The 128,575-nt window shown below is 44.9% G+C and overlaps 4 protein-coding genes and 1 non-coding gene across 11 annotated transcripts; 3 read left to right on the forward strand and 2 right to left on the reverse strand.

Moving 5' to 3' along the window:
* The first annotated feature begins 7,256 nt into the window (after nt 1–7,256).
* Nucleotides 7,257–12,306, forward strand: FABP1 (fatty acid binding protein 1). The gene is made up of 4 exons (XM_036076154.2): nt 7,257–7,412; nt 9,027–9,199; nt 10,647–10,739; nt 12,194–12,306. The coding sequence occupies exons 1-4, from the start codon at nt 7,346–7,348 to the stop codon at nt 12,242–12,244; spliced, it is 384 nt and encodes a 127-aa protein (XP_035932047.1). The 5' UTR covers nt 7,257–7,345; the 3' UTR covers nt 12,245–12,306.
* An 8,003-nt stretch (nt 12,307–20,309) lies between these two features.
* SMYD1 (SET and MYND domain containing 1) lies at nt 20,310–68,015 on the reverse strand. The gene is made up of 9 exons (XM_078057426.1): nt 67,822–68,015; nt 44,215–44,391; nt 40,011–40,224; nt 38,936–39,066; nt 34,780–34,969; nt 28,082–28,174; nt 26,363–26,526; nt 25,167–25,335; nt 20,310–24,438 (listed from the first exon to the last, which is right to left on the reverse strand). The coding sequence occupies exons 1-9, from the start codon at nt 68,013–68,015 to the stop codon at nt 24,280–24,282; spliced, it is 1,491 nt and encodes a 496-aa protein (XP_077913552.1). The 3' UTR covers nt 20,310–24,279.
* Nucleotides 38,610–38,798, reverse strand: LOC118525445 (U2 spliceosomal RNA). The gene has a single exon (XR_004912163.1). It is a non-coding gene; the product is annotated as a U2 spliceosomal RNA (small nuclear RNA).
* A 52-nt stretch (nt 68,016–68,067) lies between the features above and the next one.
* Nucleotides 68,068–85,887, forward strand: KRCC1 (lysine rich coiled-coil 1). Of its 5 annotated transcripts, XM_078056326.1 has the most exons (5): nt 68,068–68,242; nt 80,590–80,702; nt 81,735–81,938; nt 83,059–83,214; nt 84,503–85,887. In XM_078056326.1, the coding sequence occupies exon 5, from the start codon at nt 84,525–84,527 to the stop codon at nt 85,290–85,292; it is 768 nt and encodes a 255-aa protein (XP_077912452.1). In that variant the 5' UTR covers nt 68,068–68,242; nt 80,590–80,702; nt 81,735–81,938; nt 83,059–83,214; nt 84,503–84,524; the 3' UTR covers nt 85,293–85,887. The 5 variants fall into 5 exon arrangements, with proteins under 5 accessions (XP_077912452.1, XP_077912453.1, XP_077912451.1 ...); XM_078056327.1 differs by lacking the exon at nt 81,735–81,938; XM_078056325.1 differs by lacking the exon at nt 83,059–83,214 and having other exon boundaries at nt 68,069–68,242.
* Nucleotides 85,888–105,661: 19,774 nt separating this feature from the next.
* Nucleotides 105,662–121,640, forward strand: CD8B (CD8 subunit beta). 3 transcript variants are annotated; one of them, XM_036076161.2, is made up of 7 exons: nt 105,662–105,768; nt 108,766–109,125; nt 112,739–112,828; nt 116,586–116,675; nt 118,597–118,633; nt 119,394–119,520; nt 120,708–121,640. In XM_036076161.2, exons 1-7 carry the CDS (start codon nt 105,726–105,728, stop codon nt 120,714–120,716), a joined length of 756 nt encoding a protein of 251 aa, XP_035932054.1. In that variant the 5' UTR covers nt 105,662–105,725; the 3' UTR covers nt 120,717–121,640. The 3 variants fall into 3 exon arrangements, with proteins under 3 accessions (XP_035932054.1, XP_035932055.1, XP_077912454.1); XM_036076162.2 differs by lacking the exon at nt 119,394–119,520; XM_078056328.1 differs by lacking the exon at nt 120,708–121,640 and having other exon boundaries at nt 119,394–119,833.
* Nucleotides 121,641–128,575: the final 6,935 nt, after the last annotated feature.

Here is a 128,575-nt window from a genome sequence, read left to right on the forward strand (position 1 = left end):
GAGAAGTAGATGAATCATCTGATGCTTGTGGCTTTGTTGGGATAGAAGCTGGGGAAAGGCTACCCTGGAGGAGGGGACAGAATGATGTGCATGATCATCACAGACAACAAGGTGTGTGTTTCCAGAGTGACCCATATGGGATATCCCAGTAAATCGAATATAGGAAGAACTGCAGATGCTAGCTTTAAAGAATTAGAATTTAGTGAAATATGCTTTGCACTCATCTCTACCGAACACTAAGCCAGCAACCACCTCAGGATTTTTTATTTCTCTGAGTTCTCTCTTCATGCACAAGCACTGTCAGGTTATTTGGTCTAGAGTAAGAGGACATTTCTGAGCTAACAGTAAGCCAACCATGAATGATTCAAGAGGTCAACAATATCTGGACTATTGTCCTATCAACATTTTCTAGACACGTACTCCGTGGAAAGTGCAACACTAAGCTCTGGTTTAGAAGAATTTTCAGGAAAGTAACCAAGATATACACCTTTGAGAATTATAATATGGGAATAATAAAGGTTGGAAACATAAGTTTTGGAGTCCAACAGACTGGGTTCGTGCTCCTATTTGGCAAATTCCTATTTGCATAACTGGAAGCTGTTACTAACCTTTTCATACCTTAGTTTTCTCATCTGAAAAATGGCAATAATAACACCTTATGATATTGTTTTGAGAATGTGATGAGATAGTAGAAAAAGCACCTACTTAGTGTTTGCTTAATAGAAGCTATTGTTTTATCACTATGAATATAATAGACCTAATGGAACAGAATAGAAATTGGCATTGTGGACATTGATCTAGGACAGCAGAGAAAGCAGAGACCTCAGGAGGGTTGTACAGGGAGGGAGTGTAGGCTGAGCTTTGGGGATGTCAGTGGAGTGGCCATCCTGGCTCCAAAGGGCTGATGATTCACAGCTCTAAAGCAGAGAGAATGCAGGGTTGGAAGATGAGGGTGACAGGTTGGCCAAGGATCACTTGGAAGAGATTTTTCTTTGAAGTGTCAGGCTGAATTTGAGGCCCACTGGGCTAGCTTTCAACCCTCAGAGGGCAAAGGACACAAGGACAGGGATACAGGACAAGCAAGCACTATTAGGTTTACAGCCAAAATAGGAGCCTTATAAACAGCCTTAGAGATAAGTTTTGAGTTCTATTTTGATTACACCAGCCTGCAAATCACCCCCACAGCCTGCCACGTCATCCATAGGATTTTCCACTCTACTGTGTCACAGTAAAGGAGAACTCACAGTGGTCCTAAAAATAACTCATAGGAAGGTCTCGTTTCTATAACAAGGATATTCCTAAAAATTATTTGTAAAAGGACATTTGGTTGAGTACACTATTCAGGGCAATCTGTGTGGTATGATTTTTTTTACAGTGCAAACCACCACCCACAATGTTTGTTTATCATATTTGCATTCCCCCCCCCCCCCGACCTTGGGTTCTTCAGGCAGGCAGACCTCCAAAAATGCCAAGGATATTGAATGGTTTTAAGGCAGATTCCATTCCAGGTACTGGACAGTTGTTTACAGGGGTTCTTTAAGGAAATTCAATGATCGAAGACATAGAATATGCATATGAAAAGCAAAACTTAAGAATGTCTTTTAAAATTATTTGTTGAAGGATGTACATCCTGAAATTCCACCAAAAGGATTTAAAACAGCACATAATAAAAACACAAGACTTCCAGGACCCACCACATGGTCAACGGAGCTGATGCAAGCTCTTCCCTCAGCAAGGTTAAAATGTGCAGGTTGAACCATAACAGTTTTTCAGAACTATAGCTGAGGTCACAAGAAGGAAAGAAAGAAAAATCCCCAAGTGTCAGAAGCACAGAGAGAACTGAAAGAGCAGTAAACACTGCGATGAGGCTGGGGCGCCTGGGGTGATCGCCAGACCTGGAAATAGGCCCGGGAGGCCAGGAGTGTGGATTTCCATACCCTCAGGAGCAGGACATGAGGCCTCGGGGCCTGTAAGAGACACAAAGTGGGGACGGAGATGCCCGCCGGTAGACCAGTGCACCTTAGCATACCGGGCAGGGATGGAAGTCACTACCCACCAGCCCAGGGAGATGGGAAGAAGCTTGTCCCCAAGCCAAGGGATAAACATAAAAACCAGTCCTGAGCTAGGGATAGCTCTGAGACACCTGGAAAAGGCCAATGCAAAGCGCTCTGATCCCCTCTGGTAAGAGCTTCACATTGCTGAAGGACTTGACAGTTTACCCAAGGCATTCACAGGGCGGAGAATGTCATGACCATTTCACAGATAAGGAAGCAGAGGCTGGTAAGGCTGAGTGATTTGTCCAGGATCACAGGTCAGGTAGAGAAATCTGGGCCCAAACCAAAGTCCTTCCTCTCCAGAGCCCTTTGTCTAGCAGAAGTATGGGCAGCTCAGGGCACCTGCAGCAGCTCACAGGCCACGAGCAAGGTGACGCGGCAGACACCCTGGGGTCAGACACACTGAAGAGGGGCCTGGCCTGTCATGTTCTGGTCGGCGGGAGGCACGTCCCCTCTTCTTGCCCGAGTAGGGAGCATGAGGAGAGGGGATGTCTAGTGGGCACCGGGGAAGCATTACACTTTGGGAATTGAAAACCGCTCCCATGAAGTGAGAGTCTTTTTTTTTTTTTTTTTTTCTTGAAAGCCACTTGAACTTTGTCATTGCGATTAAGCTTATCTCTTCTTGTGTTTGCTTAGCTTGTGGACCGGAGATGTCATTACCCTGTCCTAATTTTATGGAAAACCACTTGTAAGTGTTAAATTTTTTTTTTTTTTAAATATTTTATTTATTTATTTGACAGAGAGACAGCGAGAGGGAACACAAGCAGGGGGAGTGGGAGAGGGAGAAGCAGGCTTCCCGCTGAGCAGGGAGCCCGATGCGGGGCTCGATCCCAGGACCCTGGGATCATGACCTGAGCCGAAGGCAGATGCTTAACGACTGAGCCACCCAGGCGCCCCTGTAAGTGTTAAATTTTGAAATGGCCACTAACCTCCTCAGCTTCAAGACTCACACACACACAAATTTGGCCTGAAGGAGGCCGTCGCGGATTGCCTGAGAAGGCCCCGTCTGGGATCCTGGGGAGAGAGGAGGTCCTTGCGTCATGTCTGTCAGGCTGTCCATTTGCAGGTCTTCACCACTGTGCCAGCCTCTTGGCCAGCCTCTGAGTGAATCCTGCCCAGGTGCTCCGTGGACTGGGTAGGCAGGGAGTGAAGGGCCAAGGAGAAGGGTCTGCAGGGAGTCAGACACCAGAAAAGGAGGACCCGCCACAGCCTCCCTGCGAGGGCTCTGGGATGAGTGCTGACTTGCCCTAGGAGAAAAATTCATGACCGTCCTTCCCACTCCCCACCTTAGAGCCCAGAGAGAAGCACTGTGGGGTGTGTCATGTGACATCCATGGTCAAGGGCAGAGTGTCTGGATGTGGACCCAGGTATTCCTTTATCTGAGGAGACATGCTGGGCAGGCAATGGCTGCGTGGGAGAGCATGGTGTATCCAGGACACTTCCAGTAGATCCTCCCAAATTAAGCACTTACTGGCCGCAGGGGGAGGGGGTTAATGGCCTCATCATCGCCATTTCCTTAGTGATTATTTCATTGCTTTTAAAAACTCCCAGATTCCCCACTGAAGCAAGTTCCTACTGATTTGCTCCCTGATAAATGTTTGAGAAGTTCTTCGGGTAGGTGGTGGGTGAGGGGGGGTGGGTGGGGTCTCAGGTCCGACTTGAGTTTAGTCTAGCACTCGGCCACTGCGGTCATTAGACAGACATAGACCAGCTATCAGCCTGTGGATATTAGTCTACGTCACCAGATACCATCTGGGATCACATGGCACTCTGGGATTTCGGTAAAATTAGCTTGAATTCCTCCAAAGCCCTCACTAAGATTTCTGGGGATCCGTGGGGGGACTGTGCTCCCATACACACCCTGCTTCCTGACACAAATAGTCCCTGACTTATGTTCACCTTAGGATTTTTTGAGTTTACCCTGGTGTGAAAGTGATACTCATTCAGTAGAACCCATACTTTGTGAATTTCGATCTTTTTCCCAGGCTAGTGATATGCAGTATGATCATCTCCTGTGAAGTTGGGCAGCCGCTGTGAGCCTTGGCTCCATCAGCCACGTGATCACAAGAGTAAACAATCAATACACTTAAAGCCATTCTGTACCCATGTAAACTTTGTTTTTCACTTTAAGTACAGTAGTCAATAAATTACATGAGCTATTCAATACTATGTTATATAATAGACTTTGCGCTAGATGAGTTTGCCCAAATGTAGGCTAATGTAAGTGTCCTGCGTACGTGTAAGGTAGGCTGGGCTAAGCTATGAAGTTCAGTAGGTTAAGTGTAGTAGATGCATTTTCCACTCATGGTATTTTCAACTCACAATGGGTTTATTGGGACATAACGCCATCGTTAAGTCGAGAAAGATCTCTACGGTTTCAGGTGTACTGTCTCATCTCCATGGCATGAATCCAGAAATGAAACTCAGCCCTTCATCATTTTCCATTTGCACCTGTATTGATTTATGAATTACCTTTTACTAAAGCACCTGAGGTCATTGGGGAGGGAATTAAAGAAAGATGGATGGGGATTCACTTGGTGGCAAATGAGCAGCTTCAAATGCAACAGGAACTTTCAGAAGCGCTTCGTGCCTTACTGTCTCCGGGGTGTCTTCATGCCCCGTCACCCCACACCCACTCACTGGTTCCCCTCCTTTCTGCCCACTGCACTGCTCTTCCCTTTCCCGACGTCCAGGGGCAAAAGGGGGCCTCTCCCAGCGTCCTGCACAGCCCTGCGGCCTTCCCCGTCACCGCCTGAGCCCTTGCTGATCACAGATCTTGGGTTTCACTCACTCTCTCTTCCAAGCAGCTACTCCAGCCATTTACACACACACACACACACACACACACACACACACACAGAGTTTCCTCTCCAAGAGGAATTCTGATGCCAATTCTTAAGATAATGGATTTTTCACTGCCTTACATATACATATATAAAATAAAAAAACCATTGTCCCTGGGGCCACTGTGTGGCTCAGTCGGTTGAGCATCCGATTCTTGATTTTGGCTCAGGTCATGATCTCGGGGTTGTGGGATCGAGCCCCACATCTGGCTCATAGCTCCGCTTGGAGTCTGCTTGGGATTCTTACCCTCTGCCCCCTTTCTCTCTCTCAAGTAAATAAATAAATCTTAAAAAAAAAATCATTGTCCCACTTGGAGGAGATTAGGCTCTAATATGGGTACCCTCAATACAATGAGACATATTAAAAGGTACATAATCAAGGTTCAGAACAAGATGTGGGTGTCATGCTTTGAGCCACTGTCCCAATGGTGCTAGGGCTTTTGTGGTGCCTAAAAATGGCTGTGAGTTCTGGGCTTCCAAGCCTGTGTAACGTTCTCCAGGGACCGTCCTGACCCGTGGCCTGGAAAGCACTCTGTGTCCTGGGCACTGTCAGAGGAGGACCGAGCAGAGAGGGCAGAGTGGAGCACCCCTCTGCCCCAGAGGGAAAGGCTTACTGGGGCTGGGATCTGCGGGGCAGCTGTCAACCGGCGCCCTCTGCCCGCGCTGCTCAGAAAGGACTGACCTCTCCGTGGCAGGGCATATGCTGACGCCACCTGTCAGGGACGCCAGAGAGGGCTTAGACATTGAGCACATGTGGGGATGAGAGGACTTCTCGGGTGCTTTGCTGGATCCACAGGTCCACATTCTGGAAGTTTGGGAGAGTACGTGTGAGGGAGTCAGAGACACCAGAGCACGACTCTCCGGTGGACTGACACGCTGTGTTAGTGCTGGGCTCCTCCAGCTTGTCTTTCTGCAGTGTCAGTGTCCCTGGCATGAGCCCCCATACCCTCACATGTCCCCTGACTCCCATACAGCCAGAACCTGAGGGCTGCTGGGCTTCCAGAGCAGATGCCCCGTCAGCCCAGACAGTTGGCAGCCGAGTGAGTGAGCGTGCAGTCATCCTGGTGATCATGCTGCAGGTGAGGACAGACAGGGTCCCCTGGCAACGGAGAGCATTGTCCAGGAAACAGAAAGCTCCGGCTGCAATCTCCCACCATCTATCCTGGTGCGGGCTGGAATGGCAGAGCAGGACCACAGAGGAAAAAGAATGGACATGGATGGGAAGAGAGTAGCTGGCTCTTGGTCTCAGGGTTACCCCGTTGCCAGCCCTGTTCACTGGAGTCTCATCTATGCATACTTGCCTGGTCAGACACACACAGACACACACAGACACACACAGACACACACACACACACCCTGATCCTGGCTGCCCAGCCCCAATGATTCAGTGATGTGAGGGGCTGTGCCAACCTAATTCTCCATATTTCTTATTTTCCTTTAACAAGAAGATACATGGCCTCATTATCTTTTGATGGTTTTTATTTACTGACCTATTACAGACACCTACTAGGTGCCAGGTATTGGGAATGCCAAGGAAGAAATGAAAAAGAATACACAGAGAAATAATCCCAGTAGGATTTGGAACATAGGTATTTGCAAAGTGCTCTATGAGCCTAGAGGATTTCTAGAGGGGGTGAGCAGGTGGAGAAGGTGAGGGAAGGGCAGAGGGTGCAGTGGGAAAGCATGGCCCCCCTGACGTGTTCAGTTGGCCCAGCAGATACTACCTGCTTTCTCTCTCCTACCCTGTCTCTGCCTAATAAAATGCATCTCAATTTCCGCACACCCAGTTTCCATGCTTCCCACCTGCCCTTCACTATGCAGTGCTTTGTCTGACACCTTTAAACGGAGACTGATGTGGTTGGTGCAGAGCTTGGAATTATCAAGAGGAATCCCAGAATACAAAATGGTGCTAGGGGCGTATGACATCTTTGTAAAAGTTAAGTTTGTGTAATAAGGATGGAAGAGATCATAAGGTTATGTAAAGAAGGGGAAGTTTTGGGTTTAAAAGGATTCTTTGGTATTTTTCTGTGTGTCTAGATCTAAGTACACACACGTATATGTGCGCACACATACGTATATATGCACACATCTCTAAGCGCACAGGCACATACATACGTGTGTACAAATATGTATGCATACACATACGCACACACACACATTTATGGAGGATTGGTGCATTAAAGGCTGTCGGAACTTAGAGCTTTGCACTTGACTGACATCCATTAATGTTTGCTGAATTAGAGCAAACCTCTGCTGTGCCCATCCTGTTTTTTTATCATTGACCATTGCTCTTAGCAGTTAATGTTTGAACCTGGCCATAAAGGAGTAGACAGCTGCTGACCTCTGTCCAACCTCCAAAGCGGAAGGAGCCCCCTATAAATCAGCCCACACTGGGCAGCCCAGGCAGCAGGGCTGCAGATCCGCTGTGGAGTGAGACTTGTCGCCACCATGAACTTCTCCGGCAAGTACCAGCTGCAGAGCCAGGAAAACTTTGAGGCCTTCATGAAGGCAGTTGGTGAGTGCTGGGCTGGACACCAAGGCTGGGGGGCACAGGAATAAGGGTCTGGCCCTGCTGGCAGTGGCTAATCAGAGTCTCGATGCTGCGATGGGAGGAAAGTTTCGGGCTTTGCACAGACCAAAGGCCATGGTATGCATGGGACTTTTTTAGTCATTTGCAGGTTGTGCTATTGCTCACTGGACAAGGCCATTCCATAGGCGATCTCTGCTGGCACCTCACTGTGTGACCTCCCTCCCGCCCTCATTCATTCATTCTGCTAACAAACGTTGATTCAGGGCCAACCACATGCTGAGCACTGTGCAAGACAGATACCAAGGAGACAGATAACTTGGAAATGAGCCCCATTTCCAAGTCACAGTTTAGAGAGAGAAAAAGAGAAGAGATAAATACAATAAAGTATCCCCTAATGTGTACTGAGCACTGACTCATTACCAGGCACTGTGCTAAGCCCTTGTATGCAATATCCCAATGAATCCTCACCAAAAAAACTCTGAGTTGGGTACTAATATTTTTCCCATTTCACAGTCAAGACAACTGAGGCCTAGAAGGGTTAAGTAATCCCGACCAAGGTCACACAGGTAGGAAGCATTTGCATTGGGATTTGAAGTGGATGCTGGTTCCAGAGACCCCACTTTACTCCTCTGTGCCTCCCAGAGTCATGTGCACAAGGATGAGGGGCTCACGGGAGGGCACGGATGGAGGGCTTGCTGGTGATGAAGGTGAGCCTTGGCTGGGCCTTGGCAGATGAGCAAGTGGTCCCTAGGGGACGGGGGAAGGGAGCATGCTCCAGGTAGAGGGAACCCTATGAGGAAAGGGGCAGTGAGACAAAGAAGGGTGCCGGGGTGGGGGGGAAGTGTGGGGAAGACAGCAAAGGCAGAGAGAGGAGGACCTTCAGGGCTAGCCAAGAGCTAGGCTCTCCTCCTGCAAGGTGTCACACCACCTCTGTTCCCTCTGTTCCGAATCCCTTACCTGGGCCACAGGACCTTCTACCCCCACTGCCAACGCAAATGGACCTCACTTCATATGACAGTGTAGATGTGCCCTGAAATGTGTAAAGGTCTGTCCCAGGGCAAGGGACTCCCACTGCACCTTCTTTAAGAGCCTTGACAGCAGAGGTCTAGGTGGGGACGGGTGGCCAGAGGCTCGCTGGACACTGTCCTGGCTGGCCCCTATTGTCCTGGCATATTATTCATTGTTCCCCCTCCCACTCTCAGGAGGGACCTGGCTGGAACACAAACTGTGTGGTCACTCTGGGTGTGGAATGAAACACTGACACTCAGAGCAAAGTCTGGTGTGAGATAAGAGAGCGAGCGGGAACCAGGGTGCTCACTAGAGGAAAGGTTCTTCAGGACACAGGAGTGTCTCCTTTATAAACCCACTCCCCCCCCACCCCGGTGAAATAGTGGACTGCCAGGTCAGGCGGAGTCAGGCCACTGACCTTTCCTTTCAGAGGTCAAAGCCCATGTTGCTCACAGGACTCAATCTGGGCCTCTGGCCTCTGGGGAGACACGGCACCTCCCTGTCTGACTCCACGCCACAGAGTTTCTCTGTGACCGTCGCCCTGCAGCTCCCACCTCTGCTCATCTCTGAACCTTAAATGGTTTCCACCAGGTCTGCCTGACGAACTCATCCAGAAGGGGAAGGACATCAAGGGGGTGTCGGAAATTGTGCAGAACGGGAAGCACTTCAAGCTCATCATCACCACGGGGTCCAAAGTGATCCAAAATGAGTTCACCTTGGGGGAAGAGTGTGAGCTGGAGACCATGACTGGGGAGAAGGTCAAGGTAGGAGGTGCTCCCTCATACCACCCTCTGGTTCTGGAACTTTCCCTGGAACCTGGCCCAAGGGCCTGATCCCGCCAGGCTCCCACCTCACAGTTCCCACCTCAGATACCTTATCTGTGACTCCACTTCTGGGGTGGGAGCCAGAGAGACCAAGACAGCCCTAGGGAAGCTCTAGGGAGGCCCTTCCCGTTTTCCTGTGACTGTCTGGGTGCTCTGGCCGGAGAACCCGAGCTCTCTCGTGTGGAGGACGTGGTGGGGACCAGGCACAGGTTCACCCAGGCCCAGCAGTGGACAAGCAGGAATCCGTGAAACACCCTAAACAGAGCTGTGACGTCATCTTTGAGCCTAAAGTAAACTGGCCTTGCTGAGCCTACAGCTGCTGGTCATGGGGAGAGATTTCCTGGAGGAGGTGCTAGCAACACCAAGAACACCAGAATACCAAGGCCCCAGGGCAGGCTCTCAGACCAAGCCTTCAGGGGTCACTGAGCACCTGGCCTCAGCTACCTTATCTGTAAAATGGGCATAGCCACCCTTCCCTGACTGAAGGGAGTGGGCAGGGCAGCATCACTCTGCTGGGCTGCGGCTCAGGGTGTGCAATGAGAGCTGGGTGTGCACTGTGGAAAAGACCAGAAGATGATGGCAGAGAGATCCGAGGCAGTGCGGTGCCCCTCACTAGAGACTTCGCTTCCTCCCTGGGAAACTCCGCACGCCTAACACAGCCAACACCACAGAGCAGCTGTCTTCACGCCTCCCCTTCCAAACAACTTTGTGCCTTGGCCTCAGCATGTTGGTCTTTTTACCTCTTGTGACGGCCTCTTATTTCTACCTCTCCAGATATGACATTACAGGTCAGAAAATCTGTGATAAACTTTAGGAGGGAAATCGTCTTGATGTGCCCGTAGGAAGGGCAGGCCATCTTGGGTTTTACCACAGGCCTTTTCCAATTGTCCATCTTGGAGGCACATTTTTAACCTTGGCCAGGGTCTTCTGTTTCCTGCTGGGTTTCTGCTATCTCTTCCTGGATGCATAAAGTTTGGAAAAGAGACCACAGTAGAAAATATAAATGTGCTGGAAGGAACATATACCAAAGCTTAATAGGTGTTCTCCCAACCGGCCAGTATTTTGAATTTTGCTACTCCTTCTGTCCATCAGTATGGAGAATTGGGATTTTACCAATATTATCTTAGTGCTTGCATTTGAGACCACTTAGGTGTCCTTGCTCATTTCTCATAGTTCACATACCATAAATTAGAAGTTTGACCAAAGAAGCACTGGCATTTCCTTTGGCTTTTAAAGGCACCTCCTGTCTTTAGAGCCGGAGGACTGGGGGACGTGAGTGGCTTGGCTGTTGTCTGCCGGGACCCAGGCAGGGAAACCAGTGTCACTGGTGAGGGTCCTGCTCCCTCCCCCGACTTTCCTCACAGCTCATCTCTTCTCTCCCCTGCAGGCAGTGGTCCAGACGGAAGGTGACAATAAACTGGTGACAACTTTCAAAGGCATCAAGTCTGTGACCGAACTCAATGGCGATGTGATCACCAATGTAAGTTGGCACTCTGAGCTGCTGGCTCCCAGTGCTTGAGGGGAAGGGAGGGGTCAAGGGTGAGGTGCAGCTCCCCCGCCAGCTTTCCTGTGCTCAGCCTCGGCTACCACTTACTGCGGACCCATGATGTACCAGGCAGTTTACACACATTATCTCCATCTTCCCACAGCCCTGACTTTTCTAAGTGGGGAAACTAAGGCAACAAATAGCCAGGGAATGGCAGGATGAGGGTTGCTCTGAGCGGGGCCTGTCACACAGGGCTGTCATCCACAGTTGTATATGCACAATCCTACACGGAGCCAGCCAGTCCCATTATAGATGGTGTGGACTCGTATACTCAGTACCATCTTAAAGCAGATGCTAGTTAACCTCCCCCTCTTCCTTCTCTCCTCATTGCTATCCCACTTTCTTCATGCATACCCAAATAGGATGGGGTAAGAGAGGTGCTTGGTAGAATGAGATAGAGGGTCCTGCAGAGCCACCAGCATGACCCACGTTTCTCAGTCTCCACAGGGGTGTAGCCATAAGACTTGCTCACAAGGAGAATCATATTCATAGCAATTTTATGGCAGCTTTTAAGAGTGGCACACTCCCGTTGTGCAATCATCCTTGGTGCCTGATAGTCGGCCATGTTCTGTCCCTGATTTGGGGGTGAATAGCACAGTGTTTCTCCTGCAGTTACGTTCCTCTGGATCTTCTTTGCCCCCATGATGTGCTTTGGGGAGTAATAGAAGGCAGAACACTACCCAAGGGGTCTGTCACACCCCTCCTCATTGAAGTGGGAGAATCCCTCAGCTAGGTAGAGTGTGAGGGTCAACAAGGAAACATGCTGTCCCCACCCCTGCCGGCACATTCACAGAACAGCAGGAAGGTACCAGCAGGGTGGAGGGAGATAAGCCTTTCCTGGACTCAGTCCTGGCCAAAGTCCTCTGATAGGCTTTTTTTCCTGCTTTGATATGCTTTTGGTATCTCCCCTAACCTTCCTCTCAGCTGTGAGGGAGGCAGGATGAGGGATTTGATAGATAGGTTGACCTGTCCAAGGTCATCCAGCTAATGAGCTATAGAACCAGGGTTCAAACCTAGATCTTTTCATTCCATTCCATTGCTGCTGAAGCTAAGGGGCTCCTTTGGTACATAGCAGGCACTCAATGAAACTTTGAGAAATTGGATCAGACTGGACTCGTTTGGATGGTCTTGCTCTCACAACCATCGATATAGAAAGGAATTCACTAAAAGGCAGGACAACTCTTCACATGAGGAAGTGAAGTGACAAAGACCTGGCATGGGATTTTAGAAAAGATTGCCCACCCTTTCTCTGACCTTACAAAAAACAGAGAAATCTTTGGGTTGTTTCATATGCTAGCATATTTGGGATGATTTTGTGGCCTTAATTACCTTTTACGATTCAACATCAGATGAACATTTTGTGTTTTTCTGTTTGTTTTTACTTTCAGACCATGACCCTGGGTGACATTGTCTTCAAGAGAATCAGCAAGAGAATTTAAACAAGTCTGCACTGCATATTCTTTTACTGTGTAAAATTAATGTAATAAAGTGAACTTTGTTTTAAAAAAAAATCTTTTCTTCTCAATGGCTTGTCATTGATGGGCTATTGGTATCAATGGGCCCTGATCACCTATATTTTTGTAAATCTTGATGATCTGCATGTTCTATCCTGCTGGGTCAGGTCTGAAGGGTGATTCTCACCCTGAAAGCAGGCCCCAGGCTCACTCAGGTGATCCTACAAGAAACATGAGATGTGGCTGGATCTGTGAAGCCACCCTGGAATGACCTTTCCAGATCAGCCATACAGGCAAGGAGCTGGATGCCCCTTTCTCTCTTTTCTACCAATCTCCACTAACAGCTATCTTCTTTAAAAACAGCACTGATCATAATGCTTCCCATGTCATTGCCTAGCACATAAGAGTAAAACTCCTAAACCTTCACGTCTCTCTATCAGGAGTTGGGAGACTTCTTCTGTAAAAAAGCCAGAGAGTAAATATTTTCAGCGTTGTGGGCCATCCACTCTCTGTCACAACTCCCCAGTTCTGCTCTTAGAGCACGAAGCAGCCCCAGGCAATACACCAACAAATGGGCATGCCTGTGTTCCAACAAAACTTTATTTATGGACACTGACATTTGAATTTCATATTCATTTTCATATGTCATAAAATAGTATTCTTCTTCTTCTTTTTTTCAACCATTTAAACATAGAATACCATTCTTAGTTCGCACACCATATAGAAACAGGTGGCAGCCGGATCTGACCCACGCACTGTAGCCTGTCCCGCCCTATCTAGCTGCAACCCTTTCCTATAATATGCATTCCAATCAAGCTAAACAACCTCTCATTCCCCCAGCAATTTAACTGCCACCTCCTTCAAGAAGGCTTCCTAAATTGCACCACTGAAAGTGCTCTTTCCCTCTCTCTGGCATTTTATCAGCACCAGTCTATTGGATGAGATTCTTCCTGCTTTGCACTATACATAGTATTTACCATATGTTTTCCCTCCTTCTCCTGTGTGGAGCACAGTCTCGGGAAAAAAGGGAGACCATAATTTGGGGAACTAAGGCACTCTTAAGGAAAGAGTTTCTGAGCTTCAGTAAGAACTCAGAGTTGGGAGATACAGGGGAAAAATCCTATAGCACACTACAATATACCATTTACAAAAATAAATTCCAGATGAACTAAAGAGCTAAATGAATAAATGTGAAATATGAAAAATAGATACTGTAGATAAACAAGTATATATTGACGTATAGAAGACCTTCTTTAAAAAGGTGCAAAAACCTATGAAGGAAAAGATTAATCCATATTACTACCTCAAAAATATAAAGTTTTGCATAAAAAGAGACACTATAAACACAGTTTCAAAAATAAAAGCAACAAAGTGGGAGAAAATATTTGTGACTTACATAATAGGAGTTAATAGAATATAAAAACCAGTAAGAAGCCCAGCAAGTCAATGGGAACGTGGGGTGAGCACGTAATGAGCAACTCACAGCGTGAAATAGGCTTAGTCTCAAACTAATCAGGGAGGAGGGAGGTAAGATGAGATACCATTTTACAAATCAAACTAGTAAAAAGTAAAAGGATTGATAACATGGAGTGTTGGCAAGGATGTGAGGAATGGCTCTCCCATCAGTGGTACAGAAGAAAATTGTTAGAGCCTGTGTGGAGCGCCGTTTAACAACACTCACTAATATTTTCAATGTGAATTCTCTAACACCTAGCAATGCCATTGTTGTATGTCTCCCTAGAGAAGTGTTTAAACTCATACCAAAAAAAAAAGCATATAAAGGATACAATAGCCAAAAACTGGAAACAAATACCCATGAGTAAGAAAAGGTTAAACTGTGGTACAGCCATACTTGGAAATAACCTGTGGTAGAGTAAACGTCCGAGGCAGATCTATTAAGTGCCATCGTAGGACTCTCTCTGACAAAACTTTAAAAAAAAAAAGAAAGTTTCTGAACAGGATCACCTGTACAATATCATGTGAATTTTGTTAAAATATGAAACAAAATTATCTATTTATATAGATATACATGCATTTATGTGACCATGGATTGTTGGAACACCAGATAAAAGTCATCACCTTTGGTGTGAGAAGTCAAGAGAACTTTTTGCATTATTTATATTGAATTTTCTGCAAGGAACTAATTGTGTGGAACTATTTTTTTAAGTGAGCCATGACTTTTTAAAGAAGTAATTGACTCAGTCTGTTAAGTGTCTGCCTTTGGCTCAGGTCATGATCCCAGGGTCCTGGGATCGAGCCCCACATCAAACTCCCTGCTCAGCGGGGAGTCTGCTTCTCCCTCTCCCTTTGCCTCTCCCCCTGCCTCTTGTGTGTTCTCTCTCTCCCTCTGTGTCAAATAAATAAAATCTTTAAAAAAAAAAGTAGATGATTTATAGTAAAAATATTGGGCTTGAGGGGTGCCTGGGTGGCTCAGTTGGTTGAGTGTTGGACTCTTGGTTTTGGCTCACGTTGTGATCTCAGGGTCGTGAGATGGAGCCCCCCCCCACCTTGGGTTCCACGCTCAGCGCAGTCTGCTTGAGATTCTCTCTCTCCCTCTCCCTTTGCCTCTCCCCGCCTACCGCTCCCGCACATGTGCTCTCTCTATATATATATTAAAAAAAAAATAGGCTTGAAGACATGGTTCCAGTTAACTAATCCCTGATTTTGGACCATAGTTTTCTCATCTGTAAACTGGGCAACACAATACCTCCTCTTGTGGCTTTGGTAAAGAGCAGATGAAATGATACACGTGAGGGCGCCTGGGTGGCTCAGTCGGTTAAGTGTCTGCCTTCAGCTCAGGTCATAATCCAGGGTCCTGGGATCAAGCCCAGGATCAGGCTCCCTGCTCAGCGGGGAGTCTGCTTCTCCCTCTCCCTCTGCCTGCCACTCCCCCTGCTTGTGTGTGCATGCACATGTTCTTTCTCTGTCAAATAAATAAAATCTTAAAAAAATGATGCATGTGCCATCCAAACAAGGCATGTCATTACTGTCCCTTGGATTCCTGAGGAAACTGCAGTTGGGTCTGACCTCCAGACCATTAGCAGCAGCTCTGTCATGCCCAGAGAAGCATCTGTGCACAGATGAAAAGGCACGGAGAGGAAAGAGGTTTTCTAGGGCCACACAGCTGATGAGCTACACAGGAGGAGGAATGTAGTAGAAACAAGGTCTCTTCAACCAAGCCTCTTGGGATCTGACACAATTCCCAAAGCCTCCTCCTAACTGAGATCTTCTCCTGGGAACAAGTCTTGTTTTCAGAGGAGATTGTTTGTGTGTTTATGCCTGAAAAAGAAGTTTAATTTTCTGCTGAATTTGGATTTTGTACAGGTGCCCAGAGAACTTTGGGCCTGAAGTTGGCTATGAATAAATCGAATAAACAGTTGTTGATGGTATCAGCTATTTTTGCCTTGACCCATCTCCCCTCCTGTGACTGCCCCCACCACTCCCCCTGTCCTGTGGGCACCCCAACAACAGAGCACCCTCTGTGCCCATGAGTGCTGATTGATTTGTAAAGAGCCAGTTTTGGCATCTATATTCATGCAAATGTAGACTTTTCCACTTACCTTCTTTTTTAAAAATGGATTCCCACTAGGTTAAAGAAAGTGATTTGGGGGGATGGGGTGTCTTAGTTAATCTATATTCGATCTTCAGAGTATATACTTTTTCTCTATACACTAGAGGCACATTAACCATCCCATGATTTTCTAGGATTTCATGGAGTAAACATGGGGTAAACATGGAGATATAAAATTAAATGTATCTTCTCCACACAACCTGGCCTCATTCAGTCAAATCAGGACGGGGCAGTGCTAAGCTCTGACAATGATCCCCAGGAGACTTGCTGTCTAGGGGGGTGGAGATCAACCCACATAATCCATCATGGCGACAGTATGATCCATGCTGTGATCCTGGTGGGTACAAGCTCCAGACATTTCAGCTGACTCTCAAAGCATTCAAGGATATTTGCCTGGCCGGGAGGCATGGTATAGGCATGGTATAAATGGAGACTTGGCAAAAGATGAAGCAGAGGATACAGAGTCTCTGTTGTGAATATTCTTTTACTCTGGTAAGCAGTCTGGACTCGATCCTGGAGATAGTGGGGGATCAATGAAGAGTTTTTAGCTGCAAGAATAGCATGATACTGAATGCAATGTAGAGGATTATTCTGGCCATGGTGTCAAGGTCCAATGAGAAGAGTCAAGGCTGAATTCAGAGACACCATTAAGAGACTGTGGCAGTGGCCCAGGTGAGAGATGTGGGGGCCTGAACCAAGGCATTGCCTGTGAGATGAGAAGCACATTGGAAAGATATATGTCAGGGATGTATCAGCAGGAAACAAGGCTCACTCAAAAGGGTTCTCCCAATGAGAATTTAATGGAAGCACTATTTACACAGGTGTGGTTTGAGTAAAGGGAGCCCACAAGGAAGGCGAGGCACCCAGGGACGAGCAACCACCGAAAGCCATTACCGTCCATAGGCCTGAAGGGACAGTGTGGGGAACTGCATTACTTAAATTCACTGAGCACTGGAGCCATTGGAAAGCCACCCAACAGGAGCTGAACCCTGGATAGGCAGAGAGGGGGCAGGAAAGGGGGCTTGCTGTGGGGAATAACATGCCACCTCTCGATCCTTCTGCCTTCCCTTCTTCTATTGGGTCCTCCCATTGGCTGAACAGGAAAGCAGAGATCAGCCTTCTGGGCACAGAGCAAGGGGTGGAGCAAGGATGTAAGATAAATGGAGACAAACTAGCACAATGGGAATTCCTTCAGTCACAAGTGGAAAAAAATACTTCCTCTCACTTAGACTAAAATTAAAGGTGGGTGGGGGGAAGAGGCAGTTCACTGACTCAGAACTGGAAAGAGCAGGTGGGTCCAAAGTCTTACAACAATGTTACCAATAGTTCTCTCTTCTATCCAGTCCTTTTTCTCCCTCAATGCTAGCTGTGTTCTCCCAGAACTTTCCAAACAGCAGTGAGTATGACTACCGTCACCTCCAGGGTCACAAACTGAAAGTTGCATTCCTAGAGCAGAGCAGGCAGGGACTCTTCCTCCTCCAATTCAGAAGGGTCTTGGCAAGAATCCAATTGTCTAGCTTGGGTCACATACAGTGGTGTGCTGGAATCAGCTAGGACCAGCTCCCAACTCAACATACAGCTTGGTAGCTTAGACATTGGCCATGGTGAGGGTATGTATATATACCATAAAAATCAGCAAATGTCACAAATCTGGGCTCTTCTCAACAATGTTGTTAAATATTTACCAGCACTGTGTGTCAGGGAATGCTGCATCACGATAGGTCCAGGCTGGGTCCTGAGCAGCCTCCTATGAACTTCATAGTGCAGAGGAGAATCTCTAGAGTGTGAGTTAGTACTGTTTTCAGAAGTGGAGAAATGCCGGGCTGAAGAGACTGGCTCAGAAGCCCATTATAGCGGGTGAAGGAGAGGGAGGCACCTAATAGCCCAGATATTGGGGAACTAGGTGGATGCTGGGTGGTTTGGAGGGAAATGATGAGTTCAGCTATAAACAGTATGAAGGGCCTGAACACCTACCATTGTGAGCAAGACAAAATTTCCCTCAAGAAACACACTCTGACAAGCTGGATGGTGAATAAGGAGAAAGAACCATCCTTCGAGGCCAAATGTAAATACCACTGAAGGACACAAACCACACATCTGGAACACTATCTTCTGCTTCAAATTGTAGGTCCCTGCACTGCCCCCGGCTCTTTGCCATACCCAGTAAGGTGCCTGGTCTACAAAGGGATTCCACCATACCACACCTGCCCAGGACAGGCGGGCAGAGGAAGGCAGTGAGAGAGGGCTGTGTTTCACTTAGTAAGCACTTAGAACCCCTGTCTTGGTGAATGAGGAAGAGAAAGAACGCAAATTGCACATGGCTGCCAATGTGATGCAAGGGAAGGAAGATTCATTCTCCTGGATCCTGGAGCTCCAGATTCAAGTCCCGGTCTTCTGCTCAACGGCTTGCAGGTGTGCATAAATGACTTCTCTGAGGGCTTAATAGCAAGCCTGCTGTAGGAGGCAGAATCATGACCCCAGAGATGTCCACACACTGGCCTGCAGACCTGTGAATATGTCACCTTACATGGCAAAGGGCGTTTGTACATGTGATTAACGTAAAGACCTTGAGATGGGGAGATTACCCTGGATTACCCCAGTGGGCCCAAGGTATCCTTATAAGTGAAAGAGGAAGGCAGGAGGGTCAGAGAAGGAGTGATAAGGTTGCTGACTGGGACCACAGACCAAGGAGTGTGGGTATTCTAGAAGGAGTTTCTGGAAGCTGGAACAGGCCAGAAACAGATTCTTCCGTCAGAGTCTCCAGAAGGAACTTAGTCCTACTGACACCTCAATTTTAGCCCTGTGAGACCCCATTTTGGATTTCTGACCTCCAGAACTGTAAGATGATAACTCTGTGTTATTTTAAGCCCCTGGGGTTGTAGTAATTTGTTACAGCAACTATAGGCCATAAATATAGCTCCTAAAGACATTGGGGAAACCTTAGTCCTGTGCCTGGACCAGACTGTTCTCAGACCAAGCTGAGCTGGGCTGCTGATAATGAGGATGAGTTCATGCCAGAGTTATGGAACACATGTGGTGGCCCTGGTCGTGCTGTGTGTTGTTCTTCCCTGAGACTGATGAGGTACTCTTGGGTGCGTTACATACAGATTGGGTGATCTGTATGTAATGCTGGGCCAGGGGCAGGCAAGGGAGCTTCCGGAAGTGCTGTTTATCCTCACGCACTGGATGTTATCATCTGTTATCATGGGCACACCTCGGACCAGGGGCTTGCACCTCTGACTGCCCTCCGATATGTTGCCACTCTTTCTGCTGTGTGCCCCAGCTCTACTGATTCTCTCCTGCAGCCTTTAGAGAAGAAAACCCTGAGCAATTGGCCCAAGCCGTGGCTGTATCTGGCCCTAAATACATGTGTCTGTTGATACATTGGTGGTGCGGTGAGCAAGTGGCTTAGTTGGAAGGGGAGTAATCAGAGGTCTTAGATTTGTTTAGGCATGGCCCTCAGGGGTACAGGCTTCATAATGCAGATTTCACCCCAGCATAAGTAAAGATTTCTTTAATGGTGTTTTTAACTCTTCATTCTGTTACTTCCATGTAGCAAACCCCATTTTTAGAGATCGCCAACACCACAGATTAATGTGTTCTTCTGAAGTTAAGCCAATTGCTCCAGTATATTCTCACCATGGCCAATGTCAAGCTATCAATGTGATGTTGCCGAATGCGGGGTATGGAAGAGATGGGCACAGTCAGCTCTCGAGAGCTGGCCACCCACTGCTGCTCCTGCTGACCCTTCACCTTCACTTTCTCTGTAGGGGCAGGGATCCTCAACAGAAGCATGGCTGGAGTGCCCCTGGGGCGCTTAGAACGGGCCAGACACTGTTCAAAGGGCTTTCACATTTTAAAAGCTTAATTCTCACAGCACATCCGTGTGGCAGGTAGGTACGTAGAAACGGGCCTGGGTGAACTCACCAGTCCCAGGTCATACAGCTGACAACGGGAGAGCTGAGATAGGAACGTCACTGGTCTCAGTGTCCATAATCTTTTTTTTTTTTTTTTAAAGATTTTATTTATTTATTTGACAGAGAGAGACACAGCGAGAGAGGGAACACAAGCAGGGGGAGTGGGAGAGGGAGAAGCAGGCTTCCCGCCGAGCAGGGAGCCCGATGCGGGGCTTGATCCCAGGACCCTGGGATCATGACCTGAGCTGAAGGCAGACGCTTAACGACTGAGCCACCCAGGTGCCCTCAGTGTCCATAATCTTAAAAAGTACACTGTTCTCTAAAACTGCATTGTCTAATACAGGAGCCAGTAGCCACGTTGGCTATTTAAACTGAAATTAAATAAAATTTAAAATTCAGTTCTTCACTCACACTAGACACCTTTCCCGAGCTGGAACAGTCACACGTTGCTAGTGGCTACTGTATTGGACAACACAGACACAATATATTTTCATCATCACAGAAAGTTCGATTAGACAGCACTGCTCTAAACAGACTGCCAGAAGGAAAGAAGTCACACATATTTGCTTGGAAATACAGACGATTTAATGGCCTTTGTTGACTGCTGTAACATAAAAACTCAAAATATGCAGTTTCAAGTCTCTTCTGCTCTGAGATAAGCAAATTCACTCACTTATTCATTCATTCAACACACACTAACTGAGCACCTACTATGTTCCAGGACCCAGGCTAGGTTCTGGGGATAGAAAGATAAATAAAGGGACACGGCTCCTACTCACAATCTGGTGGAGGAGGCAGACAAGTAAAAGGCAATTATAATGCCATGAGGAGAGTGCTCTGGTGGGGGGGTTCAAGGGTGATGTGAGAGACTCAGACAGGGAGCCAGCAGAATCTAAGGCATTTGGGAAAGGCTTCACAGAAGGGGTGATTTCCTCACTGGATGTTTAAAGATGAATAAGGAGTTGACAGGTTTCAGATATTTTAGATAGAATGTTTCAAAATTCGAGAGGCACAGGAGAACATGAGTCACTCAGGGACCCATGAGTGAGCAGGTTTGACTGATGTCTAGGATGCAGTGGAAGTGAGTGACTAGAGCAGAAGTCAAGTGTTCTTGGGTGGTGTGCTGAGGGACAGATGTTGGGGAGGGGACAAGGGAAAGAGAAAGTTTCATTTTGGATGTGCTGAGTGTGATGTGCCTGGAGAACATTCGAGAGAGCATGTGGGGCTGGAGCTCAAGAACAAGGTCTGGGAATATAGAGTTAAGAATATCAGACTCAAGGTGGTGATTAAACAAAGGGCCTGGCTGGGCTCATGCAGGGAGTGTGTGCAGAGTGAGATGAGAATGAACCAAGAGTGACCAGAAGGAACAAAGACAACCCCAGGAAATGCCAATGTATCGGGGGCAGGTAGAGAAACGGGGTTAGGGAAGAAGACGGCGAAACCACATACATCAGAGGATGATCACAAGGACGTGATATCCAGAAATCAAGGGCCTGGAGTGTCAACTGATGCAGAGAAGCCAAATAACATACGGACTAAAAGCAGGCCACCAGAGTTGACCTTGTATGAGCCATTTTAGTGGAGTTCAGAAAGGCAGCCTGCGGTGGGTTCAGGAAGAAATTGAAGAAAGTGAAGAAAGGCAGATAATAACTATGAGGTTCAAGTCCTTTAAAAAAAATACTCAGCTGTGAAGATTATGACCCAAGAATCCTCAGCATGGTTGTTGATAAAGAAGGCAGCAGATGGAGGAATGTCAAGGATCCAGGGTGGGGAGGGAATTAGAGGTGAAGCAAGGCCCCAAGGACATCAGAGGGAAAGGGGCCCAGAGCACAGGTGGAGAGTTAGCTTTGTGGGAGGAGAGGGGTTCCCATTCCACTGGTGTCAGAAGGAGGAAAAGAAGGTCAAGCACAGATAAGACGTGCATGAATGTGGGAAGAGGATTGAGGGCGTCCCATCTTCTGACCTCTGTTCCTCTACAAAGCAGGAGATGAGCTTCTGCAGAAAGCCGAAGACTGGAGGACAGGAGTGAAGGCCTGAAATTGCTACTGGGCAAAAGGGAGAGAGAGCCAATGAGGGGCACATGAAACACTTCTGGGCTGTGCCCAAAGGCCAGCTGAGGTTGGCAAGGAGTCTGTAGAAGTGCCTGTGTTCAGAAAGGTACTGTTCTCCCGGGCTGTGCTTAGCATCTCCTGGAGCAGCACAGGGAAAACAAGACAGCTACATGAACCCAGGGTTGGGACTCTGCCAGGCAGGAAGGGAGAATGGGCAGATAGGAAGGAGGGCTGATGAACTGGCTTATCTGGAAGGAAGTAAAGACAGGAGGAGGGTGAAATACTAGAGTATACATGATGTCATCTAGTAATCTGGGGTGGAGAAAAAAGAGGTGAAAAGGTAGGAAGCAATGACCAGAAAGTTAGACATGAGAAATTATGACCAGGAGAGGGTATTAATGAAGAAACTGGAAAGTCATCTGTCATTGAGTAAATTGAGAATCTGTGAAGCAAGAGGATTAGACGATTTTTGTAAGTGGACATTGAAGAGACCAAATTTGAGGCAGAGGGGATGGAAAATGAGACCATGAATATGGGAGAATGACCAGCGGAATGGCAAAGGACAGTGACAGAGAAGGGAAGAGGCTTGGGGGGAGATTTTATAGGAGGGCAGGAGAGTGATCATTTGAATGTGCACTGGGTTCCTGGGAGATTGCTGGTGCCATCTCTAGGCCTGTTAGTATGAAAGCTTAGAAGACTGTCAGTCTTCCTGTGAAAGCTTCTAGAGAAGGGGGTATCCTTGAAGAAGAGCTGAATGCCAGGTATGAGTATTTTGCAAAGAGGTAGCACATTCACAGAGCTTTGGGCCAATTTTTGGCACATTTGCAGAGCCATTGGAGAGGTTAAGCGAGAGGCAGCAGATGGTTCTGAGGATGAAGGGGGTAGTTGGAGGAGCTAACACTTTAGGCACAGATGATAAATATGGGGCTTGGTGGAATCACTTCAAGATGGTAGCTAGAGCTCTGGGGTCAAGGGTGGCCCAAGATGGTATGGAAGACTTGGTGACACCCCTAAATGGATAGCTTTGCTCCAGGATTCCCCTAAAACACTGGTGAGAATTTTAGAACTCCAGAAGATAACAGGACAGCTAGATTGGCTGATTCCAAGACCCTCACTCTTGGATGGAAACCACAGCAACCTCCCAGGATGTGATGGCAAGTTGGTCATATTCCCAAGGAGATCCTAACCTAGGCGTGTGGAGTCTGGATTAGACATTCCTCCTGGTGAGAAGAGCAGAGGTCCCGGGGCATGGGCAGTGAAAGAAATTAAGCAAAGGAAATCATAATTATTCCTTACTAAGAACAGAAATTTACTGGGGGCCACTGATGATGTGTAAGCTGGTAAAGACCATCCAGGCACATGTAACCAAATAAAACTCCCAAAAACCAATTCTGCTGAACCATGGGCAGTGAAAGAAATTAAGCAAAGGAAATCATAATTATTCCTTACTAAGAACAGAAATTTACTGGGGGCCACTGATGATGTGTAAGCTGGTAAAGACCATCCAGGCACATGTAACCAAATAAAACTCCCCAAAACCAATTCTGCTGAACCTAAGACCATCAGGTATGTGTGTTTCCAAATTTCTCCCTCAGCTTCATCCTGCTAAGACTTCAGTCCTGGTTGGCCAATGGCCAGGAAAATCTCAGATATCGTCCAAGTGGCACCCACATCACAGGGAATCAAGGCTTGGCAGTGAGGGTGGGGGAAGGAGACACTCCTTCTGGGTGTTTTAGAAATAGTTTCCAAATAATACTTGGAATCCAGACCTTAAACTGAGGCCTCAAGTGGCTAGGGCAAAGCCCCACCTCTTTCTGCATATTCACCTCATTCTCATATTTACTAAGAGGTTTTGGTTCTCTGAGTAGAAACTAAATGGCCCAAACATGGCCCCTTCTTCATAATTCCACGCTAACCTGAAGAAATTGAACATCACCCATCCTCATCAGATAAGACCGCAGTATTCCAGACCATGAGTAAGACTAGCAGTCCCAGAGATATATGCACAGATAGGTGAGCAGCCATCTGAGACTCCAGGCACTTGCCACCCTCAGCTCAAATGTCATCTCCTCCATGACACACTTCCCAATGCTTACACACACACCCCCCACATACCAGACATGTGCCTGCCACTGCACCCCCCTATATAGTTTACCATTGCATTTATTATACTGTGCTTTAATTGTTTACATTTTGCCTCCCCAGCTACATTTGAAGCTTCTTTATCCCTAGGGCGTTCCACCCAATAAATATTTGTAGGATAAGATGGGCTAGCCTGGGCTGGGATAGAGTTCAATTGGGAATTGAACTAAGTTTAAATGAACCAAAATGAACTGAGGAATACAGAACAGTACATTCCCAGAGCAACAAGAGTGAACATTATTCTGCCTTCCTCATCAAGGGTCTTCCCAGAAACCCACTACCTCCAGAATGTCTCCCCAGTTCCCCAGCCACGGTGCCCCTCCCCCACCAGACAGGTCCTCATTGCTTCTTATGGAACAGAGCCGGGGCTGGCTCATTGCTGGGCTCGGCCATGACCTGCATGGGCTGGTTGTTGAGGGCGGCCTCGCGCATCTTGTGGTACATGAACTCGTTCTGGCGGAACATGCGCAGCTCCATCTCCGTCTGCACCCGCATGGCCTGTGGGACACAGATACACCATGAACAGTGATGACAGGCTTCATATACTAGGCATAAAGTTAGTCTTCTCAGACATTTTATGGCACCAAAGTCTGTCCTCTTTCCCTGTACCATACTGCCCTGAGGACAGTCCTTTGGATCCTGTCACCCTCAAAAAAACCAGCTCTTCAAACCACAAAGGAAACCAGCAATTATTAAGAGCATGCCATTTGCTAGGCACTGTTCTGAGGGCTTTTCGCACATTAACTCACAGAACCCTTATTACAACCCTATCCCTTTTCTCCATTTTACTGATGAGGAGACTGAGGCCCATACATTCCATGTTTGCGCTCACACAGCTGGAAAGTGGTGACACTGGAGTTTAATCCCAGCAGTCTGATTCCAGAGCCTGTGCTCCCCAGTTCCACTCTATGCAGCACGTCTTCCAATGTACGTGGCTGCACGCACACTGCTGGGTAGGCTTTCTCCATCCATGCTTGGAGCATCTCGGGCTTCAAACCTCAACTTTGCCATCCACTCTCTATGTGACTATGGCCAGGCTAAGCCCTTCCAGGGGCCTCAGTTTGCTCAGATGTAAAACAAGGGAAGTGGACTAAAGCATTTCTGAATTCCCTTCTGGTCCAGTGGGCAATCTATGGACTTTCCAAAAGCAGAGTCCAGAACCCAGCTCCCATCTGTAGAGCGAGCTCAGACCAGAAAAGAAGGCCCAGCCCTGACATGCTACTTGCCTCTAAGTCCTTGGTGATTGGGTGGGAGGGTCCGTGTGTCACCAAGAGAATGGCATAGGCTTTGCAGATCATCCCGTGCCCCACCTCAATGTTACCAGCATGCCAGTTGGTCAGCCCTGCCCGCATCACGGCCATGCCCAGTTGGGCATTGTTGGGGTGGTAGAGCTTCCTGTGGGGACACAGCAAATAATTGTCACAGATAATCCCAACCTTCCTTATATCTGCACAGCATTTGACAACTTACCAAGTACCCTCATTGACTTGGTCCATCTGCTCTCCCACCAGTGCCATGAGGTATCTGCAGCCCGTGGAGCAGGGACTGAGCCACAGAGAAGGGGAAGAGTTACCAAACACCCCACATGGTGAGGCTGTGGGAGCTGAGACTGCCCTGGGCCACAAAGCCAAGTCCTCATGGGCAAAAGAGTCAGGACTCCACGAGAGAACAGGAAGTGGGGAGCTCTCGGGGATACCCCAGCCCTCTTCCTGGAAAGCAGTTCAGGGGAATAAAAAGAACTTGAATATCCTTCTTGGGACAGAACTGTAGTCTCACCTCCTTGGCACCCTCCTAACAGAGCTTCCTTTTAGCATATTGTACTAATTTTCCTGGCTTTTGTTTATGAGTAACATTCTCTCAAAAAAATGGAACCTGCTTGCGCCAACTTACTCATTTGGCCAAAGATACAAAGTCACATCCAACGTGGACATGGAAGGCAAGAGAAGACATTGGCAGAGGGAAGGCAAGGGCTTTGCATTTTATAATTTGTAAGCAAGGATGGCTAACACCTCATTCATTCATTCATTCATTCATTCATTTTTAAATAAAAGAAAAGGTTGCTTGTGCTGACTGCTAGGGGGAGAAACTTCTTGAAGCACTTAAAAAATCAGGCGGGACTTAGCCTTAAGAAAACCAAAAGCAGGAGATGCCGCCCATGTGATAGATGAGCTGGAGGATTTGGGAAAGACCAGGGATGACAGATAGGTTTCATCTCGGGTACCAGCCCTGATGATGTGGTCATTACTCCTCGGAGCACCGTGGTAAAAAGGCTCAGTGGTAAAGATAAAAAGGACCGCGATCGATTACTGATGCCTGCTGCGGGTTACAGGAGGGGGACGTAGCAACGTGCGTGCCGTCTACATGCCAGCCCTGAAACAGACACATTCCAGGGCACTTTCTGAGACCCAGCATTGCTACCTACATATAGCCATCCACCATCCTCCTGGCGTAGTACGAGGCCTCCTCAAAGGCCTGGAGGTAGGAGAGGACCTCGGAAACAGTGCTCAGCATCCGCAGCGTGTAGAGGTTGGTGTCGGCAAACACTGGCTCCTGCTTCTGCAGGCACTCCCGGCATAATTTCACAACCTGGAGGAGACACAGACCCTGCCCATTACCACTGCACTCACGTAGGGGAGCATCACCACGACACTGGACACTCATTCTTTTAAGGTTGAGGACATTGCTGATGGGGTGGAAAAGCACCGGTTTGTAACCAGAATAGCAAAACAGTCCTATTTGGCTGCAGAGGGATGAAGAGGGTACCGGTGGGAGATGTGGCTGACATGGCAACGTGCAAAGTGAGGTGTTCTCATCATCAGTAGGTGGCAGGGAGTTAGAAAGGGAGAGACTGATTGACTGACTGGTTCTCACAACAATACAATGACATAGGTACTACTAATATTCCCATTTTGCCAGATAAGGAAACTGAAGCACAGAGAGCGTAAGTACTTTGCCAAAGTCACACAGGTAGTAAAACATGGAGCAAGAATTCAAACTAAGCAGTTGTGCTTTATCTTAACCACCATTCCTGTGATTCTCCACTCTGGCCGGGCTCTGGAATTACTTGGAGACCTTTTTAAAAACAGCATTGTCTGGGCCCTACCCCAGACCAAGTGAAACCAAATATCTGGGGGAGGGACCCTGGCATCTGTACCTGGGTGGTCCTTATGCACAATGAGGTTGGACAATCATTCCCCGAGGGAAGTGTACAAGATAAGCTGGCAGAGAGGGAGGCTCCCAGGAGGCTGGGAGACCCACCAGGAGGATGTCGCATTGGTTCCGGTAAGGAATAAGTCGTGTGTTGGTCACCCCACTAAGGGCTCAAAAATGTGCAATGAATGAGTAAATGAGGAGGATGACGATAAAGGAAAAGCAGATAGAAACGAACACAAATTAATCTCTCACACTGCCATGCCATGGTGGCTTCCAAACTCAGCTACATGCCTGAGATGTTTAAAGAGCTTGGATTCACAGTCGGTTGCAGATTGGATGAATCACATCTGAGGGGGTGAGACAGAGGACTGTGCATTTCCAGCAAGCTGCCCAGGTGAATTTGATGCAAATGCTCTGCAGATCAGTGTTTGGCGGGGGGTCTCAACTTTGGGTGCCTGTTGAGATCACCTGAAAGTTTTAATTAAAAGTCCCGACGTCTGGGCTCCACCCCAAGAGATTTTGGATAAAATTGTCCTGGGTCGGTGTCTGAGCATCAGGATTTTTCAACGATTCTAGTGTACAGCCAGTTGATAATTCCTGCCGCTTTGAGAGCCAGGGCTGAATGCTCAGTAGAGACTGAACACTGCAGCCAGGACATACATTCAATTATGAAAAAGCAAGCAATCCACTGCCATCTCCATTCCTCCACCTCTGATGCCAACCTGAGATATCACAGATCCCCCGGGGACATTTGTCAGGCTGCCTGTGCTCTCCCCAGACCCAGCTTCAGTAGGCTGAACAATCACTGAGAACACACCTCTAAGAGGCACTAAAGGCAAGAAGAGTCACAGTCCAAACCAATGGACATCCTCCAGAAAAACAACCTGCTCGATAGCCTCCCCATCTCCACCCCACCCCATTTCCCCCCCTTGCCAGAGAACCATTCTGCTCTCTTCCCCTACCCATCCCTATAAAAATGAATTCTTACCTCATGGTACAGACCCTCAGAGCGAGCCCTGTCAATTTTTTCCAGTGTATCCTTGGAGAATTGTATCATCTCCTTTACCACCTCCTGAGACGGCTGGGAAAGAGAGGGATGATGAGTGAGACACCTCTTCACGAAGCAACCAACTGCATCTCTGAATAGCTGCCATCTTTGACATTCAGTGTCGTGCAAGACTGATGCCTTCCTCATTCTGAATGCTTCACCTCCGTACATGCTGCTCCAGATCCCTATAGCTTTTGCAGCTCCCTCATCAAGCTTCTGACTCAGGTGCATTTTCCACTGACCAAGCCCTGGAGCCTTGCTGCCAGCCGGTCATTCCCCACCTTGTGCTCATGCCTGGGTTTTGGGAGCCCAGGGCAGAATCTGACCTTGATCTCTGTGGTATTTTCTTTGGTATTTTGGATTTTCATTCTATCACCCGAAATATTTTCCATTGTTCCTCATTACTTCAAGTCAACCACATATTGCACAGGTATGCCCTTGCGTTTTAGTCTTCGCTCAACTCACTGATTTTTTTTTTTAAAGATTTTATTTATTTATTCATAAGAGATAGAGAGAGGCAGAGGGAGAAGCAGGATCCCCGCTGAGCAGGGAGCCCAATGAGGGACTCGATCCCAGGACCCTGGGATCATGACCTGAGCTGAAGGCAGAAGCTTAACCAGCTGAGCCACCCAGGCGCCCACAACTCACTGATTTAAATACTGACCAGCACAGGGCTGAGGACAGAAGCTTAAGGCTTGACCAAAAAAAATCCTTTTCCAGCTTGCCATTGGAGTTCATAAAAGAGGGGACTTGTGGCTGTGGGCATTTAAATCCTTTCAAAGTATCTTAGCATCCAGTTCCTATTTCTTTGTCTTGACCACGTGATATCATGCGAGAGTTTGTCAGCTGTCTCTGTGAAATTTGAATTCATTAGGCTTACAGCGTTTGCCTGAGCAGTCTAGTGCTCTTTTTTCTTTTTTAGGATTTAATTATTTATTTGAGAGGGGGAGGGGAAGAGGCAGAGTGAGTCATAAACAGACTCTGCACTGAGCACGGAGCCCAATGCAGGGCTTGATCTCATGACCCTGGGATCCTGACCTGAGCCAAAACCAAGAGTCAGACACTTAACCAACTGCACCACCCAGGTACCCCTTTAGTGATCTTTTTTTTTTTTTAGATTTTTTATTTATTTATTTTTGCGAGAAAGAGAGAGAGAGAGAGCAAGTGCACGAGCAGGGCGAGGGGCAGAGGGAGAAGCAGACTCCCTGCTGTTCAAGGAGTCTGATGTGGGACTCGATCCCAGGACCCTGGGATCATAACCTGAGCTGAAGGCAGACGCTTAATGGACTGAGCCACCCAGGTGCCCCTCTAGTGATCTTATTTTTAAAGAATGAAGTTTTGATTATTTCAGGGAAAGAGGTACCTTAATTAAAAAGCCCATAAGGGAATCATAATTTTGAAGAAAAAGTGCCAAACTTCTCAATGTCCAAAGAAAAAGTTTACTTGCTGTGCTCATCCATATCAGAAACTCTTTTCTAGAATTAACTTTTTTTCTTTTTTCTTTTGCTTAGGCAAATCTGATAAAACTTTCTTCCAAAATGAAAATAATTTTATTATTTATTTGGACCATAAAACTTATACATGGAAACTAAAAAAAATAAAACATATGAAAAAAGCATGGAATAAAAATAGAAATCCCTAGAATCCACCCAAAGATGAACACAGCATTTTGAGGAACATTTTCCAATGCATATATACAGGAATAATATTTAAAATATTTAACAAGTGGCACAGGAAAGGCACTGACCAATCAGAACAGACACTGAGCGTAAACAGCAAGCATGTCGATCACGGTCTTCTCGGTATGTACTGGCTGAACTGCATTCCTGTAGGCGTGCACATGCACGTGTGTATATGCCCAGAGCACCAAATATTTCTTCTAACTGGAAGAGGACCAGATCTCTGTCTATGGCCTGTTCTTTCACTCAGTAGGTATGGATATTTTCCCATATCAATATCAAAATATATCACCACTTTTAATAATTGTAGCATTTTCCACTGTATAAAGCCAGAATAATTTATTTAACCAGGTCTCCAGTTTTCCAAATTTTTCACTATAAGGAATTGAGTTCAGTGGCTCCATTTAGATTTGCTGCTTACATTGTTTTGTGAGGTCACCTTCACTAAACTACCAAAAAGTAACAGGAGGATGGGCATTCGTTCCCTTAAAAACATACTCCCTTAATAGATGGAGATCGGGATCTTCCCTCAGTCTGGCAGCTGTCCTGAGCCAGTTCTGCAGTGTCCACCTTGCAGTATGAGAGGCCCCCGGCCAGGACAGCTTGCTTCTGGGTTAGGATCTCCTAAAGGAACGGGCTTTCTATTTACGCTTCTACTCACCTCACTTACTTTGGCTTCTGTGGAGTTCTTGACTATCCCCACAACTTTGACTATCCTCATTTCCTTCTGTATCTGGCCTCTGCATATCTACCTATACTTGCCACATTGCCTGACTCCAACCATTGATGCGTCCACCACTGCTATGACTTCTGCTCACAGGCCTCACTCCTGGCCTCACCTTTGTCTTGATCTTTGATATGGCTGAGATTTCTGGCTTCTGGCTATCTTCTAGCCCCAGAGTACTACTTAGCCTTCTGTTAACTCGGACCTTGTCTTGGTTCCAGACAAGTCATTTAAGTGCATATTCACTTTCCTAAACTCATTTGAATCAAGCACATAAGTAAGAGGGGGTCCATGTCTCACCTGGTTGTACAGAACTCCATAACTGCTAGTCCAGAGGTGTACCAGTAGTCTGCCAAACCTAGATTCTTGGTGTCATCCATAGCTTGCTGCCCAAACAGTGGCTCATAAAATCAATCTAGTTTATGCCCACTAGTCTCTAATCTACTGCAAGTTCCATCATCTTTAAAACTCAATTCTTAGTGAATCTTCTGGAGTAATCAATAGCTTGCAGGGTAGAGTTGGAGAATACCAAGTGGTCAGATGTTAATAAAAAGTCTTGTTCAATTTGATGTTGTAAGGAAGAGTGTTACTTCAAGCTTTGGAAGTGAATCAAATTTTTTCAAGGAGGCAACTGCCAAGATTCTCAAAGCAACCTGGCTAGAAGGTTGTTAATTACATGTACAGCATGTGATAAAGCTATTCTGAGAAAGGAAATGGGGCTGTTCCACCTGGCTCCACTTTTCAGAGTAAAGGCAGGAGGAAAGCATGATCTGCAGATAGGATTTAAGAAACCCTACAGAGAGAGACTCCCCTCCCTAGAAGCACAAAGTAAATAGACAACCAGGAGGAAAAGAGTGAGGAGCTGGAGCAGGGGGAAATGCCAGTGGAGAAGGAGCCAGAGGAAGGCTAGAGGAGGAAGGCGAGGAGTCCACAGAAGGGGAGGAGCCACTGAGGGAGAGGAGCTAGAAGAGGAAGAGAAGAGCAAAAGAAGGATGCTGGTTCCCCAACCTTGAAAAACTAGTACATTCTTATCGTGAAAACCAGGGGTGAGGGCTGGGGAGAGAGAAAAAGAAAAACCTAAGCAACCTAAACAAGGAGGCTCCAAAGCTACAGTTGAGGGGAATGTTCTACATTTTGGTGTTATTTTCTCATTTTTTAAATATTTGGTTTTGATTTTTCTCCAGGTTACCGTATACATTTAACTTTGGAAGGGAGAAAAGAGTCTGGTCTCTTAACAAAAAATTAAGTAGTGGTGGGAGCAAGTTATGAAACAAATACTCAGGGCCACATATCAGGAAGGAAGACTGGCTGGCTTGCAGATAAAACACACATTATCCCACAGGTTCTAGAAGGTCAGGGTAAGGGTGGACACAGGAGCTAATTCTTTTCTGTAGCTCCTATGGTACTGTGCTTGGTGCCCTGCACATACATGCCAATATACAACGGCAGAATACAGAACCTTTGACTTTGTGAAAAGAAGGGTGTTCCTACAAAAAACCCGTATTAGGGGCGCCTGGGTGGCTCAGTCGGATAAGCCTCTGCCTTCAGCTCAGGTCATGATCCTGGGGTCCTGGGATTGAGCCCACCCCACACATCGGACTCCCTGCTCAGTGGGGAATCTGCTTCTCTCTCTCCCTCTGCCCCTACCCCCCGCTCATGCACAGGCTCTCGCACTCTCGCTGTCTCAAATAAATAAGTAAAATCTTAAAAACAAAAAAAAACATAATAATCCATGGGTCCCAACTCCTTTGTATCCTATCTGGAAAGGGTGACTCTCCACTTGTCCACACCAAGCATCATTGATCTATTGCTTATAGCCTTCTCCTCCTCCTTCTGTCTGTATCAAACCTGACTATGCTTACACAGGCATATGTGTGCGTGAATCTGTGTGTGTGTGTGTGTGTGTGTGTGTGTGTGTGTGTGTGTCCCTTTTATTTTTTATAAATGGCAGCATACACAGTGTTATGGGTTGAATTGCATTCTCCCAAAATTCATATGTTAAGTCCTAACCCCCAGTACCTCAGGATGCACCTTACTGGAAATAGGTCACTGCAGACTTAATTAGTTAAGATGAGGTCATAATGGCGTAGGGTGGGTCCTTAATCCAATATGACTAGTGTCCCTCTAAAAAGAATACCAGGTGAAGAGAAAGAGACACACAATGTGAAGAGACACAGAGAGAAGACAGCCATCTGAAAGCCAAGGAGAGAGGTCGGAGCAGAGCCTCCCCTCACAGGCCCCAGAGGGAACCGACCCTGCCAACATCTTGATTTCAGACTGCCAGGCCCCAGAACTGGGAGGGAGCATATTTCTGTTGTCAGCCACCCACTCTGGGGTCCTGTGTTATGGCAGCCCTAGCGAACTAATACAGTGGCAATGTTTGGCTCTTAATTCTTTTCCCTTAAGAAATAGAGCTCATTCCATATTTGTACACAAAAATCTACCTCATTGGTTTTAGTGACTGCAAGGTAATTTAATTTAAATATTTCCCTATTGGAGGTTATTTAGGTTTTATTCAGTCGTTGTTCTCAACAATGCTGCAATACATCTCTTTATACGCATACCTTTGTGCACATATGCAAGTAACTCTGCTGGGTAAATTCTTAGAAGTAGAACTGCTTGCGCAAAGAGTAAAAAACATTATATCTTAAGAATAAAAATAAGTTAGTGGCAGGGCACCTGAATGGCTCGGTTGGTTAAACATCTGCCTCTGGCTCAGGTCATGATCCCGAGGTCCTGAGATCCAGCCCCATGTTGGGCTCCCTGCTCAGCACAGACTCTGCTTCTCCCTCTCCCTCTGCCCCTCTCCCCCACCTGTACTCTCTTTCTCCCTCTCTCTCTCAAATAAATAAATAAAATATTAAAAAAAATAAGTTAGTGGCAAAAAAAAAAAGAAGTCTAGAATAGTCAGAGGATGAACAAGAGAAATGAATCAAGTAAAGAAATAGTGTTATCTGAACATTAGCACTGATAGCATTGAGTAATGAATTCATCGAGAGTGGCCCCACCACCTGCTTGTAGTCTTTGCTCTAATCAGAGGCAAACTTCTGCCCACACGTACAATGCAGAAGCTAAGTACATCAAGAAGCATATCTGTGTATCTGTATCTTAAATGTACTAGTGGACTGTGGATTATAGAGAAGGGCTCAGACAGCCTCCCCACAGGAGTCCAGCTCCTGGCTAAAAACCTATGTGTAATTTTTCAGACCTGACCACAGGCAATTACAAAGGCTCTACCTGGCATGCCTGTGTGGGAAAGTGCCCTCCCTTCAGAGCCTGTTGGGAGCCCAGTCAAGGACCCAGGTACCCTCTGCTGCTCATGTTCTTTGCACAGTTTCATTCCTAGCCAGAGGCCTTCATTCCTAGGCCTTACAGGGGAGGAGGAGGGAAACTTGAAGACACTCTCTCTCGCTCCAACTCAGTACCCAGCACTTTTCCACTCCTAGCCCTTCCCCCACACCTTCTACCTTACCATAAAAGTGCTGGAGCCCTTTGTTCTGAGCCCCCCTCAGCAGTGAGAAGACCCCCCCACATCTGTGCTGATCCACCTGGCCCTCCACCTGTGCACCTTTCCATGGGGGAAAATGGAACAGGAGGAGTCCAGTTTTAGCCTTTTGTTTATACCATTGCTGGTCTCTCTCCCAGCTTAGCTGAGCTTCTGACATCCCCCTCCAAAACCCTTCAGATGCTCAACGGTCTCACCATCAACCAGGCAACAGGCTCCTCAGGAGTTAAGCATACGAACCAATCTCCACATTGCCAATGTCCACATTACCCATTCAAGGGGACTAGGAATATCTTGGTGATAACCAGGCCACTAATCCCTTTGCCCATCTGGTCTCAATAAATGAAATTCTCAGCATTACTTAACCAGCAAAAGGGCAAAGAGAGGAACTAAAATTTACTCAGTGCCTACCCTATATGCCACTCCCTTTACAGATATTATTTTGTTCAATCCTCTTAACAACCCCTTCTGGTGGGTGCTATCATTCTTACTTTACAGAGGAGAAAACTGAGCAACTTCCCAATGCAAACTCCTGGCAAGGGGTGGCTCCAGGACGCTAGCTGGGACCTGTCGTCAGTGCTCTGTCCACTACCCCATAGCACCTTTCGAACAGTTACAGGCTGGTTCTCCAGGAACTAGCAGCCAGGGTGCGCTGATTAGCGGTGACCTCCAGCCTCACCGGCGCCTGGAGAAGTGGATTGCAAACACCCCAGTAGCAGGCCGCGTGTACCTTTGGGTCATCTTTGACCCCCAGAAACAGGTCATCCTTCAGCTTTTTTTGGCAGTGCTCACATGTGCAGTCAAAGTAGTACTGCTTCTTCAGCTGCTTCTTGCGCTCTTCGCTGACATTAAGGAAGTCGATATAGGACACTGTCAGCTCCTCTCCTTCTGAGATCTTGCCCAGGGCCCGGAGCTCAATTCTGGAGAGGGTAAAGGAAAGAGGAAGTCAAATCCAGGGCCATCAGAGTGGGGTTTCTGCTCTTCAAGGTCTCTAGGAGTTGAGTCTCAAAGACAGCTTCCACTAGCACTCTGAGAAAACTCCCATTCCCCCCCCCAAAAAAAAGGGGAAATGTGACCTAAAGGACAGTTTTCTGGATAATTCTGTTTTACTCATCGTAACAATCAAATCAGCTCCATTTAGTTAACTGCTCTGAAATCCAATTAAATAGATTCCAGGTAGAGGGCTGGGCCTGGTCACAAGGCTGTACCTAGCTTCCATGCCTGCAATTATCCCTGTACAGTTTGGCTACTGATGGCCTGCAACAAAGGGGACCAACCTCCCCATTTCACAAGGGAAGGCATTGCCACCCAGAGATGGGAAGGAACTTCCCCTGAGGTCCCACGGCACTTTGGCAACAGTCAAGATCAGAAATCAAGTGCCATGCATGCTTCACCTCACCATACTACTCTCCCTGGACAGTCCTCAGTCTGCCTCCCAGGTCTGCCATGTGCAGGAAAGGAGATACACCAAAGCCCTTGATTTTAGAGCTCTGCCAGTATTCTAAATAGTTCCATGTAGCCAATTCCTGGGCCAGTGTTGAGTGTGGATCTCTGATGTCTGGTCCTGGTGGGGTAAGTCAGCAGTTCTGCCCCCACCAACCCCTTCTCCAGGCACGGCTCCATTGTGGTATTCAACGGTGATTCAGTACCAGCTGAGTTAGGATTTCTAGCAGCTTTGCTCTCCATCATGATTCAGGCAGTTCTTGCAAGGTTTCAGAATATCTCAAATTATTTCAATCGTGTTAAGAGAATTTTCAAAACCAAATTGATTTAATGTCACTCAAACACGAAAATACGCATGCCCCATTTTACCTAACTCGGAACTGGGGATCAGGGGATGAATAGTGACCACCACTCCATTCTCCCTCTTCCATCTCTAACGCCCTGCAATTCTAGAGTTCAGCTAATTGAGCCACACATGGACAATTTATTTAAGCATTCCTTGGAGAGATGAGAAATGCAGCCCAGAGCCACAGAGACTTAGAACAAGGAAGGTCCCTAGAGACGCTCTCATCTTGACCTTTGCTCTATAGATGTGGAACCAAACGCCCAGGGGATGATGGGAATCATCTAAAGTCACGTGCAATGCAGGCCAACACAGACTCCAATGCACCAACTACTCCTATCCCTGCCTTCCCAGAGCCCAAACTCCCACACAGAGCTTTGTTCTTAATCCAAAGAGCATTTCAAGTACTTTCAAACCAAACCTGAGAAAAAGACCCATCTGGGGCCATTTATTTGTCATTAAGAAAAGTCAAAGCAAAATCTAACCTAAGCCACTAATTCACAATTGGCCAGAAGCAGTAAACAGAATAGTGTGAATAAATATTTATCAAAAATATCACAGTTATGGGTGCTATTTTCAGAAGCCAGTCTGGGTGGGAAGTTGGGGGTTATAAACAAACACAGTCCTTTAGTAGGTCAATAACATCAGCAGTCCTCATTTTATGATAAGCAGGACTTTGAGAGACAGTGTGGGCTTTGCTAAGGTGACGTGGACTAGAAAGAATCGTCATGCTTTGGGGTTGGGGGAGTGAGAGAAGTAAGGTGTGAAAGATGGGGAAGAAAAGAAGCAAAGGAAAGCAAAGGCACAGCAGGGAGTGGGTGGGTGAGGAACAAAATGATTCATATATATGCATTTAAAATACAGCATTCAGCAAAGATGAGACTCTGGGGATGCAGGAGGACATTACAGCCAGAGAGCAGCCACGGAGTCCCAGGAAGGGATGGCCCCAGCAAACCGGGCAAGTGAGGAAGATGGGTCAGAGGAGCAGGGATGCTTGCAAAGACTGACCCACCTCATCTGGGTATGAAACATGGATTTCACTGCCTCATGACTGAAAGACAAAACAGACACCCGAATGGAAATCATTACCATTGGCCACTCCAGTACATCTAGCGAGGGGGCACAGCATCCCAGCTGACGCAATCAACGTTTTGGCCATCACAACCACCTTTATATCCCAGCCCCTTCCAGCTGGGCTCACTTGACAAGATGCAGCCTGGTATAGTGGAAAGTGCACTGGCTTTGGAATCAGAAGTTCTGGGCTCAAAGGTCCTCAGCCTTTCCTGGGCTCAGTGTTCTCAACTGTAACCTGGTAAATGGGATTGCCATGAGACAGTGCATTTAAAAGTAGGTTCCAAAAAATGTAATGGGATGCTATTGTTATCTCACTCAGAAGCATCCTGGCCAAGTAAGTGTTGCCTCTTTGATGTCTATCTTGGGGGCTGTGTGAACTGTGTGTGGAGATTGGTTAGGTCACACAGGTCGTACATAAAATTTGTTGGGGTTAGCATTGGGTTCTTTCCACTATGGCAGGCAGCCAGGCTGTGACTGCAAAGTCACCTTCTCTTGCACAACAGCCAAGAAGCCAGGTAAAATGTGGCTGCTCAAAATTAGTGGGTGCAAAGAAGCCAGAGCAGACACCAGAAATGATCTGAAGAAAGGGCTCCCAGGTTCCTATGGCTGTCACATGCAGTGAAAGGGGAGGCCTGGGTCACCACTGCTTGGGGGAGTGGCATCCTGAAAGACCAGCCCCATATGTGGCTAAATTTGATCCTCAGCAACCAGGCTAACCTGGGACAACAGCCCCTCTGAGGAGGATTCCATGAGGTTTAGGAAGGGAACTGCAAATGCTGGGGGAAAATTATCATTTGGATTCCAAATAGACTTTCTCACTTGCTCAAGAGCCTGGTGTCTTGCAGGCCCTTCCTTCCAGAAATAGGAAGGAAAAGGGGAATAAGAGTCCCTGCTAGATTGGGGTTTAGGCTTAATTCCTGACTGAGAACAAGAAACCATTGTCTCTGGTTTCTAGGAAGTTTTGGGGGGGGGGACCTGCCCATTGTTGATGGCTCAGAGATGACTTGCATCTGTCATGAAAGCTTGTCTCGTCTCTAAGAGCAAAATAAGTAATATTGCTTAGGTCTTGTTCCTCCAAATCCCCCCATCCCTGAGCCATGGACAACAAGGGTCTCCTCCTGTTTGCTGACTTCTCCACTTATGCCCACCCCCAAGACACATTCTTTGTCCTTCTGTCCCCTGATCTGTGCCTTTGGAGTGGTGGGTCAGGGGCACTGGCTTCTAAAGGGCTTTATCACTCAGCGTCCTTTGCTGTCTGGCTTCTGGTTGGAGTTTGGCCAATGGGAGGAGAACAGAAAGTGGGAAGAGAGAGACGTTGGGGTATTTAGTCTCCTGGCTCCCTCTCTGCCTCACCATGGATCCAGCAGTGGCTGCTTTCTCTACCAGTACAGCCAAGTTATTGGGTGGGGGGGTGAAGAAAGGAACCTCTCCCATGGCTGCAGCTCTCACCAGCTGCAGGAACAGTACACCTGCCCCTCTAGGTCTGAGGCGGTAATGATTTCATACTATTGCTAGACTCTGGACATCTCACCATTCCTTGTTAGTTTCTTAAACTTTACCCTTACTTCTGTAGATTGTCCTGTTATTAAATTCTCTTTGGGTAAACTCTGAGTGTGCCTTCTGATTTCTGCTGGGACCTTGACTAATATATGCTCCTGTCAAGCACCTTTGCAGCTGATGCTGTTCTGCAATGACCTCTAGATAGATAATCCCAGGCTTCAAGCTTTAAAACAGTAGTCAGAGGTTTACCTAACATATCTAGGCAGACTCCAGAAACATGCAAAGACTCAGAAATTATCCATGTGGAATTCTTTGCTATCTTCATCATTACCTTTCTCCCATCCACAATGATTCTACACTTGATCTTAGCCAAAAGGCCAAGAAGCAATCCACAATGATTCTAGAATGAAATTTCTATTTGCTGCCCAGTCAAAACCCATGCTAGTTCAGGTTCCATAGTTTGGTTTAGGTCAAGTGGAGAAAACACCATCCCCATCACACCATCCCCAGTTAAAGACATACTCACTTGCCATTGTTAAATATGACGGTGCAGTTGGGCCAACAGTCGTGGTTCACCAAGCCCAGGTTGGGGAAGATGCCCACGCCCACTGCCTGCAGGCCTCTCTGGTCACTGAGTGTGAAGCCATTGCAGCTAATCTACCCAGAAGAAAAGATGAAAGAGTTAATACACATAGATCAGGGACAGAATACCATCCTGGCTGCTGAAAGTTCAAGAAAATGGAAGACTCAGTCTCATCCTGGAGATGCTTAGAGAGTCTCCTATTCTCCAGGTCACTCCAAAGGACCCTCAAGATAAGCACCCTGGGAGAGTACCACACTTGCTAAAATGAAAGCCACCTTGGAAGTTTAGGGTAGCTGTATTCTACAAAGGCCGAAGACAGAAATGTTGGTTCTGAGAAGTCTCCCCCTTTTCCTGTATCTGGGTCTCACACGAGTCTTCCCCAGTCTCTATCTTGGTTCCTCTCTCTGCCCTGCTCTGCCTTACTCAGTGTGTCTGTGTGTGTAGGGGTGGGGGTGTTACGTGGCCTGAGCCTGCTGATCCACTAGGCTCCTACCCCCACCTCTTGGACTCTTATGGCTACAAGAGGTCTGGCTTTGCTACGCCAAGGCAGCACTCTCCAAAAGTCCTTCCTCTCCTCTCCCTGATGTCCACAGCCCATGGCTCCAGGCTCTCCATTATCCTGCCCACCAGATCTGGGAAAAGGAATGGTCTTACTTCCAAAGTGACTGGTGGGCAACAAGGGAAGGTGATTGGGTCTTTGCTTTCGATATGCACAGGAGAACAAGTAGAAAGTGTAGATAAACAAGAAGGTAAATTTCTAACCAAATCTACCATTTGGAGATAACAAATAGTTTGTGTGTGGGATGCCAGCTTCCAAGAGGGAGGGAATGACTTCCTAGTAAGCACGGCCAGAAAAACAGAAAGGCGATGAAAGTTCTTTACTTTAGGCCTCTGTTCCCTCTAGTCCTTCTCTCAGCCTCCCCTCCCACTCCCCCTGGCAGCCTCTGAACACGTCTTGGCTGACAAATCCCAGCTGCCCCTGCACCCCCCCACCCTGCCACATCATGAGGAACCATACCACGCCGAAGATGTGCGAGATGTACTGCATGCTGAACTGCTGGCTCTGGGGCGGCCAGTACTGCAAGAAAGTGTCCATGTCCACCCGCAGCTCCTTTTGCTCCTCCTCCCCAAAGTGCTCCACGTGGTTCTGCAGGTCATCCACAGCGACCAGGCAGCCCTCTGTGAGCCCGGTGCCCTCTCTCTCCACCCGCCACATGATGCGGGCAGCCAGCCTGTGGACAGGGGCAGGGTTAGGGATGCCCTGGCGCATGCATTCATTCCACAGACACTTAGTGAGTACCAACCGCATGCCGGGCAGTGTGGAACTATACAGACGGAATTTCTTTTATCATGGAGCTTTTTATAGTAGGGGAGACCTAAGTTAAAAATTTAAGCTAGTGTTAAGTGCTATGCAGAGAATGAAATAGGGTAACATGATAGAGAGTGGCTGGGGGAAGGGAAGCCAATGTGATCAGGGGAGGTGACACGGAAGAGGAGCACTTGAGCTGAAAATGGAATGAACAGAAGGAGCGGGCTCTGTGCAGATGGGAAAGGAGCAGTGCGTACAAAGACCCTGAAGAAGGAATGAGCTTGGCACAATGGAGAAACAGCAAGAAGGCCAAGGTGGCTGTAGTATAGGGAGTTGAGGAGAAGAGAGCAAATAAAGGCAGAGAGGTGGGCAGGAACCAGGTCACATGGGGTCTGTGAGACCATGAAAGGGGTTTAGGGACACTGAAGTGTGGCAGCCTAGGTCTCTCCTGATAGTATGGCTAACTGAGATGGTCACTGGAGAAGGAGTCTAACAACCTGGTTCAAGTCCATTTCCAGTTACTTGTGACTCTGGGTAATTCATTTGAACCTCCCTGAACTTAGCTGCAAGAGAGATAATACACATCCCCTGATGTGGTATTTGGAAGACAAAGTAATGGATGTCCACATATGTGTGAACTTATTTATAGTCTTAGTGATTAGAGAAAGAGGTGGGAAAGATAATCTAGGTGGGGAAATAGTACGAGCAAAGGCTCGGAGGCAGCCAGAGCCTGGGCATATGCAGGAAGCAGGGAGGGGCTGGCCTGGCTGGGGCACAGGGCTCTGGAGGAGGAGTGGAGGCAAGGTGGGACAGGAGGGAGCCCTGGAGAGCACAGGGCATTGAGTGTGAGATAGGGGTGCGCTTCACCTTGAGGACAATGAGGGTCCCCTTGTTAATTGTTAGGCAGCCCAGGCCCACAAGATGAAGCCTATGATTGAGGTACATTTTGGGAACTCTCAGCTACTCATTGAATGCATACTGGCCAGGCACCTGTAAGGGGCTTGTGGCCTAAGGCAAATCCAGTCCTTGAGGGACCCCCTTGGCAAAGAACAGGCCCATTTCTCCTCTTGTTTGGGTCACAGAGTCATTTCTGCAAAGATGCCCTGCTGGGGATCCCAGGTGCTTGGGAACCAAGGTATCCCCACATGGAGCTCAGGATAGCACTGGAGAAAATAAGGCTTGGGTAAGGTGTCTGTTACCTCTAAATATTAGGGAAATGGTCACAAAGCTTAGAGGGTAAAGACAAATGGGAAACAGATTTCAACTCAGTATCAGAAGAAACTACGAAGTGGGATTATGCAGATAAAGCTAGTGAGCTCCCCATCATGGAAGGTAACATTTACTCTGGGCTTTAAAGACTAAGTAGGATAGTGAAGAGCTATCTGCACTCCCATGTTTACTGCAGCATGATTCATAAGAGCCAAGATATGGAAACAATCTAAGTGTCCATCAATGGATGAAAGGATAAAAAAGATGCAGTAAACATACATAATGGCATATTATTCAGCCATGAGAATGAAGAAAATCCTGCCACTTAAGACAGCATGGATGGACCTTGAGGGCATTATGCTAAGTGAAACAAACCAGACACAGACAAAAACTGCATGGTATCTGCTATATATAGTATCTTAGAAAGAGAGAAAGAGAGAGAGAGAAAGAAAGAGAGAAAGAAAGAAAGAAAGAAAGAAAGAAAGAAAGAAAGAAAGAAAGAAAGAAAGAAAAGAGAAAAGAGAAAAGAAAAAAGAAAAGAAAGAAAGAAAGAAAGAAAGAAAGAAAGAAAGAAAGAAAGAAAGAAAGAAAGAAAGAAAGGGGCGCCTGGGTGGCTCAGTTGGTTGAGCGACTGCCTTCGGCTCAGGTCATGATCCTGGAGTCCCGGGATCGAGTCCCACATCGGGCTCCCTGCTCGGCAGGGAGTCTGCTTCTCCCTCTGACCCTCCCCCTCTCATGTGCTCTCTCTCATTCTCTCTCTCTCAAATAAATAAATAAAAATCTTTAAAAAAAAAAAAAAAAAAAGAAAGAAAGAAAGAAAGAAACAGAGAAAAGTGGTTGCCAGGGTCTGGGGAGTGAAGAAACAGGGAGAGGCTAGTAAAAGCACCAACTTTCAGCTATAAGATGAATAAGGTCTGAGGATCTAATATAAAACATGGTGACTATAGTTGATAACACTGTATTGTACCATTGAAATCTGCTGAGAGAATAGAACATAAAGGTTCTCCCTTAAAAATAAAAAGGATGAATATGTCACGTGATAGACATGTTAATTAACCAGATGGGGGGGCATCCTTTCACAATGTACACATATATCAAGTCACCATGATGTACAGTTTAAATATCTTAAACAATCTTTTATGTCGATTATACCTCAACAAAGCTGAATTTTTTTAAAAATTAAAATAAAATTACAAAAGAACATTTTTAAAAAATATTTATTGATTTGACAGAGAAAGAGAGAGCACAAGCAGGGGGAGCAGCAGGCAGAAGGAGAGGGAGAAGCAGGCTCCCCAGTGAGCAGGGAGCCCGACGCGGGACTTGATCCCAGAACCCTGGAATCATGACCTGAGCCGAAGGCAGATGCTTAAACAACTGAGCCACCCAGGCGCCCCAAAAAGAACATTTTTTTAAAGAAGCAGGAGTTCAACAGATGGAACTAAGGGGGATGGGGAGGCTGACTGAGCCATTTCGTTTTGTAGTTTCTTAAAAATTTCTAGGATATGATGATTCCATTCTGTACTTGAACTTCACACCCTACACACCCAGTGAAATGCTCCCAACTTGACCTTCCGCATCTCCTCTGCTCTCCATTCTCACTTCCCAAGCACTGACCCACAGCCCTACCTGGCGGTGTCGGCCCTGAGATTTCTGGCCACAGCTGCCCAGGGTCGCCACTGTTGCAAATGCCTTTTGCGTGTAATGAGTGCATAGGGCAGTGTGCACGAGCCCAGGGACCAGTGGGCCATGGTGCTTGAGAAGCTCTGCATTTTTTCTTGGTTTGCTTCTCTCTTTCTTTTCCCTTTGCTCATTTGTTTTGTTTCTTAAATTCCACATATGAATGAAATCATATGGTATTTGTCTTTCTCTGACTTATTTCACTTAGGATAATACTCTCTGGCTCTATCCATGTCATTGCAAACGACAAGATTTCATTCTTTTCTACGGGTGTGTAATATTCTATTGTATATGCGCATACATATACATATATATATATATATATATATATATATCTCACATCTTCCTTGTCCATTCTTCAGTTGGGGGACACCTGGGCTGCTTCCATAATTTGATGATTGCAGATATGCTCCTATATAACTATAGAGAACACACTGATGGCTACCAGAGGGGAGGGAGGGTAATGGGGAAAATGTGTGATAGGGATTGAGGAGGGCACCTGTTGTGATGAGCACTGGCTGATGGATGGAAGTGTTGAATCACTATATTGTACACTTGAAACTAATATTACACTCTATGCTAACTAGCTATAATTTAAATAAAAACTTTTTTTAAAACAGCTCTTCATTTTTTAAAGGTAGCTGCTGCTATTGAGCTCTAGCTCATTTTGCCAAATCTTCAGATTTTTTTTCAATAGAAACCAGAAATCCTAATTTTTTTAATGTGGAATTTCCCAGTTTTTTAAACACTGGCAGATCAATTTTTTTTTTTTTTTTAATTAAACACTAGGGAGCCATTGAGAATAGGTCTGCAGCCAGCTCCAGTCGCCGTGGACTGGAATGGCTGCTGCAGACACCCAGTTCTAGATGGGCTCCCAGACACAGACGTGCCCCCTCCAGTCTCCTTGAGGCTCTATCCTGACTTGCGCTCAGCCTGACCTCCTTGGGCCTGAGAATGCTCATCACTAAGGCCTTTCCCCACCTGACATCTGGGAATCCTAAGTACCACCCCAGGGCCCAGCTCTGACCTGATGTTCTCATTGGGCACCTTTCCATATCTCTTGATGGCTGAACACTCATTCTTGTGGTCCAGCCAAGCATCCTTCTGGCAGGTGCGGTCACAATAGTGGGCAAACTTGCACTGTCCACAGCGATGGAGCTTCTCTTGCCTCTTGAAGCAGGTATGGCACACAAAGTTCACCAGGCTGGAAACGGAGGGAGAAACAAGTGATTGGGGTGGCACAGCAAAAAAGGACTGCACTAGACATTGGGCCCCAACGTGGGAGACACTATTAGACCCTGCTTATAAGCCTTTCAATTTAACTCAGCAAGTGTAGATTTATGACCCATACGCAGTAGGCACTGGGAATACACAAGCCACCAGAGGCAAGTGAACCTGCATGAGGAGGCTTGATAGTGGACCCATGGGGTGTTCCTGGAACACACTGGAACAGACACCTGAGGAGCCCAGGAAGTGTTCCAGGCCAAGGGACTGGGTGAAAATTCCTCATGGTCCCCTCGCCAAAAGCCACAGGTCCCTGGTACCATGGCATGGGAGGGAGTGCTCTGTATGACGTGACCTTCTCATTCTTGAAACGCAATGACCCTTTCCCCGAAGAATAAAACTCATAACTATCTACAATATGAGGGAACATGAAACATGATATATTTTACACAAAATGAGGTCCGCGTGTTGTGATATATGTCACAGTTCTGTGTGTTTTGCAAGAGTAACAATTACAAGGTCACTGATGTCAGCGAGGTCATCCACTGCATTCTCCTGGCTCAGAGAGCGAGGGGCAGTGACACAGAAGATTGTGCCTGCCCACTCAGTGGGAGAGGGAGAGCGGTGTAGGAAGATGACGTTCCCTACCCCGTGCTTCCAGCCCCCAGTGTTCCCAAGAGAGAGCTGCGTGTCTCCCAGGTGAGAGCCGTCTTTCAGGCAGAAAAGGGCATAGGTTAACATGAAGGAAACGTACTCCAAGACATAACCTAAAACCCAGAGTGAGTGAAATCTGGTATGATGCGCAATATCTCAATATCTCTGCAATGTGGGAAAAAGAAATCCTGGCCACTGAAGCAGAGAAATGATGAAAAGAAGCTCAGCAGGGAAAAATAGGAATTGTAAACTTGGGCTGGAGTTTACAGTCTAAAGAGGGATCACAAAAGTATAGGAAAACAGGGGCTTTTAGAATCACAGAATTCTAGAACCTGAAAAAAGAACTTTCAATAGAACATACAAATACAGAAATCCCTCGTGTCCATCCCTAACCGTGCCCTTTTGAAATTCCCATAGTGAAAAAGAGCGCACTGCATCCAAGAACAGTTAGCCCATTGTTGGCCAGTCCTAATTGCGGCAGATTTCCTCCTTGTGATAGGCTCGAATTTGCCTTCCCAAGAAACATACTCGGTCATCTAATTTGGCTCTCTGGATCCTTGTCCTGTGGAACAGGCCTGGGCAGGTCAGTGCTTCAAGAATTTGAAGGCCGCTGCTGTGACTCCCCTTCATTTCCCCTCTCAAAGTTAAACACTCCCAGTCCCTTCAATAGTCCCATTCTGGTCTCGATGTGCCCACAGTGGGTCCCTGCAGCCAAAGGAAGGTGGGTGCAGCAGGGCAATCAAGCAAGATCCAGCGGCCAATGCCAGGGCATCAGGCTCAAGGATCAGCCCAAAGGCCAGACCCTGTGGTCCCAGGATGGTATCAAGGAATAGAGAGACATGGGGCACCCGGGTGGTTCAGTCATTAGGCGTCTGCCTTCGGCTCAGTTCATGATCCCAGGGTCTTGGGATAGAGCCCCAGGTCAGGTTCCCTGCTCCATGGGGAGCCTGCTTCTCCCTCTCCCACTCCCCTTGCTTGTGTTCCCTCTCTCGCTGTCTCTCTGTCAAATAAATGAATAAAATCTTAAAAAAAAAAAGAAAGAAAGAAAGAAATGCAGAGACAGAGAGCCAAGCTGAAGGCACTGCATGGGCTATTGCTCTCAGCTAGGTCCTGGGCTTCCTGGAGTCCAGTTTTCAGTCTCTGGGTGGCCAACTCAACACACTGCTGTGTCCCCATCTGCTGTGAGGTGCATTGCTAATAATTTGTTATTAATCATGAAATACTCACAAGCATGGAAGGTTAGTGGTTATTTACAAGTTTAGAGCAGGTTCAAGGTTATCCCCATAATAATGTCTTCCTCATTCCCCTGCAATCCCTTAAGCTTTCCCAATGAGAGAGGAAGGGTAGAATTACACTAGCAGCCCATCATAGCTATGCCACAGGGGGTTTCCCCTGCTTGAGAAGGTCATTTGCTATGAGCACTCCAGCAGAACACAACACACAGGCAGGGACCCTGACCATTTAGGGGCATCAACAAACCCCTAGAGATGGGAAGCTATGAATTTCTCACATCTGCCTCAAGTCAAGATGGCATTCTCTGGCAGGAATGTGAAGTTCATCAGCAGAGACTGAACTGCTGAAGAAGCCAAGTAATTTGGATCCCAATGAGGCTCCAAATTCTGTCTCCTGGCTACTCAAGGGTGGATGCTGGGTCACAGTGCTTTATAATTATGGTGCCCAGAACAGAGTATAGCATCCAGGTGTGGTGCTATTCACATTTTCTGGATCTGGACATTGTGATTCCATTAACTTTTTCAGCAAAAAATTCAGTTATTTAAGATCAAATAACAAATCTAGTCACTAGAAGTTTTCTTAAAGGTGCTGCAGCCAAGTAGAGCTTCCCCCGATGTGTCCATATGATGCTGCATTTTTTTAAATAGCTTTGAGGTATGACTGACATACATAACCAAAATCTTTAATCTGATAGACTCTGACATATGCGCATACCTGTGAAACCATCACCATGACCGAGACAGTGAACCTATCCACCACTCCCCAAAATTTCTTCATGACGTTGAATTTTTTTAACCTGAAGTGGGGGCCTTCCCCTTTATCCCTAGCTGATAGTATTCCAAATGGTCCAGATCATTCTGAACTTTCATTCTGCCATCACTTCTATCGGTAGGCTGAGCCCTAAGTCATCTACAAGTCTGAGAGCAAGTCTTAGGTTGGGAAGGGTAAGGAGGAGCAGATGCCCATCTCTGGGGTACCAGGACCCAGACCAGGAATACAAATCCAAGGCAGGAAAGAAAGGGAAATAGCCTGGAGAGGGGAGAGTTAGAAGTAAGCATTATCATGCTGGAGCTCCATGCCTATCTGCTCTAGGTGTGCCCATCAGGGAACAAACCCCCACTGCTCTACCATTTTACACCCAAACTGATATTTTTAGAATATTCAAGCATAATATCCTCATATTTTTATTCATACAGATATATTCACATTCATAGACACATTTCATGTGGAAACTGAAATTTGTACCTACCAAATATTACACGCTTTGCAGTTCTCACACTATTTCTCTGTTTCACATTTTAAAAAGAACCACAAACTCCAGGTGGTCACCTAGAATAACAGAAGTTCTGCTGCTTCGTCTTTGTGGGCTCTACTTATTTCTAATATATTCAAACTTCAGGAAGATGTAGTCGCACAGGGGCTGGAGACGTGAACCATGGCCTGTGCAAGCTCAAGCAACTGAGAACCTTAAGAACTTGCTCTTGCAACAAACCCGTGGTGGAGGGCATGGGTGTTAGGGGTCGACCAGATGACTGAGAATCCTCCAGATTAACTTCCAGGAAGAATACAATATTTATTGAGGGATATGTGATTTTAAAATGCGCTAATTTGAAGTTTATGCAACAGCAATTGTTTTGAACTGAGACCAACGTAGATTTTTTTTTTTTCCAGGGAAGAGTATTTTATCCTTGACATTGTTTAGAATTGCTGGTGCATGGTGATAATAAAAACACAAATCTTTTAGTCAGGTTTTTAAAAGTCAGTCTTGTTATTGTTTTTAAATTCTGTGTAGACAACACCTCCTTACTGTCTGCCCTGGAGATGGACCTCTGGCATTGCCCTCTCCTTGGTCCACATTGCTTACGAAGCTCAAATTTTCTTAGCCTGGCTCAAAGGCAGACAATGCATCTGTCCTGGAGCCTGCCTCCAGGATCCCAAGAACTGACTTAATATACTTCTAATGGGGCCTGATTATAATCTATCTGCCATAAACAATAGCAATAATATGTACACAAGAAATTCTAGTGGAAAGCCCCTCATGTCTTCCAAGTCACTAACAACCACTGTGACCAGGAGAAGGCTGGAGACAGAGCCCCTGTTCTGCAGTGTAAAGACTTCACCCCAAACTGGGTAATGGAGAGACCTCTGCAATCACTATATATATAGTTATCAGTCCTTTAATCAACTCAGCTATCAGTTCAACAACATTTCACCATCATATTGTCTCACGAGAGTCTTTACAAACACTTTGCTATAATGAATTTTTAATTACTTCTCATAAAAAGAACATGTGATTAATTTGGCATAATTTTTTTTTCTTATACTGAACTCATAGTTGGTTCCAAACGTTAGCCACCAAACTATCCAAACTATTGTCTACAGGCTCACACACTCGTTTTATAATCCATCCTACAATTTTGCTAGGGCCTAGAGTCAAGTTTTAAATCCTGGTGAAAAGCATTGTGAGTTATCTCCTAATTCAGATCTCCTTGAGATGAAGCTGAGCTTTCTCTCTATCACCTCACCTGCCAATAAGGCTTAGCCATGAGGCTGGAACCGGGAAGGAGGAGGGGGATGTGTGTGAAGCAGAGCTGAGCTTCTGGAACTTGGGTGTGCATACACATCACCAGAGATCTTGTTAAAATTCAGGTTCCGATTCAGTAGGTCTGGAGTGGGGCCCAAGATTCTGCATTTCTAACAAGTTCCTAGATGATGCTGAGCTGTAACTTTGAGTAACAAGAATATAGAGATGAGAGAAAACCTGCTCCTTCTGGTGGGGTATGCACGAAAGTATCAGGCAGGCAGGAAGGGGAAGTTTAATTTATTAATTTATTAATTTATTTTTTATTTATTTTGGGGGGGCAGCAAAGCAAGGTTTATTGAGTGATAGCAAAGTGATAGTACAAAGCTTCCAAGGAGGGAGGGGACCTGAAGGGGTTGCCCTGGAAGGGAGAGTTTAATTTAAAAAAAAAAAAAAGTCTGTCCCTCTGGTCTCCATCTCCCTGATTGGTGATAGAATGGGTATTATGGAAGGTCAGACCTGGAGTCAGTCAGAGCTGGGTTCAACTCCTGATTCCAGTAGCTATCAGCTGTGTGACCTCAAGCAAGTACCCTAAACTCTCTGAGCCTTTGTTTCCCTACGTGAAAATGGGAATAACAACACCTAGATCTTGAAATCTTTTAGACAGATGAATATTACTTGTTAATGAAACATGCTTACTATTTTAAGAAATTCAAGCAAGAAGAAAATTACAAAGAAGTTCCAAAATCCCACCACTCTGAGTGATTTTAAAGATTAAATGAAATGTAAAGTAGCCAGCTCAAAGAGCCTTGCACAAGATGAGTGCTCAGGAGCTGTCAGCCTGGTCCACCTGCCCATCTGTCACGTGAGGAGGTCGGGCCAGGTGATCTCAGAGCTCCTGCTCTCCTCCAGCATCCACTAAGACCTCCCCGCTAGAGGAGAATCCCTGCTGGAGGGGCAGGGAATTCTCTGACAAAAATACCTCCCCTCCTACTTACTTCCCCCAGTGAGAGAGAGAGAGAGAGTATCCAGAAGACAGGAAGTCCTAAAACCACTTTTTGGGTTCCAAGAGAAAGATGCTTCTTCCAGCCGGGCTTAGCCAGGCGACCTTTGGAAAGTCCCATTTTTCCTCCGAGGACACTAACTCCCATTTTCACAACACTACAATTTTCAAAGGGATGCTATAAGCAATTCTCCTTTGTTAAACCTTCACAACAACAATACAGAATAGTGATCCCTGTCCTCACAGGGGTATTATTCTTATAGGGGTTCTTGCTGCCTGCCACTGTGCCCAGCACAGAGGACAAAGGAAGCTGTCAAAGCCCACCTTCGAGCTCTGCCTGCAGCCCTGAGAGTGCTTTGCCCTGGCCAGCAGGTCCCCACTCACTCCTTGCTCTGCAGTCCTGTCCTGGGTAATGTCATCTGTCAGAGTCAAGAGGCTGGACGGGCAGCTGCTGCTCAGCTCCTTGTATGGAAACAACCAGTTACGGGACAGATAAATGCAAAGAGAAGGTGCCTGCAACGTGGACAAGGCCTCCAAAAACACAGCCAGAAAGGACTGAACCAACAACTCTGGCTTTCTGGACTGCTAAAAAAACTCTCGACCTGCCAGGGGCTCTTCCCACAAAAGTGGAGTGGAAGGGAGCGGGTCTTAAAGAACACCCCATCCCTCAGGTACCCAGACGATTTTACAATATTTTCAATTCCTTCTCTCCTTCCTTGTTCCTTCCACTCTACCTTCCTTTTGCAAGAATTTATTGGGCATCTACTATGGACTGTGCATTGAACTTGGTAATAGAGGGCCTTAAAGATTAACAAGACACAAACCTTGCCTTTGAGCAGGCCCCAGGCTGAGCTGAGGCATAAACACATATAAGCAAGGTAAGGCATGCCATCCAGGAATGCAGGTAACTTGCTGCAGGGTTCAAGGGAGGGAGACCGAACTGACACTGAGGTGGGGGAGGCGAGGAATCTGGGAAGTCAGTCATCTACGAGGGGAGGAGGCACTGTTCTGACCCTCTAAACATGGGCTGAGTTTGTACTCAGACAATGTCAAGTTCTTCCATGGAGAGGCACTGGCTTGAGTTAAGGCGTCCATGTGGGGGTCGCAGCCATGAATAGGAGACAGGAGTAGCTATCTGACAAGATCATAGGATACACCACACTGGGAAATAATGCTGGAACAATGACCAGACACGGGGGGACCTGGAATGTTACTCTCAGTAGTATGTCCTTGCTCTCCAGGCAAAGGGGAGCCACTGAAGACTTTTGCAGAAAGGAGACACACGCCCAGGGTTGGGAGACTCATTTTCCTTTTCCCCATGGCATCTACTTAATGTTGTTTTTAAATGGCCTATGTCAACCCATAAGGGCACTGCTGGATTCATGTTTGTACTATACATACCTGAGCATAAGAAGTTAGGTGATACTGCTTCCTTAGGTCAGATCTAGGTATTGCCTATTTATTTTTAACATCTCTTCTATATTAAAGTGGCAATTCTCAAGATTTTCTCTGCCACAACTCACACGACGAAGTTCACACACCCCACTCAGACCTGTCTGCATTTCCCACACTGGGGCTGTGATGGAACCCCATTTCCCATGCTCAAAACACATCTTCAGATGCACATGACTGAAGATGACATCATTGTGGGGACAACCTGGCATTTGATTTAATTTATATTGAAAAAGCAATTATTCTCAAACTTCTGCATTTAAGGATTATTTCATAAAATTTAGCAATACAGCCCGTAACAGGTCATGTGACATTTCACTGTGTCTTACCTCTGCAACTAAAAGTGCCAAACTAAAGACATATTTCTAAGGGTGCCTGCCTGGCTCAGTCGGTAGAGCATGTGACTCTTGATCTCAGGGTTGTGAGTGTAGAGCTTACTTAAATATAAAACAAAATAAAGACATATTTCTAAATCTGCTATGGTTATCCTCAACATCGAGTGTAAATGTTTAACGACTGTAAGTTGAATAACAAACAGTGATTCATTCATTTTCTGAACATCAAGTGTAAATGTTTAACACTGTTAAGTTGAATAACAAACAGTGATTCATTCATTTTCTGAACTAACTGTTCAGGAATTTCCCTAATCCCTTTATTAAATGATTTCCATTTATAGCACCAGTTGCCCTCACCACCCACCCACCCACCAGCTGTTATCAGATTCAAGGCCACAGTGTGTTGGAATGTATGCCACGCTAATCCTGGTGTTCCCACAGGCCCATATAGAATTACAGCGGCTAAAAGCCCAGCTGTCTCCAGTGGATCTGACGCTCATAACTTCTCCAATTTTCAAAAAAGCCTGACTGGCATTAATTTCCTTTAAAGTACTCTACTTTTTCTTATGTTCTTACATTTGGTTTTTCCTACACACATATGCATGATCTCCTGTGCACTTTCAACTCTTTCAACAGAATCAGTGAGGATCCAGTCCAGTTTCTATTTATAGAAATTTTTTTGTAAAAATCCACTTTCCTTGATCCTTCTTAACATCTTCTGTGATGAGTTGGATTAATATGAAAATTCATCTTATTGGTTGTGATCGGCTGAATGATAGTCCCCCAAAAATGTCACTGTCCTAATCCCTAGGGCCTGTGAATATTTTATACTACGTGGCCGAAGGGACTTTGCAGATGTAATTACGATTAAGGACCTTGAGAAGGGGAGATAATCCTGAAGCATCCTGGTGGGTCTAATGTAATTACAAGGGTCCTTTTAAGAAGGAGGTAGGGGGTTAGAGGGGGAAAGGATGCAATGCTGCTGGCTTTCAAGATAGAGCCCAGGAATACAGGCAGCCTGTAGAAACTGGAAAAGTCTAGGAAACATAACCCTTCAGACCCATTTTAGATCTCTGACCTTCAAAAGTGTAAGGTAATAAATTTGTGTTGTTTAAGCCACTAAAATTTGTGGCAATTTGTTACAGCAATGGTAGGAAGCAAATACATTGGTTTGTTATTACAAGCACTTTTCTTCCTGGGTAATCACATGTATATTCCTGTTTTTTTACCTATTAGTTTCTGGATCTAACCCTTCTCAGGTCCCAGAACCAGATTCTGATTGTTTTGAAATTGATGGATGGGTACCGTGTCTTTTATTTTAACTAAATATTATTAACGGGACTGACAAGAAAAGAAGAAATTAGGTAGGCAATGCTGGACCCACTGGGGGGGCAGTGAAAAGTGATGGCTAGGCAAGATCCCAGGAATCTCAGTCCTGCCCTATGACTTGTCTGCATATGACCTGGGGACGGCCTGTCACCTCACTAAGACTGTTTCCCAATCTGTAAGAGAGGATTTAATATATTCAATGGGTCTCAACCTTCTTCTGGGTTGAAAGTGATTTTGAAAGTGATGAAAGCTATAGACTTTCTCTCTGGAAGTAAAAAACATGGATGCACATCCACATAAACTTTGATCCTCCAAATACAGGTCTCTCCCTAGCTAAGGATCCATGAACCCAAAAGCTTGATGCACTCTAAATTCACGATGTCTAGGATTGTTAAAAAAAGGAACCATCAAATAGTATTTTTGGCTCCTAGAACTGCTCATGAGCACCACTTCCATGTCATTTCTTGTGTTTAATGCTAAAATAAAATAATAATCAGAATAAGCTCCATTTCTATATTAGCCCAGCACCCCTCTGGTGCTGCACTGGAGTCCTTCACATGTACTGAAGAAATCGTACAACCCATAGAATCTCACGCTAGAAGGGACCTTCAGGGTCAAACGACCCAATTCCCCTCTATTGCCCCACTCCCCATGGACATCATCTCTGCCAGGTTGTTATCAGGAACTACACAACCTTGGAAATAGCCTTTCCATCTCCAGACAGCACTGGCAGCCCTGGTCTCCCATTAGGCAATAGAGGCTCAGTGTCAAGGGCCTAAAAGCTTGTAGGTAACCCAGGAAAAGGTCTGGGACTCCTAACACCTTTGAATAGTCTCAAAATTTTCTTAAAACAAAAAAAAATGCGAAATGGAAATTAATAACAATTACAATAGCTAAGTTATAAAAATTCATTGAGAAGTGGTAAGCAAACACTACATTTTATATATTGTAAGGTGGTACCTCTAAAGGTAAAGGTTTCCAAGGCCTACTTAGTTCTTAGATGGCTTGAGCTCTAACTAGAAGCAAAAACTACATTTTATATATTGTAAGGTGGTATCTCTAAAGGTAAAGGTTTCCAAGGCCTACTTAGTTCTTAGATGGCTTGAGCTCTAACTAGACTACCCCCTCCACACTTCATTTTGAACAGAAATATGACTCTGTAACTTCTGCTCAAGGTGCTCAGTTCTCACCCTTCTGTCAATTAAAAAAAAAAAAAAAAAGTTCAGACGTTATTTGTAGATGGCTATTAGGGGAAGCAGCTCTCCAATATTATTGTAAAACATGCTTCAAATTCCTATCCTGGTCAAATCTGATTCCATGTCAGATTGGCCCTGAATTTATTTGGTTGTGGGTTTTGTTTGAAGATAACGATGATGATGGTGATGGTGGTGATACAATTTTATTCATAGTGTGATAAATTATGCCCCATGGACCTTGGTCTGTAGGGTTAACTGACTGATTTTACGATTTGGAAAGGATAGAGATTCTACTCAGAGTACTGGAAGAGTCCTTCCAAGATGAAGCAGCAAAAAAGATAAGGATCTAATCTTGCTGAAGGCCTCAGTCACTCTTAAGGCTAAAACCATTTATCTTCTCATTCCCCTTGACATAAAATGAACTAAAGAAGCTATAAAAAGGAAAGTGAAAGAATGCAATGACAATAAGTAACTGAAATAAAAAGAAACTAAAAAAAAAAAAAAAAGAAACTTAAGCTTGGATATCATCTTAAAAGATATATGTAAGATAGAAAAATGAATAGTTTTTAAAATAAAAAACATGAAAAATTAAAGAAAGTCCAAAGTAACTGAGGACAAGGGGTGCCTGGGTGGCTCAGTCAGTTAAGCATCCAACTCTTGATTTTAACTCAGGTCTTGATCTCAGCGTTGTGAGTTCAGGCCTCACACTGGGCTCCACACTGGGCATGGAGCCTACTTAATAAATAAATACATGATTGATTAATTAAAATAAAAGTAACTGAGAATTACAAAAGATGTAAAATCAAAAAAGCTAATAAACCAAAATAATGCAGAAGGATTCAAACAATTTAGAAGTTCTGAACATTAAGGAGTAATAAACAAATGAGCTACACATATAGTTTTCAAATGAGGGCATCAAGAGAAAACAGACAAATCATAAAAGAAGGAAGGTGATGACCAATAAATATATTTTTTAAAAACCTTTCACCTTCCTAATAATACAAAGATTGAAAACAAAATAATACTAAAATAAGTTTTTATAGATGAAGCTGGAAAATATAAAAGTCAAAGTTAGCTCTCTGTGTTGGCCAGTGCTGGGATAAGGAGGCAAATGCTATATTGCTCATGGAGAAAACTGGTATAATCCTCTTTGGTGGGGTGATTTGGAAATCTATATTAAGGGCTTTAAAACTGACTTTTGAATCCAAAATGTACACTTCTAGGAGTTTACCTTAAATAATCAGAGATGTATGGAAAGATCTATTAGGAAAAGTAGGAAACAACCTTGATATCCAAAATATGGCACTTGCTAAACTGATATGTAACAGTCAACAAAAGGAATACTATATAGTCATTAAAAATGCTTTAGGAAGACAATAATGGTTTGAAAAGTTGCTCATAACATATTTTAAGGTAAAGAAGTTACACAATAACCCACTTTTGTGAAAGGAAGAAATGTGTACATTAATTACATTGAATCTGAGATACTGTCAATTATTAAATATATCATTTTTTTTTACCATTAAGAAACAAACAAATGCTCCCCATTAAACCATGAGCCACAGATTGTAGGATACATCATGATTTCATGATGTATCCTAGAATTAATAAAATACTATACTGTGTCATATTCCTTTAATTGTAAAATAAACTGCCCCCCATATTTTAATACAGTATGTTAATTTTAGGGAAGCATTTTACCATCAAGGTGTACATTTAATGTTGTGTTTCTCCCACCACCACCACCCCACCTACAAATCATTGGGATCAAGAAAATATTTCATATGGATCATATTTGCATAAAACAATTATAAGGAGCCAATTATACTTCAAGTAAAACAAAACAAAACAAACAATCATAAGGATATATGCCAGAATATTAACAGTAGTTTTCTCTGAATGTTAAGATTGCAGAGAATTTTTATTTTCTTACTTTGGTTTTTCTATAATTTCTACGTTTTCTAAAATAAGCTAAAAAATCTGAACAAGACATCATCATGAATTCCCAGATTAGTCCAATCTCATGTAGAAATAAGCAGGATCATTCAAGCTAAGATATCATAGGCTCCTATTCTCTGTCCTCCCGAAAACTGGGCACACTCAGAGTAGAGAGCACGAGGGGTCGAGAGCAACTTTTAACAGTTCATCTACCACCCTTGGGGGTTTGTCCACTTTAAAAGACCATGTCCATTAAAGACAGCTTCTTGGTAAATTGACTTTACCCACCTACTTCACCTTCATCCCTTTCCAGCACCCAACCAAACACCTAAAAGGGATGGCATATAGCTGTTCTTTGAAATGCCAGTTTTGATTGATTAGTAAGGGCTGCTTGGGGCACCCTGATAGAAAAAATCCTTATGCTAAGATGGAGTTCAGGAAGGAGTTGCCCAATTGATTAACTATACCTAGCAGGGATCGTGGTAGCCCAAGTGTTACATATTTGCCAGCCCTAAAAAGATTGTCTCTACTTTATTCTTGCTCCTTTATCGTTAAGGAGACCACCTGTTTTTCCAACCAGCATAATTCAAGAGATCCTAACCTGACTAAGGACTATATTATAAGGGCCTGGGTTGTTGCTGTTAATGCTAAACTAAGTCTATCCTAACAAAGACAATGCAAACTTGCAAGTCAGTCTTACACACTACGGCATTATATTTTAAAGCTGAATATCACATGCATTATGATCGGGTATTTCCACTCCTGGATACACACCTGATGTATCTGTTTACCAAGAAATAAAATGAAAAATGTCCATTGCAACCACCTGCAGAAGAATGGAAAAATAAACTGTGGTACAAACTAACACTTTAGTTACACAAAACCATATGGATGAATAATAAAACTAACAACTGAGTCAAAGAAGCAAGTAGCATAAAGTCATATGTAATATTATACCATTGTTTCAAAGATCAAAAATAAAACACAAAAACTAAATTATATATTGTTTAGGAATATGTACACATGTGATAAAATTATTACTCAAAAGGTATGGGAATAATAACATAAAATTCAAGATACTAGTTACCTTTGTGACGAGCCGGGGACTGGATAGGGAAAGATAGAGAAGATGCAATATAATGGCATGCTCTAGTTAAGCACGATGATGGTTTCATGGGTGTTCAGTTATTGTTATGTTTCCTGGGTATTCATTTATTGTTATGCTTCATAACATACATATATACAATATATGCCAGGTATAGTTGGAAAGAATTTTCATTTAATATAGCACTCAACTAAAAATAAAATCTTTCCTCGTGTTTGTGTTTGGAGGGTAGGGCAGAAAGCCTGGCTTGCAATAACATGGATTAGAATGTGCCTCTTTTATGAGTGACTCAGTCCTACCTCCCCACTCGGGTTTCTTATCTACAGTGGCTGAGTCTCACCAGGAGGCTAAAATGGGAGGACACAATGGGCAAAGGTTTCCTTTGCTGCCTCTCCAGGCTATCCCAGGTACACCCAAAGAGCAGCCCCCTCATCCTTGAAGTGACAAATTTGGGGAAAAAAATCACTTTTTAAAAGTATCTCTTTTAGATTTTTTTCAATCATTTTAAAGATCATTTACCCCAATCATCCCAATTTTTATTATTGTAATAATAATATAACATTTTGTTAGCATGTTATCTGAAATGTACACTAAAGTTGTTTTGTAGTTATTACTTCAAATGAATGATGGTTTAATTTATGGTAAGAAAAACATGTGAACATCCTAAATGTTCAGTCATAAAGAAGTGGTAGGAGAGCACACAGCCATTAAATACTATGTTTATGAAGAGAACTTAGTAACAAAGAAGTAGCTAAATTATTAAATGTAAAACATCATCATTTCTATAATAAGACCCCAGCTGTGTAGTACAAATGAAACCTCTGTTTTAAAATAAGCTGGAAGGAAATACACAACAATGTTTAGGGTTAGATCTTTGTGTGAAGATATATTTTTTCTTCCTTAGTTTTACTTTTATAATGGAAAGGAAAACGCACTCAACTCCAAACACTCTTAAAAGGGATACTAATTGGCTATATTGGCTTTTAGGGAACTGGAGGCACCCATGGAGGTATTCCATACAAGGCAATGTGGCCATTCAGTGGCAGCACCAAGATCAGGGTTCAGAGTTTCTGTTTTCTAGCTTTTTAGTCTTAATTCCAAATCCAAGTGACTCCTCAACTACACTCACCTCCAGCCATGACGCTATACACAAGTAAATTAATCAAGTAAGACAAGCTTCCATTGAAGTGGTATTGCTGTCACCTCAGGCACCTATATTCCTCAGGTGACAGTCAGTCATATACTCCATTCACTGCCTTCTCCCTGAAGGGCCTGGTAGACAGGAAGAAAGGAAAGCTAAATACTAATCAAATTATCTCTGAAAAGCAGTGCCCATTCTCAGGATGGTGAGTACAGTGAGCCAACCACAAAGCCTAGATTATCAGAGGCCACCTTGATTCAGACCACATCAATGCCAGGCAGGTCACCCCAACTTTGGGCTCGGAGAATAGTGTTATAATTTAATCACTTGGCCGGGTTTTTTTTTTTAAATAAAGATTTAATACTAATTTAAAAGTTTGGTAGTCAAGTATAGACATGGTTGTGGGGAAATGGGGATGTAAATTTAATGCAGCCACTTTGGAGAGCCTATTAAAATAGAAATAGCACACTTTATGGCACAATTCCTCTTCTAGCCATATGTCCTGGAGAATAATCACACGTGTGTACAAGTGGGCACGGTCAAGGATTTTAATTGTAGAAATGTTTGTTTTCATGAAAAACTGGAAACCACCGAATGTCTCTCAATAGGGAAGTGGATAAATAAGTTTTCATGTATTTATAGGGTAGAATACCTACAGCAGTCAAAATTGGCAATCCACCTAGCATATGGATCAACGTGGATAGATCTACACATGGGTAAAAGAAACAAATCTTTGAGGATTTAAAAGAATTATTTATAAACTTACAGTTCCCATAAGAATACATATCAAAAACATGTCGTTTAGTGAAGAGAGCAAGTTCTAGAATGACATCCAAAGTATAATACCACTTCTGTTAAAAAAAAAAACTACAGCTATACATTTCTGATAAATGCAGATATATGTATGTAATAGTACAAGAACATTCTAGAAGGAAACACATGAAAATCATAACAGGTATTACCTCTGAGGAAAGACAGAGAAGATTGGGATTGGGGGTGGGAGAGGTAAAAAGGGCTTTCAGCTTCATTGGTGATATTCTAATTTTTCAAATGTAAATGGATTCCAGTGTTACTTGTGTATTTACAATTGCTTTTTTAAAGTCTCCGCAAATACTTTCTGCTCTAAAATATTGATTATACTCAAGAAGCTAAAAACATGGAGGCTTCTGTAAGAAATTGTTTCCTATAGCACCACACCCACCTTTCCATTCCCCTTCCCATTGCCCTCCCCACACACAGCACACCCACTCAGCCAAGTTCAACAGTACTGTGAGAAAATGCCCCAAAGCCTTTGCTCACCTTTACAACCCTCCTAGGGACCAGAGCAAATCACACTAGCAATGACTCTTTCCAGAAAAAGTGATGCCAGAAAGCAGCTGTCAGAAGTGCCATTTTGTTAAAAATGATCACAAGGATTCTATCCCTTTCCCTGATGATTTTGAGAGCAAAAGATTTTAGAGCCACACCAACAGAGAAAAGGCAGCAACACCCCACATTCCATACCTGTCAAAAACCACTGCAGAATAAGCCCGCTCGGCGAAGATGACATCCGAAGCCCAGAACTCCTTAGTGGCCTTCAGACCCCTGCCCTTGCCCTCAGAAGTAAAGACCTCCACGTTCTCCATTCTCCCTATTGTCATCTCAGAGTCCTTCAGGCAGCTTGGTGGATATTTCACACTGAGCCACATCCCTTGTCCTTGCTATTTCAGCACCTTCAGCATCCCAAAGAGCAAGCCTATAAATGGACAAGCCCCTCCCCTTTCCCTACCCCCTCTCAGCCACTGGGCCCTCACCTCCCCCTCTATCACGTTTCCTGGAGGTGGGAATAGGGCAGACGAGAAGACAGTGATCTGACAAGGGTCTTATTCATCACCCAGCAAAGCTGACAAGGCAGAAATGACCATGGGCTGGTGTGCCTCTCGAATTGGGCCTGAAAACTTTGAAAAGTTCCTTTGCAAGAAGAAGCTCAGTCCTGGATGGCAGTTGTGCTCAGCTTTAGTTGGAATAGGGAGCACTTGGTCAGTAGGATATTTTTAGCAGCCAGATGCCTCTGTCAATCCAAAGCAGACAGCTGAAATTGTCCAAGAGAAGAGGTGATGCTTGCTGCTCTGGGAACCTTCAGCTGTCAGGCTTATACTTTCTCAAGTGTGATGGGCCCCTTGTCCCTCCTCCCTCCTCCCCCAAAGGCAGACTGTTTGCAGAATACAGCAGATGCCAAACTGACCCCCTTGGTATATACATAACAGGATTATTTAGACTGCAAGGGGCATCCCTCTTCTGCAGTACTACCTGGGGTTCCCACAGCACCCCCACCCAGGGCATAGAGGTCTGGGAGCTCCCTGATGATGCAGGTGTGCTGGATGCAGGCTGTATTCTGGAGAGGAGGCAGGCTTTGAAAATGAAAACCCTCATTTCTATCTTTTTATCAAATCTCCCTTAAACATGTGTCTGCTGCCAGAAAAATACCAACATGCTCTTTCTTCTTTTCCAGGAATGAGGACATTGGAGGGGCAATTCTAAAATGTCCATTGACCTAAATGTCACTTTTCTTTTTTTTTTTTTTAAGTAAACTCTACACCCAATGTGGGGCTTGAATTCACGACCCCGAGATCAAGAGTCACATGTTCTACCTACTGAGCCAGCCAGGTGCCCCTAAATGCCACTCTTCTTAATTGCCAAACAGCTGTTATTAAAGTTGAAAAGGCAAATACCATATGATTTCACCTACTATGGAATCTAAAAAACAAAACAACCAAACAAAGCTGAAACAGACCCACAAATACAGAGAACACACTGGTGGCTGCCAGAGGGGAGAGGGGTCGGGGGATGGGCAAAAGGTGAAGGGGAGATATAGGATTCCAGTTATGGAATGAATAAGTCAAAGGGATGAAAGGTACAGCACAGGGAATATAGTCAATGGTATTGTAATAGCTCTGTATGGTGACTGATGGTAAGTACACTTGTGAGCATAGCATAACGTATAGAGTTGTCAAATCACTTCGTTGTACGCCTGAAACTAATATAACATTGCATGTCAATGCTACTTCAATTTAAAAAAACAAAATAAAAATAAAACAATTTTTTAAAAACAATTAATTAAATAAAATTTAAGTTGGGTGCCCCAAAGAGTAATACATGCTCCCAATGGAAAAAAAAAAAAAAAAGAATTAAAAGGAGCTCTTCAATCCAGGTTAGCTTCAAATGAATACCTGGACCCACACTGCCCGGCAACTCAGGGCCTTGCAGCAAACGGTCTTCCCTCAGGAGCCAGTGGCTCAGCCTGGGAGGGATTAGGTGGTTCTCGAGACACTCTAGCCCTGGAACAGGTCCAGCCCCAGCCAAGGTCAAGAAAGAAATCTAGCTGCCCCAAGTCAGAAGGTCAAGCCTAATGCTTTAGTTATATCTATGAGTCTCAACCTTATCAGAACAAGTATTAAAGTGTGATAGGGATGCCTGGGAGGCTCAGCCAGTTAAGTATCTGCCTTCGCCTCAGGTCATGATCCCAGGGTCCTGGGATCGAGTCTCGCATTGGACTCCTTGCTTAGCAGGAAGCCTGCTTCCTCTGCCTACAGCTTCCTCTGCTTTGTGCTCTCACTCTCTCTGACAAATAAATAAAATCTTAAAAAAAAAAAAAAAAGTGTGACAGACAGAATAAAGACCCCCCCAAAGATGTCCAGGTCCTACTCCCTAGACCCAGGAATATGTTACCTTACATGACAAGAGGAAATTTGCAAATGTGATTAATGATCTTGAGAGAGGGAGATTATCCTGGATTATCCAGGTGGGCCCAATGGAATCATAAGAATCCTTATAAGAGGATGGCAGGGGGTCAGAGTCAGAGAAGGAGATGTAACAATTAAAGCAAGAAGGTCAGAGTCAGACAGACATTTGAAGATACTATACTGCTGGCTTTGAAGATGGAGGGATGGGCCATGAACCAAGAAATGCAGGTGGTCTCTAGAAAGTGGAAGAGGCAAGGGAACAGCTTCTCCCCCTAGAACCTCTAGAAGGAGAACAGCCCTGATGACACCTTGATTTAAACCCAATGAATCCCATTTCTGACTTTTGACCACAACTTGTAAGATAATAAATTTATGTTATTTTAAGCCACCAAGTAATTTGTTATGGCAACGATAGGAAACAAACATATAAAATATTATCATTTCACATTCTAGTAAATATTATGTAACATCCCTTTTGCTACTCTGAAATGAAGTGGCATACATAATATAGTTTACTAGCTCTTATACCTACAAAATATAAATTATTAATCCTGTAGTCTGAATGTTTGTGTATCTCACTCCCCTCCACCCCCATCCCAAATTGCAAAATGTTGGAAGTCCTCACCCTCTAAGGTAGTGGTCTTAGTAGGTGGGGCCTTTAGGAGGTGCTTAAATCATGAACATGGAGCCCTCATGAATAAGAAGCTCCGGAGAGGTCCCTAGGCCCTTCTGTTATGTGAGGACTACAAACGACCTGGAAGATAGTCTTCACCCAACCGTGCTGGTGCCCTGGTCTCAGACTTCCAGCTTCCAGAACTGTAAGAAATAAATTTCTGTTGTTTATAAGCTACCCAGTCTGTGGTATTTTGTTATTGTAGCCTGAATGGACTAAAATATTTCCCTAACCTAATAAGGGAGAAATAAAATGAAAGTTTGCTTATAATAAAAAAATATATATTCATGGTAAATTAAATATATCAATGAACTCACTATACTGGGCACAACTGCAGTAGAAAACATGATAAAGTAGTCAGATGTTTGCGCCTCCATGCAGAATCGCTGTGATAGTGACAGCTAAAAATGTAGATTGATTTTGGAGACACAAATACCACACAGGGCACTGTTGTCTGTGACATGATTTTTCTGAAACGGTGAATGACTATTAGTCAAGTTCTGAACGAAAGCAAGCACAATCCTTCAGTTAACAAGAGGCTGCATTCCTGGAAGATTTAGCATATATTAAAAAGACTCTATGGTTACATATAAAACAGAATTCTAGACTCTGATAATTGTAAACAAAGTTTCACCTGCCTAAAATGTACATCTGTATATTTGAGTTTGTGAGGGGCCAGGCAAAGAATCTTCAACGCATAAGGCTGTTTCTTGCTTCGGAGGATATCCTGCATTTCTGGCCAGGATCAGTGAGCTAGGGGATGTTGGCTCTAGTTATTAGGCTGGTGACACGGAAGGGGGCACGTGGCCCTGTTGCACTGCCCATCAACCTAAATCCTATATAAAAATTTTCGCTCACCTGCCCCCCTCCGGTTTTTTTTTCCCACTGGGATCCAAACCTTTGTGACCCCAGTCCTGCGCACAATTAAGCCAGTAGCACTGCACAACCAAAAGTTTCCCCCCCCCACACACATATTTCTAAAATGCCCCCTAAGTGGTGGGACTGCCTTCATGAGAACTGCTGGTCTTCATTATCAGGAAAAACCCATCTAGAGTTTTGGAAGGATTTCTTATTGCCCTACCGGAGATGCTTAGCAGAAAAGATTCAGAAAGAACATAAGAGTTTTCTTCAACATCATATATTGAGGTATGGAAAAAACAGATTTATTTTATGTTTCCCGAGAGATCAAACTCGGAGCCAGAGTAGACATCACCACGTGACAGACTTGAGCTTCACAGACCTTGAAAGTCATGTTTCTGTCGAGCTCTTTTCTGCTCCAAGAAGATGGAAGATTTTTCCATTGTTAACGATTTTCATAGCCATCCAGTCTCTTTCTTTTGTGTGTCTGGATAAAGAAGGGTGGTTACAAAGGGAGAAAAATGAGACAGCTCAAGCCAGAGGACTCCTAGTCTGGGAGAGAGATCTGAGCTGGGAGATTTCAGACAAGAGGATGACAGGAATAACCACTATGTTTCTATTTACCTCTATTTCAGCTGAACTTCCCTTGCACCTCAGGCCACACATACGTGCCAAGAATATCACTATGGCTATCAAGTATTCCCACACCCTAAAAAGGTGTGAGGAAAGCTGCAGAAGGTGCGGGGCCAGGGTAATGTCAGGTCCTGTCATGCACCTTAAGGGTAGAAGAAGGTGACATGAAGAGGCCAAGAATGGGGGCTATTTTGGAGTTTTAAGTGTATCAACACTTGGGCTTCAAGTATCCTCTGAATATAAGTTCCACTTGTTAACCTGTATCTTGGGTAGCAGCTGTTCCCCGATTCCAAGTTGCAACCCCCAGATCTTTAGCCATAGCCTGTATTCACATTATTTTCCTCCTGAGCCCTTGAGCAAATAATCTCAAAGGCCTTGAGAGTGGTTGCGTTCCCTTCAGTTGGATATGCTGCAATAGAGGGAATATGTACAAGTAAGTGTGAAGGTGGAGACATAAATGAAACCCAAAGGAATGGTTTTGAAACACTGGGACAGTTTGTATGCCCGCATTAACATGGCAGTGGCTCATTTACCATACTCTATGGAAAAACTCCAATCATTCTTGCTATTGGAAAGACCAGCTCTCTGGGCCACACACCTACAAGGGATCACCATCTAGTGGCAAATCAAGAGAACTGAAAGATTTATTTAGTAAAAGAACAGCACTGGATTCTACCTCCTTTGTACCTGGAGTTAAGGTTCATTTCAGCCAGGGGTCAACAAGTTTTCTTTGAGACCTTGAACTAAGAATGGTTTGTACCTTCTTTAATAGCTGAGGGAAAAAGTCAAAAGAAGAGTATGTTGTGACACATGAAAATTATATCAAAGTTAAATTTCAGTGACCATAAATAAAATTTTATTAAAAAACAGTCACACTAGGGGCGCCTGGCTGGCTCAGTCAGTGGAGCATGGCACTCTTGATCTTGGGGTAGTGAGTTCGAGCTCCACGTTGAGCATGAAGCCTACTTAAAAAGAAAAAAACAGCCATACTCATCTGTTTACATATTTTCTATGGCTGCTTTCACACTATAACAGCGAAGTTGAATACTTGCAACAAAGACCATATGGCCCACAAAGCTGAAAACATTTACTATCTGGCCTTTTACAGACAATGTTTGCCAATGCCTGTTTTAAACTAATAATAACTCGGGCGCCTGGGTGGCTCAGTTGGTTAAGCGACTGCCTTCGGCTCAGGTCATGATCCTGGAGTCCTGGAATCAAGTCCCACATCGGGCTCCCTGCTCAGCAGGGAGTCTGCTTCTCCCTCTGACCCTCCTCCCTCTCATGCTCTCTGTCTCTCATTCTCTCTCTCTCAAATAAATAAATAAAATCTTTTAAAAAAATAAATAAATAAAATAAACTAATAATAACTTAATGCCTAGCAACATTAAATTAGCCAGGAGCTGCTCATTACTTTCAAGTGAATTCACTGACTGATTCACTCACTTATTTTGTAATCACTATGAGTGACAGAATCAAAGAAAATATGCTAGATGTGCACATCTAGCACTCACATTCCAGAATGACAGGGGCAGGCTTCCTCCTTAATAGTCCATTATATCCTGTATAACTACATCACTGGCAAAACTTCAAACTCTCTGGGCTCTGTGTTCTTAATAAAATAACATGCTTGCTTCCACCCCTCTTCCTTTGGCCCCAAGAAATCCTTGGCTGCAAACTTCTTTCTTCCCAAGAATTCCTAAATTTGCTTATTCCACATGCATTTATCGGCACATGTATCAGGCACTGTGCTCAGTGCCCCGAAACAAGATGAATAAAATGTGAGCCCTGTCTTTAAGAAGACATTGACCATTTAGAGACAATTATGGAAGAGCATGTAAAGATGGTGAGAGAGATATAGGAAGCAAAGGGGAAAGGATATCCAGGGCAGCCTGAGAAGTCAGGGAAGGCTTCAGAAAAGTAGCCGACAAAGATAAGAAGGCAGGGAGAGAACCAGAGCTGGAGGTGACCATTTTAGCCCCAAGGACATAGCAGCATGAACAGAGATGTGGAGGTAAAGAAAGAGCACGATGTGCAGATGCTACAATAGGCTGGGTATCGTAGGAGCTACAGAAGCACACATATTCTGTTTACCATTCGAGCACCAGACTATTGCCTTTATGTCCCATGTTTCATATACATTTGAAAGTTTTCTAACAATAAATGTTTCAATGTCTGAAATTGTGCTTTATTAACATTACCTCATGGTTTTCATAATACCCTTCAAAGTGGGTATTATTGAGGCTTCTAGTTAAAAAGCAGCAGCATCTCTTAAGTATAAACCCCAGAGAAACTCTCACATGTGTGCACAAGAAGACTACATAAGAACATTAAGCCAGCACTATCTATAAAAGCAAAAACGGGAAACAAGTTCAATGTCTATCAATAGAAGAATGGATAGCTCACGGTGTATTCATGCAATGAAATGTTATAGAGCTGTGAAGGTGAATGAATTAGAACCTCACATCTCAGCATATCTGAGTATCAAAACATAATGGTAAGTGAAAAAAGTAAGTTGCAGGGGGAATAAACAGTATGTATAATAACATTTATGTAAAGTTTTAAATCATGCAAAGTAATACTTCATGTTATTTAGGGATAGACACATACGTAACAAAAGCATTAAGAAATGAATAGGAATGAGAAATGCTGAATTCAGGATACAACTTACTTCTGGAGGGAGTTCATTAGGAAGTAGGGAGAAGGCATTTCAAAAGGAGGAGCAGCATATACAATAAACTGAGTCATGCAACAGTTTGGTATTTATAGTAATCAGTAAAGGTTTAATGTTGCTAAATCATAAAGTGAAAGCAGGGTGGGGAGGTTACAGCAGTAGGAAGATAATGAGATCAAGGAGCTATCCATACATACAGAAGCCCAGGAGTACTTGTCTTTGACTTTCTCCAACAGACTATGGAGAGCCAGGAATGGCTTCTGGATAGAATGCTCTGGTAGTAGTAATTTTTTTAAGAGTAGATTGGACTGGTGAAGTCAGAAGGGTAAGTTAGGCATCTGTTGCCATGATTCTACCAAGAGATGATGAGCACCTGAAACTAAGCAATGGCAGTGTGACAAGAAAGGAGAGTCTACTCCAGAGAAATTTTTGCAAAGCATACCAGGAGACTTGCCCATCAACAGGAAAATGGGTGGAATATTGTACAGCAGTGAGACAAATAAATAACACCTACATGCAACAGCTTGGATAATCCTCCAAGTGTTGAGTGAAACAAGTTCCAGCATACTGCATAGAGGAAGATATAAATCTTAGGAAATTCAAAAATAAACTTCATTTTGCTACACATGTGTGTGAGAAAGATATATATATGAAAGGAAATAAGGACTACAAGTCAGGATATTGATTCTTTGGGAGATGGGGAATGAGATGAGGTGAGGTTGTGTATGTGTGCTTGAACATACGCATATAGTGAAGGAGGGGAGACAAAAGGTCATTTATGGACCAATATGACAACGTATCATGACTAAGGCTTCTGCTTACTCTAACTCTCTACATTAAAGACCCTAACAAAGAAAAGATGACGTATTTCTCAGATACTATGGAGGAAGAATCCAGAGGTTTCCAGACTTTTTCTTACTCAGTCGGTTTTAGATTCACTCACCCCAGGCGAGCGGCCGCACGCGTTCTCCCTTCCCTCGAACGACGAGGGGAAAGCACCTGGGAGAACACCGGCACCGAGGGGCTCGAGCCCCGGAAAAGACGCGAGGAGGGGGCGGGGCACGCAGGGGCGGAGCTAAAGGGCCTCTGTGGAAGCGGGGCGACCCGCGCAAGCGCAGTAGCGCGCGTTGCCGCCATGGCGCCGGCCCCATCCAGTCAGCCGGCGCTGGTGGCGGAGACTTCCCCTCAGGAAGCCGGGTCTCCGCCTCCTCCTCTCACCCCGCCTGCTCGGCGGCGGAGGCGGCGGTGGCGGCAGCGGCTGTCCCTGCCTCTCCGCCACCTCCACCCCGGCCTATTCCCCGGCCGGCGGCGTTGGCGGGGAGGGGGAACAGTAGTTGTAGACGCCCGCCCCTGCCTCAGAGAAGGTGAGTTCCCGCCCCGGCGGCGGGGGCGGCCCCGTCTTCAGCCCCTCAACTCCGCGGCCCAGGGACGGCTGGGCGCGCCCCGAATGTGCGCCATGGCCGACCGGGTCGGGGCCGGAGTCCGTCGGCCCCCGTCACCACCCGCCGCCCCTGGAAAGAGGCGCCACGGTCCCCAGGTGGAGCGTGGAGGGGAGAGGGACGCCTCAGCACGCTGAAGAAGCTAAGGATTGAGGGGGCAGAGAGGTGGCCCGGCAGAAGCCTGGGGGCCCTGGGACTGTCAGGGAAAGGGAAGCGGGATTGATGAGGAAGCTCCGAGATAAGGAAAGGGCCGGTGGCGTGCGAGCGAGGAAACCTCGGCTGGGTGCAAATTCAACATCCGGGAAAGTAGGTACTTAGGCAGAAGCGGAGTTAGGACTTGGTCGAGTGTAGGAAGTAGCCCGAGAACTTAGAACTGCGGGGGCCCTGAGGGAGAGAAGAGGGGCGAGAGTTTTGAGGCGCCCCTTTGGAGAGTTTTTCTAGGTTGTTTTGAGGGTAACACCCTGTAAAACAGCTTCTAAGATTTATAGGGCTCTCTTGTTAGTGGTCTGAGTTCAGTACGGATCTACCAGTGTCAAGACAGCAAAGCGGACATTAGGGAGAGCGGTGACAAATTTTATTCAGAAACTCCCGACAGTAGGGGAAAGAGCTGAGCTCCATTCGGATTTGCTCAGAGCTGACTGGGAGTTTAAAGGGGAAATGAGGGACTGGAGGAGAGGGGGAGTTCAAGAAGAGTCAGGGCAGTGAGAAATTACAAAGGGTTGTTCCTTGTGGATGCTGTTAGGCCCGCTGTGTCTGCGTGCTGGCAAGTAGGGAAGTTAGGATTCGGTCCTCCCACAGCCGCTGGGAGACCTAGGCTTATCCTTCCTGATGATTACACTTGAAAGGAATGGCTTCCAGGTCTTTGAGAAGCCTTTGAGAAGGCTCCTGAGTTGTAGGAGGTACACATCCGTCTCAGAGACCGGGAGGATTCACAATCCAAAGCGCTTTTTAGTTAAACACTCTCAGAAAGAGAGGTCGGGGGCCTGTCATCAGGTGTTGGCTCTAAAAACAGTACATCTATTTTGACAGCTCTGAGCTTTTTCTAGCAGGAGCTCCAAAGGGGACTGGGTCATCCCAGGGATTCCGCCTTAAGCTGCTGGAGGCCATGTTACAATTTGGGCAAGTCTTCGTGCAGGAGTTTGGAAGGAGGGTTTCTGCCCAAAGTTGTCACAGTTCTCACCAACACGTTTCCCCTAACACAAAAAGCTATTTCTTGATCATCTCAATTTAACAGATGTTTGAGTTCTTATAAGTACTATATGCCTGTGAACAGCCTGCTTGTTCCGAACTAGGAGGTAAGGCTGTAAGACAGTTTTGAAATGATTTAGATGGTGGAGCTTGATCACATTGCAGATCTCAGTAAAACATTCAACCAACCTCAGTTTCATAATTTTTAGTAGTTACTGTGTTGCCTTATATTGCTTTTTTGTCTCCAGAGTGAAAGATGGTGGAAGCCAAAATATTGTAGAATAATTTAGGTTCCTTTTTTCTGGAGAGACATTAATAAATATAATAACGTAATGAAAATAACTTCGTTTTCACCCTCTTTCGTGATATTTTCCATTTTTCTGTGCTATTTTACATATTTCACTTTTAAGGAATGGCAAAGTAGTAAAAAAAAAAAAAAGTACACATTTCTTTTTTTTTTTTTTTTTTTTTTAAAGATTTTATTCATTTATTTGAGACAGAGAGAATGAGAGAGAGAGAGCACATGAGAGGGGGGAGTGTCAGAGGGAGAAGCAGGCTCCCCGCCGAGCAGGGAGCCCGATGCGGGACTCGATCCAGGGACTCCAGGATCATGACCTGAGCCGAAGGCAGTCGCTTAACCAACTGAGCCACCCAGGCACCCAAAAGTACACATTTCTTAAAACATTTCTGTAATCACCTTATATAAATTCCATACACTAAAAATGGAATTAGTCAATGCAACCAAATGACGTTCTATTAAAGGTCTCTTAGTAAAGGCAACCTTTGGAAGACTAGATTTAGTGTCTTCAGTCAGCCTAGGTTATCATTGTTCTGAGAAAAAAAATAAAATCTGGATTTATTTGTTTTCATACCAAACTTACTGCCTCTCACCAACAAGTAAGCCTGAGCAGTTTATAGGTGTCGAGACTACAATTTGGCTCTTACAGCCAGATCACAGGAAGATTTGGAAACAGTTTCTCATGGAAAAACAGTTTTTTGCCAGATGACATTTTTTGTTTGTGTGTGTGTGATGACTTTGAATGTGTGCAATTACTTAAGACTTTATACAGTGTCAGTTCACACAATGCTAGCAGTAACCTTTCTTTGCAACTTCAAGATGGTATAATGAGAATACTGTAATAGGAATCTTAACAAGTAATAGATTGTAGTGTTAGTTTGTCCACTAGCAGTATGACCAGAGTAAGTCCCAAACTTTTCTTTCAAACTCAAAGTCCCAAATTTCTTTTTTGAGTTTTGTCGTCTGTGGGGAGGGAAAATTGGATTAGCCCAATTGAGTGGTTCTCTAAATAAACCAGGGATTAATTACACCCCCACCCCAGAGGACATTTGGCAGTTTCTGGAGACATTTTTGGTTTCCACCACTGGGCAAGAAAGGGCATGGTGAGCACAGGTGCTACTTGGCATCTATTTGATGTAGGGCAGAGATGCTGGCAAACATCCTAAAATGGACAGGGCCACCCCAACAAAGGATTCTCCTACCCAAGATGTCAGTAGTGTCAAGGTTGAGGACCTCTACACCAACCAAACTCTGAGGTCCTTGACAGCATTAAAATTATGAACTGACTTTACAGTTCCTTATTGATGTTCTTTCCATGGATTGGCTGTGTACTAGAACAGCAGTTCTAAAACATGAAACTTCGACCTATAATGGTTATCCAGTGACATTCAAAAGATGATGAAATACAGACCATTCACTAGGATTTGAAAAGATATAATTCGTTACCTAAAAGATTACCTCTTGTCACTTTATTTTGGGTAAATATCCTTCATTAACTGGTTCAGTTAACTGCTACCTAACAAATGGCCAATATTGGTATATTATACTATTTAAAACAATGATAGCAGTCAATATATATATTTTTTAAAGATTTTATTTTATTTATTTGACAGAGCGTGCACAAGCAGGGGGAGCAGCAGGCAGAGGGAGAGGGAGAAGCAGGCTCCCCTCTGAGCAGGGAGCCTGACACAGGCCTCGATCCCAGGACTGCGGGATCATGACCTGAGCAGAAGGCAGCCACTTAATGACTGAGCCACCCAGGCACCCTGAGTCAATATATTTTTAGTTGAGATATTTGTTTTTTTTTCTTTAAGTTTTTATTTATTTGTCAGAGTGAGAGAGCCCAAGCAGGGGGAATGGCAGGCAGAGGGAGAAGCAGGCTCAGAGCCCGATGCGGGACTCAATACCAGGACCCTGGGATCATGACCTGAGCTGAAGGCAGACGCTCAACCGACTGAGCCACCCAGGCACCCCTAGTTGAGATATTTGTAAAAGCCTTAAGTAATTGCCAATCAAGATAGTTCATAAACAAGAAGGGGGGGGGAGGGGAAGTGTCGCTTAATTACTTATCCAGTATTTTTTTTTCTAAAAAGACTAAGGAGATTCATGTAAAATGTATGAAAGAATTATCATGCATCCAGTTACTAAAATTCCAGTCACATTCAAGATCCTGATAGGACCATTAAAACTGCTTTGAAGAACCTCTTCTATCCATTTTCACCTATAGCTGTAACACTCCTAAGAGGAGGATTAAATATTGGCAAGCAGGGAATATATACAAGGTGTAAGATTACAAGTAGGAAATTGGGAAAGTAAACTCAATCACAAAAAAAAAAACCAAAAAACAAAGAAATACCACGTTACCAGACTTATATGAAAAGAAATATACATAGAATTTATGGTGAAGTTGTCATAAGATTTTCCAGGACACTGTAATTCATTCAGTGATGTTTCTCAAGTATTTTTGACCGTTAAAAAATTTTTCACCTGGTAATGATATTCCTGAAGAATCAGTAAAACAAAACCACAACAAACAATTCTTGCATATTTGCCTCTCTCTAAGAAAAAAAATTAAACGGACTCAGTTTTGGAACAAAAGGACATTTTTGACTCCTTATTAATCATTAACCCATTCACATAGCAATTGCCTAAAAATGTTTTCCTTTGTTTTCATGATATTAAGCAGAGATTTTGTCATTTGCTCCAAATGACAAAATCTAGCTAATAGCTAACATGTTAACATTCAGAAAACATTTATTGAGCTCCTGCTATGTACTAGTTACTCTGCTCAGTACCAAGGACATACAAATGAATTTGGCACAGCCCTTTAAAGAGCTTAGTATTAATGTTTGTTAGTGAAATTAGAAAAAGAAAAAGTGGAGAAAATGCAGGGTTTCTTTAAGTTTATTTCTCTCTCAAATTACAGTAAAGGTGAGTGCTCCAGAGCTGGCATGGCTGCTTTGCCATTGCTGACACATAGCTTCCATCTCTGAGTCTAAAATGGCTGCAGAGGAAATGTGGGCTAGTAGTGTAAGGCAGTCAGATTCTCCATGGGGGGTGGGAAGGAGACAGGTTATTTGACAACCTCTAAAACTGGTAAGAAATAGGCCGCCTGGGTGGCTCAGTTGGTTAAGCGACTGCCTTCGGCTCAGGTCATGATCCTGGAGTCCCTGGATCGAGTCGCGCGTCAGGCTCCCTGCTCGGCAGGGAGCCTGCTTCTCCCTCTGACCCTCCGCCCTCTCATGTGCTCTCTCTCTCTCATTCTCTCTGTCTCAAATAAATATTTAAAATCTTTAAAAAAAAAAAAACTGGTAAGAAATAGCAGGATGAGCACATTAGAGAAAATGCAGTTGTAAGTGTAGATCTGCCAGGACTCCTGGAATAATCAGGAGTAGTTCACACACACACACACACACACACACACACACACACACACACGAGAGCACCACATGTAAATCTAATATTGACAGCTGGATAGAATGGTTGGGGAGGAAGATGTCTGGAGAGACAATGATTTGTGAGTTTCAGATTTGTTGCCTTTATTAGGTGTCAATATGTAAAAATATTGACTAAGCATGTTAAAACAACTAACAAGATTTCCCCTACTATATTCATCAAATATATGTTAGGACATGAGCATTGGGGTTTCTCCCCTCTTCTTACAGACCCATTCACATTTACTAACCCTTTGGAAGGAATGGAGTGTATTTGGTGGCATTCTGATGTAGGATGTCTGCCTTGGAACCGAGTAAAATTAACTTCACGAGCATGATCCTCGAGTTAGCTAGCCATAGAGTACTTATGATTATTGATGTTCAAAGACTTAGTTTAGATAAAGACATAAATGTTATATTAAATGTGAAGTACTCCCAATTAATGATTTTGTTAATTCTTTTGTATTTTATCATTGGAAATATGCCATAGTAGTAAACCCTTAGTTATTTTTGTGATTGTTGTATTGGTATAAAATAGCTAGAGCTTGGGGCGCCTGGGTGGCTCAGTCGTTAAGCATCTGCCTTTGGCTCAGGTCATGGTCCCAGGGTCCTGGGATCGAGCCCCGCATCGGGCTCCCTGCTCAGCGGGAAGCCTGCTTCTCCCTCTCTCACTCCCACTGCTTGTGTTCCCTCTCTCACTGTGTCTGTCTCTGTCAAATAAATAAATAAAATCTTAAAAAAAAAAAAATAGCTAGAGCTTGGCAAACTTATAGATCAGATACTAATCTCATTTCCTGAAAAGGCAAGGTTAATAACCAACATAGCTAAGAGTATTTATGATGCTAACAGGTACAGGGCTGCATTTCTTTCTTTTTTTTTAAATTTTATTTATTTATTTGAGAGAGAAAACAAGCAGGGGGCGGGGCAGAGGGAGAGGGAGCAGCAGACTCCCCGCTGAGCAGGGAGCCTCGGGGCTTGATCCCAGGACTATCCCAGGATCCGGATATCATGACCTGAGCCAAAGGCAGACGCTTGAGCTTAACCGACTGAGCCACCACCACCACCCAGGCTCCCCAAAGGGCTGCATTTCTGTTACAATTAAGATCTCTAAAAAACACTTAAATAGGTAAAAAGAAATAAAAACATGCAAAGATAACAAATAGTTACAAAAGAGCAAAGACAACAGGATCAGTTATCTAGTCTACAACTTAATGCGATGCTCTGCTTAGTCTTTCCTGAGATTATAATAATGTTAAAAGATTGCAAAACTCAAGAGCAGGAACAAGGGAAGGATATCCATTCTCACCACTTCTATTCAGTATTGTACTGGAGGTCCTAGCCAGTACAGTCAGACAAGAAAAACAAAAGATGTTCAGATTGGAGAGAAGTAACTGTCTCTATTTGCAGATGATATGATCATGTATGTAGGAAAGAGCAAGGAATCTAGGAAAAGGCTACTAGAATAAGTTTAGCAAGGGGGTAAAATATAAAGCCCATATACAAAATCAGTATTTCTAAATGTTAGCAACAAACGTTTAGTAAGTTTAGATTTTAAAAAATACTATTTACTACTGCATCAAAAAAACAAAATACTTTTAGATAGCTTTAATGGAATACAGAGGCTACATCTCTGAGAGAAAGATGCAAATAATGGAAAAATATAAAACATCTCCTAATGCTTCTCAGTGAATTAGATTTAAAAGTATAAGACTATGGGGGCGCCTGGGTGGCTCAGATGGTTAAGCATCTGCCTTCGGCTCAGGTCATGATTCTAGGGTCCTGGGATCGAGCCCCACATCGGGCTCCTGGCTCAGCAGGGAGCCTGCTTCTCCCTCTCCCTCGGCCTCTCTCCCTGCTCATGCTCTCTCTCTATCTCTGTGTCTCAAATGAATAAATAAAATCTTTTAAAAATTAAAAAAAAAAAGTATAAGACTATGCCATTTATTTGGTGTATTTTTTAAAGGGGAAGAATTGAGCTAAAACTAACCAGATTAACATCCTTACTTTGCCCATTTTTTCTTCAGAGGTATTTAATAAACATTTTTTTAAGACCATGCTGTATGATGTTTAAATGCCACCCCACAACACAAATGATGTGCTGTAGGGCATAAAAATTTTTATTAGATTTTTCACTTAAGTTGATTTATTCACCAAACCTGAGACTTACTAAAAACATTTTATACAATGCAAAAGTTCTAGTTTTGCAATTTGTAAATGAGTGGTTGGAATGTAACAAATTCTCTGACAATTGTAGAATTAAAGTAGAGTTGTTCTTAGTTTTTTATTAAGATATGAAGCTCTTTTAGGCAGTTTTGAATTATGAGTAACTCATATTACTCGTGTTTCATATTTAACACAATAGTTGATATATAATGTTTTTATTTAACTTTCACAATGGCTTTCCATATTTTTACTGAAATAAAAAAGACCAAGCCTTCTCCAGCTATTGAATAACCTACATAGTTTCATTTCTCCAAAATAAAAGATTCCATATTCTTGCTCTTTTCACTATGATATCTTTCCTAAAAGTAAATAAAAAAAAAAAAAGTAAATGAACAATGTGGGTGTTCATCTATAACTAGGCTTGCGGTATATGTACAGTATAAATAGGAACTCAAGTTTTCAGAATTTTGCTAGATTTGTTCCAAAAATATTAGAAGGTACATCTTAAAAAAATATTCCAGATGAGTTTCGGTCAAGACAAACTATTTCTTGCTTGGGACCTAATACAGCCTATAAATAGTAAAATTAGCTAGTGTCCTGGGTGTCTCTGCTTGATACTCCATACTCTTTTGGGTATTATACATGACACACATTAACACAATATGAACTGAAATCTTCAAAGAATTGGTTCAAAATCAGAGCAATCACAAAAGACAATGATCAAGTCTAACTTTCAGTTTTCATTTTTATTACTATTTTTAAAGATTTATTTATTTTAGGGGTGCCTGGGTGGCTCAGTTGGTGAAGCATCTGCTTTCAGCTCAGGTCATGATCCCAGGGTCCTAGGATCAAGCCCCAGACAGCCTCCCTGCTCAATGGAAAGTCTGCTTCCTTCTCCTTCCTCCCCTCCCGCTGCTTGTGCTCTCTCACAGGCTCCCTCTCTCTCTCTCAAATAAATAAATAAAATCTTTTTGAAAAAATAAAGTGGTATTTATTTTAGAGAGAGAGAGCAGGGGGAGGGGCAGAGGGAGAAACAGAATCCCAAGCAGCTGGGAGCCTGACTCAGAGCTCGATCTCATGACCCCAAAATTATGACCTGAGCTGAAGTCAAGAGTCAGACGCTTAACCAACCGAGCCACCCAGGTGCCCCCTAAGTTTTCATTTTTAAAAAAGTCCCTCTGAAACATGAGTTAGCTTGAAATAAAAATTAGGTACTCCTGACAGGTACTCTTGCTCTGTTTACACATAATCCTTCCTTTATTTGGCTTTCTGTAGTTACTAGAATAATTGGTTGGGAGAACATTTCACGATGTCAGTTAAATAGATGAAATCCTGAATAACAATAAAAGTAGCTCATTCATTCAGCACTTACCATGTGCCATATACTCTTCTAAGCATTTTACATGTATTCATTTCCTTAAGGCTCACAACAGCTCTTTGAGGTGTAGATAATATCCCTATTTTAGAGATGAGGAACTTAAGGCACAGAGAGGTTGAGAATTTAACCAAGCTTACACAGCTGATTAAGTGCCAGAACTGACTCGAGTCCCTACGTCTGGCTCGTAAGAGCAATGTGACATAATATGACTGGCAGTAGTTCTGCATAGGTGAATTGGCCTTTGATAGGTGGATAATTTTTCTGGAAACAAAGCCAACATTTAAAAATCCAGTTTAACAAATTAAGGCAAAATTATTTCTTTTTCCAAAACATCTGTTATAGATCTTTAAGCTCCTCTGGTACACTTTATTGAGATATACTTTACTTAAAATATACACATATTTGAAATGTATAAGGCAATGAGTTTTTGACAGGTGTATACTCCCATGCAACCATTGTAAACAAAATGCCAAATATTTCTGCCAACACCAAAAGTTTTCTCAGGCCTCTTTATAATCCATCCCACCTTCTACCCCTGTCCCCAACAACCACTAATCTGCTTTCTATCACTATAGATTAGTTTATATGTCTAGAACTTTTTACAAATATAGAATCATACAGTAGGTACTCCTGTGTCTTGCACTAAGCATGATTTTGAGATTCATCCATGTTATGTATATATTGCTATTTTGCTTCTTTTTGTTGCTGAATAATTATATTGTATAGATATACCATGTTTTGTTTATCCATTAGCCTATTGGCAGACATTAAGGTTGTTTCAGTTTTGGGCTATTACAAATAAATCTGCTATGAACATTCATGTACAGGTCTTTGCATGGATGTATGTTTTCATTTCTCTTGGACTAATACAAGTGAAATGGCTGGGTCATGTGGTAGATGTTTAATGTTTAAAGAAATTATCAGACTGCTTTGTAAAATTGTACCATTTTAAATTCTAACTAGTAATGTATGAGAATTCCAGTTGTTCACCATCCTCACCAACATTTGGTATTTTCAGTCCTATTAATTTTAATGACTTCCAGTGATGATGTAGGGTTTCAAGTCATATTTATATATATAAATTATTTTTTGAGGTTTCTGTTCAAATCTTTTGCCCATTTTAATTTGAATTTGTCTTATTGAGTCATAAGAGTTCTTTATATATTCTAGATATAAGTCCTTGGTCTGATATGTGAGATGGGAATATTTTCTCCTATTTTATAGCTTGCTCTTCATTTTAACTTTAGAGTCATATGTAATTAAGTTATATACCTTACAACAATTCAGAAATAATTTAGAGAGAGATTATATATAATAAATATTTTTAAATATTCATCATCCTTTTAAAAATGTTTCTGACTTACAGTTCTTAAACTCATAATTTTTTTTTAAGATTTTATTTGTTTATTTGAGAGAGAGCATGCGAGCAGTGAGTGGGAGGGGGAGAGGGAGAGGGAGAAGCAGGCTCCCCTCTGAGCAGGGAGGCTGACACAGGGCTCGATCCCAGGAACCTGGGATCATGACCTGAGCCAAAGGCAGATGCTTAAACGACTGAGCCACCCAGGCGTCCGAAACTCATAATATTTTTAAGCAAACCTTTTTAATCTTTATACTGGTACTGAAAATTAAGCTTAATTTGAAGATACCCTGTAGAACCTTTAAATCAAATTTTTATGGAGTTTTTAATTACAAAGTAATGCTTTTTGCAGAAATTAAAACAATATAGACATGTGCAGAGAACAAAATGTTAAATATTGTCTATTACTCCTTTCCTAAGCCCATTTCCCAAGCCCCATTAAGTTTAGTGTATATCTTTTCTGATTTTTTTCCTATGGATATTGCAATATGCAAGATCAGACTGTCAAATCAGACTAACACAAATCAGTAATATTACCTAGTTTCAAGTTTACTAAGTATTTCAAGGATACAATCAATCACGCAACTCTAAAGAAGCAGAGATATCTAGGACATGAAAGATGGCTCCTCAAACCATGTTTTCCTACACTGGTCATGCATCTCTGACCCAAAATAATAGATGAGGTTTCTAAGTGAGGGTCACCTCTCCCAGTGGGAGTATTTAAATTATGAACCATCTCCATTTTATACTTCCTAGTTTATGCCTCATAGATCCTGAATTTATTTACTACAGATAATCCTTAGCCAGGGACATCCTGCTAAGGGCATGTCAAAAATAAGTTCCCTTTCTCCTAGCTAATATCATTCATCTCTTTAGAGGTCCAGAAGTCACCTACCTTCTTCCCTCTCCCCCCGCCCCAGGAAAGGAAGTAAATGGGTTGCAGGCCAGCTCCTTTAACTCCTCCTTACAATAAACATATATGAATATATTTAGTTTTTTGGTTCTGTATGTTAAGTGTTTTTACACTAAAATTGGATTTTAGATTGATCAATAGATAGGTAAATAGGTAGAAAGACAGACTTAGGTAAATAGGTAGAAAGACAGACTTCTACATCATTTTTCCCCCTTAATGTATCATGGACATTTCTCCACGACAGTACATGTAGTTCCAACTCATTCACTTAAATGGCTGCATAGGAAGTAAAATTTTGATGTTCCGTGATTGGTATCATTTTTATAAACTAGTGAGTTTCCATAAAATAAATTTCAACTGTTAGTAACTTTTAGATAGTAGTATAGACCTCAAGCATAAATGTGGTCATTTTGGTATAGATTATTTATTCTGGTGAGAAATACTTTGAACAAAGTTCTGGAAATTAATATGTGACTATGACTATAGTTTTGAGTGGCTTAGCTGAGCCTTGTTTAGTGAGCCTTGCTTGTGATCATGTTTGTACCAACTGTGGAGGACTGTTGCCCGCCACAGGTAAAGATGGTTTGTGGTTACTCTATGTGATTCCCAGATAACATTAGGGGTATAGCTAGAATCAGAGACTATCTTAAAATAAACTGCATGTCTTGAAATTGTCTGCTATAAAACACAAAAATGCCAAGGCCAGATTTCTTAGCCCAATCTTTCAATAAAGTCCAGACTCCTACTGGTGACCCAGTAACTTCTCTTTTAGAATGGTATTTTCTGGACTGAATAAACATATATTACCAAAGTGAACACTAGAGACTTACTAAATGTTTTCATACTGAAATTTCATTCTAATTAGCAAAAAGCTAGTATATAGCCTCGCAGGCACTCAGGAAATTAAAATATGAGGTGGTATATGAAATGATATCTATTTAAAGATTGAAAATATTACCTTAAATGTTTAATATGATCTTCTGTCTTACCTCCCTTTATTTTATTCATAGATACCACGTTGAATGAACAAATATTGAACTTTTATAGTTACCCTTTGTAAAAGGAGTATGGGGAGTAGGGATATAGTTTGAATTGCAAAGGATTTCACATTATGAGGTAGGTTGAAAATAGAGATCTAGATCAAAGGATTATTTCTACAAAGCTGACTTTTATTTGAAAGCAAGCAAAACTCTATTCTTAAACTCTTAGTTCAGACTAAATATATTAAAAATCATGAATGCTATCTGCAAATTTAGAGGTGGAAATTTGAGGTCACTTTGTTCTAAAACAAAATATTATTTACTTTTCTGGGGTAAAATATATGCTCAAAGAGTTAGCCTAACTTTCAGACTTACAGGAAGTAAAATGGTAAGAAATTGGAGATGGATTTGTGAATTTTCAGTTGATGAATCTCTGTTGATGGTATAATTCTAAACTTTGAACTATTTAATCTTTATAACAAGATTTCACTTGGTTTCAGATGACTGGGAATAGAGTATTAGACAAAATCGATTTGGGGATCTCTGCATTGTGTTTTTTAGCTCCCTGGTTGTTGCGCAGTCTCACCATGTCGGGAAAATTCATGCTAGAAAACTGAAGAAATTAATGGGTGACTATGATCAGATTTCTTCACCAAGTTCTCAGCCTGAGAAGGGTAAGTTTCCATTCACCTCTTTATTGATCTCTGCATGATCATGCCTTCAGGGTTCATCCATGTTGTACCATGTATCCGCACTTCATTCTTTTTATTGCTGAGTAATATTCCATTGTATGAATATACTGCACCCTATTTACCCATTCAGCAGTTAATGGACATTGAGTTGTTTCTACTTTTTAGCTGTTAATGAATATTGCTGCTGTGAACATTTGTGTTCAAGTTTTTGTGTGAACATAGGTTTTCAGTTCTCTCGGGTGTATACCTAGGAGTGAAATTGCTGGGTCATAAGGTAACACTGTGTTTAATGTTTTGAGGAATTGCCATTCCTGTTTTTCTTTTTTCTTTTTAATTAGAAAATGTTTCCAGTGGTTATTCATAAAATTATTAATCAAAACAGCAAAAGTAGATTCACAGAGCCACATATCAATAACAAAACAGGAAGGAAATGAAATATTCAAGAGACATTTTGAAAAGTTTCAAAGGAGGGGCGCCTGGGTGGCTCAGTTGGTTGAGCGACTGCCTTCGGCTCAGGTCATGATCCTGGAGTCCCTGGATCGAGTCCCGCATCGGGCTCCCTGCTCGGCAGGGAGCCTGCTTCTCCCTCTGACCCTCCCCCCTCTCATGTGCTCTCTCTCTCTCTCTCATTCTCTCTGTCTCAAATAAATAAATAAAATCTTTAAAAAAAAAAAAAAAAGAAAAAGAAAAGTTTCAAAGGAATACATAACTAGGCTAAAAATCTACAGTTAAGGCTATGGTTGCACAACAGATTATATTCATTCCTGCATTTTTCTCAATAAGTTCTTCCTTATATTTGCCTTTCTCTTTTCCACCTTGTTGAGATTTGGCTTTGCATTCAAGATTTTTTTTCAGATCTTTGTCCAGTTTTAGCCTGGTGATAACCACCTTGCTTGGGTGAATGTCCACATGGACAGTTGTGCCATTAGCCTTCTCACATTGTACCCGCTTGATGTAGATGACCTATTTCTTTCTAACACCTGGACAACCTTGCTGATTTGTTGACCTTTATAGTGTCCTCAAACCACCTGGACTTCATTATCCCTGCGGATGGGCATGTAGCAGATGTTGTACTTTTCCCAAAGCTCCTGGAGAGTGGGGAAGACACGATCTTCCCGGGCATGTGCAAGGAGACACTGAAGTGGCATTTGGGGGTTTTGCTGCCATCTGAGGTCAGGAAGGGATTGAACTTCATGGTGACCATCTACCTGGCTCCAGGTAGGCTCAGAACTGTGGGCATAGGGCTGGAAGTCCAGACTGTTTTTCAAAATAGCTGTACGTTTTACATCCCCACAAGCAATGAATGAAGTTACTAGTTTTTCCATATCCTTGCCAACACTTAATATCATCTGCCTTTTTTTATTATAGCCATCTATGTGGGTATGAAGTATCAAAAATTTTTAAACATAAAAGTAGAGAAAATAGTATAGTGAACCTTCACATACCCATCATCCAGTTTCAACGATTATCAACGTCTTTTTAATCTCGTTAGTGACTTTGTAAAAACAGCTTTACAGAGGTATAGTTAACATATAATAAACTGTACATACTTAAAATACACAATTTGATGGGTTTTGACAGATGTATATACCATCAAATGATCAATATAGTAAACATACATCCAGACCCCAAAAAGTACCCTTTATAATCATCCCACCCACCGCTCCCTGCCTCATCCCCAAGCAAACACTGTTACTATAGATGAGTTTGCATTTTCTAGAGTTTTATTTAATGGAATCATATATTATGTACTCTTTTGTCAGGTTTCTTTCACTCAGCATAATTATTTTGAGATTCATCCATATTGTTGGCTGTTTCAATGGTTCATTCCTTTTTATCACTGATAGTATTTCATTGTATGGATATACCACTGTTTGATTGTTCCATTTACCTGTTGATCATCATTTTGGTTTTTTCCTTTCTGGGGCTATTACAAATAAAATTGCCATGAACATTCATGTATCAGTCCTTGTATGGACATATACTTTCTTTTCTTTTGGGGGCAATATCTAGGAATGGAAGAACTAGATCATACAGTAGGCGTATGTTTAACTTCCTCAGAAACTACCAGACTGTGTGTTAGTGGTTGTACCATTTTACATCGCCGACCAGCAATGTATGAGAATTCTAGTTGTTCCACATGCTCACCAACAACACTGATAATGTCATTCTTTTGATCTCAGTCATTCTAGTGAGTGCCCATACTGGTGTCTCATTGTGGCTTTAATGGACATTGACTTGATGACTAATGGTATCTTTTCATGTGTTCATTGGCCATTTGTATATATTCTTTTTTTTTTTTTTAAAGATTTTTATTTTTTATTTATTTATTTGACAGAGAGAGACATAGCGAGAGAGGGAACACAAGCAGGGGGAGAGGGAGAGGGAGAAGCAGACTCCCCGCTGAGCAGGGAGCCCGATGCAGGGCTCGATCCCAGGACCCTGGGATCATGACCTGAGCTGAAGGCAGACGCTTAACGACTGAGCCACCCAGGTGCCCTGTATTTGTATATATTCTTTTCTGAAGTGTCTGTTCAAATCTTTTGCCTATATTTAATCAAATATTTGTTACATTATTTTATTCTAGTTAGAATTTTTATACTATTTAAGTTGAATAGGAGCTAAATTTTCTGACTCGCCAAATGAGGCTTCATTTAGACTTTATTTTTAATCTCAAATTTCCAGAAAAGATAGCTGATCATTAGTGACTCTAGACTGCTGTTGTCAGGCTTATTTCTTTCTGTTAAAGGGAAGAAATGTTCTGTTCTACATGCGTTATGCAGCCTCTTGATTTCTACATGGGGTATGCAGCCTCCTGATTTTTGGAGACAGAGTATGTCACCAAAAATATCTAGGGCATTATCATCTTGTAGTAAGATATTTGCATTTATGCAGGATTTGAGGGAGGGGAAAGAAATAAATCAGGAATGGTGCTACCCCCACCAAAAGAATCAAACAAGCCAACAAAAAACTAGTGTATCTACTTTATATTTCTTCTGAAACTTTTCTCTGCATCAATCTGACCCCCTCTCAGCTTTCACCTCCATTTCCTCCCTTAACCCTCCCACCAGTATTTTAATAGAGAACAAACCAAAAAGACATTCTAGAATGCTTTTTTCACCAATCAGAAGTAACAGAATGAAATTCAAGCCCGATACAGAAGGTACGGAACTCTGTTCCCTCATCTTCTCTCATGCCCTATACAAAAGAGTGGTTTCATCTTATAGCTGAATTTCTAATTTCCAGCATTCCCAAACCATTTTGTAAACATCCTTTTATTAAGTCTTACAGTACTCTAGTCAGGTAAGTATGTATGTTTATTTTATTTTGTTTGAGTAAACTGAAGAGTTTAAAAATTAAATTAGTTTTCTATGGTTCTATTACTTCTCTTAGAAAACAATATACAAGAAACTGATTAAATCAGAACTTTAGAAAATATATGAGCATTTTATCAGGCCACTTATCAGGGATCTATAGTCCTTATCCACACATCCCTATGTCTTACATTTTCAGCCATACAACAGAACCCTATATTCCATCTCCTTTCTGCCCTCTTCATCCCACTTCTGAGAAAGATAAAGCTACTTGTAAGTGGCTTGGGAGATATTTGATTATCCTCATGTACCTTTTTGACATACAATGTCATAGTATTTAACTTTTATGCTGAATTAGGTTTTAATTTGTTTGGGCTTCTTTGTTTTCTGAAGCTCTCTTCAAGAGCAAAGGAAATACTCAGAATAAAATAATCTAGTAAGAAGAATTTTCTCCCATCTTCTCTACAGAGAATCCCTTGTTGTCAACCTAATGAAGCATTCAAAGAAGACATATGACTCTTTTCAAGATGAACTTGAAGATTATATCAAAGTGCAGAAAGCCAGAGGCTTAGAGCCAAGGACTTGTTTCAGAAAGATGAGAGACAACTGTTTGGAAACCTGTAGATACAGAGAAGAGCTTGATTACCGACCAAGGTATAGAATGTTTGATCAAAGACTCTCATCTGAAACCGGGCAGACCTACCCAAGATCATGCTCTAGTTCACAAAAAGTGGAAAACCGGTTACCTCAGTGGCTACCAGCTCATGACAGCAGGCTAAGACTAGACTCCCTGAGCTACTGTCAATTCACCAGGGACTGTTTCTCAGAAAAACCAGAACCCCTTAGTCAGCGAGAATATAACTGTAGCTCATACAGTGTAGAATCTGGAGTTCACAAGCGCCTCTCCTCAGAAAACAGTGCCAGTGGCCATCCAGCCAATCATAAACAGCTACATCAGAAGGGGAAAAGGCACCCGGAGGAAGGCAGAGAAAAACCAGAGGAGGAGCGGCCCAAGCATAAGAGAAAAAAAGATTGCGAGGAAACAGATTTAGATAAACACAAGAACTTCCAAAGAAACAAAACACAGATGGAAACAGTCAGGGTCAGTACAGAAAAGCTTAAGAATCGAAAGGAGAAAAAAAGCCGAGATGGAGCCTCTAAGAAAGAGGAACGTAAGCGTAGAAAAGAGAAAAAGGAGCAAGGTAAAGAGAGGACAGAGGAGGAAATGCTTTGGGACCAGTCTATCCTTGGATTTTGAAGCTCTTGAGTTGGTTCTCCTGAGGTTAAATTGAAAAAATAGTTGAGGGGCCTGGTTTTCTGACGTTCATGTTCATATCGATTCTTTCCTGTGAACAGGTACTGCAACTTCTAACAACAGGCCAAGTGAACAGAAAGTATTTAATACGCTTACTCTCCAACATGGAAATTACTTTTCCTCATTTTCTAAAAGCATCCTTACATTCTCATATAATGTAATTTCCCTTAATGACAGTGGCTCTGCTTTTACTCATCAAACTGCGATGATGGTAGAAGTATTTTTCCCTTGGGAGGTCATTTATTTTAAATTGGAGTATTAATAGGTTTTGCAGAATCTATTTCTTGATTGGGTTTGTTTTAGTTTTGGGTGGGGTATTTTTATATTCATTAGTTTTCTCTATGACACAATTTAGACTGATTTTTTTTCCTTTTTAGATCTAACTTGCAGTGTATTTTCTAGATTGGAAGGTGGAGAATGAAATACATTATAATAATAATAAGCTAAGGTTACATATAGTTTTAAAAGTTTCAAAGAGTCTTGATACAAAATCAGTTTATATTCTGGAAATATTTATAATAAAGTGTTCTAATTTCTACATTTTCTTGTTCTGTGTCAATGATCTGTTCCCATTCAACAATGATTTTCTTTTGGAAGAGAAATAACTGAGCAGCTTGTACTTAAGAGGCAAGGTCACACTTTGCAGTTGTAAAAATTCTTACTATACCTTGCTTATTCATATTTAAACCTACTTTTTAGGATAGAACTCTATTAATGACCACAATTTTTCCAAATAGCTGAAATTGAAGAGAGAGGAACTTAAAAGAAATAAAATGCTAGCAGATTATTCTTTCCTAACCAATGTTTTCATTCTGATAATCCCCCCTTTTTTATGATAAGCATATGGACTATTAGAGCATCAATATCTTGTAGAAAGACCTATGGCCTAGGAATCTGAATCCCAAAATTCTAGTCTCAGCTATGCCATCAAGTTGTTATGTGACTTGGGGGGAGTCACTTAACTTCATTTTCCTCATTATCTAATATGATTAGGATTGGCCTCTAAAATGCCTTGGATAATAAGATTGTGTGATATGAAAATTCTCTGCATTCACAATGCTGTGCTTACATATCTATTTTAATATTTTAACTTTAGGATTATTTTGCTAAAAGTGTTTTTAGTTAGTTATTCTGCTAAAAGCGTTTTTAACTTATATGCTAAAAGATATATAAATAATAAAATATATAAATATATCTATTCCCTCCCACCCATCCTTTTGCATATAACCAGTCTCCCTACCCTTGCTGAGCTGCTGCCTCACTCAGCCCTGACCCTTCTCTGGGTCACATCACCTAGCCTCCTACCGCCCTGGGCCCCAAATAGCCAAAGAAGGAAGGAAGGAAGGGGAGGAGGGAGGGAGAGAGGGTAGATGACCCATTTTATTTTAAACTAATGACCACAAACCTCCAATCCATCAAGTTTCCATAGTAAGTTTCCCACTCAAAGATACCACTTTTATATTCTCCTCTCTCCTCAAATCTTTCCCTTCCTTGCACCTTCCATATAGGCCTCCTTTCTCAGCTCATGACTTCACCTCACACTCCAGTGAGAAAATAGAAGCCTTCAGAAGGGGCCTTAACTCATTGCTGTACCACCAGATTTATAAACTTCCCTCAAGAACTCTGTTCTCCATCTTCCCTCCTGTTACAACAAAGGTGTCCCTGCTCTTACTAAAGACAAGTCTCCCCTCATGTGCTGGATCCTACATCCTTTCACCTTCTCAAGGTCTTCATCTCTCCTGCACCATGAATCTCTCCTCCTCTACTGGATTATTCCATTAGTATGCAAACATGCTTCTGTTTCCCCTCTACAAAAAACAAAAACAACTCCCTTGACCCCCATATCCTTTTTCAGCTACCTCCTTTCTCCTTGACATCAAAACTCGCCTACACAAGCTGTCTACACTTTCTCACCCCTCATTCTCTCCTTCACCTATTCCATCTAATTTTTTGTCCCTACTGCTTCTCTGAAGCTATTCTTGTCAGTCAAGGTCTCCAATGGCCTTGACATTAAATCCAATGGATATTTTTTATTCGGATTCAGTTCAGCCTCTAGCAACTCCCATCTGGTTTGTCAGTCCCTCTTCCTTGAAATGCTCTTCCCTCAGCCGTCATAGCACCACATTCTCCTGATTTGCCTTACCTCTGTAGCCCCTCCAGCTCATGGGCTCCTTTCCTGGTTCCTCCTCCCCCTACCTACCTCTAAATGCGTCATCATGTATGGTGTATCAGGGACCAGTCCTAGACCACCACTCTGTAATCTCACATACTAAGTGATCTTATCCAGGCCCATGGCTTTAATTTACCTGTATGTTCTTGTAGATTACATGTTCCCAACCCCCCAGATTCATATGTTGGAATCTAATCCCCAATGTCATGGTATATGGAGGTGCAGTCTTTTTTTTTTTTTTAAAGATTTTATTTATTTATTTGAGAGAGAGAGCACAAGAGGGGGGAGCGGGAGAGGGAGAAGCAGACTCCCTGCTGAGCAGGGAGCCCGATGCGGGACTCGATCCCGGGACTCCAGGATCATGACCTGAGCCGAAGGCAGTCGCTTAACCAACTGAGCCACCCAGGCGCCCTGGAGGTGCAGTCTTTAGGAGGTAATTAGGTCATGAGGATAGAGCCTTCATGAGTGAGATTAATGCCTTTTTAAGAAGAGGCCAGAGAGCTAGCTCAGCCACCTAGCCTATGGTAATTTGTTATAGCAGCCCAAACTGTCTAAGACAGCTGATGACCTCTAAATTTCTATTTCTAGACTAAATCTTCTCCCTGAGTTCTAGACTCATATCCAACTACACTTGTTAATATTAGAAACTCAAAAGAGTACTTGCTTCCCTCATCACCAGTCATTCCTCCCACCTCCTCCCTGTCCAGTTTCCCCAGCTCTGTGAAAAACAACACCAATTAAATTGTTCAACCCTTCCTCTCCTACATCAGACCCATCAGTAATTCCTCCTGGTTATATCATCAAATTCTCTCTCCTATTGTCCAGTTCTCGGCATCTTCATTGACACCATCCCGTCCCAAACCATCATTTATCCTTGTACCAAACAGGACAAACAAGTCTAAAGAGAACTGCTACCTCCTTTAAAAAGGAAGTTTCTTCCAGCAAAACTGGAAGAACTCATCACATGTTCTGAGTTGGTGAGTGCAAAGCTGCAACAGAGGCACCCAGTGATCCACTGCTCTTATGGTCATCTACGCCCTGAGGATTTCAGAAATACCCAGCAACTATTTCCTTCAGAAGGACAAACCTTGCCTCAAAACAAACAAAACAAAAAACCTGCTAGGTTGAGAAACCAAATCGAGCAGGGAAATAACAGTAGGAGTAAGGAAAAGAAAAGGTTCAAATAGGGAGCAGGGAAAGGTCCCAGAGGAAGCAAAACCCAGAAACAACTGTAACAGCAAAATATAACATCAAAGGTTCTTACCTTGGCAGGCAAGACCTGTAGGTCAATGGGAAATAGAGCAGACTTTTCTGAAGCAAGCTTAGCCCTGAGAGGCAGAGAAATAACCATGTTTGGCACCCTTCACAGTAACAAAGAGGGAGCCCTCAGCTGTGAAGCTGGGAAAGGTACCCTAGGCCATTCCCTTGTCCTCAGAAATGTCCTTCCAGTAGTCAGGGTTAACACATTTCGTTTAAATTTTGGAAAAGAGGAGGAGAATGTGATCTCACCACACGTAAGGTATTACAAGAGAAAAATGAACTGTAAACTATTTTGACAGAAAGACACCAGAAAAATGTAGACACAAAACAGATGAAAACTCTGACCTAACTTCAGAAAGGGCTGAAATAAGACAATGATGAAAGCTTTGAGAACGCATCAACCAGAAAAATAGCTCTGTAATAAAATGGCCAGACAACTATGCAACTGAAAAAGAAAAATAATTATTAATTTCAGGGAAAATAAAATGTAATGCAGTAAAAAAAAAAAAAAAAAGTAATTCTATTTTTCAGTCAGAAATATTCATGGAGCTCAGCTAGACGTGGTTACAAAACAATGATCCCAACAGACACAGGAAAAAATTAGCAAAAGAAAAAAAGCATTTCAGAAATAAAAAGAATACAAGAGGGTATAGACAACATAGAAAAAGGAAATAAAGGGTAAAAAGGAGAATAATGAAGATAATGCAAAAAAATAAGGAAAATAATACAAAAGACTTGCAAGAAGGTGATAAAGATACAAAGTAAGCAAAGGAAACTCAAATATACTTGGAGGCTCTAAAGAAGAAAACATGCAATGAAGCAGAACAAACATTTAAAACTGTGTTTATTGAGGTATAATTTGTGTTTATTAATGGCACTATGTATATATATTTGCAAAACATATGTGCAAACAGGTGTGGATGCAAAATGTTGTGGACTTGTTTAGGCAACGCATAGAGTGTTCTGGACTCTCAGACCCTGAGCGATAACTCCCAAGATAGTTTTGAACTTTCAGATCTAACAAACTTGATTTTGAACTCCAGTTGGACACTTACAAGTATGTATGGTACATTCTTTGTTGGGGTAAATGGCAGCAATAATTCTCCCTCCCTGTACCACCCCTGAGGTGGGCCCTTCCCATACTGCTGGACTTGGCCATGGGACTTGGTTTGGCCAATTGGAGAATAGCAAGCTAGATTTGGAAAGTGCCCCTGTTTGCCCTTATGCTACTTTTGGAACTCAGCCACCTTGTACAAGCCCTGCTGAATCATGAGGGACTCGTGGCCATGTCTCCATCACCCAGCTGACCTTGAACTAACTCTTCCTCTTCCCACATACCAGGCACCTTGGCCTTCCAACCCCCACTGAGCCAGGCCAGCCAGCTCACAAAATTGTGAGAAATAAATGCTTGCTGTTTTTTTTTTTTTTTTTTTTTTTTTTTTTTTTTTTTTTAAAGATTTTATTTATTTATTTGAGAGAGAGAATGAGAGACAGAGAGCATGAGAGGGAGGAGGGTCAGAGGGAGAAGCAGACTCCCTGCCGAGCAGGGAGCCCGATGCGGGACTCGATCCCGGGACTCCAGGATCATGACCTGAGCCGAAGGCAGTCGCTTAACCAACTGAGCCACCCAGGCGCCCAATGCTTGCTGTTTTAAATCATAAGTTGTTGGGTGGTTTGTGATGCAGCAAAAGCTAACTTATATACTACATGATTTTAGGTGAGTTTCTTAATCTGAAGATAAGACAAGTACCCTTGCAGGGCTATTTTGAGGATTAAATAAGAGGATATATGCGAAGTGCTTGGCACAACATAAATACTCAACATAATAAAAATAACCTCCCCAGGCTGGAACGGGGACAACCCTCAGGCTGGAGCACACTGCTTTAGTACTTTGTAAGCAGTCCTCATACCTAGAATGCCAGAGGAAAGCATGTGAAAGAACTGGAAGGATGGGGCAGCAGGGGCCACGATATGTGGGTGCATGCCCCAGGTCACAGCACCAATCATGGAGGAGAGGGGCTGCACTCTAGGCTTTTCCCTGCCACCCACCCCCATGCTATCTGCCCTGGAAACGATGGATGCAAGGGCACTCAGCATCCCAGCTGGCTCCTCTAGGAGCAAAAAGTATGGACCTCCATGGACAGGAAATAAACCAAAGAGAAGGACAACCCTCATAGGCAGTATGGGTATCCAAATGTGTCTTGGATTGCCTGGAGACCAGAGCCCCCAATAACAGTGGATGCTGACTGGGCCCATTTGACATTGTTGCACATTTCATCCCCAGAGCTACCATAGAGGCAACTGCCATTGCTCCCACCATTTTACATGGAAGAAAGCTGAGACTCTGAGAATCACTCAAAGTAATTTGTCCAGGGTTACACTGGAGCCCAGCCCTGTCTCCTTCCAGGTTTGAGGTTTGAACCCTAGCCCTTTAGGGAGCTGGGATAGAATCCAGGAGGAGGTGTGGTGGGGGGTGGGTACCTGGCAGATGGGTACTGGTTGGACTTCACAGGATCTAGGGGCTTCCTGGAGGGGCCAAGAGTGAGGAAACAGGTTTACTATAGACTGTGAATGGGAGGAGGGAGTCACCTCAGCGTGTATGAGAGAATATGCAGAGAACGTGAGGGCACAGAAGGTCCTGGAGGGCCTAGAAAAGTGAGGTCATAGTCTTGGTCTGATAGGAAAGGGGTGATGGGCTGTTTTTAGGCAGAAAAAGAGGGCGTTGGACTGGTTCGTCTCAAAGGTCCCCCTCCAAATGGGGAGAATGGAGCCAAGCACCAAGAAATTTTACCCTTTATCATTAGCTGTCCATCAAAAGATGCCACAAAGTGAATAAAAACACAAGGCAAAGAGTGGGAGATCTCACACCCGAAGAACCAGCAAAGGGCTCATTGGCAGAATATAGGCAAACAAGGCAGTAGGAAAATGTCCAAGAGACCTCCACCAGAACTTCACAACAGAGAAAAATCCAAAAAGCCAGTAAATATTAGGAAAGGTACTCAGTCTCCTTGGAAACCAGGAAATGCCTGTTTTTTTTGGTTTGGTTTATTTTGGTTTTGGTTACTCTGAATTTTATTTTAACTATTACAATTAGATACAGAATTTAAGGTCTGATAATTCCAAGCATTAGAAAGAATGGGAAGCAATCAAACACTTCTGGGGGAGGATTTCAACTGGTAGAACCTCTTTCAAAAAATATTTGGTGTTACTCTGTTTGGTAAAGCTGAATGTGTAATGCCACGTTACACAGAAATTCTGCTCTTAGGCAAACAGCCTCTAGAGATGCAGACTTACGGATATCAGAAGATATATCTCTGAGGATTCATGACAGCAGTGTTTAAAATGGCCCTAGACTAGAAACATTCGTAAGCCCATGAATGGATAAATGATCTGTGATTATGTATTTTTTAATAGAATGGAATACCATACAACCATGAAAAGGAACACATTGTGGTGAAGTTCAGAAGTGAGCTGAACAAAAGAAGTGCATGCTCTATGATTCCACCTATGTAAAGTTCAAACAAAAAAACCAGGGGCGCCTGGGTGGCTCAGTCGGTTAAGCATCTGCCTTCAGCTCAGGTCATGATCCTGGGGTCCTGAGATGAACCCTGCATCAGGCTCCTCACTCAGTGGAGAGCCTGCTTCTCCCTCCGCCTCTACCCTCCCCGCCCCCACCCCCCTCCGCACTCATGCTTGCTCTCTCTCTCTCTCAACTAACTAAATAAAATCTTTTTAAAAATAAATAAAATAATAAAAAAAACTAAATTACCTTATTTTGAGATGTCAGAAGAACGAGATTACCACAGAAGTCAAGCTAACCCCGCACAGTTAAGATGTGAAGGGGAAGGAGCCAGACTTCTGGGGTGTGTGGGCAGTGTTCTATTTACTGACCTGAATGTGGTTTGGTGGACGTTTCCTTTGTGATAAATCATTGTGCTTTATATTTCTTTTTTTTTTAAGATTTTATTTATTTATTTGACAGAGAGAGACCCAGCGAGAGAGGGAACACAAGCAGGGGGAATGGGAGAGGGAGAAGCAGGCTTCCCGCTGAGCAGGGAGCCCGATGGAGGGCTCAATCCCAGGACCCTGAGATCATGACCTGAGCCGAAGGCAGACGCTTAACGACTGAGCCACCCAGGCACCCCTGTGCTTTATATTTCTGCATGTGTGCTATACTCTACAATTTAAGAGTGGTGGATTTTATTTAAAATTTTTCTCATGATAAACTTCAAACAAGATATAATGATGTTGATTAGGTTGAGAGATAGATCGCATTCCAAGGTGATGAGATTGGGTGGCTTAGGTGTTCCTGAATCACCTTAAAAACTTGATAGGATTTGTTTCTCCTGATAGCCTGGATCTATAGGATAATGAGGTCTAAAACCCAAAAGCCCGAGACAAAGGAAGAGGCGTGGCTTGTTGCTTCCCAGCTCCCAGGGGCCTGGCTGAGAAGTCTGAGCAAGGAGGAAGCTGGGATTCTTTTCCTGGATCTCAGAGTGAAATCCACCTTCCATAGGGCTCCTTACTTCCTCTTGAGATTCTAGTCCAGTGGCCTCTGCTCTCTGTGGGCCCACAGGACTTCTCCTTACACGGCCTCAAAGACTTGTAAGTTTGAGGAAGTGAGGGTTCCATCTGTTTATGGAAATTTCTCTCAGTAAACTAGTACATTCCAGGTAAGAGGTGAACCAAACATGTTTGTCTGTTGCTCTGTTTGGTGGCATTTGGAATGCTAGTTGGGAGGGAAGGTGGCTGAGGTGTGAACCCGAGGAGGTGGGGGGCGGGGGGCGGCGCAGGTAGGACTTCCTGGATCTGGGCTTCCTCGTGGGCCCGCACATTGAAGTGTCAGGAGAGGTGAGGGCCTCTCTTCACTCATATATTCATGTTCATCAGTACGTATTAAGCATCGACTTTATGTCAAACACAGTTTGATATGGCAAGGAACTTCTATTCCAGGGTCGGAGATAGACCAGATTTCCAAGTTAAGTTGTATTTAGGTGCTTGCTACTCCAGAGTGTAGGCTGGGTACAAGGAGCATCAGCACCAGCTGAGGGTGTGGTAGAAATGCGGAATCTCGGGCCCCATCCAGACCAATGATTCAGAATCAGCATTTCCACAATTATCTTGAAGCACTGTGTTAGGTCATAGAAAGTGCCTTGGAGAAAAACAAAGTAGGGAAGGGGCCTAGGCTGTCCCAGGGGTTGAGGGGGTCAGTCGAAACTGTGAGATGACAGTCCACCTCGGACTGGAAGGAGGAGCCTTCAGAAGGAGAGTAAGTAGATAAGAGCTTTGCAGGCTTCAGATGGAGGACAAAGTCCCTAAGGTCAGCGTGTGCCTGCTCCCCTCCAGCCTGGAGAGCAGTGTGGCCCGGAGACCTCCCATCCGTGTGGACGACCAGTAGTGTCTGGGCGTTCAGGCGCCAGAGGGGATCCTTCCTTCTGTGTGAGGGCAGACATCTGATGGGTTTTGAGCGAAGGAGTGACTTTAGGCAGGATGACATCATAGTTAAAGGATTCTTCTGGCTGCCAGTTTGGAAATAGACTCAGTAAGCGGGAGCTAGGAGACTAGTTAGCGGGCGACAGGCCTGATTCAGCAGAGATGTGGTGTGGCCCTGGCAGGAGCCGTTTGAGTGGAGAGAAGTGATCCGATTCTGGATGTCCTTTGAGTGTAGAGCGGGCAGGACCCACTGACGGTGCTACATGAACCCTGTGAGACCAGGAAGGGAGCAGCGCGTGTCTCCTGCAGTTCTGGTCTGAGCAATGGAAGCAAGAGCAGGAGTTGAAGGAGATGAAGAGCCTGCAGGAAGAGCAAGCTCCCCAAGCTTCCCACAAGCTCCCTGGGAGAAGCGTGGACTGGAATCTTCTGGGTCTGGGGCGAGAGCTCGATGCAGAAGGAAATGCCTTAGGGAACTTGATTTCACCTGGACGTTAGTTTGCAAATTCTGCTTTCTACTGTGTAGTGTAGCCATGTTTACCTTAATAGACAGCACCCCAACTAAGAAAACAAAGCCAGAGGGGCAGAGATGAGGCAGAGAAGTAGGCAGGGCTGTGACAAGCTAGCAGACTATGGAGAAAAGTAGCAGTTGAGGTAAGGACTCAGGAAGGGCCTGAGCAGAGGTTCCGTGGCCTGAGGGAGTGTGGCTGTTATAGAGAGGCTGGAAAAAATGGGGGACAGCAGTTGTGGCTGGTACTTGGAGACTGAGGAGTAGGTCCAGGCCAGCCATAGGTGGCCTAGGGGACTTACTAAGGACTATTTTAAAACAATAGGAAACACAAGGGGTTTGGCTGGAGGAGGCATAATCAGACTGACTTTAAAAAAAAAAAAATGACTCTGAAAAAATATATAATTCCTCTGGCTGTGTCCTGGAGCATGACTCAAGGGTGTGTTAAAGTGGACAAAGGCTGATTTGTAGCACAGGTGAGAGAAGACGGGGCTCAGACAGGGGAGGGAGCTGCGAGGATGGAAGGCAGGGGTTAAATTCCAGGGGTGTTTCGGAGATAAAATAGGCCAGACTTGATGGATCTCACGATACATCTTCTGCCAACACCTGAGACCTTTCTACGCATGGCCCGTTTCACTCTGCTCAGCATGCCTTCCCCCTGCTCACGTGTCCTCCCATCCGCCTCCCAGGACACAGCCAGGACCTCGCTCTCCCTACCAGCACTTGTCTTGGCTCTTGTGCATTGGCTCTTGTCCGCTTCCCCAGGGCAGGGACCATGTCTGTTTAGTTCCCATACATGCCCAATAGCACGCATAACACCTGGCTCAGAGTGAGTGCTCAACGAACATGTGTCACAGCTGGGCAGAGAACAATATCACACCTCACACCACAGGGGACACTACACACGAGGAAACAGAGGCCCTGAGGGAATAAGATAATGATGCAAGTCAACACATGAGGAAGCAGCCAGCCCGGCTCCAGATCCAAGTCTGCCCACCATGGTGACCTGCCCGAAGGCACTCGTACCGGAGGCGAAACCCGGCCCCGGCCCTGGCCGTTGGGGCGAGTCCTCCCAGGGGATAGGCACCCTAGCACGAACTCTGGCACCTTCCTCTCTTAGGCTAGGCGCCCTGGGCTCTTAACCACCAGCCTGGACTAACAAATCCTTCCATCTTGAGGAAGTGACCTGAGGCCTGTCTGGAAATTATTATTTCGCTAGGATCCGGAATCAATTGAAAAACCTCTACCAAACATTGGACCCCTCTTCTGGAAAATTCAGTCTCATTTTAGGTTCAATTTAAGGAAGAAGGTTTCCCTGCTGACCAATGACGTTTTAGGACCAGACTGGCCAGACCTTCCCAAGGATGAGGGTCCTGGCCCGCAGCTCTCCGTCTAGGTGGGTCCCCCACAGCCACAAGTGGGCCCAGAACGCTAGGTGTATGTACAACACTGCTGCTTTATCGGTCAGCTAAAAACTAGGAGAACCTGAATTTGTAGGGATTTGATTTTTTTTTTTTAAATCACGGTCCACACCTGTCACAGCAAGCAGCCCTCTTAAAAATGAAGTAAACCCTTTGTGCACTGAAATAGAAAATGGGTCTAAATACATTGTTTGGGAAGAAAAGCTGAGTTGAGAACCAGAATGTACCATCTGATCTTACACCTGTTGGATGAGTTTAGATAAGAGCCTGCAGGAATACAGTAGTTATCTCTGGAAAGGGAAACCAGGGAAATTTTGATTTTACAGTGTATAATTGTCACTGTGATTTGTTTTTTTGTTTATTTGTTTTGGGGTTTTTGTGAGTTTTTTTGTTTTGTTTTTGTTTTTTTTTTTTACTTTTAGCACAAACAGGTATTTATTTTGATTAAATGGAAAGACAAAAACAATAAGGTAGAATGGACACAAATTCTCCAAATAGACCACTGGTAGCCCGTTAGATGCTGCCAAATCATTCCAGCATCCCACTGAGGGCATTAATCACTAACGGCCACTCTCTGTACCCAGCACCATTCCAAGCTCTTCATTTGTAATCACTCTTTAAACCTCACAACACCCATAAGGTTGGTACCAATGTTGGAGTGGTTAAGTGAGCAGACTCTGGACCCTCTTTGCCTGGGTTCAAATCTTGGCTCTTCCACTGCCTAGCCTCGTGACCTTATGTTATTTGAGCTCTCTGTAACTCCGGTTTCCTTATTTGTAAAAAAAGGAATCATGATAGGTCCAGATTTTACCACAATTAACAGCATCCTCCTCTTCTTTCATGCCAGCTATGAAGTTAAGACATATATACGTGTGTGTGTGTGTGTGTGTGTACGTTCGTGTATGTACAAACACATAGTGTGTGTGAGAGAGAATGTTTGATGACCCCTATCATTTCTCGGTGCATAAGCATGGGGACAAGCCAGTTCTGTTTTTATAGAATTTATGAATGATTTTAGTTTAAATTAGTTGCATGATTTTTTTTTTTGTTTTCTTATAAGTAACTTGATTTTTTTCATCATACAAGTAATAGTATTTTGGCAAAAAAAAAAAGTCATAACATACAATTAAGTAAGAAAGACTAAAATTATCCATAATCCCCAAACCTAGGGATAAATTTTACACATTAACTATATATTTCTAATCCTCAAATTTACAGTGATTTAAGCCTCACTTTCTTAGTCTATTATATTTTATGATTCTCAGCCTATGTCAAAAATGTACACTTTCAATATCAATGGCTACACGGTTTTTAGTATATGAACATACTATAATCTCCACTAGAAATTTGAGAGCCTGATCTTTTCAATGACAAAGAACACATCTGTAGCAAAATGATACATTTAACAGAAACTTTTCCCTCCGTCTTTCCTAGCAGAGATTCATCCATAGTCAACATAATGGAAAATCCTAAGATTTATGACTCTTTTCAACATGAACTTGAGGATTATGTTAGAAAGCAGAAAGCCAGAGGATTACAACCAGAGGTTTGCTTTAGAAAGGTGACAGAAGACTCTGCGTACAGAGAGAGGGGCCACACTGCACCCAGACCTCTGATGCTGGAGCAGGGACCCTCCTTTAGGAGGACCCACACTTTCTCCAGTTCCCACACAAGGCAGAGAACAGCGGAAAACCAGTTAGCCCCATGGCCCAAACGTCATCACTCCAGACAAAGATTGGAACCTCTGAGCCACTGTCAGAAAACACATGGTCATTTCTCCAAGAATCTGTGGCTTAGAAGGCCACCTGTGCAAGGAAAGACCCCTGACCCCCATGCTGCACAACGCAGGAAAGATACCAGCCGCCTCTGGGAGAAGAGTCCCACCAGAGCCCATCAGGCCAGAGATCAAGATCAAGGCCAGGGGAGAAGGTTCAGGGTGGAGGGAAGAGGAGGACGCGACAAGGAGGAGCGGGGAGGGGGGAAGACAAAGCATCGTGAGGATGGAGAGTCCCATAAAGAGAACAAGAAAAAGGCCAAGGTGCAGCCAGTCAGCACAGAGAAACCCAAACACAGAAAGAAGTGTAACCAAGACACCACAAAGGAGGGACGAAGATCCCAGAGAGAGAAGCAACCTGGCAAAGAAAGCACGCAGGAGAGGGATTTGTGGGATGAAGCTATCCTCGGCAGTTGTTACTGATGGTGGGGATTTGGGACCCCAATATTAAATGATTTGGATATGTTGGAAAGGTTGGATTAAATGACATTGAAGCAATTCTGTGACCAACGCTTGGAAGAAAATAAAATTTGATCCCCACCTCAGATTTATATTCAAATATAAAACACAGATGGCTTAATGATATCAGTGTAAAAACTAAAATATGAAACTATTAGGAGAAAATATAGGAAGATTGTGTTTAATTTTGGAGTGTGAATGGCATTCCTGAATGAGACACACTATTCAGGATCCCTGAAGATGAAAAAATAATAAATATAATTGCAGGAACATTTAAAATCTGTATAACAGAACATCTTTTTGTAAACTTCCTTAGAACAAATTAAAAGATAAATGTTGTATATATGCATAGAACACCTCCAGAGAGATACACTGAACTGTTGGCTCTGGGGGCAAAAACCAAGTGGGTGGGGGACAGAGGTGGCAGGTAGATTAACTTTTCAGTGTTCATTTCTTTCTATTTTGAATTTGGTAGTATCTAATACCTTTTTTTTTAAGATTTTTTAAATTTTTAAGTAATCTCTACAACCAACTTGGGGCTTGAACTCACAGCCCTGAGATGGAGTCGCCCACTCCACCCACTGAGCCAGCCAGGTACGCCAATATCATTACCTTTTAAATAAATATCTTTTTTAAAGATTTTATTTATTTATTTGAGAGAGAGACACACAGTGAGAGAAGGAACACAAGCAGGGGGAGCGGGAGAGGGAGAAGCAGGCCTCCCACAGAGCAGGGAGTCCGACGCAGGGCTCGATCCCAGGACCCTGGGATCATGACCTGAGCTGAAGGCAGACGCTTAACGACTGAGCCACCCAGGTGCCCCTAAGCAAATATTTTTTACAGGCAAGCAACACACTGGGAAAAAACATTTGCAACACTCTATATTAATATCTCTTGTGTCAGTTATCGAATTATTGCTTCTTATCTCCAAACAGCTGCTTTGGCCCTCTGTGAAACTGGACCCTGGAAACTGGTCTCCTTTGCCAGCTAGCTTGATGTTATTCTTAGCCAGTAGAAGGCGCTGGAGGGACATTGTAAACTGGGAGCAGGAGGGACTTTCCTTTTCCTGAGGTTGCTGGTTTCCCGTAGCAGCAAGTCCTTGCCTTTGTGTGTGTGATGTAACTGCAGTCCACGCCCTGTGACAAATTTTTTGTGTCTGGTAGGCTGTGTGATCTGTGTGTTCCATATTCTCTCTGCAGCGGTCCAAATCTCAGCCATGTGGGGAGCCCCTCTTCCAAGTTTCTCTCTTTCTTCCATGTTCACCTCCCTCAAGGGTCAAGGGTAGGCAAACTGCAGCCTACAGTCCAAATCCAGCCCCCTGCCTGTTTTTGTACTGCCCCCCATCTAAGAATAGTTCTTACATTTGAACCCCAACTAAGCAAAAGGTTATCCCAACGAAATGAATCCCATTCTTCTCATTAAAGAACTTTATTCCAAAGCTTATACTCACTTACTATTATATTTTTATTATTTTTTAAAGATTTTATTTATTTACTTATTTGAGAGAGAGTGTGTGAGTGCAAGTGCAAATTGGGGGAGGGGCTGAAGAGAGGGAGAGAATCTTAAGCAGATTCTACCCCGACCCCAGAACCACACTCAAGGCTTCATCTCACAACCCTGAGATCATGACCTGAGCCGATATCAAGAGTCAGGCGCTTAACTGACTGAGCCACCCAGACACCCCTACTATTATATTTTTAATTTTATCAATACAAAGGTTGTGGAGATTTGTATTCTGTATTGTTATACATAAATATTCCACAGAGCCTAAAATATTTACTACCTGGCCCTTTACAGAAAAAGTTTGCCAATCCCTTGCCTCAGAGTCTACTTGTACCACTTTGGTAGTTAACAACATTTTATTAGTTTAAATTTTTTTATATTTAATTTTCTCTGTTTAAATTACTAGAATGGTTTGCATTCTGATTGAGCCCTAACTGATATATCCCTAATAGACAAATAGTATTTACCAATTAATAAGAAAATATAAACAACTCAACAGAAAAATAGGCATTTACCTATACATTTAGTTAACAAATACTAAATTCCAGTTGTTGTTCCAGGTACTGAGATAAAACAGAGAATGAAATACAAATGAGATACAAAGATGGAAAGAAGAAAGGAAGGCTTTGTTGATATAGAAAATGGAGCTCATTTCTGGGCTTGGGTCATGATGAGCAGGTAACTCACCCGGCTGTAGGCCTGGAAGGACTTTGAGAATCTTGGAGGTTGTGGGAGTATTCATTGTTTGCTGATTGGTACCATCCCACAGTTGTCGAACATCTGGTGTCCCTAATCCCCACCTACAAAATGCCAGTAGCTCCTTCTCCCCACCTAAATGTTGAGACAATCAACATAGGCCCCCATAAATTTACAAAATGTGCTCCCTCCCAGAGTTTCCTACTCACTCTGAGAAAGCCTGGCTTAGCTCCTGGAAGTTCAACTGACAGTTTAAAATCAGATCCCTGATTTCCTTTGTCCCTGATGACAACCCAGTTATGCAGGGAGGGCTGGTATCTTAACCCCATTTATCAGATGAGGAAATCAAGGCCTGGGGGCTGGAAGAACGAAGAAAGTATTCTAATCAAGATTCTCTGAGACATGACCCCCTGTTCTTTCCACCCACCTTTGTTCCCAAATGTTACTTTAAGCAATGCATAGACCATGAAATGACACAAGGAGGTTACTCACTTTGTTCTCTTTCCCTCCATGTGCTCTGCAAGGAGAAAGTCTCCATTCAATGCAAGGAGTGAGACCCCCCTCGAGGAATGCAAGGTTAGTTCAACATAAGAAAATCAATCAATCTACCACATTAATAGAACAAAGGGAAAAAAGCCTCAATCGAAGCAGAAAAAGCATTTGCTGAAATCCAATACCCTTTCATGGTAAAAAATACTCAGAAAACTAACAATAGATGGGACTTCCTCAACATGATAAAATATACTTAGGAAAAACCATAGCTAACACCATATCCGATGATAGGAGAGATCAGCAATGAGATACAGATACCTACTCTCATCACTCCTATTCAATATTATATTTCTAATTTTACCAGAGCAATTAAAGAAGAACAAGAATTAAAGGCATCCAAATTGGAAAGAAAAAACTATCTCTACTCTCAGATGGCATGATCCTATATATAGAAAAATCTCAATCCACAAAAAAACTGCTAGAGCTAATAAAATCGGCAAAGTTGCAGGGTACAAAAGCAACACACAAAAATCAGTTGTGTTTCTATACCCCAGCAATGAACAATCTAAAAAGGAAAATTTTTAAACGTTTCATTTATAATAGAATTCCCCCCAAAATACCAAAGAATAAATTTAACCAAGAAGGTCAAAGATTGTACACTGAAAACTAAAAAATATTGCTGACGGAAATTAAGGAAGATTCAAATAAATGGAAAGACATCCTGTGTTCATGGATTATAAAACTTAATACTGTTAAGATGGCAATACTATCCAAAGCAATCTACAGATTAAATGCAATCCCATCAAAATTCCAATAGGCTTTTTTGCAGAAATTGAAAAGATGATCTTCCAATTCATATTGAAAATATAAAGGGCCCTAGATACTAAAATTTTTTTTTAAAGATTTTATTTATTTATTCGAGAGAGAGAGCGTGTGAGAGAAAGAAAGAGAGAGATCAGAGCAGGGTGGAGGGGCAGAGAGAGAAGCAGACTCCCCGCTGAGCAGGGAGCCTGATGCAGGACTCAATCCCAGGATTCCAGGATCATGACCTGAGCTGAAGGCAGGCGCTTAACAGACTGAGCCACCCAGGCACCCATAAAATAACTTTTAAAAGCCACCCAGGCGCCCATAAAATAACATTTAAAAAGAAGAACAAAGTTGAACAACCCATACTTGCCGATTTCTTTTCACACTTCCTGATTTTAAAACTTATTACAAAGCTACATGTAGTAGTAAGAAGAGATAGAATCAATAGGATATCAATAGGATATATACGATATATACATATATATTATATGATTTATTATAAGGTATTGGCTTATGCAATAAAGGAGGCTGAGAAGTCCCATGAAACGCTGTCTGCAAGCTGGATACCCAGGAGAGCAAATTGTATTGTTTGAAGGCCTAAGAACCGGAGGGCCAGTGATGTAAATTCCAGTCCAAGTTCAAAGGCCTGAGAACCAGGATTGTGGAGGGCAAGAGAAGAAGGATGTCCCAGCTCAGGCAGACAGGCGGAGGGAGGGCAAATCTAACTTTCCTCCACCTTTTTGTTTTATTCAGGCCCTTGGTGAATTAGAGGATACACATCCATATTGGGAAAGGCCATCTACTTTACTCAGTACACCAATTCAAATGCTAATCTCTTCCAGATACAACCTCACAGACACACCCAGAAATAAAGTTTAATCGGGTATCTGGGCATTTGTGGCCTAGCCAAGTTGACATAAAATTAACCATCCCATTACAGCAATCAAAACAGTGTGCTGCTGCCATAAAGACAGACATATAGATCAATGGAATAGAATTGAGAATCTAGAAATAAGCCCATACATTTATGGTCAATTGACCTTCAACAAGGGTGCAAAGACTTCAGTGGGGAAAGAAGAGTCTCTTCAATAAATGATGCCAAGACAACTTGCAGAAGAATGAAGTTGGATTCCTACCTCACACCATAAGCAAAAACAAACTCAAAATGGATCAGGAACTGAAATATAAAAGCTAAAATTATAAAACTCTTAGGAGAAAACATCAAAGTAAATATTATAACCTTGGATTTAGCAATGGATTCTGAGATATGACACCAAAAGCATGAACAACAAAAGAAAAATACATAAATTGAACTTCATCAAATTTAAAAAGTTTTGTGCGTTAAAGGACATTAAAAGTGAAAAGACAGCCAACAGTACAAAAGAAAATATTTGCAAATCATATATCAGAGAAGGGTCTAGTATCCAAAATATATAAAGAGCTCTTATAACTCAATAACAAAAAGGCAACCCAATTTTTAAAATGAGTAAAGAATTTGAATAGACATACAAAGAAGAGATACAAATGACCAATAAGCACATGAAAAGAGGTCTAATATTAATCATTTGGGAAGTGCAAATTAAAACCACAGTGAGATATCCCATCACAGCCATTAAGATGGGTATATTTAAAAAAAAAAAAAGTAACAAGTGTCCGTGAGGACGTGGGAAATTAGAGCCCTCATACATTATTGGTAAGAATGTAAAATGGTGCAACTCCATGGAAAACAGATGGGCAGTTCCTCAAAAAGTTAAACGTAGAAATACCATACAACTGAGCAATTACACCCCTACGTATATACCCAAAAGAACTGAAAACAAGTACTCAAATACGTATTTGTACAAGAATGTTTATCGCAGCCTTATTCACAATAGCCAAAAGTAGAAATAACCCAAATGTCCATTAATAGATGAATCTATAAGCAAATTGTCTTATATACATACAACAGAATATTACTTAGTTATAAAAAGGAATGAAGTACTGATACATGCCAAAACATGGATGAACCTCAAAAATGTCATGCTAAGTGAAGGAAGCCAGACACAAAAGGCCACATTTTGTATGATTCCATTTATATGAGATGTCCAAATAGGTAAATCCACAGAGACCAGGTGAAGATATGGGGATGGGGGAAATAGGAGGTGACTACATAATGGGGGATTTCTTTTGGGGAGATTAAAATGTTTTGAAGCTAGATAGAAGTAGGTGGTGGTTGCATGACAATGTGAATGTACTAAATATCACTGGATTATATACTTTAAAATGGTTAATTTTATGTTATGTGAATTTCACTTCAATTAAGAAAAAAAAAAGCTCACACTAGTGTGGGTCTCCCCAGGGCTATCTGCCCTGTGTATGCTCAGGCTCACAGTTGGTCATGAGAACAGGGAAAATATTGAGGGAGACTCTAGCCTCTGACTGGGCTGTAGGAGCAGGCCTTCCTCCCTTAGAAGTGTGCACCCTTGAGGTCAAGGCCTGGGTCTTTTTTTTAGTTAGTTTCAGAGGTAGAATTTAGTGATTCATCAGTTGCATTTAACACCCAGTGCTCATCACATCACGTGCCCTCCTTAATGCCCATCACCCAGTTACCCCATCCCCCCACCCACCTCCCTTCCAGCAACCGTTTGTTTCCTAGAGTTCAGCGTCTCTTACTTATGGTTTGCCTCCCTCTCAATTTTCATCTTATCTTATTTTTCCTTCCCTTCCCCTATGTTCATCTGTTTTGTTTCTTAAATTCCACATATGAGTGAAATCATATGGTATTTGTCTTTCTCTGACTGACTTATTTCGCTTAGCATAATACCCTCTAGTTCCATCCACATGATTGCAAATGGCAAGATTTCATATATATATCTTCTTTATCCATTCATCTGTTGATGGACATCTAGGCTCTTTCCATAGTTTGGCTATTGTGGACATTGCTGTTATAAACATTGGGGTGCGAGTGCCCCTTTAAATCAATATGTTTGTATCCTTTGGATAAATACCTAGTAGTGCAATTGTTGGGTCATATGGTAGCTCTATTTTTAACTTTTTGAGGAACCTCCATACTGTTTTCCAGAGTGGCTGCACCAGCTTGCATTCCCACCAACAGTGTAAGAGCGGTCCCCTTTCTCTGCATCCTCACCAACATTTGTTGTTTCCTGACTTGTTAATTTTAGCCATTCTGACCAGTGTGATGTGGTATCTCATTGTGATTTTGATTTGTATTTCCCTGATGCTGAGTGATGTGGAACATTTTTTTCATGTGTCTGTTGGCCATTTGTATGTCTTCTTTGGAGAAATGTCTGCTCATGTCTTCTGAGGGCAAGGCTGGGTCTTGGTCACTCAAGGCCCCACTGAGGCGGAGGGCCTCTCCAAAAGAAAAGAAGTTTAAAAAAAAAAAAAAAAAGGCAGAAGGAGGAAAAGGAGGAAGGAAGGAGGACGAGAAAAGAGTGACGAGAATTAGGGTCCAGCTCCACCCTGCATATCTGGGGGACCTTGAGTATCCTGACTTCTCTGAGCCTCAGTCGCCTTAACTGTCACAGGGAGTCATGACCCTTCCAGGGCAGGGGGCGATCACACGCGTGCAATTGCTTGGCGCAGGACAGCGTTGTCTCCTCTTCACCGGAAAGCAGGGGGTCCTAGCGGGCTCTTTGGAAACGCACGCAAGACCTTTGAAATGCGGGAGGATGAGGGCGGAGACCTTGCCAAGCTCACACCGGACTCCCTCCCCTACCCCGCCCGGTCCTGTCCTTCCCGTCCCTCCCCCCACAACCCACCCCAGCTGCCCCGCCCCGCCCCGCTCCCCACCCGCCGCCAGCCTGGACGGTCTCAGCAGCGTCCCGCTGGGACCAGGTGTCCCGGGCGTGCCAAGATGCAGCCGGGGCTCTGGCTCCTCCTGGCCGCGCAGCTCGCAGGTAAGGCGGGGAGACTCGTGGGGCGCGCGGGGCTGGAGCGGGTGGTCTGCCCTGCACCCGGGAAGAGCCCGAGCCCTAGAGTTTAGAAAAGGCTGTCCCGGTAGGATGCAGAGCCCAGAGGCCGGGGCTGTGGGGGTCCCCGGGAGGCGGCGCGGCAGGCACAGACCCTGAGCGTGGAAAAGAAACTCATCTCCCGAGTTCATTACTCCAGGGATCCCTGAAGCCCTAGGATTGAGGCTACTCTCCCCCAAAAGCGTGGAGGGGAGGGAAGAGAGGAGGCGGGGGAGGGGAGGATTTGAGAAGGAAGAAAAGAGAAAGGGGAAGGATATACAGAGAGGAAAGAAAAAACTGCCCTTGTCTAGGGTTCCCACAGGGATGTGCCCCCAGGAAGGTTCCAGAGGCTCAGTTTGGCTTTGATGTCCCATACTTGGCCCAGGGTTCTGTTGAGACAGTTTTAGTACTTCCGGGGAAGTACTTGTGGTACAATCTGCCAAACACCAAGCTACTGCCCGCTCTCGGACAGGTGTGGCCGAGGACTCCCTCGGGGTTCCCTGGCTTGTGGGAGCTATGTGGTGCGGCTCCCAGAACCAGCTGCGCTGGAGTTGGAATGTTGCAGTCGGAATGTAGCCGGGAGTCTCCACTGTCCCTCTCATAAGCCCAACCAGACTGCCTCTTGGAAGAAGCCCCTCCACACCCCAAACTGCCCACTACCTTGCGGTTGATTGCTCTTTTCCCCAAAAAGCCCAAAGCTGGTCATCCTGCCAACAGTGACAAGGTCTGCCAGCCCCCTACGGTGATCCGGTGAGCTCAACCCCATCTCAGATAGAAGCTAGTCCAGGCCATTCAAAACTAGTAGTTATTGCCGATTGTTTTAGAAACAGCAGGTCCCTCTGAGTATGGAATCACTGGGAGAGGGTCAAATGAATTCCATGAGACCGCATGGGTATCGAGGCCTGGCTCTGTGTCTGGCACGGAGATGGGGCTTGGCCATGCTGGGTATTCAGCCTTCCGGGGACACAAGAGAGAGACCAGGGTGTGGCGCAGCAACAAGCCTGCATGTCAGGACACAGGAAGGGGAACATACACACAAAGCCCAGGATCCTTTTGGGCCCCTTTACCCCTTAAGGAGTCACTTCTAGGCTTTCTTGCAAGAACTTCAGGAGTCTGCATATTTGCAGACCCACTATGTGCACAGGGGGACAGGACAGCGATCCAGGAGAAGATCACAGGTCTCCTCGATTCAGGGAGTGACTCAGAGCTCAGGTTCTGTGGTCCCAGACTTGGGTTTGAATCTGGATCCACCACATACAGGCTGTGTAACCTTGAGCATGCCCATAACTTTCCTGAGCCTCTGTTTCCTCATGTGTAAAATGGGTGTAAAACAGGATCTGGTGAGGATTAAGTGACATAATGCATGCACCATGCTGGGCACAGTTCAGTACAGATTGGCATCATTGTTTCTTATTATCTCCCCCAAGATGTCAATGACCCCCAAACAGTGAAGAAGCTCTGCTCTGCTGAAAAGGCAGGATAGTGTTTAGGGAGGAAAGAGAAGGCCCAGGAGGCACATGGGCACCAGGTACCATGTTATTCTTGGTGTGCGCAGAAGCTCGGAGTGGCCTGTGAGTGGAACCAAAAAGCTTACATTTGTGGCCCACTATGGGGCCATGAAGCCTGAGACACAAACATCGGCAGGATTGTGACTCTAGGCCGCTGCCTCAGTAGGCCAGCTCCCCTTGGGTACACACACACACACACACACACACACACACACACACACCCCCTCTGGACTCCTGTGCCCTCCCGTGCCTCGAAGTTCCTAGGTCTCTGCCCCGGTCTGTAGGATCTCCCTTTGCCCCACAGCTAAAATGGAAGGCTCACCAGGTCAGATTCGGTGTGTTGGACTTGGCTGTGAAGGACCCATTCAAATCTTTCCTAAGATGTCATCTGCTGCCTGTAACATCCCCTGGTGTGTGAGACACGTAGACAATGAAGTACCCGTGTACAGCGCTTTACAGTTTGAAGTGGGTTTTCTTGGACATTCTAACCCTCGCAGGCAAGCAGGCAGGCAGGCCCCCAGCTGCCCTCCTCCTAAAGGGCAGAGACAGACTCCTTGACTTCCTGCAATCCCACTGCTGGTAGGGGCAGAAGCTGGGTTCAAGGCCAGGTCTTGGAGTTCTGGTCTAGTTCTCCATGAACAATCCCCTACTTATCGATGCTTCCCATCTTGAGACTAGAATGAAATTCCAGGGCTGCTTCTGGGGTGTCTGACCTTCCCTTCGGGAATGGGGATCCAGTGACCTATCACTTGCTAGGCTAAGAATTTGAAGGCTGTTGTAGCTTGTATGGCAACAGTGAGTTCCTCTTGCTTGAGCATGTCTTGCAGAAAGAGTGGCTGGCCCTCTTTTAGATTGGCCAGACCAGCCCTGGGCTCTGCCTCTGATCTGGGGCTCCTCCGGGCTGCCTGAGTCTCCGCCACCTGCTTGGAGCCTGTTGAAGGCCTGTCCATAGAGTGGCAGCAGGACAAGGAGAAAGGCAACCGGCTTTGACTTCAGGCTTTGAATCTTTGAGTTTGAATCCCAGGTCACTTACTAGCTTGTCCCACTTGGTGGGACTTTCAACAAGTAACTTCATGCCTCAGTTTCCTCACCAGTGTCATGGGGATAAAAATCCCCAAATAAGTTTGAGGTTGGATTAAGATCATTTATACAAAGAGCCAGGCATATAAGCAAGCAATCAATAAATGGCAGCTCTCTCCCCATCCCCTCCATAAAACCGGCCATAGGAAACACCGGATTGCAGATGGTCTCCTGGGAGGTGGGGTGCTCGAGCTCCGAGTCCGGGAGCCACCAGCGGCGTTTGCCACAGCCCCTGGCCCCTGCAACTGGGCAGGGACTCCCATGGCTTTACTTCAATGCTTGACTCTGTGACTCTGAAGCCCCACAACTGTGGTTGGGAAGACGTGTTGATGATCTCTGCTCCTTCTGCTTCTCATAGCTCTCCATGGCAGCTCAGTGCTCCAGCAGGCCCCTGGGTCCATAATGGTTCAGACCAACCAGAGGGTGATAATGTCCTGTGAAGCCAAAACCTCCCCCACTAGCACACGCATCTACTGGCTGAGACGGCGCCAAGCTCCGAGCCCGGACAGTCACCACGAGTTCCTGGCCGTCTGGGATTCCGTAAAAGGGATTGTGTATGGCCAAAAGGTGGAGCAAGAGAAGCTAACTGTGTTTCCGGATGCAACGCGGTCCATTCTCAATCTCACAAGAGTGAAGCCAGCAGACAGTGGCGTCTACTTCTGCATGACCATCGGGACCCCTGAGCTGACCTTCGGGAAGGGAACTCAGCTGAGTGTGGGTAAGAATCTAGCTCAATGCTGTCGATGAGCACAGAGCACCTGCTGGGTGCTGGGTGCGTGCCAGGCACTGGAGCTGCCTCTGCTCTCAGCCGCCCCCCCCGCCCCGCAGGAGAGGGTGCCAGCTAGCACCGTAGCTGGTAGGAACGGACTTACCCAGAGCCAGGCAGAGGCAAGTGTTCTATGTAGTCATTGCAGTCCCCGCTGCCATCTACCCTGGGAGGTAAGATGCTGATTCCTATTGCAGATGGGATGCTTCGAAGCATTGCTGCTTCTTCTGGGGACAAGGCAGTGCTGTCCTTCAGCCACATCAGGTCTCCCTGAGGCTCTGCCTAGATTGGGCTGAGTCCTGGGGCCTAACAGTGGTCTCAGAAATTCCCACTGAGTGTGCACACCAGGAAAGAAGGTCATCACTGCCTGGACATACCCAGTGAGAGCATTTCTAGGGCCGGAGGATGCCCTTACATGCTGAATGGGTTGGGGGGAGCCGTGGCTCACACCCACACCCAGAGGTACAGGGAGGAAGGAGACTGGACCCCAGGCCTAGCTGCAAATTCTGCTGCATATTCACTGTGTGCCTTTGCACCGGGGTCCCTCCGCTCCCTGGGCCTCAGGTTTCCCATCTGTTCCACGGGGCTGCCGTTGGCCTCCATGACCCCCTCCAACCCCGAGAAGCTGCAGTTCTGGGAGTTAAGTCAGCACGGCCCATAGAAACAGATGATAAGCCACAGATGTGATTTAAAAATTTCTGATGCCACGTTAAAAAAAGTAAAAAGAAACAAGTGGAATTAATTTCAATACTGTATTTTTAACCAATTTATCAACAATACCATTTTAACTTGTAATCAATATGAAAATTATTATTGAAATATTTTGCATTCCCTTTTCGTACTAAGTGTTCGATGTGTTTCTTACCCACCGCACACCTTGAGTGAGACTGGCCGGTGGCACAGAGAGCAGATGGCCACACTCTTGGACAGTGAGGAGTAAGCTCTGAGAGGTGTGAGGGAATCATGGCAGAAATTCTCAAAGGCCTGCACCTGACTTTAGCCCCCTCCCCACGTCAGCCAACGGCCGGCCGACCCCCTGCGCTCCTCCCACTGTCCTGCTTCCCTCTCACCTGGGTTCTTCTCAGGCTGGGGGCTGAAGAATGACAAGGGGACCCCCCCTTCCCAGGAACTGGACCACTCAGCATGGGAAGATGCACAGACAGCTGGGACAGCAGCACCATTAGGAAGAAGGAAACAGGGGTGCAGCTGTCTCATCTCACCAGCTTTGGGTCTTCAGTCAGGAGGTAGGGGTGGGGGTGAGATCTCTGGGCAAGAAGCTGAGGCATGCTCAGCAGGGTGTCGACTGATTCCTATATTGAAAATTTGGCTTTGGGGGGTTTGGGGTTTTGGTTTGGTTTATTGTTTTTGTCTCTACAAGCTTCACATTTTCCCACTCATGAGATTTTGGGGTCTGAGGAAAGTAGATGATGAAATAAACAAAGCTGGTTTCTAGAAGCTTCCCCTCCACCTACACCACCCCCACTCACTCCTGGCTTTGATATTTCCAAACCCCTCATGCTGCTCAGCTCCCTGAGAATAGCAGACCCTTCCCAAAGCATGTGCTTGCACCTCGCCAGAATTAGGGTATCCAGAGCCACACCCCGCCCTTCCTGCCAGAGGTCAGCACATATTGAAGGAGGAACCTCAGATAGTAAAGAAAGTATTGGAGAAAGACAGGGCCTTTTGGGGGCCTCTTAACCATACCATGGGCTCAAAAGTCCTGTCCTTTTCAAAGAGGAGAGAAGTGGGGAGATTAGAACGGGGGATAGGGGGAGTCAGGAGTCATCAAGGGGACCCAGCTCTGGGCAAGAAGAAATTAAAATGGAACAAGCCTCCCCACAAACCCCTCATCAGACAGACACCGAGCCCAACCAAGACGCTGAGGTGCTGTAGACTGGCTCCCCTGCAGGCTTCCCCCTGACCGGCCGAGAGACCTCTGTGCCTCCTCGTGTATAAAGTAAAGGGAAGGGACACTTCCGGGGCCGTGAGGAGGAGAGGAGGAAACAATGCTGGGCCCCCACTGGGCAGAGGGCCACGCTCCCGCACACTTTGGGAGCACCATAGCTAGTGTCCTTTTCCCTTTTATGCTAGTGTCCCTCAGCATTCCCATGGCCGAGGGCCTTGGCCTGACGTGCCTAACTTTTTGTCAGAAAGCATTTGCCCCTGAGGAAGGGTGGCGTCGTGAGAGCCTGGAATCAGGGTCTCTTGGCTCAGATCCTGGTAGTGCTGTTTAAGGCTTCCTGAACTTTAACGAGCTATTTCCGTTCTCTGAGCCTAGGCCTCCTCGGGGATAAGATGGGGGTCCTAGCGCCTGTCCCAAAGTTGTTGGGTTCAATAAGCTTAAGCTGAAGCTGAAGTGCTTGGCTGTGCCCTTGGCACATGGTGGGACTTAGTAGGGGTCCGTTCTAGTTAGTTGGTTCTCCCCAGAAACCTCATGAAGCAGGCAGAGGATGCGTGTTATCTCCACTTTCCAGAGGACACTCAGGCTGGCAAGGGTCCACAGTGTCCACTTCTTATGTGGAAGATGCCAGCCCCGAAATGGCCATTTCCTGGTGGCCCCTCTCTGTCCCCTTGACACTAGAGTTTAAATTTATGGTGTCACTATCTTCCCTCTCCTACCGTTTTGCAGTGAAACATCTTTGCTCACCTCACAGACAAGGGTTGGATTCAGCAGCACCCGGTGCTCACACCATTCCTAGCACCTCAAAGCCTCCGGTGCCTCCCTTGGCTCAGTGTGCTTGTCCCCCTGCCCTGCCCCAACACATCAGAGTGTGACACTGGATTAGAACGGAAGAGAGGAGTGACCCACCCAGGCGTCAGGAGAGCGGTTGGTGGGGCCAGGCGGGCACATTGCACTGTGGGGCCTCGGGGCCAGCCCCTCACGTCACTGGTGTTCATCTTTGAAATGAAAGGTTGAGACTAGAGGTCGTTCCAGCTCTGATAGTATATGATTTGTAAAGACACTTGAGAAGGAAAGAAAATCCCCATTGCAGCCTGCATGCTATTGTACATATGGGAAAGGGCACCCACCTCCTTTCCATGAGCTTCCTTCAACCACTGAGGAATTAGCAGTTTGGCTGAGGGGGCTGGTCTGGTCAAGGGTCTGGGGACTCTGGCTTCCGCTCAAGGTCTTCGGCCAGGGGGAGCCTGCTGAGGCCAGGGGGAGCACAGTTCGCTGGGCATGCTATCCCCTTTAATTCTCATGACAATCCCGAGAAGGAACTGGGAGTCATCTTTATTTCAGCAGATGGGGAAACTGAGGCACAGAAAAGTGATAGGACTTGCCCCAAGTCACACAGCGGTTAATCAGGGCTGCTGGGGCTCTGTTCAAGACCATATGGATGCAGAGCCCCTCTCTTTCCTGGACAGCAAAACAACCCCCTGCCTAGGCCCTCAGTTAGGTCTGAGAGTTGGGAAAACACCTAGAAAATTCTATCGCTCTGTAACCTTGGAGCCCTGCAGCAGCCTAGTCATAGAGGCTTTAGTACCTGGATGGAAGACATGAGATTTTAACTTTTGTCTGGAACTCCACCCACTGTTTACATGTCTTGCTTGCTTTCTGTAGTTGATGTCCTTCCCACCACTGCCCAGCCCACCAAGAAGCCCACCCCCAAGAGGAAAATGTGCCGGTCCCCAAACCCTGTGACCCAGAAGGGTGAGTTCTCCCATCTTCCTGGACCTTCAGAAGCACAGCAGGATGTCTTCCTTCCCTCCCTCCCTCCCTCCTTCCTTCCTTCCTTCCTTTCTTCCTTCCTGCCTACCTTCTTTCCTTCCTTTCTTCCTTCCTGCCTACCTTCTTTCCTTCCTTCCTTCCTTCCGCAAGCCCTTCCCACCTGTGGACTCTAGCCTGTTTCTCTGGCCCCGCCCAAGCTGAGGTTGGAAGGCAAGTTGAGTATGACCACAGTGCTGCCCTCCAGCAGCTCACAGTCTAGTGGGGGACACGCTTACAAATCGTCACAGGGCAAAACCTAATGGAGGCTATGTCCACCCCCAAAACCTGCACACCAGTGTTCCTAGCAGCATTATTCATAATCGCCAAAAAAGTAGAAGCTCAGAAATCCACCAACTGATGAATAGATTACCTAAATATGGAATATCCATACAATGGAATATTATTTGGCCATAATAAACAGTGAATTACTGATACAAGCTACAATATGGATGAACCTTGAAAATATTACACAGTGAGAGAAGCCAGACACAAAAGATCCTGTATTATGGGATCCCATTGATAAGAAATGTCCAGAATATGACATTTCACAGAGACAGAAAGTAGATGAATGGTTGCCTAAAACTGGGGGGTTGGGAAGGAATGGGGAATGATTGTTAATAGGTACAGGATTTTTTGTGGGGTGAGATGAAAATGTTCTAAAATTAGATTGTGGTGATTGATGGTTGCACAACTCTGTGAATATACCAAAAACCATCAAATTATACACTTGGAGCAGGTGAACTTTATATGTAAAATCTATCTCAGTAAAGCTGTTAGCAAACAAAAGTACCGAACCCAAAGGACCAAAACTTTAAAGTTTCTCAGTTTGGATGCTTACCAGAGGACCTAACACACAGTGTGTGCTAATATGTGTTTGTTAATGAGTGAACAAACTTGCGTCTCTGTGCTGTACGCACCAGAGACAGCAGCTGGAGGGTGCCCGCGCGCGCGCACACACACACACACACAGACATAGACACACACACAGACAGACACACACACACAGACACACACAGACATAGACACACACACAGACACAGACATAGACACACACAGACATAGACACACACACCGACACACACACACAGACAGACACACAGACAGACACACACACACACAGACATAGACACACACAGACAGACACACACACACAGACACACACACACACAGACATAGACACACACAGACATAGACACACAGACACACACACACAGACATAGACACACACAGACACACACACAGACACACACACAGACATAGACACACACACACACAGACATAGACACACACACACAGACACACACACAGACATAGACACACACACACACACACACACACACACACTTCACTTGAACCGTCAACCCAAATGTGTTTCTGGGAAAACACTGAGCCCTGTTCCCCAGAAGATACTGGTGACAAACAGAAGGCGTCATCTGCTCCTACCCACAGAACAAATGGCGGCAAACCACCACGCTAGAGCTGCCCGCGCTCCTGGGGTTGCTTGGTCTCAGATACGTCAAGTAACAGAAAGAGCCTGAGGAGAGGCACCTAGTGGGATCGGGGGATCAGAGCAGGAAGCTGCCCCGTGGGGTCACAGTAGTAAAGGGAATCAGAGTCCATACGCAGAAGGGCACAGTCCTGGGGAGCATGAAGGTGGAGATAGAATGACCTCATCTGGTAAAGTATCTATGCCCCATGACTTTGCCTAAAGGATCTCAGGTCGGTTACAACAAAAAATGACACAAAAGGCAAACACACCAGGGCCACTAAGTTGCGGGTGCCAAAACTGGGTCTGTGTGTGCTGGGATTCTAGAGAAGCAGAGAAGCAGCGAAGCCGCGGCACCAAAGGGAATACTCCAAATACCCTGGCACCAGCCCCCTGCCCCCCCCCGTGATGTAAAGGAACCACCCCGGGCGCCGGGCTGCAAAGCCTTCCTCCCAGTGTGAAATTCGCGCAGAAATCTCCTCTCTTCATCCTTCTGTAAGGACTGCTGAACAATAATGAATTCACTAACGCTTCTAGAAGGGATGAGGACAAAGGGCTTGTGTCATTTCTCATACGGACCCTCAGTATGATCCCAGGGCAAAGATGCAAATCCAACATTAGTAGGTTATTAAGAATAACAAAGCTGAGTGTGAAAGTGGCCAAGTGGGGGTTGGCGGAAAAGTAGGTGGAGGTTGCTTTGGGGGTGGGGGCCATGGGACAGGGTACCCCGGTGGTAAGTCAGCCAGTCTATCACTGCCTATACTGTGTGACCTGGGCAGGTGATTCAGCCTCTCTGAACCTGTTTCCTCATCTGTAACATCGGGCTGTTCGCCTGGCATGATTAAATGAGGTGCTATACTATACATAAGGCGCTCATCTTGAGGGGGGCACCCAGCTAGAGCTCACAGTTTGTCGTCATGAATGAAACCACACGGCCGCCCCGGGGAAGGGCCTGCTCCCTAAGGCTTCGGGCTGTCCCTGGACATGACATTGAGAGCAACAGTGTGGTAGCCTCTAGGCTTCAGGGACTCCGAAACCCGAGCAGGGCAAGAAAGGCCAGGCCAGGCCATACAAGTGGCCAATATATGAAAATAGGCTGACGCTGACAAATCATCGGGGAATGCAAGTGAGGTATCATGTTAAACCCACTACACTGGCAAAAACTAAACACTTGGGTAATACTGAGGGTCGGCAAGGGGCACCGCTGGTGGTTAGGAATGAAAATCAGTGCAGGCTTTTTGGAAGGCTCTTCACAGTGTCTATCACAACTTTAAACGGACATAGTTGATGGTTTGGCGGTTCCTGTTTTCAGTATCTGCCTCAGGCTGCCTCCTACATTAGGGAAAATGTACCAGGATATTCTCTGCAGTTATTTGTAAAAGTAAAACATAGGAAACAAACAAAATGCCCATCCGATGGCTGAATAATCCATGGTATGTCCAAACTGCAAATGTTACTCTGCTAGGAAAAGTGTGTGCTGAGATATTTTTTTAAAAAGATTTTATTTGTTTATTTTAGAGAGAGGTGGGGGGAGGGGCAGAGCGAGAGGGAGAGAGAGTCTCAAGCAGACTCTGCACTGAGCGTGGAGCCCGACTCGGGGCTCAGTCTCACGACCCTGAGATCACGACCTGAGCCAAAACAAAGAGTCAGACGCTCAACGGACTGCACCACCCAGGCGCCCCCTGATATATTTAAGTGAAGAAAAAAATGGTTTGCCAAACAATTTGTACAGTATAAGCCACTGTATGCTTTAAAAAAAACCTGTATGTGTTTGTGTAAATTATGCATGTGTAAATGCAAAGAGAAAGGTACCAAATTAACCATGGCATTTTTTTTCCTGTGAAGGAGCTAGCATGCCAAGGAGCACTCTAACCATATACTTGAATCCTTTACAAGGAAAATATATTCAGCAATCTCTTGTGTAGTTAAAATAAAAGCTTTAAAAATAAATAGTAAAAGTCTCTTTACCAGGCATGAAAATTATCTCCTTTCAACATAAGTAGCTCCTGAGTTTAATTAATTTTTAAAATGATGATGCAGGACATAACATTTTCCATGTAAAATTATCTTAGTGTGTTTGAAGTACCTAGAAAGAAAGAGGAGAAAAATATGCAAACAGTGGTATTCTCTGGGAGGTGGGACTTCCGGTTGATTTTTCCCTCTTTGTATTTTTATGTGCATGCCTCAGATGTTCAGTAAGTGTGTCTTTTCCAGGCCCCTCCTGTGGCCCCCTCACCCTCGGCCTCCTGGTGGCCGGAGTCCTGCTTCTGCTGGTGTCCTTGGGAGTGGCCATCCACCTACACTGTAAGTTTTGCCCTCTTGGGCCACCACAGTGACTCCTTTTGCTGTTGGAGGTGTCCCTGAGTGTCCATCCTTCTCTGGGGAAGACGGACAGATGGCAGAAGTCTACACCTGCCCCCAGCCCATGGCTGCAGAGGTGCAGGGATCAGAGACCACCCTGTCTCTGGAGTCAGACAGACCTGGGTTTGAAGCCAACCCCACTATTTGCCCATCTAGGGACCTAGGCCTCTCTGAGCCTCAGCCGCCCGATCCAGGAGTAACAGTGTCACCTACCTCCCAGGGTTGCTGTTTGTAAAGTCCTGCCCCGAGGGCCCAACATGGGGTATGAGCTCAGTCAGTGGGAACTCCCATGAGCAGTCGGGATGCAAGCAGTACACGGAAGACACTGCACTGGGGTTTGGGTTACGTTCCCAGAAGCTTGAACTCCTCCTCCTCTGCGAGGCTGCAGGAAGACTGATGACTGTCTCTCCCGGCCGCCCTGGAGATGAGATCATGTCCTGCTCTGGGCTCCCAGGCTTCATCAGAAAGGGGGAGCTGCAGGAGGCCCACACGGCTGCCCAAGAGCCCCGGGCTCCACCCTTGGCCCTTCTGCTCACCTGTGCCACCACGAGCAAGTCGCTGACCCTCTCTGGGCTTCTATAAAATAGGAGAGGGAGGCTCGCAGAGGCATGGACTAGATCAGTGACGCTTTTATAGGTCACAGACCCCTTTAAACTTGTGATAGCAGGGGCGCCTGGGTGGCTCAGTCGTTAAGCGTCTGCCTTCGGCTCAGGTCATGATCCCAGGGTCCTGGGATCGAGCCCCGCATCGGGCTCCCTGCTCGGCGGGAAGCCTGCTTCTCCCTCTTCCACTCCCCCTGCTTGTGTTCCCCCTCTCGCTGTGTCTCTGTCAAATAAATAAATAAAATCTTAAAAAAAAAAAAAAAAAAACTTGTGATAGCAGTTACAGACCCTCTTCCCAAAGAAATATGTCACGTGCACATTTTTGCATAACATTACCATTCACGACAGGATCCATTTGCCCCCATTAAAGTTCAGTGGTCTGCAAACCTTTTTTTTTTTTTTAAAGATTTTATTTATTTTTTTGACAGAGAGAGACATAGCGAGAGCAGGAACACAAGCAGGGGGAGTGGGAGAGGGAGAAGCAGGCTTTCCGCAGAGCAGGGAGCCCGATGTGGGACTCGATCCCAGGACCCTGGGATCATGACCTGAGCCGAAGGCAGACGCTTAACGACTGAGCCACCCAGGCGCCCTCTGCAAACCTTTTTGATCAAGGATCTCATTAGTAAAAAATTGTTAAATTATGAACCCCAACTGCAAATAGATCTCATTATTAAAAAAAAAAAAAAAGTTAAATTTTAAACTCTAACTGCAATTAGGTGTATTTATTTCATATATTAAGTATGTTATCAAATGTGCTTCATAACTGAAAAGTAATAAAAGATGAGATAGACCTGTAAATAAACATGCTTACACTTCCTTCCCTCATCCCGGTGGGAAACCTTGCGATTCCCCCAAATGCACACACTCTAGCTTGAGACCACCTGTCTGCACACCTCTCATTCCTGACCTGCTGCAAAGGGCAAACTGGCACGTTTAAGGACACACAGACCGGAGTAGATTCACTAAGTTCGAATTCTGGCTTTACTGCTTACTAATTGCACGACTTTGGGCAAGTTACTCCGTGCCACGCATGCTCTGTGACTCAGTTTCCCCATATACCCAATGGAGGTACTAAGAGGAGTAGTCATTGGCTTGCTGTGAGCGTGAAGGGAGTTAAAGCACATAAAGTTGGAGCACAGCCTGGAGCCAGGGAAGTGGTCTGAGGTCCTGGCTGCCCCCGTCATCTCCCTCCTCGCTCTCTGGGGCTGGGAGTCAGCGGCCCACAGCCCACACCAACCCACGTCCTCGTTTTCTTCTTCCAGGCCTGCAGAGGAGAGCCCGGCTTCGCCTCCTGAAACAGTAAGTGCTTGGGGCCTCGAAAAAGTGCCTGTGACGGCCCTGGGTGTGGTCCTGGCTTCCTCGGCCCCGCTGTTGCCACGGCCTCTACGGTGGGGATCCCAAGCCAGACCCCGCCTGCAAAAAAATCTCAGACTGTATAAATAGATGGAGCCATAGAGTTCAGGAGGAGAGATCGTCTAAACAAATGAAAATACTGGGTATTTCAAGCACGGAGAGACTTAGCTCTTAGCTCTCCTAATGATCACAATCAACTCTTCAAGCATAGAATACAGTAGGATGCCCCAAACTCTTTCCCTCCCAGCATTTCATTTGACTTGGTCCTGCAAGGACATAGGAGGGTTACTGTTAGAGACCAGCTGAAAGACTTACTCAAAGCATTTGGGATAGTAAAGAGCAGGACTGGATCGGAAGACAAGTCGGTTCACTGCTTCCTTCCCTGCTCATGTGGGGCGTTGGGCTGCCTTGGTCCTGTCTTCCACCCTGGACCCCACCTGTGTCCCAGGAGTTGGCAAATCAAAAGGCTGAGTCACATGGACATGGGAGCTAAAAAGCCCCGGCTCTGCAGGCCACTGAGCTGCGTAAGCACAGGCAGATACCCAGAGGCTGAGGCCCTGAGAGGCCGGCGGCCAGAGGCTGCTCCCAGCCTCAGGGACTGCCAGGCCTCAGCCGGGCCATGAGCAGTGTTCTTGGATTGCTTTTTCATCCTCAAAATACTGTTCCACATCTACCTCTCTCATTAATGACAATCCCCTCCATCTAGAGGTGTTTGGAGAAAAAAGAAAGCCCATCAAGCCTCTAGATTGAAGAGGGCAAGAGGACCTGGTGCTCAAGAGCTCGGGCTGGGGGGTTTGAATCCTGTCTGCCGCTCTTCAACCGTGGGACCACAGGCGAGTCACTTCACCCCTCTGAGCCTCTGATTCCTCATCTGTGAAATAGGCTAACAGTACCAACCTCATGGCTCTTGTGAGGACTTACTGGGGTAATACCCATAAAGTGCTCAGCCCTGGTCCCACGGAGTCGAAGCACAAACTCATGTCACTTGCAAAAAATCAACTCTACCATCCAAACAACCAAGGAACAAAATGTACTCCTAAATACTTGAAAATTTAAACTCCAGATAAACTCTGTATTATATTCTCGACATTATTATATGCATTGTATTTGTCTATATGTTTGCTTGACTAAAGATAGTCACTGAAACATGCCTGCTGTCTTTAATGGGTGATTTTCAATGATAATTTTGATTGTGTACAGTTTTCACAATTTTATGTGCTGGATTTAGAAGTTATCCCCTACCTAAGAGACGGTAACCTGAGTGTATTTGTCTGAGCCTAGATCTGCAGAATGTTCTGTTCAACATCTTCCCCATGGTGACCTCTAATGGAGAATGAGTCCCCATCAGGGTACTGGCCCCACTCAGCCCTTCATTTTAACTTGTTCCCCAGTGATTTGATGCCAGTTTTAGGGGACCTCTGAGGATCCACTGAGGTGGGGAAGGAGTTGGGGGTGAACATGGGAGCTGTGAGCTTGCTCACCCTCTGCTCACAGTGCTGCTGCCATCGACCACCTGTAGTTACGCTCGCCAGTGAGACATCATTTGAACAAAAGGGTTTGTGGCTAAAACGAAATTTGGAAATCCCGTCTAGTTTTGCTACCATGATCCAGGTGTGGGCGAAAGAGTCCATGGGCCTCACGGATCAGCTATTCCAAACTCAAGTTGCGATTGGGGGCAGACGCTCCCCAGCCCAAAACTGAGCCTGGAAAATCTTCCCATCAGCAAGCCACCTTCTTCCGGCCCCTTAGTGTAGATCTGTGAATAGCTTCTCTTAGAAGGTAGTACAGGAAGTAACACTATTCAAAGCCAGAGTTCTTTGGACTTTGTTTTTTGAGCTTCTTAAATTTTTTTTTTAATGACTAAGTTGGGCCCTAAAAACATACTAACAGAAAACTCCTGGCCCGGGGCTCCTTACTGGAAGTGCAACCCTGCATCCTCACCTGTCATTTGTCTTTGTTACAGGAAATTCATATCATTTCCCTAACAATAAGTGGTGTTTCAACTTGCTGTTGTTTTCAGGTTTTATAAATGAGCAAAAAATATGCTTTTGGGGTCCTGCTACAAAAATACGTTTGGTCAGTAACGAGCGAGATCTGGAAAAATCAGAGAGAAGAGCCACGCTCAACTCACTCTGCGGTGGAAATTTCGCTGGCCTGCTGAAGTTGCCTGCTTTTAACTATTGCAAGTTCTTTCTGTGGGCCTCACGCATGGGAGCAACGTGTTAGTTGGTCATCGGGAGCCACAGCGAGGAGGCTTCAGAGCCCCTGAACACTTCCTGCAACTCGGGGGCACACTGGAGGATGCCGCCGTGACACCACTTCCAGCTCCCATACTCCCCCTGGGCTGGGCTGGGACCTTTGTGTTGGCCGTCCAGCCCCTGTCTCGCAAGTTGCTTTGCCCTGGTAGGGCACTGACGTGGAGTCCTGAGTCTCTCATGGGATGGCGCTGGGCTGGCTCCTCCTTGGTCTTCCCAGGCTGGGGCTGACTGCCCTCACCGAGAGCCCCAGAGACCAGACCCAGCTTGGAAACCAGCTTTCTGTGAAGGGCTGACCTGACTCCCGTAGTGATTTCAGTCTCCGGGGATGTCCTTTTGGGGCTGGGGACTGTTACAGGAAATTCATATCATTTCCCTAACAATAAGTGGTGTCTCAACTTGCTGTTGTTTTCAGGTTTTATAAATGAGCAAAAAATATGCTTTTGGGGTCCTGCTACAAAAATACGTTTGGTCAGTAACGAGCGAGATCTGGAAAAATCAGAGAGAAGAGCCACGCTCAACTCACTCTGTGGTGGAAATTTCGCTGGGAAGAATGGGAAGTCACTTTATCTCCTATTAGGAATTTCCCCGACTTTCACTTCTGCCCTCCCATGGCTTGTATATTTCTCTCTCACTTTCTGTTCTTTTTATGAAAATGTCTTGGTTGTAAAAATAAAGTCCTGAATAAAAGATGCAAATGGGTCCTGTGATGGAAAAGCACAAAGCCCATCTGTACGGCAAAGATGTTGATGCTCGGCTGAAAAGAAATAACAAGGATAAAACGTGCCTGTCCTCATTCGCCCCTGCGACATGCTGTCGTCCGTGTTGTAGGCATAGAGAGAGTCTCAGAAGTTGGGAAGCACCCCAGGCACCCAGCGCCAGGCAGCAGGGGCCCCAGGGGCTGGCCTCCTCTGGCCACCCCAAGCCACCTTCACTACACCTGTTGGGTTCTACAGAGCGGAACCCCTGGGACTCCTAGCCACAGACTGCTGACCTTGTACTAAAGAGAAGGTGGGAGGCATCAGGGTCTCTCTCTCAGCTTTGACAGGAAAAGCAAATGCAAGGGGAACACACTGAGCTGGAAGAGGGAGTTGAGATGAGGAGCTCGTGCCTTCTGAAAAAGCCCAAGGGGATCTGATCTTAGCTTCCCACCCTGGGCTTTGGCAGTATGAGAGCTACTGAGCCAAAAATGACTGCAGCCTGAGGCTGCGTTAACAGAAGCACCAGGTGCAGGCCAACGGAGAACAGAGGCCCACCTGCTTTTCCCAGCCAGCTGGCAGTGGCAAACCAGGCTCTGCTCAGAGACCTCTGGCAGCCGCAGAAAACAGGAAAGGAAGATGGCTCGAGGGGAGGAGGCATCTGAGACGCTGCCTGTGGAGTGAAGGGGGCAGAACCAGGTGCGGCGGGTGGGAGTTAGAAGGGTGTCGGTGCAGGAGATGCTCGAGAGAAGCAAACGCTCTCTGCCCATCAGCTCTGAGGCCGACAGGACAGGCTGCCTCCCAGGGCCCCAGGGAGGGGGGACGGAGCCAGGGCGGCCGAGCCAGACTCCTCTAGGGTTCAGGTTTAAGGTGGGCTTCTTGCTCTGAGACATCCCATTTAGTGATAAGAGACTAAAGCCCAGGGGATGCCTGGGTGGCTCAGTCAGTTAAGTGCCTTCGGCTCAGGTCACGATCCCGGGGTCCTAGGATCCAGCCCAGGAGCCCCCACATGGGCTCTCTGTTCAGCAGGGAGTCTACTTCTCCCTCGCCCTGTCCCTCTGCCCCTCCCTCTGCTCGTGCTTGCTCTCTTTTTCTCTCCCTCTCTCACACACACACTCTGTCTCAAATAAATAAATAAAATCTTAAAAAGAGAGAGAGAGACTAAAGCCCAGATGTGCGACCTGCCTTCCCTGCAGGCTCACACCCAGTCCACAGCAGAAGTAAGAACGGGCCTCCAGGCCCCTCTCCCCGCTTTAGGCTTGGCTGTGGGACAGCATCTCCCCATTGCTGTCTTTGCAATTGTGTTTTGTTTGCAAATTCACATGGGGGTGAGGTTGGAGGACCAGGGCCGGGGAAAGGGGGCGGGGGGGGGCACCTCTGTCTCTTTTCTGTGCAGCAGGTCCGTGCTACGGCTCGGTCTGCCCGGAGAGCTGCAGCAGGCTTGGCTGCCAGCAGCGGGGGCTGCGGTGAAGTCGTCTGCACCCAGCACCTGACTTTTCTTTTGCAGAAGGAACTGAGCATTTACTACTTTCTGGAGGTCCGTTATGGCAAAATATTTAAAAAAAATTTTTTTTAATCTAGCTATCTTTTGACTCGCAATTCCACCTCTAGACAATTGCCTTTAAAAAAAAACACATCTCGGGCGCCTGGGTGGCTCAGTTGGTTAAGCGACTGCCTTCGGCTCAGGTCATGATCCTGGAGTCCCTGGATCGAGTCCCGCATCGGGCTCCCTGCTCGGCAGGGAGTCTGCTTCTCCCTCTGACCCTCCCCCCTCTCATGTGCTCTCTCTCATTCTCTCTCTCTCAAATAAATAAATAAAATCTAAAAAAAAAAAAAACCCACATCTCAAGGTTCCATGCACAAAGAAATACACATCAAATTGGTTTTTGTCGTGCTGCTTAGTAGCCAAAAATTGGAAATTGTCCGAATGTCCATCAAGAAAAGACAAATCAATTGTGAGACAAGGGACTCATGGCAGCAATTAGGGAATGAGTGAGATCCATCCATGCTGGCTTCAAATGATGGCCACTACACCTGCATATATTTTAACAACATCTGTATGGATTATTCTCGTTTGAAGTGCAATATATGGCCACTGTTAAAATTCAAACACGATAAAAACAGGCAAAGCAAATATATGTTAAAGTCAGGATATGGTTACCCTTATTGCAGGGGTGCTCCGTAGGAGGAAGTATGAAGTTTGGGAGTTGGCATGTCCTGTCCCCCATCTGGGGGCTGCTCCTATGGGTGTGTTCAGTTTGTGGAAATCACTGAGCTGTACACTCACGATATGTCAACTTTCATATGTACGTATGGAAATAGATATAGATTATACTCCAACAAAGACATGTTTCGAACATCTAAGTACAGAACATTGTGGAAATATGTAAAATTGGCATTAAAAGTTTCTTGTTCTCCCAGATTTTTCCTGCCTGTACTCTTTTAAACAGAGAATTGAAATCTTATAAAATGTAATACATAATACCTAAGATACAGAATATAAAAAATGGAATCTTATTATTCTGTAAATTTGATTTTTTTTTCTCTAATAATATATCAATGCCTCTGGACATATTTGTGTATGCATAGAAAAAGATCCGGAAGGATATACTCCAAGCTGTTAATGGTAGTTACTCTGGGGAGTTTCCACTTCTGCATTATACATGTCTGTGTTGCGTGAATTTTTACAACAATCATGTGTGACTTTTATAATTGGGGGTAGGAAACTTTGGAGAAAAGAAACGGCCTCTTTTTAGAAAGAGGCTCTGATCATCGTAATATTAAAAAATTGGAATCTGCTTCAGTAGCTGTCGATGGGAGATTTTGTTCACAAGTCACGATTTTTAAAAATCCGTGCGATGGAAATCACGTGACTCGTGCGGGGGCTGCCGGACTGCAGGGCCGAAGTCTCCAGTCGTGCAAACTTGGGCAAGCCCCTGTAACTTCTGTGCGCCTCAGTTCCCTCCTTTGCAGTGGGAGCAACAACTGTCTCTCTCTCTGCCTTGCTGTGGGGCGCGCCCATAGCAGGGTCTGGGGCCAGCGCAGCTTCCCTGGGCCAGTCCCCCCTCAGCGGGAAGCAAGGGTAGTGAATTCTGGGCACCAGCCTGCAGGTGTAGCACCCAGCAGCACGAGTTCAAAGGAGGAAGGGGGCTCCTACACCACCCCCTCCTTTCATCCTTACTCATCCCCACCCCTGCCCCCGCAGCTTGTGTCTCTCTACCTGTAGGAAGTGGGCAACTTGTTTTCACAAAGTGATCCCCGGTCCTGTGTGGGCTGCAAAGCTGATCGAATCTACCACCCAGTCAAAGGGAAAGAGAGAAAGAGCCCTGTCTTCAGAGGCCTTTCCAGGTGTGGAGGACGAAAGAGATTTCCTCCATCACTTCTTGGGAAACCTCCTCAGATGCGTCACTGACACTCCTTGGTGACCGTGAGTCACCGGTTCCTGGAGTCCTGCGGGCTACATAACCTGGTGCCTCAGCCCAAACAGAAGGAAACCGCATCCCTCGACACCGCATCAGTTTGGGATTCACAGACGTAAGCCTGGCGCGGGTGATTCTTGTCATGCTGAACGCCAAAGTGCTGAAAAAGGACTCTATTCCCGCGCAGTGTCATTGGCTGTCCTGGATCCTGTTTTCTCCCATTCATTTACTGCCTTTTATGTGCAAGTACCCATCTTTAGCTTAGCTTGGGCTTCTGAATTTGAACAAAAAAGTCTACATTTCTTTTCATATATATACATATTTTTTAATATTTTATTTATTTATTCGAGATAGTGAGAGAGAGAGCATGAGAGGGGGACAGAGGGAGAGGGAGAAGCAGGCTCCCTGCTGAGCAAGGAGCCCGACGTGGGGCTCGATCCCAGGACCCCAGAATCATGACCTGAGCCGAAGGCAGACGCTTAACCGACTGAGGCACCCAGGCGTCCCTTTTCGTATATTTGTAATTGCAGACTATCTCCCATCCTGTCCTCTTTGACAAGTGAGCTGATCAGCTGCCCCCTCTCTGCAGGTAGTGCTCTTCTTCCTCAGGCTTCTCGATGCCAGGGTAAATGTATTTATTTTGGGCACTTTCTGTGTGCCTGGCTGGCCCTGCGCTGGGACTGGGGGAACCAGGACAGACACAGCCCGGCCCCCCAGATCCCCCCTTACTGGCCAGTCCCTGATCTCCTGGGGGGACCAAGGCCAGTGGGAGCCCTCTGGCCCTGTCCTGCCACCCGCATACACAGTCAGCCTTCCCAAGTCTCAAGGCCAGAATGTATATGAATAAATGAGCGAAGCAAGAAGCCCACTTACTGAGCCAGAGGCACAGCCTGCCCGAGGCACCCCCTCAGCCCTCTCCGCCGGCTCCCCAGCCCAGCCTGTCTGGGCCCCAACGCTGTGAGGACTCGACTCAGCCACACTTCTCACTGTTTGCTTTGACAGGTACCGTCAGCAAACCCCTTGGAGATCATACACTCAACGAACTAGTTATTAACCGAGCAGCTATAGAGTTCTTGGCACTAACGATGCGTTCAGCAGACACTATCCCTAACTCCATAGGCTCACAGCGTCGTGGGGGACAGAGACACAGGCCCGGCACCTGCGTGACTCCAAGAGTGAGCGCCCTCGGGGCCGCATGCTAGTGCCAGCCCTGGACAGCCGGTAAACGGGAGACACGTAAATACCCAGATGATGTTAACACAAGCAGAAGGCATGAGTTGCCACCTCACAAGAAGTTGTGCTGTGCTGATGGAAGAGTATGAGGCCTTTCACAGTAGATTTTGTGGAGGTCTCTGCGGTTGGGTGGGGACAAAGTTAAGAGGGGAAGATTTGAAGTGTTGGTGGGGAGGCGGAGGCCCATCTTCCCCACACAGCTCTCCCCAGCCCCCCATCAGCATCCTGTGGGCCAAAAGCTGGCTGCTTGGCTAGACCTGCTGTCTAGGTCTAGCCTAGGGCGAGCGTTTGGCCCGCAGGATGCTGAAGGGGCCAGGCCAGGCAAAAGGGAGGCCATTTCTCCTGTTCCTCGACCCTCACTCCACCGCAGGCTTCTGCCACGCCTGGGGAGCCAGGGAGGCCTAGGGAGCAGAGAGCACTGGGAGGCTCACCCAGCACAAAAGACAGGACTGGCCTTTGTGGAAGCCCCTTCCTGGGCCGCACTCAGAGCCCGCCTGGCCAGAAGCTCAGCACCCCATCTCTCACAGCCCACCTTGAGGCGTTGGGGGTGAAGGCGGTGAGAAGGAAGGCTCGCTGGGGCCCACATGGGAGGCAGCGCCTGCCTAACACTTCCCCACATCTTAGCTGTACGTGCGGAGCTTAGCAATGGAAGAGGGATGACGCTATTGGGGTTTCATCTGTGTCACTTCAGACGGAGCGTGCCCCTGCATGTTTGCCTCGTAAACTATTCCTGATTATTGTGCCACACAGGGCCTTTCAGGGGACAGCTATCCCACAGTTGAGCCTGGACAGCCCCTGCTGATGTTAACTCAAAACCTCCCCACTGTCTTCCCTGCCCTGCCTTTAGAATCCAAATAAATTAAGATCCTTGAGTGTGTCTGAGTGTTTAAGAGAGGATGGTTGATTTGCATGGTCTCATCCCTCCTGCCATGACCTCTACACTGAAGTTTCAACTTCAGAGAATGAGTGGTGACTCAGTCAGCGTTAAGAATACATTTTCCAGTAAAATGGAAATCTGTCATTTGCATCCGAATGTCCCTGGGCAGGTGAAAATGTAAGAGTGACGGCCCTCAGTGCTGGAGAGGACGTGGACAAGAGCACTCACAGGGGCTGCTGATGGCATCACGAGACACTACAGCTGTTTTCCTTTTGGAAAAACCATTTGGTAACATCTAGTAACGTCTAATATAAATCACACGCTCTACCTCAGCAATCCAGGGAATACGCCCCTATAAAATAAAAGCATTATTGCGAAAGAGTAAGTATACAAAGATGATTCTTTCCATTTCATTTGGGACAAATAAAAACTGGAAACAACCCCAAGCGCATCGATAGGGAATTACTAAATAAAAATGTGATCTATACATGCCCTGAAATAATATCACGTAGCCATCAAAAGAATGACTCAAGAGAATGATTTGGTGAGATTGCCAGGAAATCCCTAGGGAGGAAAAAGTGGATGCAGGGAAGAATTTAAAATATGATCCTATTTTTGTAAGGCAAGTAATCGCCCCGCAGAAAACCACATACCTGGCTAGGGCTGAGGGTACATGACCGCATGAACAAGCCAATGTCACTGTAGAAGGAGACACGCCTCACCGCCAATACTGGGCATGAGCGCTAAGAAGCAAATGTTTCCTTGGAAAAGGAACTAGTTTTACTGAAGGAGAAATTGAAACAAAAGAATTCCTCCTTTCATTTTTTATTAATTAACTTGATGGTTAAAGTTCAATAATAACTGTCAAAGTTATAGTACATTGGAAAACACCTAAGAATCAGTATTTTTATTCATTCTTGCACTCCCTAATTTCAAAAAGGATTTGGGGCAGGTGACAAAGAGACACACACAAAGGGAACAGTACAAAAGGGCAAAGCAGCAATGGAATGGGGAGTGGGGACAAATCAGCAGGCATCAGGGTGGGGACAGCACCTGTCAGTGTTCAACACACATTTCCACTCGAGCCGAGTCGTTTGGTTCTACGTCAAGACTTGATGGTACTGCGTCCTCCATCTTACCTGATGTGTTATCACCTCTTTCTATTTTTCGTTTTCCAATCACTCCAGGTAATTTATTTTCTCCTCTGTTTGCCTAACATTGCCATTCACCACCTGAGCGCCACCATGCCGCTCTGGCTGTGGGTTCGTGGTGTGACCACCCAGGCTGCTGAGCAGGACACTTATGTGAGAGCACGCAATTTCCACTCGTTTAGACTTTTTTCACAGAAGTAGAATTTGTACAGTAGCTAGACATATTATCAGTTCCTACACTTAAAAAGATGTCAT

This window comes from Halichoerus grypus, chromosome 10, assembly GCF_964656455.1.
Source record: "Halichoerus grypus chromosome 10, mHalGry1.hap1.1, whole genome shotgun sequence".
Classification (NCBI taxonomy): domain Eukaryota; kingdom Metazoa; phylum Chordata; class Mammalia; order Carnivora; family Phocidae; genus Halichoerus; species Halichoerus grypus.

Coding starts and splice junctions, on each gene's coding strand:
- FABP1 (XM_036076154.2), top strand. CDS start 7,346: ATGAACTTCTCCGGCAAGTACCAGCTGCAGAGCCAGGAAAACTTTGAG. Junction 9,200..10,646: donor TGACTGGGGAGAAGGTCAAG/GTAGGAGGTGCT, acceptor TCTCCCCTGCAG/GCAGTGGTCCAGACGGAAGG. Junction 10,740..12,193: donor ATGGCGATGTGATCACCAAT/GTAAGTTGGCAC, acceptor TTTTACTTTCAG/ACCATGACCCTGGGTGACAT.
- SMYD1 (XM_078057426.1), bottom strand. CDS start 68,015: ATGGCGGCAACGCGCGCTACTGCGCTTGCGCGGGTCGCCCCGCTTCCA. Junction 44,392..67,821: donor CGTGCGGCCGCTCGCCTGGG/GTGAGTGAATCT, acceptor CTCCGTTTCCAG/CCTGGTGAACTTTGTGTGCC. Junction 25,336..26,362: donor AGGATGGTGGATGGCTATAT/GTAGGTAGCAAT, acceptor GTGTCCCCACAG/GAAGCTCTACCACCCCAACA.
- KRCC1 (XM_078056326.1), top strand. CDS start 84,525: ATGAAGCATTCAAAGAAGACATATGACTCTTTTCAAGATGAACTTGAA.
- CD8B (XM_078056328.1), top strand. CDS start 105,726: ATGCAGCCGGGGCTCTGGCTCCTCCTGGCCGCGCAGCTCGCAG. Junction 112,829..116,585: donor AAACCCTGTGACCCAGAAGG/GTGAGTTCTCCC, acceptor TGTCTTTTCCAG/GCCCCTCCTGTGGCCCCCTC. Junction 118,634..119,393: donor CGGCTTCGCCTCCTGAAACA/GTAAGTGCTTGG, acceptor CCCTCCATCTAG/AGGTGTTTGGAGAAAAAAGA.